Source organism: Elephas maximus, chromosome 17 (assembly GCF_024166365.1).
Source record: "Elephas maximus indicus isolate mEleMax1 chromosome 17, mEleMax1 primary haplotype, whole genome shotgun sequence".
Taxonomy (NCBI): domain Eukaryota; kingdom Metazoa; phylum Chordata; class Mammalia; order Proboscidea; family Elephantidae; genus Elephas; species Elephas maximus.
Window position 1 is genome coordinate 5,666,709 of NC_064835.1, and position 121,896 is coordinate 5,788,604.

Genomic DNA, 121,896 nt, shown 5'->3' on the forward strand with positions numbered 1-121,896 from the left:
CCTTCACCTAATGTAGTTCTTATCTACTATCTAATCAGTAAATAACCCTCTCCCACCCTCCCTCCCTCCCCCCTCTTGTAACCACAAAAGAATGTGTTCTTCTCAGTTTAAACTATTTCTTAAGATCTTATGATAGTAGTGGTCTTATGCAATATTTGTCCTTTTTGCATCTGACTAATTTCACTCAGGGTAATGGCTTCCAGGTTCCTCCATGTTATAAAATGTTTCAGATTCATCATTGTTCTTTATCGATGCATTGTATTCCATTGTGTGAATATACCATAATTTATTTATCCATTTGTCCTTTGATGGACATCTTGGTTGCTTCCATGTTTTTGCTATTGTAAACAGAGCTGCAATAAACATGGGTGTGCATATATCTGTTTGTATAAAGGCTCTTATTTCTCTAGGATATATTCCAAGGAGTGGGATTTCTGGGTCATATGGTAGTTCTATTTCTAGTTTTTTAAGGAAATGCCAGATCGATTTCCAAAGTGGTTGTACCACTTTACATTCCCACCAGCAGTGTATAAGAGTTCCAATCTCTCCACAGCCTCTCCAACATTTATTATTTTGTGTTTTTTGGATTAATGCCAGCCTTGTTGGAGTGAGATGGAATCTCATCGTAGTTTTAATTTGCATTTCTCTAATGGCTAATGATCGAGAGCATTTCCTCATGTATCTGTTAGCCACCTGAATATCTTCTTTAGTGAAGTGCGTGTTTATATCCTTTGCCCACTTCTTGATTGGGTTGTTTGTCTTTTTGTGGTTGAGTTTTAACAGAATCGTATAGATTTTAGAGATCAGGCACTGGTCTGAGATGTCATAGCTGAAAATTCTTTCCCAGTCTGTAGGTGGTCTTTTTACTGTTTTGGTGAAGTCTTTAGATGAGCATAGGTGTTTGATTTTTAGGAGCTCCCAGTTATCTGGTTTCTCTTCGTCATTTTTGGTAATGTTTTGTATTCTGTTTATGCCTTGTATTAGGGCTCCTAAGGTTGTCCCTATTTTTTCTTCCATGGTCTTTATCGTTTTAGTCTTTATGTTTAGGTCTTTGATCCACTTGGAGTTAGTTTTTGTGCATGGTGTGAGGTATGGGTCCTGTTTCATTTTTTTGCAAATGGATATCCAGTTATGCTAGCACCATTTGTTAAAAAGACTATCTTTTCCCCAATGAACTGACACTGGGCCTTTGTCAAATATCAGCTGCTCATACATGGATGGATTTATATCTGGCTTCTCAATTCTGTTCCATTGGTCTATGTGCCTGTTGTTGTACCAGTACCAGGCTGTTTTGACTACTGTGGCTGTATAATATGTTCTAAAATCAGGTAGAGTGAGGCCTCTCACTTTGTTCTTCTTTTTCTGTAATGCTTGTAAAGCAAAGTATTTTTTGATAACAACAACAACAACAAAACTCTTGATTTTATCTACTTGAATGAGAGAATCTGTATATTGGTTTTTCATTCACACAATGTATTGAGAACTTTTCTGTCACTGTAACACAAGCTGTACTTTGAAAACATGTAAAACTCTACTGACTACATGCACTTGAGTGAGAGAAACTCTACATTGTATTCTAATTTACAGAATGTACTGTTAACATTCCTACGATTGTAAAGCTAAGTGTTTTTTGATAAGCAAAACTCGTTTGATTTCACCTACTTGAAAGAGAGAAACTGTATATAGGTCTCTTACATGATATATTGTGAATTTTCCTGTTGATATACTCAAGGCGTACTTTGAAAACATGTAAAACTTTGTTCACTTCATGTGCTTGAATAGGAGAAACTGAACATTGTTTTCTCATTTGTAGAATGTGTTGGAAACTTTCCTGTGCTTGTAACACAAAGTGTTTTTTGATAACAGGTAAAACTCCTTTGACTTCATCTACTTGAATGAAAGAAACTGAATATTGGTTTCTCATTCACACAATGTATTGGGAAAATTCCCATCGTTGAAACACAAAGCTTTCTTTGGGACATGTAAAACTCTGTTGACTTCATGTATTTGAACGGGAGAAAGTCTACAATATTTTCTCATTCCCTGAATGTACTGATAAGTTTCACATCCTTGTAACACTAAGGGTACTTTGAAAACATGTAAAACTCTTTTGCCTTCATTTACTAGACTGTGAGAAAGCATACATTGTTTTCTCATCCACAGAATGTATAGGGAACATTCCCATGCTTGAGACATAAAGAGTTTTTTGATAACGAGTAAAACTCTTTGGCTTCATCTACTTTAATTTGAGTAACTGCATATTGGTTTCTCATTCACACAATGTATTGTGAACTTTCTCATCAGTGTAACACAATGCTTTCTTTTCTGTTAACTTCATATATTGAATGGGAGAAAACTGTGCATTGTTTTCTCATTCACAGAATTACAGGGAACACCCCCATGCTTGTAACACAAAGTTTATTTTGATAACAGCTAAAACTCTTTTGACTTCATCTACTTGAATGTGAGAAACTGTGTATTGCCTTCTTATTCACACAATGTATTTGGAACTTTTGTGTCCTTGTAATTGAAAGTGTACCTTGAAAACATGTAAAACTCTGTAGACTTCATGTACTTGAACGGGAGAAACTCTACACACTTTTCTCATTCACATAATGTTTAGGGAACTTTCCCTTGCTTGTCACACAAAGTGTACTTGGAAAACATGTAGAACTCTTGATTTTATGTAGTTGAATAGGAGAAACTATACATCCTTTCGAATGTATAGGGAACATTCCCTTACTTATAACACAAAGTTGTTTTTTATTATATATAACAGGTAAAATTCTTTTTGCTTCATCTACTTCAATGTGAGAAACTCTATATTGGTTTTGCATTCACACAATATATTGGGAAATTTCCTGTCATAACACAAACTGTACTTTGAAAACATTCAAAACTCTTGATTTCGTGTACATGAATGGGAGAAACTCTACATTCTGTTCTTATTTACAGATCTTTCTGTTGTAACATAAAATATACTTTTAAATTATGTAAAACCTTTTGACAACATTTATTTCAATGGAAGAAGCTCTACAATGTTTTCTCATTCACAGAACATGTCAGGAACACTCCTTATCTTGTAACAAAAAGTGTTTCTTTGTTATAGTAAATAAAACTCTTTTGACTTCATCTTCTTGAATGTGATATGCTGTGTATTGGTTTCTCATTAACACAATGTATTAGGAACTTTCTCATCCTACTAATACATAGTGCACTTTGAAAACATTAAAAACTCTTTTGACTTTATGTACTTGAACGGGAGAAACTGTACAACTGTTTTTTCATTCACAAAATGTATGGGGAACATTCCTATGCTTGCAACATAAAGTGTTTTTTGATAACAGGTAAAACTCTTTGACGTCATCTACTTGAATGAGAGAAACTATATACAGGTTTCTTATTCACACAATGTATTGGGAAGTTTCTCATCACTATAACACTAATTGTACTTTGAAAACATGTAAAACTCTTTTGATTTCATATATGTGAATGGGAGAAACTCTACCTTGTTTTCTCATTTACAGAAAGTATTGGAAAATTTTCCATCCTTGTAACACAAAGTGTACTTTGAAAACATGTAATACTCTTTTGACTTTATATACTTGAATGGGAGAATCTGTACATTGTTTTCTCATTCACAGAAAGTAAAGGGAACATTCCCATGTTTGTAACACAAAGTGCTTTATGAAAACTCAGAGCCTGCTGAGTAACTGATCCTTGTTCTGATTCCATGCACAGAGTTCCAGAATGTGAGTGACCTGGCTGCACTGGAGGGTCAGAATGATGTCTTCATTATGCCTTGATGTACTGTACACACACTATAACTTACACATTGTGAGAAAGCTATGCTTTTGTCCCAGGCGAGGGGGTCTCTGGCAAAAATTCTCTCCAAATCACATGCTGGATGCTATAGTTTTGTATGTAGCTATAGACAGGAGTAGATTACCCAATAGGCAAGGTAAGCACAGTGCTTCCATTGCATAACAGATCATCTGTAGTGAACAATTTCACATTTTTTTCACCACATCAAAGACTATGCTTCTAGGTATGGCTGGCATCTCTCTCTCCCAACCCCCCAGCACCTTTCTACAGAATCAAATCCTCTTTTTCAAATTTATAATCCCTGACGGCGCGGATGATACAGTAAGCAGGTAAACACAGGCTTACTTGTGTTTACTAATCTGTAGGGAACGATTTCACATGTGTTTCACCACATCAAAGCCATATGAAATTGTTCACTACAGATAGACCGGTAAGCAAGGTAAGCACCGTGCTTACCTTCCCTATTGGGTAATTTGCCCCTGGATGAATATGCATTTATGTGTGAAAATGGAAACATATTTACCATGAGGCTAAGTTTCAGGGCCCCTCATTTTCACAAGCCCCTTCCAAGGACCAGGAAAGACTTGATGCTTGTCACAGCTTTTTTTTTTTTTTTTTAATTAACTTTTATTGAGCTTCAAGTGAACGTTTACAAATCAAGTCAGGCGGTCACATATAAGTTTATACACATCTTACTCCGTACTCCCGCTTGCTCTCCCCCTAATGAGTCAGCCCTTCCAGTCTCTCCTTTCGTGACAATTTTGCCAGCTTCCAACTCTCTCTATCCTCCCATCCCTTCTCCAGACAGGAGATGCCAACACAGTCTCAAGTGTCCATCTGATATAATTAGCTCACTATTCATCAGCATCTCTCTCCTACCCACTGTCCAGTCCCTTTCATGTGTGATGAGTTGTCTTTGGGAATGGTTCCTGTCCTGGGCCAACAGAAGGTTTGGGGACCATGACTGCTGGGATTCCTCTAGTCTCAGTCAGAACATTAAGTATGGTCTTTTTATGAGAATTTGGGGTCTGCATCCCACTGATCTCCTGCTCCCTTGGGGGTCCACTGATCTCCTGCTCCCTCAGGGGTTCTCTGTTGTGCTCCCTGTCAGGGCAGTCATCGATTGTGGCCGGGCACCAACTAGTTCTTCTGGTCTCAGGATGATGTAGGTCTCTGGTTCATGTGGCCCTTTCTGTCTCTTGGGCTCTTAGTTATCGTGTGACCTTGGTGTTCTTCATTCTCCTTTGCTCCAGGTGGGTTGAGACCAATTGATGCATCTTAGTTGGCCACTTGTTAGCATTTAAGACCCCAGATGCCACATTTCAAAGTGGGATGCAGAATGTTTTCATAATAGAATTATTTTGCCAATTGACTTAGAAGTCCCCTTAAACCATGGTCCCCAAACCCCCGCCATTGCTCCGCTGACCTTTGAAGCATTCAGTTTATCCCGGAAACTTCTTCGCTTTTGGTCCAGTCCAGTTGAGCTGCCCTTCCATGTATTGAGTATTGTCCTTCCCTTCACCTAAAGCAGTTCTTAGCTACTAATTAATCAGTAAAAAAAACCCTCTCCCACTCTCCCTCCCTCCCCCCCTCGTAACCACAAAAGTATATGTTCTTCTCAGTTTATACTATTTCTCAAGATCTTATAATAGTGGTCTTATACAATGTTTGTCCTTTGCCTCTGACTCATTTCGCTCAGCATAATGCCTTCCAGATTCCTCCATGTTATGAAATGTTTCAGAGATTCGTCACTGTTCTTTATCGATGCGTAGTATTCCATTGTGTGAATATACCACAATTTATTTACCCATTCATCCGTTGACGGACATCTTGCTTGCTTCCAGCTTTTTGCTATTGTAAACAGAGCTGCAATAAACATGGGTGTGCATATATCTGTTTGTGTGAAGGCTCTTGTTTCTCTAGAGTATATTCCGAGGAGTGGGATTTCTGGGTTGTATGGTAGTTCTATTTCTAACTGTTTAAGATAACGCCAGATAGATTTTCAAAGTGGTTGTACCATTTTACATTCCCACCAGCAGTGTATAAGAGTTCCAATCTCTCCGCAGCCTCTCCAACATTTATTATTTTGTGTTTTTTGGATTAATGCCAGCCTTGTTGGAGTGAGATGGAATCTCATCATAGTTTTAATTTGCATTTCTCTAATGGCTAATGATCGAGAGCATTTTCTCATGTATCTGTTGGCTGCCTGAATATCTTCTTTAGTGAAGTGTGTGTTCATATTCTTTGCCCACTTCTTGATTGGGTTGTTTGTCTTTTTGTGGTTGAGTTTTGACAGAATCATATAGATTTTAGAGATCAGGCGCTGGTCGGAGATCTCATAGCTGAAAATTCTTTCCCAGTCTGTAGGTGGTCTTTTTACTCTTTTGGTGAAGTCTTTAGATGAGCATAGGTGTTTGATTTTTAGGAGCTCCCAGTTATCTGGTTTCTCTTCGTCATTTTTGGTAATGTTTTGTATTCTGTTTATGCCTTGTATTAGGGCTCCTAAGGTTGTCCCTATTTTTTCTTCCATGGTCTTCATCGTTTTAGTCTTTATGTTTAGGTCTTTGATCCACTTGGAGTTAGTTTTTGTGCATGGTGTGAGGTATGGGTCCTGTTTCATTTTTTTGCAAATGGATATCCAGTTATGCTAGCACCATTTGTTAAAAAGACTATCTTTTCCCCAATGAACTGACATTGGGCCTTTGTCAAATATCAGCTGCTCATATGTGGATGGATTTATATCTGGGTTCTCAATTCTGTTCCACTGGTCTATGTGTCTGTTGTTGTACCAGTACCAGGCTGTTTTGACTACTGTGGCTGTATAATAGGTTCTGAAATCAGGTAGAGTGAGGCCTCCAACTTTCTTCTTTTTTTTCAGTAATGCTTTGTCACAGCTTTTTGAAATGTGTTAGTTCTAACTACTTGTTTCTTTTCTTTTTAATTTTATTGTGGGGGTGAAAGTTTATAGTGCTAATTGGTTTCTCATTCAAAGGTTTATACCAGTTGCAATTCCCACAACGTGTCAGCATTCTTCCCCTTTCCCTTTCCACCCTGGGTTCTTTGTGTCCACTAGTCTAGTTTTCCTGTTCCTTCCTGTCTTTGCTTCTGCGCAAGTGTTGCCCAATTGATTTCCTGTGCTTGATTGAACTAAGAAGCATGCTCCTCACTTGTGTTGTTGTTTAAAAGGTTTGTCTAATCTTTGGCTGAAAGGTGGACTTTCAGAGTAGCTTCATTTCTGAGTTAGCAAGGTGTCCAGGGGCCATAGTCTCAGGGGCTCCTCCAGTCTCTGTCAGATCAGTAAAATTGGTCCTTTTTTGTGAATTTGAATTTAGTTCTACATTTTTCTCCCACTCTGTCCAGTACCCTCCATTGTGATGCCTGTCAGCATGGCTGGTGGTGTTAGTTGGGCATCATCTAGTTCTTCTGGGCTCAGGCTGGAAGAGGCTGTGGTTCGTGCGGTCTATTAGTTTTTTGGAGTAGTAGTTCCTTGTGTCTTTGTTTTTCTTCATTCTCCCTTGCTCAGGATGGAAAGGGACCAATAGATATATCTTAGATGGCTGCTCAAGAGCTTTTAAGACCCCAGAGACTACTCACCAAAGTAGGATGTAGAACATTTTCCTTATAAACTATGTTATGCCAATTGACGTAGATGTTCCCTGAGGCTGTGGTCCCCAGCCCTCAACACTAGTAACTCAGTCTCTCAAGGTATTTAGATTGTCCAGGAAGCTTCTATGGAAACCCTGGTGGTGTAGTGGTTAAGTGCTATGGCTGGTAACCAAAAGGTTGACAGTTCCAATCCACCAGGCACTCCTTGGAAACCCTGTGGCGCAGTTCTACTCTGTCCTGTACGGTCGCTATGAGTAAGAATTGACTCAATGGCAATGGGTTTTTTGGTTTTAGGAAACTTCTACGACTTTGCCTTGGTCAAGTTGTGCTGACTTCCCCTATATTGTGTATTGTCTTTCCTTTTACTAAAGTTAACACTTGTCTACTATTTAGTTAGTGATTTCCTCTCCTGACCCTCCTCTCCCTCATAACTACTTTTTTTTTTCTGTGTGTAAGCCTCTTGGGTTCTTATAATAGTGGCCTCGTACAGTATTTGTCCTTTTGTGATTGACATATTTCACTCAGCATAATGCCCTCCAGATTCACTCATGTCGTGAGATGTTTCTCAGCTTCATCATTGTTCGTTATCATTGCATACTGTTCCATTGTGTTTATGTACCATAATTTGTTTATCCATTCATCTGTTGATGGCATTTAGGTTGTTTCCATCTTTTCGCTATTATGAATAATGCTGCAGTGAACCTGGGTGTGCATATGTCCATTCATGTAACGGCTCTTATTTCTCTAGGATGTATTCCTGGGAGTGGGATTCCTGGATCGATGGTGTTTTTACTTCTAGCTTTTTAAGAAGGTGCTGTATCATTTCCATTAGTGATTGTACCATTTTGCATTCCCACCAGCAGTGCCTGAGAGTTCCAATCTCCCTAAAACCTCCCTAACATGTGTTATTTACTGTTTTCTTTTTTTTGATTAGTGCCACTAGTGTCGAGGTGAGATGCTATCTCACTGTAGCTTTGATCTGCATATCTCTAATGGCTAATAGTCACCAGCATTTCCTCATGTATCTATTAGCCCTTTGAATGTCTTCTTTGTTGAAGTGTCTGTTCATATCCTTTGCCCATTTTTTAATTGGATTATTTGTTTTTTCGTTACTGAGCTGTTGAAGTAGTCTACAGATTTTAGAGATTAGACCCTTGTCAGATATGTCCTAGCCAAAATTTTTTTCCCAGTCTGTAGGTTCTCTTTTCACTCTTGGTGAAGTCTTTTGATGGGTATAAGTGTTTGATTTTTAGGAGCTCCCAGTTATCCAGTTTACATTCTGGTGTTTGTGCGTTGTTAGTTAAGGCTTGTATTGTATTTATGCCATGTATTAGGGGCCCTAGTGTTGTCACTATTTTTTCTTGCATAATCTTTATAGTTTTAGGTTTTATATTTAGGTTTTTGATCCATTTTGCATTAGTTTTTGTGTATGATGTGAGGTATCGGTCCTGTTCCCTTTTTTTAGAGAGGGATGTCCAGTTTTGCCAGCATCATTTGTTAAAAAGGCTTTCTTTACCCATTTAATGAACTTTGGTCCTTTGTCAAAGGTCAGCTGTTTTGACTACTGTTGCTGTAGTTTCCGAGATCAGGTTGTGTGGGGCCTCCTACTTTGCTCTTTTTCTTCAATAATTCTTTGCTTATCCAAGGCCTCTTTCCTTTCCATGTAAAGCTGGTGATCAATTTTTCCAATTCAGTAAAGAATGCTGTTAGAATTTGTACTGGGATTGCATCATACCTTTAGTTTGATTTGGGTAGAATTAACATTTTTACAATGTTAAGTCTTCCATGAGCATTTTTTTTCCCCACTCATGTAGGTCTCTTTTGGTTTCTTGCAATATAGTGTTTTGTAGTTTCCTTTGTATAGATCTTTTATGACCCTGGTTAGATTTATTCCTAAGTATTTTATCTTTTTAGGGACTATTATAAATGGTATTGTTTTCCTGATTTCCTTTTCAAAGTTTTCTTTGTTGGTGTATAGGAATCCAACTGATTTTTTTGTGTTGATCTTGTATCCTCCGACTCTGCTGAATCAATTAGCTTCAGTAGTTTTCTTGTGGAATTTTTGGGGTTCTCTATGTATGGTATCATATCATCTGCAAATATGAGTATATTTTTTTAACTTTTTTATTGTGCTTAAGTGAAAGTTTACAAATCAAGTCAGTCTCTCATACAAAAATTTATATACACCTTGCTATATACTCCTAATACTGTCCCACCAATGAGACAGCACACTCGTTCCCTCCACTCTCTCTTTTCATGTCCATTCCACCAGCTTTTGAACCCCTCTACCCTCTCATCTCCCCTCCAGATAGGAGATGCCAACATAGTCTCATGTGTCTACTTGATCCAAGAAGCTCACTCTTCACCAGCACCATTTTCTATCCCATTGTCCAATCCAATCCCTGTCTGAAGAGTTGTCTTTGGGAATAGTTCCTGTCTTGGGCTAACAGAAGGTCTGGGGACCATGACCACCAGGGTCTTTCTAGTCTCAGTCATACCATTAAGTCTGGTCTTTTCATGAGAATTTGGGGTCTGCATCCCACTGCTCTGTTGGGTTCTCTGTTGTGTTCCCTGTCAGGGCAGTCATCACTTGCAGCTGGGTACCGTCTAGCTCTTCTGGTCTCAGGCTGATGTAGTTTATGTGGCCCTTTCTGTCTCTTGGGCTCATATTTACCTTGTGTCTTTGGTGTTCTTCATTCTCCTTTGATCCAGGTGGGTTGAGAGCAATGATGCATCTTAGATAGCCACTTGCTAGCGTTTAAGACCCCAGACGCCACTCTCCAAAGTGGGATGCAGAAGGTTTTCTTAATAGATTTTATTATGCCAATTGACTTAGATGTCCCCTGAGACCATGGTTCCCAGACCCCTGCCCCTGCTATGCTGGCCTTTGAAGCATTCAGTTTATCCAGGAAACTTCTTTGCTTTTCGTTTAGCCCAGATGTGCTGACCTCTCCTGTATTGTGTGTTGTCTTTCCCTTCACCTAAAGTAGTTAGTATCTACTATCTAATTAGCAGATACCTCTCTCCCTCCCTCCCTCACTCCCCCCTCTTGTAACAATCAAATGCTATATTCTTCTCTGTTTAAACTGTTTCTTGAGTTCTTATAATAGCGGTCTTATACAATATTTGTCCTTTTGCAACTGACTAATTTCACTCAGCATAATGCCTTCCAGGTCCCTCCAGGTTATGAAATGTTTCACAGATTCATCACTGTTCTTTCTCCATGCGTAGTATTCCATTGTGTGAATATATCATAATTTATTTGTCCATTCATCCATCAATGGGCACCTTGGTTGCTTCCATATTTTTGCTATTGAAAACAGTGCTGCAATGAACATGGGTGTGCATATATCTGTTTATGTAAAGGCTCTTATTTCTCTAGGATGTATTCCAAGGAGTGGGATTGCTGGATTGTATGGTAGTTCTATTTCTAGCTTTTTAAGGACATGCCAAATCAATTTCCAAAGTGCTTGTACCATTTTACATTCCCGCCAGCAGTGTATAAGTGTTCTAATCTCTCCACAACCTCTCCAACATTTATTATTTTGTGTTTTCTGGATTAATGCCAGCCTTGTTGGAGTGGGATGGTATCTCGTTATAGTTTTGATTTGCATTTCTCTAGTGGCTAATGATCGTGAGCACTTCCTCATGTGTCTGTTAGCTACCTGAATGTCTTTAGTGAAGTGTCTATTCATATCTTTTGCCCATTTTTTAATTGGGTTAGTTGTCTTGTTGCAGTTGTGTTTTTGCAGTATCATGTAGATTTTAGAGATCAGGTGCTGGTTGGAAATGTCATAGCTAAAACTTTTTCCCAGTCTGTAGGTAATCTTTTTACTTTTTTGGTGAAATCTTTGGATGAGCATAGGTATTTGATTTTTAGGAGCTCCCAGTTATCTAGTTTCTCTTCTGCATTGTTAGTAATGTTTTATGTACTGTTTATGCCATGTATTAGGGCTCTTAACATTTTCCCTATTTTTTCTTCCATAATCTTTACTGTTTTAGATTTTATACTTAGGTCTTTGATCCATTTTGAGTTAGTTTTTGTACATGGTGTGAGGTATGGGTCTTATTTCATTTTTTGCAGGTGGATATCCAATTATGCCAGGACCATTTGTTAAAAAGACTGTCTTTTCCCCCATTTAACTGTTTTGGTGCCTTTGTCAAATATCAACCACTCATATGTGGATGGATTTATGTCTGGATTCTCAATTCTGTTCCATTGGTCCATGTATCTGTTGTTGTACCAGTACCAGGCTGTTTTGACTACTGTGGTGGAATAATAGGTTCTAAAATCAGGTAGAGTGAGGTCTCCCACTTTGTTCTTTTTCAGTAATGCTTTACTTATCTGGGGCCTGTTTCCCTTCCATATGAAGTTGGTGATTTCTTTCTCCATTAGAGATGGAGAATTGGAATTTGGATCAGAATTGCATTGTATCTACAGATTGCTTGTGGTAGAATAGACATTTTTACAATGTTAAGTCTGCTTATCCATGAGCAAGGTATGTTTTTCCACTTATGTAAGTCTCTTTTGGTTTCTTGCAGAAGTTTTTTCTAGTTTTCTTTGTATAAGTCTTTTACATCTCTGGTAAGATTTATTCCTAAGTATTTTATCTTCTTGGGGGCTACTGTAAATGGTATTGGTTTGGTGATTTCCTCTTTAATGTTCTTTTTGCTGATTTTTGTCTGTTTATCTTGTATCCCGATACTCTGCTGAACTCTTCTTTTAGTTTCCATAGTTTTCTTGAGGATTCCTTAGGGTTTTCTGTGTATAAGATCGTGTCATCTGCGAATAGAGATACTTTCACTTCTTCCTGGCCAATCTGGATGCCGTTTATTTCTTTTTCTAGCCTAACTGCTCTGGCTAGGACTTCCAGCACAATGTTGAATAAGAGTGGTGATAAAGGGCATCCTTGTCTGGTTCCCCATCTCAAGGGCAATGCTTTCAGACTCTCTCCATTTAGGATGATGTTGCCTATTGGCTTTGTATAAACACCCTTTATTATATTGAGGAATTTTCCTTCCATTCCTATTTTGCTGAGAGTTTTTCTCATGAATTGGTGTTGAACTTTGTCAAATACCTTTTCTGCGTCAATTGATAAAATCATGTGATTCATGTTTTATTTATATGATGGATTACACTAATTGTTTTTCTAATGTTGAACCATCCCTGCATATCTGGTATGAATCCCGCTTGGTCATGGTGAATTATTTTTTTGAGATGCTGTTGAATTCTATTGGCTAGAATTTTGTTGAGAATTTTTGCATCTAAGTTCATGAGGGATATAGGTCTGTAATTTTCTTTTTTTGTGATATCTTTTTTTTTTTTTTTTGGTGTCAGGGATATGCTGGCTTCATAGAATGAGTTTGGGAGTATTCCGTCTTTTTCTATGCTCTGAAATACCTTTAGTAGTGGTATTAACTCTTCTCTGAAAGTTTGGTAGAACTCTGCAGTGAAGCTGTGTGAGCCAGGGCTTTTTTTTGTTGGAAGTTTTTTGATTACCTTTTCAATCTTTTCTTTTGTTATGGGTCTATTTAGTAGCTCTACCTCTGTTTGTGTTAGTTTGGGTAGGTAGTGTGTTTCTAGGAATTCATCCGTTTCTTCTAGGTTTTCAAATTTGTTAGAGTACAATTTTTCATAATAATCTGATTTGATTTTTTTAAAATTTCAGTTGGATCTGTTATAATATCACCCATCTCATTTCTTATTTGGGCTATTTGCTTCCTTTCCTGTTTTTCTTTTGTCAGTTTGGCCAATGGTTTATCAATTTTGTTAGGTTTTTCAAAGAACCAGCTTTTGGTCTTATTAATTCTTTCAATTGTTTTTCTGTTTTCTATTTCATTTAATTCTGCTCTAATTTGTATTATTTGCTTTCTTCTGGTGCCTGTGGGTTTCTTTTGTTGCTCTCTTTCTATTTGTTCAAGTTATAGGGATAATTCTTTGATTTTGGCCCTTTCTTCTTTTTGGATGTGTGCATTTATTGATACAAATTGCTCTCTGAGCACTGCTTTTGCTGTGTCCCAAAGGTTCTGATAGGAAGTATTTTCATTCTCATTGGACTCTGTGAATTTCTTTATTCCACCCTTAATGTCTTCTATAATCCAGTCTTTCCTGAGCAGGGTATTGTTCAGTTTCCAAGTGTTTGATTTCTTTTCCCTGCTTTTCCTGTTATTGATTTCCACTTTTATGGCCTTATGGTCAGAGAAGATGCTTTGTAATATTTTGATGTTTTGGATTCTGCTGAGGCTTGTTTTATCACCTAATATGTGGTCTATTCTAGAGAATGTTCCATGTGCACTAGAAAAGAAAGTATACTTGGCTCCTGTTGGGTGGAGTGTTTTGTATATGTCTATGAGGTCAAGTTGGTTTCTTGTGGCATTTAGATCTTCCATGTCCTTATTGAGCTTCTTTCTGGATGTCCTGTCCTTCACTGAAAGTGGTGTGTTGAAGTCTCCTAATATTATCATGGAGCTATCTCACTTTTCAATGCTGTTAGAGTTTGTTTAATGCATCTTGCAGCCCTGTCATTGGGTACATAAATATTTAATATGGTTATATCGTCCTGGTATACTGTCCCTTTAATCATTACATAGTGTCCTTCCTTATCCTTTGTGGTGGATTTAACTTTAAAGTCTATATTGGCAGAAATTAATATTGCCACTCCTGCTCTTTTTTGATTGTTGTTTGTTTGATATATTTTTTCCATCCTTTGAGTTTTAGTTTGTGTCTCTAAGTCTGAGGTGTTTCTCTTGTAGGCAGCATATAGATGGATCATGTTTTTTTATCCATTCTGCCACTCTCTGTCTCTTTATTGGTGCATTTAGTCCACCTACATTCAGCGTAATTATGGATAGGTATGAGTTTAGTGCTGTCATTTTGATGTCTGTTTTTGTGTGTTGTTGACAGTTTGTTTTTCCCACTTAATTTTTTGTGCTGAGTAGTTTATATATTGTCTTTTCCTCATACTGGTTGTTGTTGATTTTGTTTCTGCTGAGTCTCTATTTTTTTTTCTTGTATTTTATTTTGATGCGTAGGATAGTTTGTCTCCTTTGTGGTTACCTTATTATTTACCCTTATTTTCCTAAATTTAAACCTAACTTTTTTTTTTTTATTTCTTCATATCGCCTTGTCTTCCTCTCCATGTGAAAGATCTATGACTACATTTCTTAGTCCGTCTTTATTATTTTAATGTTGTCTTCTTTTACATAATGACATCGCTGTTTCCCTGTTTTGAGCTTTTCTTTTATCTTTCTTTTTTTTTGTGATTTCCCTGTCTGGGTTGACTACTGATTGCTCTGTCCAGTGTTCTAGTCTCAGTTTTATACCAGGTATTATTGATTTTCTAACCAAAGAACTCCCTTTATTATTTCTTGTAGTTTTGGTTTTGTTTTTACGAATTCCCTAAACTTCTGTTTATCTGGAAATGTCCTAATTTCACCTTCATATTTGAGAGGCAGTTTTGCTGGATATATGATTCTTGGCTGGCAATTTTTTCCTTCAATACTTTATATGCCATTCCATTGCCTTCTTGCTTGCATGGTTTCTGCCAAGTAGTCCAAGTTTATTCTTTTTTTTTTTTTTTTTTATAATAACTTTTATTAAGCTTCAAGTGAACGTTTACAAATCCAATCAGTCTGTCACATATAAGTTTACATACATCTCACTCCCTACTCCCACTTACTCTCCCCGTCTTGAGTCAGCCCTTTCAGTCTCTCCTTTCTTGACAATTTTGCCGGCTTCCCTCTCTCTCTATCCTCCCATACCCCCTCCAGACAAGAGTTGCCAACACAATCTCAAGTGTACACCTGATATAATTAGCTCACTCTTCATCAGCGTCTCTCTCCCACCCGCTGACCAGTCCCTTTCATGTCTGATGAGTTGTCTTCAGGGATGGTTCCTGTCCTGTGTCAACAGAAGGTCTGGAGAGCATGACCGCCGGGATTCCTCCAGTCTCAGTCAGACCATTAAGTTTGGTCTTCTTATGAGAATTTGGGGTCTGCATCCCACTGCTCTCCTGCTCCCTCAGGGGTCCTCTGCTGAGCTCCCTGTCAGGGCAGTCATCGATTGTGGCCGGGCACCAACTAGTTCTTCTGGTCTCAGGATGATGTAGGTCTCTGGTTCATGTGGCCCTTTCTGTCTCTTGGGCTCTTAGTTGTCATGTGGGCTTGGTGTTCTTCATTTTCCTTTGCTCCAGGTGGGTTGAGACCAATTGCTGCATCTTAGATGGCTGCTTGTTAGCATTTAAGACCCCAGACGCCACATTTCAAAGTGGGATGCAGAATGATTTCATAATAGAATTATTTTGCCAATTGACTTAGAAGTCCCCGCAAACCATGTTCCCCAGACCCCCGCGCTTGCTCCGCTGAGCTTTGAAGCATTCATTTTATCCCGGAAACTTCTTTGCTTTTGGTCCAGTCCAATTGAGCTGACCTTCCATGTATTGAGTGTTGTCTTTCCCTTCACCTAAAGCAGTTCTTATCTACTGATTAATCAATAAAAAAACCCTCTCCCACCCTCCCTCCCTCCCCCCCTCGTAACCACAAAAGTATGTGTTCATCTCAGGTTTACTATTTCTCAAGATCTTATAATAGTGGTCTTATACAATATTTGTCCTTTTGCCTCTGACTCATTTCGCTCAGCATAATGCCTTCCAGGTTCCTCCATGTTATGAAATGTTTCAGAGATTCGTCACTGTTCTTTATCGATGCGTAGTATTCCATTGTGTGAATATACCACAATTTATTTACCCATTCATCCGTTGATGGACACCTTGGTTGCTTCCAACTTTTTGCTATTGTAAACAGAGCTGCAATAAACATGGGTGTGCATATATCTGTTTGTATGAAGGCTCTTGTATCTCTAGGGTATATTCCGAGGAGTGGGATTTCTGGGTTGTATGGTAGTTCTTTTTCTAACTGTTTAAGATAACGCCAGATAGATTTCCAAAGTGGTTGTACCATTTTACATTCCCACCAGCAGTGTATGAGAGTTCCAATCTCTCCGCAGCCTCTCCAACATTTATTATTTTGTGTTTTTTGGATTAATGCCAGCCTTGCTGGTGTGAGATGGAATCTCATCGTAGTTTTAATTTGCATTTCTCTAATGGCTAATGATCGGGAGCATTTTCTCATGTATCTGTTGGCTGCCTGAATATCTTCTTTAGAGAAATGTGTGTTCATATCCTTTGCCCACTTCTTGATTGGGTTGTTTGTCTTTTTGTGGTTGAGTTTTGACAGAATCATGTAGATTTTAGAGATCAGGCGCTGGTCGGAGATGTCATAGCTGAAAATTCTTTCCCAATCTGTAGGTGGTCTTTTTACTCTTTTGGTGAAGTCTTTAGATGAGCATAGGTGTTTGATTTTTAGGAGCTCCCAGTTATCGGGTTTCTCTTCATCATTTTTGGTAATGTTTTGTATTCTGTTTATACCTTGTATTAGGGCTCCTAGGGTTGTCCCAATTTTTTCTTCCATGATCTTTATCGTTTTAGTCTTTATGTTTAGGTCTTTGATCCACTTGGAGTTAGTTTTTGTGCATGGTGTGAGGTATGGGTCCTTTTTCATTTTTTTGCAAATGGATATCCAGTTATGCCAGCACCATTTGTTAAAAAGGCTGTCTTTTCCCCAGTTAATTGACACTGGTCCTTTGTCAAATATCAGCTGCTCATACGTGGATGGATCTATGTCTGGGTTCTCAATTCTGTTCCATTGGTCTATGTGTCTGTTGTTGTACCAATACCAGGCTGTTTTGACTACTGTGGCTGTATAATAGGTTCTGAAGTCAGGTAAGGTGAGGCCTCCCACTTTCTTCTTCTTTTTCAGTAGTGCTTTGCTTATCCGGGGCTTCTTTCCCTTCCATATGAAATTGGTGATTTGTTTCTCTATCCCCTTAAAATATGACATTGGAATTTGGATCGGAAGTGCGTTAAATGTATAGATGGCTTTTGGTAGAATAGACATTTTTACTATGTTAAGTCTTCCTATCCATGAGCAAGGTATGTTTTTCCACTTAAGTATGTCCTTTTGAATTTCTTGTAGTAGAGCTTTGTAGTTTTCTTTGTATAGGTCTTTTACATCCTTGGTAAGATTTATTCCTAAGTATCTTATCTTCTTGGGGGCTACTGTGAATGGTATTGATTTGGTTATTTCCTCTTCGGTGTTCTTTTTGTTGATGTAGAGGAATCCAAGTGATTTTTGTATGTTTATTTTATAACCTGAGACTCTGCCAAACTCTTCTATTAGTTTCAGTAGTTTTCTGGAGGATTCCTTAGGGTTTTCTGTGTATATAATCATGTCATCTGCAAATAGTGATAACTTTACTTCTTCCTTGCCAATCCGGATACCTTTTATTTCTTTGTCTAGCCTGATTGCCCTGGCTAAGACTTCCAACACGATGTTGAATAAGAGCGGTGATAAAGGGCATCCTTGTCTGGTTCCCGTTCTCAAGGGAAATGCTTTCAGGTTCTCTCCATTTAGAGTGATATTGGCTGTTGGCTTTGCATAGATGCCCTTTATTATGTTGAGGAATTTTCCTTCAATTCCTATTTTGGTAAGAGTTTTTAGCATAAATGGGTGTTGGACTTTGTCAAATGCCTTTTCTGCATCAATTGATAAGATCATGTGGTTTTTGTCTTTTGTTTTATTTATGTGATGGATTACATTAATGGTTTTTCTGATATTAAACCAGCCTTGCATACCTGGTATAAATCCCACTTGATCAGGGTGAATTATTTTTTTGATGTGTTGTTGGATTCTATTGGCTAGAATTTTGTTGAGGATTTTTGCATCAATGTTCATGAGGGATATAGGTCTATAATTTTCTTTTTTTGTAATGTCTTTACCTGGTTTTGGTATCAGGGAGATGGTGGCTTCATAGAATGAGTTGGGTAGTATTCCGTCATTTTCTATGCTTTGGAATACCTTTAGTAGTAGTGGTGTTAACTCTTCTCTGAAAATTTGGTAGAACTCTGCAGTGAAGCCGTCCGGGCCAGGACTTTTTTTTGTTGGGAGTTTTTTGATTACCGTTTCAATCTCTTTTTTTGTTATGGGTCTATTTAGTTGTTCTGCTTCTGAATGTGTTAGTTTAGGTAGGTAGTGTTTTTCAAGGAATTCATCCATTTCTTCTAGGTTTTCAAATTTGTTAGAGTACAATTTTTCATAATAATCTGAAATGATTCTTTTAATTTCATTTGGTTCTGTTGTGATGTGGTCCTTCTCATTTCTTATTCGGGTTATTTGTTTCCTTTCCTGTATTTCTTTAGTCAGTCTAGCCAATGGTTTATCAATTTTGTTAATTTTTTCAAAGAACCAGCTTTTGGCTTTGTTAATTCTTTCAATTGTTTTTCTGTTCTCTAATTCATTTAGTTCAGCTCTAATTTTTATTATTTGTTTTCTTCTGGTGCCTGATGGATTCTTTTGTTGCTCACTTTCTATTTGTTCAAGTTGTAGGGACAGTTCTCTGATTTTGGCTCTTTCTTCTTTTTGTATGTGTGCATTTATTGATATAAATTGACCTCTGAGCACTGCTTTTGCTGTGTCCCAGAGGTTTTGATAGGAAGTATTTTCATTCTCGTTGCTTTCTATGAATTTCCTTATTCCCTCCTTGATGTCTTCTATAACCCAGTCTTTTTTCAGGAGGGTATTGTTCATTTTCCAAGTATTTGATTTCTTTTCCCTCGTTCTTCTGTTATTGATCTCTAGTTTTATTGCCTTGTGGTCTGAGAAGATGCTTTGTAATATTTCGATGTTTTGGACTCTGCAAAGGTTTGTTTTATGACCTAATATGTGGTCTATTCTAGAGAATGTTCCATGTGCGCTAGAAAAAAAAGTATATTTTGCAGCAGTTGGGTGGAGAGTTCTGTATAAGTCAATGAGGTCAAGTTGGTTGATTGTTGTAATTAGATCTTCCGTGTCTCTGTTGAGCTTCTTACTGGATGTCCTGTCCTTCTCCGAAAGGGGTGTGTTGAAGTCTCCTACTATAATTGTGGAGGTATCTATCTCGCTTTTCAGTTCTGTTAAAATTTGATTTATATATCTTGCAGCCCTGTCATTGGGTGCGTAAATATTTAATATGGTTATGTCTTCCTGATCAATTGTCCCTTTTATCATTATATAGTGTCCTTCTTTATCCTTTGTGGTGGATTTAAGTCTAAAGTCTATTTTGTCAGAAATTAATATTGCTACTCCTCTTCTTTTTTGCTTATTGTTTGCTTGATATACTTTTTTCCATCCTTTGAGTTTTAGTTTGTTTGTGTCTCTAAGTCTAAGGTGTGTCTCTTGTAGGCAGCATATAGATGGATCGTGTTTCTTTATCCAGTCTGTGACTCTCTGTCTCTTTATTGGTGCATTTAGTCCATTTACATTCAGGGTAATTATAGATAAATAAGTTTTTAGTGCTGTCATTTTGATGCCTTTTTATGTGTGTTGTTGACAATTTCATTTTTCCACATACTTTTTTGTGCTGAGGCGTTTTTCTTAGTAAATTGTGAGATCCTCACTTTCATAGTGTTTGACTTTATGTTAGTTGAGTCGTTACGTTTTTCTTGGTTTTTGTCTTGAGTTATAGAGTTGTTATACCTTTTTGTGGTTACCTCATTATATACCCCTATTTTTCTAAGTAAAAACCTAACTTGTATTGTTCTATATCGCCTTGTATCACTCTCCATATGGCAGTTCAATGCCTCCTGTATTTAGTCCCTCTTTTTGATTATTGTGATCTTTTACCTATTGACTTCCATGATTCCCTGTTATGTGTATTTTTTTTTTAATTAATCTTAATTTGTTTGTTTTTGTGATTTCCCTATTTGAGTTGATATCAGGACGTTCTGTTTTGTGACCTTGTGTTGTGCTGATATCTGATATTATTGGTTCTCTGACCAAACAATATCCTTTAGTATTTCTTGTAGCTTTGGTTTGGTTTTTGCAAATTCTCTAAACTTGTGTTTGTCTGTAAATATCTTAATTTCGCCTTCATATTTCAGAGAGAGTTTTGCTGGATATATGATCCTTGGTTGGCAGTTTTTCTCCTTCAGTGTTCTGTATATGTCGTCCCATTCCCTTCTTGCCTGCATGGTTTCTGCTGAGTAGTCAGAACATATTCTTATTGATTCTCCCTTGAAGGAAACCTTTCTTTTCTCCCTGGCTGCTTTTAAAATTTTCTGTTTATCTTTGGTTTTGGTGAGTTTGATGATAATATGTCTTGGTGTTTTTCTTTTTGGATCAATCTTAAATGGGGTTCGATGAGCATCTTGGATAGATATCCTTTCGTCTTTCATGATGTCAGGGAAGTTTTCTGTCAGAAGTTCTTCAACTATTTTCTCTGTGTTTTCTGTCCCCCCTCCCTGTTCTGGGACTCCAATCACCCGCAGGTTATCCTTCTTGATAGAGTCCCACATAATTCTTAGGGTTTCTTCATTTTTTTTAATTCTTTTATCTGATTTTTTTTCAGCTATGTTGGTGTTGATTCCCTGGTCCTCCAGATGTCCCAGTCTGCATTCTAATTGCTCGAGTCTGCTCCTCTGACTTCCTAGTGTGTTGTCTAATTCTGTTATTTTATTGTTAATCTTTTGGATTTCTACATGTTGTCTCTCTATGGATTCTTGCAACTTATTAATTTTTCCAGTATGTTCTTGAATAATCTTTTTGAGTTCTTCAACAGTTTTATCAGTGTGTTCCTTGGCTTTTTCTGCAGATATCCTAATTTCATTTGTGATATCATTAAGCATTCTGTAAATTAGTTTTTTATATTCTGTATCTGATAATTCCAAAATTGTATCTTCATTTGGGAAAGATTTTGATTCTTTTGTTTGGGGAGTTGGAGAAGCTGTCACGGTCTGCTTCTTTAAGTGGTTTGATATGGATTGTTGTCTCCGAGCCATCACTGGGAAACTAGTTTTTCCAGAAAATCCGCTAAAAAAAAACTGCAGTCAGATCCCTATCAGAGTTCTCCCTCTGGCTCAGGCTATTCAGATGTTAATGAAGCCGCCTGGGGAGGGTGGGGGAGGGAACAGAGAGATAGGAGAGTAGCACCTCAGAATATAGCCAGAGTTGCTTGTCTTGCTTGGAATGACTATTATATCTGAGATTCCCGCGGGCGCGTCGCCTATGTGTGCTGTCTGTGTGGAGATTGCCCCCGGGGGGTCTGGCCCGCTGGAGTCACGGTCAGATCCTCCGCTTCCAGCCCCACGCCCAGCGTCAAGGCTCCCCTACTGGGACGGTGCACTCTCGACTCCAAAATCAGTCGCTGCCTCCCGGGGACTTCTCGTCCCTCCAGCCGCGTGGCCGTGCCGCCCCCGTGAACCAGGTGGGCCCCCTCCCGGGGTTAGTTCAGATGGGTGGAGTAGCTCCCCGTGCTTGTGCCGCGACCGAGTGTCCCGGCTGGAACGCTGTTCTCCCCGCTCCAATACCAGTCGCTGCCTCCCGGGGACTTCTCCTACCGGCTGCGTCCCACGCCGCCCGCGCGACCCGGATGGTCACCTTCCCGGGGTTAGTTCAGGGGGTGGAGCAACTCTCCGTGTTTATGGCGTACCTGCGTGCAGTCCAAATCCCTGTGGGACGGTTCCCCGGCTCGGATGCTGCTCTTTCTGCTCCAAGATCAGTCACTGCCTCCCGGGGACTTCTCCTAACGGCTGCGTCCCACGCCGCCCGTGGAACCGGCTAGTCCCCCTCCCGGGGTTAGTTCAGGGGGGTGGAGCAGGTCTCTGTGCTTGTGCCGTACCTGACTGGTACGCTGGCTCCAGGCTCTGGAAACAATCGCTGCTTCCCCGTATTAGTTCGTTCTCCGTCTCTAAATCTGTGTTTGTTGTTCAGGGTTCGTAGATTGTTATGTATGTGATCGATTCACTTGTTTTTCCGTGTCTTTGTTGTAAGAGGGATCCGAGGTAGCGTCTGCCTAGTCCGCCATCTTGGCTCCCCTCCCCCCCAAGTTTATTCTTATTGACTCTTCTTTCGGGGTGACTTTTCTTTTATCCCTAGCTGCTCTTAAAATTCTCTCTTTATCTTTTGCTTTGGCAAGTTTGATTATAATATGTCTTGATGACTTTCTTTTAAAATTTACCTTATGTGGAGTTCTATGAGCATCTTGGATAAATATCTTCTCATCTTTCACGATATCAGGGAAGTTTTCTGCCAACAAGTCTTCAACAATTCTCTCTGTATTTTCTGTTATCCCTCCCTGTTCTAGAACTCCATTCACTTGTAGGTTATTTCTTTTGATAGAGCCCCACGTGATTCTTAAGATTTCTTCATTTTTAAAAATTCTTTTATCTGATTTTTCTTCAAATATATTGGTGCCAAGTGCTTTACCTTCAAGTTCAGAAATTCTGTCTTCCACTTGCTCAGTTCTGCTCCTCTGACTTTCTATTGAGTTGTCTACTTCTGTAATTTTATTGTTAATCTTCCAAATTTCCGATTGCTGTCTTTCTATGGATTCTTGCAGCTTATTAAATTTTTCATATTGTTCTTGAATAATATTTTTAATTTCTTCAGCTACTTTATCTGTGTGTTCCATGGCTTGCTCTGCGTATTGCCTGATCTCCTCCTTAATTTCGTTCCTGATGTCTTGAAGAGTTCTGCATATTAATCTTTTGAATTCTGCATCAGGTAATTCCAGGAAGGTACCTTCATCCTGAAGATTCACTGATTCTTTGTTCGGAGACCTTGTTGAGGTGCTCATGGTCTGTTTCTTTATGTGACTTGATGTTGACTGTTGTCTCTGAGCCATCTATAAGTTATTGTATTAGTTTATTTTATGTGTGCTTACTGTATCCTAGCTTCTTGCTTTGTTTTGTTCTGATATGCCCAAGTGGTTTGCTTGAGTGAGCTAGCTTGATTATTTTCACCTTTGGAGCTCTGACATCCTGTCACCAGATGGCTAGAGCTGTTATCAGGTATATCAGTCTAGGAGTCCATTCACTTTTCTTGTATGAATTCAGCTCAGGTGACCAGGTAGCTGATCATCAAGTGTGTGGTACAGGCTCTGTCCTACAGTCTTAGGGGGCAGGGGTGATTAGTGTAGGTACTGATATCTGGTTGCAGGAGGGGGTCACACTCTGAACAAGGCAGGGGGCTGAGGGTCATTCCCCAAGTGTCTCTGAGGAAAGCGTGTCCCTGTTCCCTACAGCGTGCAGGTAGGTGGGTTCTGCAGATGGACCGTGGGCACCCAATGTTTTTGATTGTAAGGACTGGGAGGTACCAGTTATCCTTGGATCCCTGTCACATGTGGCTGGGTGACCTGAGTGGAGCCACCAGTCCTTAAGCCCCTGATGTGGGTAGGTGAGGACTCTGTTTCACATGCAAAGCGGTGTCAAACAACAAACACCCACCTCTCCACCATACAGCTGAAACAGGTGTAGTCTGCCAACACAGGCCTATTCTCCTGAAATAGGCCCACACAGGTCCATGCAGTGGGGAAAGGGATTCAAAGTCCACAGGCCATTTATGCCTGGACAGGAGTTGCTTCTGTACTGAGCTCCTTAGGGTAGTGGTGCTGGCAAATTATCTTTTCCCCCAATTGCGAATTTATTCCTTCTTAAGGCTGGGAGGATGGCTCCAGGCACTCAACAAGGCCTATATCAGGCCCAGAGAAATCAATAGCCACTGAAGCCAGCTGGGGGTGAGAGGGGAGCGGTAAAATATACGCAAGTACTTAGCTTTTGCTGAGAGTGCCGTTCTTCTCTGTTTCCGGAGGTGTGAGTAGGCTGTGTGGCTGGCTGCTCCTCTGTGCGGAAACTGTGGCCGAAAGCTACTACCAGCCCTCTGTAGCCGCTCCTGGGAATGGTACCTGAGGGGTCCCGGTGATTTAGGTCCAGTAATTCTTCTCTGCTTCTGAACCATCTCTCCTCCTGCCTCTCAGTCCATTTTCTAACTTTGCCTTTGATGTTCAGGTCTCCTAGGTTGTCATAAATATAAGCATTTCACTTTTGGGGGGGGTCTTTGCTGTGAGAAGGTTGACAGGAAGCGTCTGGCTATTCCGCCATCTTGGCCCCATCTCCAGGGGTAGTTTTTGTCCTATTTATCTAGTGCTGCTATAACAGTAATACCACAAGTGGATGGCTTTACGAAATAGAATTTTATTCTTTCAGTCTAGGAGGCTAGAAGTCTGACTCAAGGGTGCCAGCCCCAGGGGGAGGTTTTCTCTCTGTCAGCTCTAGGGGAAGGTCCTTGTCATCAATCTTCCCCTGGTCTAGGGGCTTCTCAGAGCAGAAACCCTGGGTCCAAAGGATGTTCTCTACTTCTGGTGCTTCTTTCTTGGTGGTATGAGGTCCCTGTCCACTCTACTTAATTCTCTTTTTTATATCTCAAAAGGGATTGACTTATACAACCTAATCCTATAGATTGAGTTCTGCCTCATTCACATAACTGCCTCTAATTCTGCCTCATTAACATCACAGAGATTAGGATTTACAACACATAGTATAATCATATCAGATCACAATATGGAGGACAAACACACAATACTGGGAATCATGGCCTAGCAAAGTTGACACACATTTTTAGGGAACACTATTAAATCCATAACAGTTTTACTTCTTTCTTTTCAATTTGGATGCCTTTTATTTATTTTTTCTTGCCTTAATGCTCTAGCTAGGACTACCAGCACTATGTGAAACAGGACTGGTGATAAAGAGCATCCTTGTCTTGTTCCTGTTGTCAGAGGGAATCGTTTCTGCCTCTCTCTGTTGAGAATGATGTTGGCTATTGGTTTTGTATAGATGCTCTTTATTACGTTGAGGAATTTCCCTTCTATTCCTCATTTATTGAGAGTTTTTTTTTTTTTTTATCAGGAATGGGTGTTGGTCTTTATCAAATGCCGTTTCTGTGTCAGTTGAGATGATCATGTCATTCTTTTCTTTTGTTCTGTTTATGTGGTGGATTCCCTTGATTGATTTTCTAATGTGGAGCCATCCTTGTATACCTGGTATGCATTTCACTTGGTCGTGGTGTATTATTTTCTTGATATGGTTCTGAATTTTATTGGCTAGAAGGTTGTTGAGAATTTTTGAATCTATATTCATGACAGGTATTGGTCTGTAATTTTCTTTTTTTGGGGGGGGTGTCTTTGCCTGGCTTTGGTATTGGGGTTATGTTTGCTTCATAGAATGAGTTTGGAAATATTTCCTCCTTTTCTGTGCTCTGAAATAGTTTGAACAGCACTAGTGTGAGGTCTTCTCTGAATCTTTGGTGGAATTCTCCAGATAAGCCACCTGGGCCAGGGCTTTTCGTTGTTGTTGTTGGGTTTTTTTTTTTTTTTTTTAAAACCTCTTCAATCTCTTCTCTTGCTATGGGTCTGTTCAGGTTTTCTCTCTCAGTTTGTGTTTAGGTAGGTGGTGTGTTTCTAGAAATTTGTCCATTTCCTCTAGGGTCTCAAATTTTCTTTTTTTCACTTTAAATAAGTTTTTGCTTTTGTACCTAATTGTGTATCCACAATTTTATTATCTTTCTTAATGAAGGAGCTTTCTCCCACATTGTATAAGCTTCATGCTCAGAAAGCTAGATATGTCCTTGCATATAAGGCTGGACCTGGAGGGAGACAGGCTTCTTGAAAATCTAATCCAATCTTCAAATTTATTCAGAAGTCCTCACTTGCAATTATGGGCCTCTGGCTTGGGGAAGGTCATTGATCTCTCTGCTATGGATCCTAACTTAGTTGACTTCCTCACTACTTGATTTACCCAAGTGTGTTCTGCACCTGGCCTTTCTCTCAATTTGAACCTAACATGTACATACAGTTGGCACCTACTTCTTTCACCTGGTGTGATGGTTAATTTTATGTGCCAATTTGGCTACGCTCTAGTTCCAGTGACTTCACTAAACATTATACTAGTCACTGTTCCACAATGTAATGTAGTATAATCACTTTCCATAATGTAATCCAGTGTAATGTAATCAGTCAATCAGCTGATAAGGGATTTTTCTTAGTGTTCGTTTGCTTCCAGATTATAAATAGATATTTTTGCAGAATTCATTCTCTCTCTCCACTCTGTACTTCTTCTATTACCTGGCCTATAGATCTTGGGATGCAAGCACACAGAATATATACTGCATGTATATATTTATAGACAGAGGAGAGTCCTTGGGTAGCACAAACAGTTAAGTGCTCAACCGCTAGGCAAAGGTTGGCAGTTTGAATCCACCCAGAGGCATCTTGGAAGACAAGCCTGGCAATCTGCTTACAAAAGTTCACAGCCTTGAAAACCCTATGGAGCAGCTCTACTCTGCACACATGAGGTCACCATAAGTAAGAATTGACTCAACAGCAACGAACAACAACAACACACACACACACACACACACACACACACATATATACATGTGTCTCTATCACAGGTTCTAACTCTCTAGTGAACCCGGACTAAGAAACCTGCCTTTTTCCTTCTCCTCCTTTGGGATTCCAATCAGGAATTTCTGTTTCCTGGAAGTCGTCCCAAAAATGCTTTCAGTCCAGGCTGGGTACCTACATATAGTGGACACTCAACAATTTTTGGTTGAATGAATGAAAGGATGAAAGAAATGCACCTTGTTTCACATTAACACACACAGCTATTGTCACTGATCCATCAAATTAGTCCTCTGTATTCCTGGAAACTACAGGGTGGCTATGAGTAGGAATCGACTCGACAGCAACGGGTTTGGTTTTTTTACTCCTGGAAAAGTACATCTTTCTTGGCTGGCTCTGGTAGAATCCCGAATTCCATCTGAAACTACTCCCCTGACTCCTGGGTTATTCCTTTCACAGGATCCTGCATCTCCCACTCTTGATACCTTCAGGCAAAAATGGTTCCTTTATTTAACCTCTCTTACTTGACCTAATGCCTTCCAATTTCTGACACTTACGTGTCACCCACTGTGACAAGAGCCTTCAATGACTACCATTTAAACCAAAACCAATTCAAACCCATTACTGTCGAGTTGATTCTGACTCATAGAGACCCTACAGGGCAGAGTAGAACTTCCCCATAGGGTTTCCAAGGAATGGCTGGTGGATTCAAACTGCCGACATTTTGGTTAGCAGCCAAGAGTTCTCATGATATTTATTTAAGGTAAGTATTATCACCATTTTACACGTGAGGAAGCTGAGACCCAAAAAGGTTATGTAACTTGTCCATAGATACTCAGGCAATAGGTTGAGGAGCTAGATCTTCTGGTACTTTTTGCTACATTCCATTGTCTCCAGGGTCACAGCCCCAACCTCTGTTCCTAACAACTCTCTGTCCCCACAACCATCTTCCTGCCATTTCATTTCTTGCAAAATTCCATATCTTTGCATGCAGGTATCATGGCCACATAATGAGAGGATAGGGCTCTGGGAGTTCCTAACTCAGCCCAGGTGGCTGGAAGGTGGGAAGGGGTGAGGTGCAACTTAGAGAGGTCCAGGGTACACACTGTGGAGCCAAAGTGTAAGGGGGAGGGAGAGAGCTTACACTCGAGGAAAAGACGGGGGGCAGTGACAGTCCTCAATAAGATAGTCCCTACAGAGGAAGAGGCAGGGGGTGGTGACATTCCTCGATAAGATGGTCCCTGCATAGTTAAACATTAAAAAAAAAAAAAAAAACCACTGCCATCGAGTTGATTCCAACTCATAGTGACCCTATAGGACAGAGCAGAACTGCCCCCATAGAGTTTCCAAGGAGTGCCTGGTGGATTCGAACTGCTGACCATTTGATTAGCAGCCGTAGCACTTAACCACTACGCCACCAGGGTTTCCAGTTATACATTAAGCAAAGGAAATGGTCCCTATAGGGTCTCTAACTTGATAAGGTCCCTGACTTGATAAGGTCCCTGACTTGGCTGTTAAACATTAACAGGGAATGATGATAGAAAAAGGGTATAAAACCCTAAGAAAATGACTGTCGTGGCTCTCAGATTCTCTCTGTATCTGAGTAACCCGCTTGACGCTCCCTAGTCAAGTGTACTTTTGCTACTAACCCTCTGCTTGCTAATAAACCTCTGCTCGCTTGGCACTATTTTTCTCAGTGTTTGAATTCTTTCCTACACCAAAGACAAGAACCGAGGCCATTCTCTGGTAACAAAACCACCCCGGGTTCAAATCCTGGCTCACTCACTCTTAAGCTTTGTGGTCTTGGCCAAGTTACTCAACCCCTTAGTGCCTCAGTTTTCCCATCTGTAAAGTGGGGACAATAACAGTGTTCATGTCACTGATTATTGAGGTGATTAAATGAATCGATATGTGAACAGTGGCCAGCACTTCATAAGCCTGAATGAATGACAGCAGTAGTTATTATTACTATCATTCTCTAGGGGTGGAGTTTTCTCAGTTCCATGTTCTCACTGCTGAGCTGGATTTAGCTGCTCTGAGTCAGGAGTAGTCTTGGCTTTCTGTTGGAGGCTCACGGGAGGGAAAGAAGAGGGGAAGATGGATAGGTGCCCAGACTATGCCCAGATCTCAGGGGAAAGATGCCTGCCTTCACCTTTGGGCAAGGAGGCTCTAGGAAACTAAAGAGCCTTGGGGTTTCAGGATGGCAGGGTCCTGGAAAGGCCTCCATGGCCACCCCCTGCCTGCAGACAGCCTGTTTGGAGATGCTCTGCTTGTTTGAGGCGCTGAGGAGCCGGTGACAGCCAAGAAGGTTTATGGTGTTGCACACTAGCTCTGCCTTCTATTTCGGGACCCACAAAGGTCAAAGTCAGTCCTTGCCTGCAGGAAGGGAGAGATGCTAGCAGGAGCAGCTGGGTTTCCCAGCCTCGTGGGTCCCACTAACCGGAGGCACAAACTTCGAATCCATCAAGCATGGGGGCTGACATAAACTCCAGCACAGAGCCCCGAGGGGCTGCTCTGTACAGAATACCCAATAAGCCGAATATGGAGAGAAGTAAAGCTCCCCCCAGCTCATTGCAGGAGATTGCCAGCCTCCCTCTTCCCCGTTCCTGAAACCCGTGAAGTAGCAATTTAAAACTGCCGGGAGGTGGGAGGCCCCACAAACTGAACTTCTCTCCTGGCTCAAGCTGATGGAACTGCACTCCTCAACCAGCCCGATGCTGGCACTGAAAACTCCCCCATAAAACACCCTGTAAAATAAGCTCTCGGAGCCAGTGAGCCAGGCTTGTGACTGAAGTCTCTGTCCTCAGACCCCTTCCCCTTGTGCTCAGCCCAGAGCATTCTGTGCTTGCTTTAACCCATTTCCCGGGGCCCTGTAGATATACAGGGGACCTCAGCCCATCTGTACAACTTCCAGGGGGATGGATTTTGGGGCATTGATGGAGGTCCTAACTAAGCACTCTAGAGAGGAAAACCAGCTGGAGTGGAGGGGCAAGAACAACAGATTTGCGATCAGACATCTTGGGTTTCAATCCCTGGCCTTCTTTAACACCTGAAGCCAGTGATTCTCAAAATGTGGTCCCCTGACCTGAAGTAGTGGCACCATCACTTGGAAGTCTGTTCATATGCAAATACTCAGGCCCCAACCCAGACAGACTCAATCGGAAACTCCAAACCAGGCCCAGCAGTTGTGTTTTAACAAGCCCCCTGGGTGATTTTGATGCACATCAAGTTCCAAATCACTGCCTTCAGTAATTTGCCTCGTTTGAGACTCACTCCTCATCTGTAAAATGGAAGAAAATACTGTTTTGCAGAGTTGTTGCAATAAATGAGATTTTTAAGAAAAAAAAAAAAGGTCATCCTGGAGTCAATTCTGAATCTTGGAGGCCCCACGTGTGTCAGAGTACAACTGTGCCCTACAGGATTTTTGATGGCTGGTTTTTGGGAAGCAGATCACCAGGCCTTTCTTCCAGGTGCCTTGGAGTAGACTTAAACACCTTCTAGTTAGCAGCCGAGTGTGTTAACTGCTTGCACCGGCCAACGACTCCTAAATGAGATTCCATTCCATGAAAGTACCTGGCACAACACCAGGTCACCCTGAAGGTGCTCTGCAAGTGCTTGTTGACTTGAATTGGAACCGAGGGTTCAGGGTTCTCTGTGAGGAGGCACGCTCCTTATCTGGCCCTAGCTTTGAGGGACTCGAATGCCAGACCTCATCTCACCATCAGAGAGGCTGAACAAGTGGTGTTACCAAAGGTCTAACTAAGCTATAGCCTGGAAAGAAAGCCAAAGCAGAAGGGGAAATGAAAGAGAGGGAGACCAAGAGAAGATGGAAAAAGGTAAGGCAGTCAAGAAGAGGAGTTTGGTGCTAAGCGTAAAATGTCACAAACGATTCCTTGGTTGACTGTGGTGCCAGTGGTCACCTACTCATAGACACTTGAAGTCATGGAATTGTAATCAGGTAGGAAGGAATCTTGTCCACATCCTTGCTTTTGGCCAAAATCCTTCTGACATCTCTACCTGGCCAACTGACTGGAAGAGATCCATATCTGTGCTCATTCCCAAGAAAGGTGATCAGACAAAATGCAGAAACGATCGACAATATCATTAATATCACATGCTAGTAAAATTTTGCCAAAAATAACTCAAAAATGGCTGGGGAACATTGATAGGGAACTGCCAGAAGTTCAAGCCAGATTCTGAAGAGGACATGGACCAAAGGATATCATTTCTGATGTCAGATGAATCTTGGCTGAAAGCAGAGAATATCAGAAAGTATTTATTAGGCATCTACTACGTGCAGAGTGCCAGCTATATATATGCATATGTGTGTATAAATCCTGGTGACATACTGGTTAATAACTACAGCTGGTAACCAAAAGGTTGGCAGCTGGAAGCCACCAGGCATTCCTTGGAAACCCTAAGGGACAGCTCTGTTACCGCAATTTCAGAAGTTAGAGCTGCAAACAGCCAATTCTTGAGACAGGGATGAGGTTGGTAGCAAGAGCTTTATTATATATCGATATACAGGAGACAGAGGGGAATAATCTCCTCCTAAACCTGTCTCCTTGAACAGGAGGCCAGCTGGGGTTTTATAGGGAAGGGGACACGGGTTTTAGGAACTTGTGGAATGTCCATCCTCCTTTTGTGTGGTTTCGGAGGTCACATCTCAAACATGTTGATCTTTTCCTGTCAGTATCCCATCAGCCCAGGGGGTGACTGGGCCTTCCTGATTCTTGGTCACGAGATGGGTGTACTGTCCTGTTTCACAGGCTTAGGTCAATATCACTTGTTTTTCCATGGTCCTAGGAAACATTGGTTAACTTTTAGAGGAACTAAATTACAAAAACAGCAAAATCATACAGGTTAGGGGAGGAAAAATAGCACAGGTTCTGTTTAAGATATGGCGGAGCAGCATGTTCCAGTTCTACTCTGTCCTATAGGGTTGCTATGAGTCAGAATTGACTCAAAGGCAATGGGTATTGGCTTTTTTTTTCCTGATGTGCAGAGTGCCATCTATATGTATGTATGTATATATATATATATATATATATATATACACCCATTGCTGTTGAGTCAATTCTGATGCATACATATAGGACAGAGCAGAACTGCCCACAGGGTTTCTGAGGCTGTAATCATTATGGAAGCAGACTGCCACATCTTTCTTCTGAGGAGAGGCTGGTGGGTTTGAACCTCTGACTTCTCTGTTAGTAGTTGAGCACTTAGCAGCCGAGCACTTAAACTTACCAATAGGACTCCAACTACGTGTGTGTGTGTGTGTATGTACATATATGTATGTATGTTGTGTATATATACATACATATAGTATATATACACATACACACATTCTCTGCCCTCAAGGTACAAAAGTGTGGTAGCTTGGGAAGAAAAGTGTGTTTTGACACCTAAGACAGCCCATTTCTCTAACCAGGAGCTGCACTGGCTGCTGAGTGTCTGTTGGGCATGGATGTGGCCTTATGAGATTATCTTTTCATACAGTTTGTGAGAAAGAGAAAACGAGAGAGAGAGGAAGAGAGAAGTGGGTGCCTTGTGCATACTGGTGGGCTGCAGACCCCAGCATTTCCTGGAAGACGGTATGACACCTCTACTTATTTAATGTTCCAGCACCTTGCTATTCCCAGGCTTTAGAAAACAGCCCATGCCACAAAATCTGTTGCTGTTGAGTCGATTCCGACTCATAGCAACCCTATAGAACAGAGTAAAACTGCCTCATAGGGTTTCCAAGGAGCAGCTGGTGGATTCGAACTGACAAAGTTTTGATTAGTAGCCAAGCTCTTAACCACTGTGCCAACAGGACCAGAATCCTAGAATGCCAAGGCAGGCCTTAAGTCTTCACCTATCCTTCCTTCTGTCTCTGGGCAGAGGTAAATGTCTGCCTTCTTTGCCTAATGTTCTCCCAAATCTTCTGAGTGTGTGTGGTTCCAGCTATTAAAAACAATCATAAAGGCAGCTACTATTTATTGTCTACCTCATGTCAGGCACTGTGCTGGGCAGAAAGTCTAGCATACACGTCATCTACTTAATTCTCACCATAGCGCTGAAGAGGGGGGCTATTCATCTTCATTATTATAAATGAGAAAAACTAAGGTTGGGAGAAGTCAAGCAACTTTCCCCAGGGCACATGGTAAGGAGCTGGTCTAGGGTTTGTGTCCAGTTTTCTCTAGCTCCAAAGTTCCTTTCACAATATTACCCTGCTATTAAAGTTTCTCCTAGACCTATCTCTCATTCACTCAGTTAACATAACTTTTTGAGCACCTATTATGTGGCATAGTGGTTAAGAGCTATGGCTGCTAACCGAAAGTTTCTCCTAGACCTATCTCTCATTCACTCAGTTAACATAACTTTTTGAGCACCTATTATGTGGCATAGTGGTTAAGAGCTATGGCTGCTAACCGAAAGGTCAGCAGTTCAAATCTACCAGGTGCTCCTTGGAAACCCTATGGGGCAGTTCTACTCTGTTCTATAGGGTCACTATGAGTCAAAACCTACTCGACAGCAGTGGGTTTGGTTTTGGGTTGGTCTACTATATGCCAGGCACTGTGCTGGACACTATAACTAAAGTGAATTCCTTCTGCTTCCATATAAGCCAGCTATTTTTTTTATCCTTGTTATTAGGGAAAAAGATGAAAGTTGAACAATGTATTATCTCTTCCTTTATCTGGAGGGGTGTTGAGTCAAACATGGGGGCATAAAAAATCTGAAAAAAGGTTATTTCAGTATGTTAAAATTCTTTCTTGTCTGTTACTCCCATGTATGTCTCCACCCTGTTGGGAGAAAAATCAGAGTTTTCTATGAACAGACAAGAACCATGGGAAGGTCTTCAAGGACTAGATGGGAGGGGATCGTTGCAGCTTCTGGAGGAGTGTAAGGTGTAATTTTATCTAAGTTTATTGAAATATCCCTCAACTAATGGACATTCCCATTCCCTTCCCCCACCCTGCACCCCCTGAAAATCCTATTCGGAGAAAACCTAGGAGTTCCTAGAAGGATAGTCTACATTGGCCTGGTGCTGGGGCATGAGACAGCTTTGCCCTGCTATCTGCTGCTAACCTAAGCTTTACATTCCCTCTCCTCTGGCACCACCCCCTAAGTCCACTACTGGCTTTCAAGAGACTCTTGGGGCTGCCCAGTCACATGAGATAAAAATAAAGACGTCAAGTGGGAACAAAATGGCAGACTTGTCCCCCTTAATGCAACGAAGAACTACGGTAATGGGCCTTGTTAAAAAAGCCTTCGAACATCATTGTTGTGGAGGGAGGCTGACTTGGCCAGGAGGCTTTACATAGGGTTTCGGAGTTGGCCTGAGAAGGGGGCATTGTGGGCCCCAGCTGGATGGCTATTTCCCACACCTGCTGTCTGCTGAGGCTGGCTTCCCTCCATGTTTGGTGAGCCCCGGAGGGGAAAAGTTAATGAACTCTCTGGTGATTGACAGTCCACTGATACCTGAACTGCCTGGCCTCCAAATTACGGAAGCCAGGCTGTGCAGGACCCCAGTGCTGCATAAGGTTTTCAATGGCTAATTTTTTTGAAATAGACTGCCAGCGCTTTCTTCCAAGGCGCCTCTGGGTAGACTCAAACTTCCAACCTTTTGCTTAGCAGCAGAACACATTGACTGTTTGCACCACTCAGCATTAGCCTCCTTGGAAATGTCTGCAGATGTAAGCAGTGGACCTTGGACACTCTGGAAGCTTAGAAAGGAAAAGGGACTATTGCAATGACTCTGGTTCTGTGCCTAGAGCAATGAACATCATTCTTTTATTAAGTAACCACTTATGAGATTCCTAATACATGGCACATGCTAAGAAGATAGTCCGTATCCTTGTGCTCGAATAGAGCAGCTCTCTGTAAACCTTGTTCCAGGAAGAAGGACTCGGGTACTTTTGTCTCATCTCACTCTTTGTATCTGGTTCAGTGTGTTTATGTCTCTCCCTCTCCAGATCTCACTAGGAATCTGGAGAGATTCAGATAAAATCTGTAGTTTAGAAAGGGCCACATCAACCAGAGACTCCATCAGCCTGAGAATGGAAGAACTAGATGGTGCCCTGCTACCACCAGTGACTGCCCTGACAGGGAATACAACAGAGAAATGCTGATGGAGAAGGAGAAAAGTGGGATGCAGAACTCAAATTCTAGTAAAAAGACCAGACTTAATGGCCTGACTGAGACTGGAGGGACCCCAGTGGTCATGGCCCCCGGACTCTCTGTTAGCCCAAAACTAAAACCATTCCCAAAGCCAACTCTTCAGACAAAGGTTAGACTGGACTGTAAGACATAAAATGATGCTCATAAGGAATGTGCTTCTTAGCTCAAGTAGACACATGAGACTAAGCGGGCAGCTCCTGTCCAGAGGCAAGGTGAGAAGGCAGAGGGGGACAGGAACTGGTTGAATGGATATGGGAAATACAGGGTGGAGAGAAGTGTGCTGTCACATTGTAGGGACAGCAACTAGGGTCGTATAACAATATGTATGTAAGTTTTCGTATGAGAAACTGACTTGAACTATAAACTGTCATTTAAAGCACAATTAAGAAAAAAATCTGTAGTTTAGTGAGTAGTATTGTACCAATGTTAATTTCCTGGTTTTAATAACGTGAGCTGTATTTATGGGCGATGTTAACAATAGGGGAAGTTGGCTAAGAGCTATGTTGAAACTCTCTGTACTCTGTTTTAACTTTTTCCTGTAAATCTAAAACTGGATCAACATCAGAAGTTTAAAAAAAAAAAGGGAATCTCACCAGGAGATTTGTTTACTCTTTCTGGCCCTTGTCTGACTGTTCCTTTTCCATTCTCTCTTTTGGTCTCTGTCATTCTGTATGTCTATCATCCTTGTCATATCTCTTAGGCCCTCCTCTCTGCTCACTTCCCTTTCTTAGTCACTGTTCTTGTCCTTCATTTCTCTTTCCCACAAAAATCTGTTCTCCTAGATTTCACCCCCTCACAAGGGTATAGCTGATCAGTCTCCACATTCGGTTCATTAAACTGCCTGAATATTTCTCATGGCTCTTCCTGTTTCTCCAGCCCCACTTTCAAGGCCTCCAGTTCATACCATCATCACCTCTCATGGCATCACTTCAAGAGCCTCCTTCTTGGACTTCCCACCTCTGGTATCGGCTCCAGCTAATCTATTCTCCACACTGCCACGGCTCTGACTAGGTCTTTCCCCTAACTAAAATCACTGCTGGCTCTTTATCACCTACCGAAAAAAGCCCAACCAATGCTTTGGGCTGGGGTGGGAAGGCTGGAGGAATGGGGAGTCACTACTAATGGGTGTGCGGTTTCTCTTTGGGGCAATAGAAATATCCTAAAATTGATTGTGGTGATGGTTACTCAAGTCTGTGAATATGCTAAAAGCCCTTGAACTGTACATTTTAAAGGAGTAAATTACATGATATATGAATTACAGTTCAATAAATCCATGCAAAAGAAAAAAAAAAAATACCCAACCAAGCTTCATCATAATCTGGTCCCTATTTCCCCAGCTTTGACTCTTCCCACCAGTGGCGTAACTAGTTAACTGAGTTTCAAAGCAAAGTCTAATGTGGGGCATGTAACAGAAATAAGAGTGCTCCTTCTCCTAAGTCAGAGCAGGCGAGTTTGCAGACAGGGACAGATTACCCAATAAGCAAGGTATGCACAGGCTTACTTGCGCTTACTTACTAATCTGTAGTGCGCAATTTCACCTGCTTTTCACCACTGCAGATTAGTAAGTAAACACAATTAAGCCTGTGCATACCTTGCTTACTGGTTAATCCGCCCCAGTTTGTACATGTAAAGTTGAGGTCCTTGGGCTGGGTGTGGAGGGGAAAGGAGAGGAAGGAAGGAAGGCAGAGAGAGGAGAGAGGTCTTTTTTTCAGTATTGGGCTGGGGGAGCCTACTGAAGAAGAGAAGCCTCAAGTTTTCTTGGTCGCATAGTTTCTATGGTCCCGGCTGCTTCAATAGAACTGGGCACCATTTAGCTCTGTTGTGCTCGGGGTTCTAACGAGTTGGGGGCTGACTTGACCGCAGCTAACCACAACGTGAGTATGGAGTCCTTGGAGGTGCAAATGGTTAACGTACTAGGTTGGTAACTGAAAGATTGGAAGTTTGAGTCCACCCGGAGGCACCACAGAAGAAAGGCTTGATGATCTACTTCTGGGAAATCAGCCATTGAAAACCGTATGGAGCACAGTTCTACTCTGACACAATGTGGCCACCATGAGTCAGAGTCGACAGCAATTGATTTTTGGCTGCTGCCACACAGAGACTACAAGAGGCAAAGGAGCCACGTCTCCCAGGTGGGTGGGAAAGTAGACTGGGGTCTAAGCAGAGATGGTGGCCCCTTCCCATTCCACCTGCGCCTTGTCATTTTCAGCTGTCAGCTTTCAGCAGTGCCACCTCTAGCCCTATCATTGGAATGAGCTTAATAAAAAAAAAAAAAAAAAACCATTGCTGTCGAGTTGATTCTGACTCATAGCGGCCCTATAGGACAGAGCAGTACTGTTCCATAGGGTTTCCAAGGAGCGCCTGGTGGATTCGAACTGCTAACCTTTTGGTTAGCACCCGTAGCTCTTAACCATTATGCCACTAGGGTTTCCAACGAGCTTAATGCAGGCCCCGTAAAAGCCCACAGGCCCTGTGTAAGCAGTGGTTCCAAAGTCCCAGGTTTTGCTTTCCAATAATTTATTTCATTTTATTTGTTGTTGTAGAGAATATACACAGCAGGAATACATCAATTCAACAATGTCTACATGTACAATTCAGTGACATTGATTACATTCTTCAACTTGTGCGAGCATTCTCATCCTCCTTTTCTGAGTTGTTCCTCCCCGACTCACAAATTCATTGCCCCCTAAGTCTCCTATCTAATCTTTCAAGTTGCTGTTGCCAATTTGATCTTATACAGACAGTTTTTAAAAGAGCACAATGCTCAAGGCAGACATTTTTTACTAGTTAAGCGAAAATATTGTTTGGGTTTAAGAAGACTTCAGGGGATATTTTGGTTTAAGGTTTAAAGATTACCTCAGAGCAATAGTTTTGGGGGGTCATCCAGCTTCCGTGGCTCCAAAAATTCCACCCACTCTCTCTCTCCCCAGTACTTTATGCTTCATCAATACCAAATACATCATAGTGTTGTAGCCCCCGAGGCAGGGGATCTGCAGAACCCATCAGTCACTGGTTGAGGGTTGGCAGTAGGGTTATGAGTTCCCAGGCACAGCCAGCAAAGTAGGTTCCAACAGCCTGAAGGCAGTCAGGCAACAGGCCCAGGTGCTGGCTACCGCAAGCGACCATACACCAGGAGTCTGTGCACATGAAAATGACAAAGGACTCTGAGAGGACATGGGCAGGGCATGGACATTGCAATTTTAGATTGCGGGGGGCGGGGGGGGTGGCATGGGGAAGTCCTCACAGAGAAGATGACATATGTATGAAAGCCTGCAAGGAAATGGGAGCAAGCAATGAAGATATCACCAACGTCCATCCCAGGGTCTGACACATAATGCAAACTCCATATTGTTTGTGGAATAGATGAGTGCACTGATGACCAATGAGCAAAGTCCTGAGCTCCTTTTCAAGGATTCGGGCTCCTGGTGCCTACCCTGACATCCAGGTCTGATGCTGCAGTGGGTGGCTGTATCAACCAGGAGGTCCATTACCAGCCTCTTCTGGTTTCTCTCCTGCTGACCGCCCAGAACTGGAAAAGAAACTAGCACCCCAAGTCCTAAACATCCTTGTGAAGAAACACTCCAAGTGCTGGAGAGATGCAAACTTGCTGGGTGTGTGTGGGCTGCCTTGAGAGCAACAAATAAGCCTGTGCAGATGGTGCTGAGATAAACGGCGCCATCTTTTTACTGTAGCAGTACAGTCATAATTTTCCGGAGACATTTATTAGGCGGCGTCTCCCTTCTGCGGGACTGTGCTGTGGCTGGCACGCGGAGCTGCTGCAAGCAAGGTGGCGTACGGAACCCAGTGCTAAGGGTATGATGGGCACCCACATCTCTTCCCTCCCATTCTTGCTTCTGACAGTTTATAGGTTAGTGCGATGCCTGAATAGCTGTGTCACTCTAGTCATATGTATTCTTTTGTAAGTATTCCCTGCTGTGACATATCCTAAGAGAACTCCATCAAATAATTATCTTCACTTTTATTTATTCTCCTTCTTTTCACTTGATCTGCATCACTATAAAATATTCCGATGGTCTGCTCTGAGTAGAAAGCCTTCTCCGTGATTGTAAAGTGTGTTTATGTACAGTATTAAATCTGCATTCGGTGGCTCTTCGTCTCAGCACTTGCCTGATTTGACAGGGCTCTGGGCCTGTGGTGGGTTCTCACACCTTCTGTTGGGAGAGGGAGTGTGGGGATCACTGAGACCATTGGCTCTGCTCACAGACCCCAATAGCATAGAGAGACCAGCTCAGGAGACTAAGACCAGCTCAACCCCAATACACTCTGGCCTTGAGAAAACAACTCTTCCCCCAGGGCCTCTGGACTCTCAGACCTGGATCCCAAGCAATCCATTCCCCTTTGGGACTTAGGTCAAGCTTGGTCAAACTCTCCCCACTTCTTTGAATCTAAAGAAAGTGAGGGTCACTAGAAGACCAGGGCTCCTAAGAGTCTGGGTCCCACGGCTAGGACTCAGTGATCTGCTTGCTTCAGTGTTCTCTAGCTGTTTCACATGCATATTTCTTCTCCTACTAGACTGGAAGTTCCCTCTGGGCAGGCAGAATATCTTTTACATCTCATGATTTCCCCAGAATCTTCAGCACAGAGCAGTGTAAGATCAACCCGTAATGAAGAGTAAATACGTGTTGCCTTCTGTCCCTTTCCAAGAAGGGTTCTCTGATTAGGGCCTTCCCTCCACACTCACATTAACCTGAATATTTAACACATGGCTTTACAGGTTTTGTAAGAATCTCTCAAATTAGACAGCAAGCTTCTGGAACATCTTCCAGTCTCAGAACTGGGAGCCTCTGCAGGGATCACTCTGGGCCTCTCACATCCAATGCACGAACATGAAACATGGATTTTCTCTGGCTCTTGTTTTATCCTCACAGCACCCAGATTATACAAGTCGAAGGAAGAGGAAGCAACATATTCTAGCAGGAGCATGTACTTAGAGTCAAGGCAGCTGAGTTCTAGTCCAGTCCTGACACTGTCCTTCCCAGAGTCACAGAACATTTTGGCCTTCATTTTTCTCAGCTATAAATATGGAAATACTTAAAAGGTTACAAAAGCTAAAGATCTAGAGTTGATTTGATTCATCCCTCTGCCCCCAGATGTGTCTCCATCTAACATGGAAGGAGCTCTAGAGGTAGAAATCCAATGACATTACCTGCATGCTTGACTCAGGGTTTAACTATCCTGGAGTTAAACATGCCTTCCTTCCATCTGTCCATCTTGACTGCAGCTTAAGTAGAATCTCTGTTTTCTCCATTGTGTAGTAGGGAGAGCTCCAGTGTTTTTCCTTCCACAGAGCCTGGAGATAAGCAGGGAGGTTAGAATGAGGGCAGAGTGTGGAACACTTCAAAGAAATAGTTCTCCAACCAGCTCTGCATCAGGTTCCCCAGGGGAACTTTAATGCACAGAAGTCAGGGGCACATCTTGGATCTACTGGATCTGAGTCTCTGGGGGTTGGGTCCATTCCTCCATCTGTGTTTCATGAAAGCTCTACAGTTGATTCTGAAGCTCCAGCAGGGGTAGAGAGGGGTGGGGACCTGTGCCCTTTCTCCTCCCCCAACTCCCATAGGCAGGGGCTGGGAAAACCTTTGAGGGGTCTCAGCTTCTCCTATCGCTGGGCTCTGGTGGCAGGATTTACAGACAAGGCAGTCAGCAGCATCATCTGAGGACCACAGCAGTGGTTGGGCACCAGAGCCTTGGGACATGCCCAGGGGAGCAGGGATGGTCCTGCACCAAGACCATCTCCATTAGTCTCTGTTCTCTCGAGGAGCAAAACCAGTAAAGTGTATTTCTCATGCAATTGTGGGTGCTGGCAAGACCCAAATGCATGAATCAGGTGACAGGCTGAAGGCTTCTGGCAGGCAGAGGGCTTGTGCTGGTTCATGTGGTCCCAGGGGCTGCTGAACCCAAAATCTGTAGGTCAGGAGGTAGCCTGAAGGCTCTTCACATCCCAAGAACTGGAAGTCAAGCATGGAGAAGAGTACAGGATCAAAAGAAAAAGAGCTTTGCCAAACATCCATTTGTATGCTGGAGGAAGGACCCACCCCCAAGGAAACTCCCTTTTCAAGTGATTGGCTGCTCACATCTGATCACAAAATGGAAGATGATTACATAGTGTTTGCCAAACCACTGAGAATCATAGCCTAGCCAAGTTGACAAATAGCATTAACTATCACAAGAGGTTTAAGCATGAGGGTAGACCCTTTCCTCCTTGGAAGACCGTGGTGATCCTATACCCTGCCAGCACTGGCTGAAGGAACTGTCACCTACACTGCTTGCCTGGCAAAGGGCTGACGCCAAATGGATGCATATTTGTCTCATTCAAGTTCCGGAGTGTGTACAAACTGGCTGCCAAGATCAGACAGGTTCCCTGCCTTCAAGAAGCTTAACATCTACAGCAGTGCCCCAGCCTCAACTCCACTGTGTGTACAGAACTTCCCAATGCCAAACATAGGTTGCCTCTCCTGTTCACCCTATTACTGGGACCCCTAAGTCTACTCAAGGTCCCGTGTCCGTGCCCACCCTCCAGATGAGGCTGAATATACCCTGGTCCAAGCAGGAAACAGGCTTTGTCCTGAGCTCTTGGAGGAGGAGTTCTGGGGCCACACACAGTCCCCCATTGCAGGGTCTCACACCTTGGGCTAGGACCCTCTTCCATACCTGACTGTGCCTCCCACCTGATCTCGTAACCCTCCTAACTCCCTTCTGGCATTTTGGGCGTAGCCCTTCTGTACATTTTTGGCTTTGCTGGCTTTGTTGGCCAGAGCTTCTTCCATAGTCTTCTTGACTTATGTGAAGATTCCTTATTTCCAATATCACCAGCCATCTGCCAGTTTGTTGTACTGTGGTGGCTTGCATGTGGCTATGATGCTGGAAGCTCTGCCACCCTTATTTCAAATACCAGAAGGGTCATCCATGGTGGACAGATTTCAGGGGAGCTTCCAGGCTAAGACGGACTAGGAAGACAGGCCTGGTGATCTACTTCAGAAAATAAGCCCATGAAAAACTCCATGGATTACAACAGAATATTGTCCAATATAGAGCTGGAAGATGAGCCTCCTAGGTTGGAAAGCACTCAAAATACACAGCTGGCCTCAACAATAGACTAGAGAATACCAAGAATCATGAAGATGGTACAGGAATGGGCAACATTTTTATTCTGTTATTATCGGGTCATCATGAGTCTGAGTCGACTTGACAGCAACTAACAACTCCCGCCTCTCACCCTGCTCCGCTCAAGCCCCCCAGCCTCGGCCTGGTCTAGCAGGCACTTGCCCCTCCTTAAATGTAGGAGGGTCTTGGACAGGGAGCAACAGATGAGGTTTCCCGTCTCTTTCAGGGTGCTCTTTTGGCAGCCTAGGGTATCACTGTGAATGCAAGCACCCTGGACCTGTACCTCCTCAGGAGAGCCTTGAAGAGCTCTCTCCCCCCACAAGTCACTCAGCTGGCTCCAAGGAGACTCTGCCACAGCTGACCGCTCCCCTCCATTTTGGCCAGGGCTGGAGGTTGACCCAGGCCTGTTGCCAGCTCCGAAGAGAAGGCGGGGGAAATGCCTTCCTCCTTGGCTCCTCTCCCCTTGTTGCAGTGTGCTCCTCTCACCCAGGGAACCTTCCAGACACCACTGAAAGTTCAGCGGCAGCTGTTCGGCATTTACATTTTACACAGTGCAAGGTTATTTGACTGCCACGGTTTGATCTTCTCTAGTTAATAACCTTGAGTTATGGAATAATAGCAGCCATGGCTCAGTTCTTTTCCATACCCAGGATTCCTGCTACTGGGAATAGTGGGTGAGCAGGGACCCCTCTCTCCAAGGCCTTCTGTATTGCTGTCCCATAGCAATGGAGACCCTGAAGCCTGACTATAATGAGGTCTTTTTCAGCATCTCCCCCACTTCCTCTCTTTGTACAAGGCCCAATGCCTCTGGTCCCCCTCCCTTGGGGACCACATCCTTTCTGACTCTTGTCCTCCCTAGTCCAGTGCCACAGGTAGAACAGGCTGCAACCCTGATCCTTCTCCTCTTCCAGACTACTTCCTGGCAAGGGTTAACCGTGTGTATAAAATTGATTGCGATTTTAGTAATTCGGTATAATCACAGTCTACCAGCAGGTTGCTTTTCCAGCAGGAGGGTTGGGAATTATTTTCTGGAGTTTGCAATATAGAACTTAAATTAAGCCTCAGAAGTCAGGGGGGCTCCGCAGCATCCCTAATGTGGTGCTAAATTCTCAGCAGCACAGTCTCTGGATTGAAGCCTTTGCTGGCAATTAGGTTCATTAACTATCACAACACCTTATTTATTACTCATTGTGCCATATGGTTTCCCAGCTAAAGAATGGTGCCCATTCTCCTACAGACCATTTGGCATCATAAAAACGTTAACAAATAATATTACGGCTCTTGGGGGCGCGAGGCCTCACTGGGTTCCGGGTCTGAGCGGAGGGAGAGAATATGAAAACATTTTTCTTCTATGGTGAAATAAAAAATTCCTCAAGACAGAAGTACTCAAAGAATATAGCACTTGCATAACATAAATGAGAGTTTTATTTACCCTCGTAATGGTTATGTCAATATTTGCATCAGCTGGGGCTTTCACTCATCTTCTTACCCGCTCTCTTCTGGGGTTGTTTTCACTTTCATGTTTTCCCTTTTACTTCTCTACTTCCATGGCAGGAGGCCAACTACAGCCGGCACCACACCACAGCCTAGGGCTGAGCAGCTGATGGAGTGCAGGCTGCACTCGGAATTCTCCCAGGATTCACCTGCGTCAGGGAGGCCAGAGCATGGCGAACCTCAGAAGGATGGGAAGCACACACCTCAAAGGGACAATTTGAAAAAACCATCTCAACACAACAAAGCATCTCTCTGGCCCTTATTCCAGGCTGTGGAAGTGCAAGGCATACACTTTGGGGCTACAGGAAAAATTAAATCTAGGTGGAACCCTGTGTTAATTCTTCAATGCACAATAAGCAGGTCTCCACGTGGGAGAGGCTCCCTCGTATCCTGGCTGTAGCTTTCCCCTGATATGGAGGGTCTTCTGGGCAGTATTCCAAGGCCAGTTCCGGAAACTACTTGGTGATTTTCTTCTCCCAAATGATGCCTCAGCCCTGGACGGAGACTTTTCTTGGGAAGCAACATAACGTAATAGGTAAAATTATAAGCATTAGATCAAGACTCCCTAGTTTCAAATCCTAGCGTTACCACTTACGAGCTGTGTAAGCTTTTTATGGCTTAGTGTCCTCATCTGTAAAATTCGGATAGTAACAGTACCTACCTCCATAAGATTATTCTAAGGACTAAATGAGTTGGTGTCTCTAAGGGCCTAGGCCACTAGCTGTCACATAGCAAGTGCTATGCAAGGGCTGGCAGTTTTCAGGAAAGGTTCTATTAGGCTATCCCTTTTCTTTTTATCCCTTTGATGCACTTGGGCGTATGGATGTTCCTGACCCCACAGCCACATTGCATCATCTCCAAGTCCTGATTCTGACTCAGTACCTGAGATGGAGGTGTGTGGACGTAGGACAGCACCATTCACACACCATTGCCTCCACGGTTCCAAGGGTAACCAAGGCTCACAACTGCAATGACGTCCCCTGCAAACTCTACTTCCTCCCCAACTGTGGTGGGCTGCAGCTGATGGGGACTTGGCTGGAACCACAGACTCAGATTGTCAGGTGGGATGAGACCTTAGGGATGACAAAAGAAGTGGGGACTCAACCACAGTCTCACAGCTGGGCAACAGCAGAACCAAGTCCCTGGTCTAACTCCCCACCCCACACCTTCACTCAACAGACCAGGGAGTAATCAGTAGAGGAGAACTCAATATTAAACAAATTCCATTGAGCGTAAATTACACGCAAAGCACAGAAAGGACCAGGCCCCACTATTGGTATTAGTGGATGAGGCTTTGAGATGAATGAATTGCAGCCTGGGAGTGCCAGGAGAGGTGCCCCCTGGACCCAGTCTGCTAGCAGCAGTGTCCAGAAAAAGAAACAGACTAATCTGGGCAAGGGCAGCATCAAAGGAAAGCCTGTTCCTGCTCCCAAGAGCCTGTGTTACAAAAATGGGAGGTACGGACAACCGATCGCCCACCCTGTCAGCCAGCTGGTTCCTTAGGAATCTCTCTCTGTCCAAAGGCATTTGGCTTTCCTTCCTGCTCGTTTTCTCATACTGGTTGCAGCTGTCTAGTTTGTTTCTCTTTGGTTCTCTGGAGAATGGTCCCGTTGTGGGAATTCTCCCTGGAGGGTTATTCTGTGATGATATGCAAAGACTGGTGTGTGTGTGTGTGTGTGTGTAAGTATGTTTACATGTGTGTATATGTATGCAAGGAGCCCTTGTGGTGCAGTAGTTAAAGTGCTCAGTTGCTAACTGAAAGGTGAGCAGTTCCAACTCACCAGCCACTCCGCCGGAGAAAGATGTGGCAGTCTGCTTCTGTAGAGATTTACAGCCTTGGAAACCCTATGGGACAGTTTCTACTCTGTCCAATAGGGTCACTATGAGTCTTATGAGTATGTATGCATGTACGTGTGCTTATATGTGTGTGTGTATGTATTCCCAAAGACATAAGCAAATATTATGCCTGGGTCTGTGCACAATCCAGTAATATATTCTTTCAGGACATATTATTAGATTTCTAGAACTCATGTTCTAGGTGCACCACTTACTGTGTGTCCTTGGGCAAGTTTCCCAAAACTCCTTTGCCTCATTTTCCCATTTGTGAATTGAGACAATGAAAGAGTCCACCTCAAAGCATTGCTGTGATAATCAAATTAAACAATACATATTAAATACTATGGTCAATTGTATGTTGCTGTGATGCTGGAAGCTATGTCACCAGTATTTCAAATACCAGCAGGATCACCCATGATGGACAGGTTTCAGTGGAGCTTCCAGACTAAGACAGACTAGGAAGGTCTACCTTTTAAAAAATTGGCCAGTGAAAACCTAACGAATAGCAGCAGAACATTGTCTGATATAGTGCTGGAAGATGAGCTCCTCAAGTTGGAAGGCACTCAAAGTACAACTGGGGAAGACCTACCTCCTGAAAGTAGACCCAACCTTAATGACGTGGACAGAGTAAGGTTTTCCGCACCTCCATTTGCTGATGTGTCACTACTCAAAATGAGAAGAGACAGCTGCAAACATCCATTAATAACCCAAATGTGGAATGTACAAAGTATGAATCTAGGAAAATTGGAAGTTGTCAAAAATGAAATGGAATGCTTGAAGATTGATATCCTAGGCATTAGAGAGCTGAAATGGACTGGTATTGGCCATTTTGAATCAGATAATTATACAGTCTACTATGCTGGGAATGACAAATTGAAGAGGAACCGTGTCACATTCATTATCAAAAAGAACATTTCAAGATCTATGCTGAAGTACAACGCTGTCAGTGATAGGATAACATTCGTATGCCTACAAGTAAGACAAGTTAATATGACTATTATTCAAATTTACACACCAACCACTAAGACCAAAGATGAAGAAATTGAAGATTTTTACCAACTTCTGCAGTCTGAAATTGATCAAACATGCAATCAGGGTGCATTGATAATTACTGGTAGTTGAAATGCAAAAGTTGGAAACAAAGAAGAAGGATCAGTAGTTGGAAAATATGGCCTTGGTGATAGAAATGATGCCCAAGACTGCGTGATAGAATTTTGCAAAGCCAATGACTTACTCATTGCAAATACTTTTTTCAATAACATAAATGGCTACTATACATGTGGACCTCTCCAGATGGAATACACAGGAATCAAATTGACTATATTTGTGAAAAGAGACAATGGAAAAGCTCAATATCATCAGTCAGAACAAGGCTAGGGGCTGACTGCAGAACAAACCATCAATTGCTCATATGCAAGTTCGAGTCGAAGCTGAAGAAAATGAAAACAGGTCCACAAGAGCCAATATATGATCTTGAATATATCCCACCCGAATTTAGAGACTATCTCAACAACAGATTTGACACATTGAACACTAATGACCTAAGACCAGATGAGTTGTGGGATGACATCAAGAATATCATACATGAAGAAAGCAAAAAGGTCATTAAAAAGATAGAAAAGAAAGAAAAAAACAAAATGGATATCAGAAGAGACTCTGAAACTTGCTCTTTGACGTAGAACAGCTAAAGTGAAAGGAAGAAACGATGAAGTAAAAGAGCTGAAAAGAAGATTCAAATGGTGACTGGAAAAGACAAAATAAAGAATTATAACGAAATGTGCAAAGACCTGGAGTTAGAAAACCAAAAGGGAAGAACACGCTCAGCTTGTCTCAAGCTGAAAAAAGAACAGAAGAAAAAATTCAAGGCTCCAGTTGCAATAGTGAAGGATTCTATGGGCAAAATATCGAATGACACAGGAAGCATCAAAAGAAGATGGGAGGAATACACAGAGTCACTGTACCAAAAAAAACGAGTCAACATCCATCTATTTCAGGAAGTAGCATATCGATGATATTGAAGGAAGAAGTCCAAGCTGCACTGAATGCATTGACTAAAAACAAGGTTCCAGGAATTGACCAAACACCAACTGAGATGTTCCAACACACGGATGCAGCACTGGAGGTGTTCTCTCATCTATGCCAAGAAATTTGGAAGATAGCTACCTGGCCAACTGACTGGAAGAGATCCATATTTATGCCTATTCCCAAGAAAGATGATCCAACTGAATGTGGAAATTATAGAACAATATCATTAATATACAGGCAAGCAAAATTTTGCTGAAGATCATTCAAAAACGGCTGCAGCAGTATATCGACAGGGAACTGCCAGAAATTCAGGCTGGTCTCAGAAAAGGATGCGGAACCAGAGATATCATTGCTGATGTCAGATGGATCCTGGCTGATAGCAGAGAATACCAGAAGGATGTTTACCTGTGTTTGATTGACTATGCAAAGGCACTCGACTGTGTGGATCATAACAAACTACGGATAACATTTCGAAGTATGGGAATTCCAGAACACTTAATTGTGCTCATGAGGAACCTGTACATAGATCAAGAGGCAATCGTTCCAATATGACAAGGGGCTACTGGGTGGTTTAAAATCAGGAAAGGTGTGTGTCATGGTTGTATCCTTTCACCATACTTATTCAGTCTGTATGCTGAGCAAATACTCTGAGAAGCTGGACTATATGAAGAAGAATGGGGCATCAGGATTGGAGGAAGACTCATTAACAACCTGTGATATGCAGATGACACAACCTTGCTTGCTAAAAGTGAAGAGGACTTGAAGCACTTACTAATGAAGATCGAAGACCACAGCCTTCAGTATGGATTACACCTCAACATAAAGGAAACAAAAATCCTCACAACTGGACCAATAAGCAACATCATCATAAATGGAGAAAAGATTGAAATTGTCAAGGATTTCATTTTACTTGAATCCACAACCAACACCCATGGAAGCAGCAGTCAAGAAATCAAATGACATATTGTACTGGGCAAATCTGTTGCAAAAGACCTCTTTAAAATGTTGAAAAGCAAAGATGTCACCTTGAGGAGTAAGGTGTGCCTGACCCAAGCTACGATATTTTCAATTGCTTCATATGTATGAATAAGGAAGACCGAAGTAAAATTGATGCATCTGAACTATGGTGTTGTCGAAGAATACTGAATATACCATGGACTGCCAGAAGAATGAACAAATGCGTCTTGGAAGAAATAAAGCCAGAATGCTCCTTAGAAACGAGGATGGTGAGACTTGGTCTCACACACTTTGGACATATTATCAGAAGGGACCAGTCTCTGGAAAAGGATATCATACTTGGTAAACTAGAGGGTCAGTGAAAAAGAGGAAGACCCTCAACGAGATGGATTGACACGGTGGCTTTGACAATAGGTTTAAACACCGCAATGATTGTGAGGCTGGCTCAGGACCAGGTAGTTTTTTTCTTCTGTTGTACACAGGGTCACTATGAGACGAAAGTTGGCACCTAACAACAACAACATACAAAAAGCTTAAAACCTTGTCCTAAGGGGAAAGGTTAGTCTAAAGGACTAATGGACCACATCCACCACAGCCTCCACCAGACTGAGTCCAGTACAACTAGATAGTGCCCAGCTACCACCACTGACTGCTCCGACAGAGATCAAAATACAGGGTCCTGGACAGAGCTGGAGAAAAACGTAGAACAAAATTCTAACTCAAAAAGAAAGACCAGACTTGCTGGTCTAACAGAGACTGGAGACGCCCTGAGAGTATGGTCCCCAGACACCTTTTCAGTTCAGTAATGAAGTCACTCCTGAGGTTCACCCTTCAGCCAAAGATTGGACAGGTCCATAAAACAAAATGAGACTAAAGGGGCACACCAGCCCTGGGGAAGGGACTACGAGGCAGGAGGGAACAGAAAAGTTGGTAATAGGGAACCCAAGGTTGAGAAGGGAGAGTGTTGACATATCATGGGGTTGTTAACCGAAGTCATAGAACAAAGTGTATACTGACTGTTTAATGAGAAACTAGTTTGTTCTGTAAACCTTCACCTAAAGTACAATAAAAAATTAAAACAAAACAAAAAACCTTGTCCTATAGTAAAAAAAAAAAGTGAGCACTGAAAAAATGCTGTTACCATGAACGTTGATATTGCGTATGCGCATCCACCGTGGGCCAGGGCCTGGGGCATGTATGATCACTTCCTATGTGCTATCTCATTTAGTCTTCACAACGACCTTGTAAAGCAAATACCCTCTTGTCCCTTTAATAGATGGGGAGACTAATGCTCAGAGACAAAGTGAGTTAGTTAATGGCAGCTCAGGCATTTGAGCCCAGATCCTTAGCTGCTCAGTCCAGTGTGCATCCCAATGCAGGGCATTCCTTTTCTCTGATTCCTGGAAGGATGGGCACAGGGAATGCAGGGCTCCCCTTCCCCGGGACCTCCCTAAGGGCTGAGGTCCCACTGCAGACTGTCTCAGTCTGGGGGGCCACGCTGTGCACTCTGGCGGCCCCTCCCTGCTCCCTCTGCAAGTCTGGGAAGGGGAGGGTCAGGTGGGTCAGACCTGGGGTAGGTCTCACCAGGATTTTGCCCTCCAGCCCAGCCTAGGGGAGGAAGGGCAGTTGGGGGCGGGTAGAGCAATCAGGAGTGAATTTAACAAAAGCTGAGACCACAAGGAAGAGAAGCAAATCCAAGCAGAGGATCAGGGGATTGTTTTCAGGAACATTAGACAGAGACCGGAGAGAAGGGGGTAATTTTAATCCCATGCAGCTGCTGGAAATTAATTTAATTGTGTTGGCGCTGGCTCTTCTCCCTTCTAACCCATTTCATCAAGGGCCTGATGGAGTACTGAGGCTGAAGAGGACGGCCCAGCCGTGCGGGCAGCCCCAGGCTGCATATGGTTCCCGTGGCTGTTACCAGAGCTGAGGGGGCAAGCTGACGTTGTTCCAATCTATCCATTTGTACCCTTGAGAGAGGACTGAGGTGAGATAGCAGAGTGTGAACTCTGGGGAGTGGGTGATGGAGGCTGTAAACCATTCTCTCTGACTCTTAATATCACAAAATATACCTCTGTCACGTGGGAGGACCCTTTGCCTCTTAGTCTGCACCGAGAGAATGCCTCCACCCAAGCTCACCCACCTCCACACGCCACCCACTCGGCCACAGGGACACACACTTGTGATCAGATACCAGCATCACGATACACTGTCAGGCAGGCACAAAAGTCCACCCTGGTGTTCAGACAGGGCCCTGGTGTTGCAGTGGTTAAGAGCTCAGCTGCCAACCAAAAGGTCAGCAGTTCGAATCCACTAGGCACTTCTTGGAAACCCTATGGGGCAGTTCTACTCTGTCCTACAGTGTTGCTATGAGTTGGAATCAACTCAACAGTAACAAGTTTGGTTTTTTGGTTTTGGTGTTCAGGCAGTCACTTACTGCAGGGACATACTTGCGGACAGACATGACATACTCTACCACCTTCAGACACTGAGAGCCCAGGCACCCACTCTCACACTCCCACCTTAGAGGCTAGCAGATGCCTGGAGATCCTGATTGAATCTGGCCTGGACAATGGTATTTGTCAAAGCTCCCAAGTGGTGCTAACATGCAAGCCAGGGTTCAAACCCTAGCTGCCCACTTTGACCCATTGTCCTGATCAGTTCCACCTTGTGACCACTAGAGGTCAGCAGGGCTTGGAGGAAGTGGCAGTGGGTGGACCAGGAGGACCCCTGCCCAGCTCAGGACCTTGGAGGCTTCTTCCTATTCTGGCCTCCCGCAGATGGAGGTCAGGAACTGACCGGGCCATGGGCTGAGAGGGAACACAAGGGGCCGGGGGCAGGCTGCTGGCAGGACCAAGGCCTGTGAGCTGGAGAAAATTAACTTCACTTAAAAGATTTTTAAAAATCATCCCTGATTAAAACTTCACATTCCAGGCCTTCCAGAGCGAGCGCCTCTCTGCCCTAGCTTTTCTGACCTGGTCACCACCTGTCGCACTGTGCACAGGTAGGCGGACGCTTATAAGCACAGACCGCCATGCCTGGCACACCAGGGCTTCCATAAATACAAAAGAGAAGTGTTTTGCCTTTTCCACAGGAGGAACCAGCATTGGGATTCTAAGGGTTATTTATTTTGACTCGCTGCTGTTTTTGCTGGAGAAGAGTAAAGCAGAAAGTTCTTTACTTTGGCTAAGACTGAGGCAAATTGCAGATGAGCAAATAGAGACGGATCCGTGGTTCAGTCTTCTTTCGTCATCTCCAGGAAGACTAGCAGCAAAGGCAGAGAGAAAGGAGGCTTCCCCACATTTCAGCTTAAGAGAAGGGAAAGCAAGGCTGATCCACTACTGAAAATGCCTGTGACCCTTGCCCCTACTCCCCCTTCCTCCTTCTCCCTTCCCAGTCGGGCTCCTCCACAGCTCCTTGGCTTATGGCACATGTGTGCTCAGAGATGCCCTTAACACTTTATTGTAATTCCTCTCTACAGAGTCTGCCTTTCCTTCTGAACTACCAGGTTGCTTGACGACTGAACATGTTCCTTACCCATGTCTGCCAAGTGCTTGGCACATAATACATGCATAATAAACATTTGTCAAACCAAAGTGCTCGTTGCCAACCTCTTTTTGAATCAAGCAGTTTGCCCTCAACCACTCACTGAAAGGCTGGTGGTTTAAACCTACCCAGCAGTGCCTTGGAAGAAAAGCCTGGCAATCTGCTTCCATAAAGATTATGGCCCAGAAAACCCTATACAGCTCAGTTCTACTCTGTAACACATGGGGTTGCCATGAGGCAGGATCAACTCAACCTCAACAGGTTGGTATGGTATTTAAAATCAAACTGCAGAGAAATTTTTCTAGCCATTTCTCAGTTTAGCTCCTGTTATGGATGGAATTGTGACCCCTCTCCTAAAAAATATGTGTTGTAAATCCTAACCCCTATACCTTTGGAGCCCTGGTGGCACCGTAAGACGTCAGCCGCTAACGAAAAGGTCGGCAGTTCGAATCCCCCAGCTGCTCCTTGGAAACCCTGTGGGGCAGTTCTACTCTGTCCTATGGGGTCGCTGTGAGTCGGAATCGACTTGATGGCAATGGGTTTTATTTTTGGATAATGATAGATGGGTAGATTAGGGAAAGAGAGCTGCCACATGGAGATCTCCAAGGAACACTGAGAAAAATAATAGAAAAGCTGAGACAAGGATTTTTCCCCCAAAGTAGACAGAAAGAGAGCCTTCCCCTAGAGCCAGCGCCCTGGATATAGACCTCTAGCCCCCTAAACTATGAGGAAATAAATTTCTGTTCATTAAAGCCACCCACTTGTGGCATTTCTGTTACAGCAGCACTAAGAAACTGAGATAACACCAAAGGTTGCTCATTCTTACCCCTCAAATGTTTGGACAAAATTTATTAAAAACTTAAGTTTCTGGGTCCAGCACTGAGAAACAATGATTTGGTAGGCTAAGGGTGGAGTTCGAATATTTGCATTTTTGGCAAGTGCCTCAGGTGATTCCAAAATTGTCAGGGGAAGCGAGCTTTATCCCTAAAACTTCTGGCTGGACTCTTCACCCAGCCTTGCCTTCAGGCCTGGTCCAGGGAGACAGTTCTGGTGGTTTTTGATGCTCTCACTCACACTGGCCTCGGTGCTTTTGTCCTCCTAGTAGCGTGAGCTGTGAATTGCTCTCATTTCCTCCAGCAGAGAGGATGTCAGGGTCCTCTCCTCCTGCTCCACCTGGCTGGGTTCATTCATGTCAGTTTGACATCTCTGTTTTCTCCTCTCCTCTCCTCACTCCTGTTTTACGTGTCCACCACTTTGTCGTACTGTGGGGGCTTGTGTGTTGTTGTGATGCTGGAAGCTATGCCACTGGTATGCAAATGCCAGCAGGGTCACCCATGGTGGACAGGTTTCAGCTGAGATTTCAGACTAAGACAGACTAGGAAGAAGAACCTGGCAGTCTACTTCTGAAAAGAATTAGCCAGTAAAAACCTTATGAATAGCAGCAGAACATTGTCTGCTATAGTGCCAGAAGATGAGCCTCCCATGGAAGGCACTCAAAATATGACTGGGGAACAGCTGCCTCCTCAAAGTAGAGCCAACCTTAATGACATGGATGGAGTCAAGCTTTCAGGACCTTCATTTGCTGATGTGGCACAACTCAAAATGAGAACAGCTGCAAACATCCATTAATAATTGGAGCCTGGAATGTATGATGTATGAATCTAGGAAAATTGGAAATCATCAAAAATGAAATGGAATGCATAAAGATCAATATCCTAGGCATTAGTGAGCTGAAATGGACTGGTATTGGTCATTCTGAATTGGACAATCATATGGTCTACTTTGCCTGGAAGGACAAATTTAAAGAGGAATGGCATTGCATTCACTGTCACAAAGAACATTTCAAGATATATCCTGAAGTACAATGCTGTCAGTGATAGGATAATATCCATTTGCCTATAAGGAAGACCAGTTATTACGACTATTATTCAAATTTACACACCAACCACTAAGGACAAAGATGGAGAAATTGAAGATTTTTACCAATCTCTGTAGTGTGAAATCGGTTGAACATGCAATCAAGATGCATTGATAATTACTGGTGTTTGGAATGCGAAAGCTGGAAACAAAGAAGAAGGATCAGTAATTGGAAAATGCGGCCTTGGTGACAGAAATAATGCCAGAGATCGCACGATAGAATTTTGCAAGACCAATGACTTATTCATTGCAACATAAATGGCGATTTTTTTTCACCAACATAAATGGCAATTATACACATGGATCTTGACAGATGGAATACACAGGAATCAAATTGACTACATCTGTGGAAAGAGACGATGGAAAAGCTCAATATCATTAGTCAGAAAAAGGCCAGGGGCCAACTGTGGATCAGACCATCAATTACTCATACGTAAGTTCAAGTTGAAACTGAATAAATTAGAACAAGTCAATGAGAACCAAAGTATGACCTTGAGTATATTCCACCTGAATTTAGAGACCACCTCAAGAAGAGATTTGACAAGTTTACACTAATGACCAAAGACCAGACGAGTTATGGGATAACATCAAGGACATCATATATGAAGAAAGCAAGAGGTCATTAAAAAGACAGAAGAGAAAGAAAAGACCTAAGTGGATTTCAGAAGAGACTCTGAAACTTGATCTTGAATGTCAAGCAGCTAATGCAAAAGGAAAAAATGATGAAGTAAAAAAGTTGAACAGAAGATATCAAAGGCTGGCTCGAGAAGACAAAGTAAAGTATTATGATGACATGTGCAAAGACCCAGAGATAGAAAACCAAAAGGGAAGAGCATGCTCAGTATTTCTAAAGCTAAAAGAACTGAAAAAAAAAAATTCAAGCCTCGAGTTGCAATACTGAAGGATTCTATGGGGAAAATATTAAATGACGCAGGAAGCCGCAAAAGAAGATGTAAGGGGTACACAGAGTCACTATAACAAAAAGACTTGGTCGCCGTTCAACCATTTCAGGAGGTGTCATATGATCAGGAACCGATGATATGGAAGGAAGAGGTCCAAGCTGCACTGAAGGCATTGGCAAAAAGCAAGGCTCCGGGAATTGACAGAATACCAACTGAGATGTTTGAACAAATGGATGCAACACTGGAAGTGCTCACTCATCTATGCCAAGAAATTTGGAAGACAGCTACCTGGCCAACTGACTGGAAGTGATCCATATTTAGACCTATTCCCAAGAAAGGTGATCCAACCGAATGTATGAGATTCATATCTCATGCAAGCAGATTTTGCTAAAGATCATTCAAAAGCAGCTGTAGCAGTATATCAACAGGGAAATTCCAGAAATTCAAGACAGATTTAGAAGAGAACATGGAACGAGGAATATCATTGCTGATGTCAGATGGATCCTGGCTGAAAGTAGAGAATACCAGAAGGATGGTTACCTGTGTTTTATTGACTATGCTAAGGTATTCAACTGTGTGGATCATAACAAATTACAGATAACATTGTGGAGGATGGGAATTCCAGAAGACTTAATTGTGCTCATAAGGGATCTGTACATGGATCAAGGTGCAGTCATTTGAACAGAACAAGGGGATACTGTGTGGTTTAAAGTCAGGAAAGGTATGTGTCAGGGTTGTATCCTTTCACCATACCTATTCGATCTGTGTGCTGAGCAAATAATCTGAGCAGCTGGACTATATGAAGAAGAACCAGGCATCAGGATTGGAGGAAGACTCATTGACAACCTGCGTTATGCAGATGACACGACCTTGCTTGCTTAAAGTGAAGAGGATTTGAAGCAGTTACTAATGAAGATCAAAGACCACAGCCTTCAGTATGGATTACACCTCAACAGAAGGAAAACAAAAATCCTCACAACTGGGCCAATGAGCAGCATCATGATAAACGGAGAAAGAATTGAGGTTGTCGGGGATTTCATTTTACTTGGATCCACAATCAACACCTGTGGAAGCAGCAGTCAAGAAATCAAAAAACTCACTGTATTGGACAAATCAGCTGCAAAAGTCCTCTTTAAAGTGTTGAAAAGCAAAGCTGTCACTTTGAGGACTAAGGTGTGCCTGACCCAAGCCAGGTGTTTTCAATTGCCTCATATGTGTGTGAAAGCTGGACAATGAATAAGGAAGACTGAAGAAGAGTTGATGCCTTTGAATTGTGGCGTTGGTGAAGAATATGGAATATACCATGGACTGCCAGAAGAACAAACAAATCTCTCCAAGAAGAAGTACAAGCAGAATCTCCTTAGAAGCAAGGATGGCGAGACTACATCTCACGTACTCCAGACATGTTGTCAGGAGGGATCAGTCCCTGGAGAAGGACATCACGCTTGGTAAAATAGAGGGCCAGCAAAAAAGAGGAAGGCCCTCAACGAGGCGGATGGACACAGTGGCTGCAACGATGTGCTCAAGCATAGCAATGAGTATGAGGATGGCACAGGACCAGGCAGTGTTGTAGAGACAGACGGTCGCTATGAGTTGGAAGCGACTTGACGGCACCTAACAACAACAAACCTTGGTTTCCCTTACCAATTCCAACAGCTGGGGTTAACCTTCCACAGGGTAATCCTGGGGTACACTCAACCTGGGACAATTGTGGAGCATTCTGAAACTTGACTTGGGGACTGAAGTTGGCCCTCTGGCTCTCAGCTTACCCGTAGTGGAACGAATGAAACGAAGGACAGCCAGAGGAGAGAAGGGTCTGAGGACCTAGAGTTTAACCTCCATGAGTTACCCAGCAGCCTGGCCCCCACCTGCCCACTGCCTGGACCTCCAGCTTAACCTCTTCATAACCTCTGCAGAGAGACATGGATTATAACAAGTTCTACAGCCCATTCTCCCTTCCCACAAAGACACTCTCAAAAGGCTGCCCTGTAGGGAGCCACCTCCATGAGCCTAACTAGAGTAAGACAAAACAAAACGAAACAAAAACCCCTATAATACAAACGGCTACAATTACTGAGCACTTACTCCATTCCAGAAACCCTGGTAGCGTAGTGGTTAAGAGCTCAGCTGCTAACCAAAGGGTGGGCAGTTCAAATCCACCAGGCGCTCCTTGGAAACTCTATGGGGTAGTTCTACCCTGTCGCTATGAGTCAGAATTGACTTGACAGCAGTGGGTGTTTGTTTGTTTTGTTTACTCTGTTCCAGATGTTGGGCCAGATATCTTTATATACATTATATGAAGACTTACACATATGCACATGTATATTGTTGTTGCTAGGTGCTGTCAAGTCGATTCTGCTCACAGTGATCCCATGGGACGGAGTAGAACTGCCCAGTAGGGTTTTCCTGCCTGTAATCTTTACAGAAGCAGCTTGCCAGGACTTTTCTCCCACGGAGTCACTGGTAGGTTCAAACAGCCAAGCTTTGCATTAGCAACCGAGCACTTAGCTATTTGTGCCAGCAGTGCTCCTTACATGTATATTGCTATCCCCATTTTACAGATGAGACAGACTTTAAACAATTTGTCGGGATGCACAGCTGGCAAGCGGCAGAGATACAATTTGAATTCAGATCTGTCTGGCTAATGGTCCAAAGCTTAACTACAAAACTAAATAAAAGATAAAGCCTCTAATTACCCTGCCCAGGGCTGTTGTGTGTGTGGACATTCTGGGCAAAGTGCCTAGGGCTGGCAAAGGTCTACGAAACTGCCTGACACCTGAAACATAGCAGCTTTAAAATACAAACAGGAAATTACAAAACTGAAATTAAAAAAAAAAAAAATTATTTAAATGACAACAAAATGGTGTTACGACAAAGAGTTAACCACAACTTACATCTTATACGGAAACCCTGGTGACGCAGTGGTTAAGTGCCACGGCTGCTAACCAAAGGGTCAGTAGTTCGAATCTGCCAGGCGCTCCTTGGAAACTCTGCGGGGCAGCTCTACTCTGTCCTATAGGGTTGCTATGAGTGGGAATGGACTTGATGGCACTGGGCTTGGTTTTGGTTTACATCTTCTACCCACCCACTGCCGTCAATTCAATTCCGACTCATAGCGACATCTCACACATTATTTATTACACATCTTACACAGTTTTATATAAATAACGTTTACTGCGCATTCTGACAAACCGAGGTGGCTTCTAAAGGAAGTGTGTCCAGGGCCTGCCACCACTATGCCTACCACCCGAACTCTCTTCCCGACCTATCAACAGGGAGGATGGTGCCAAGTGCGGGCTGGGCCCAGGTTGCTACCACAGGAGCAAGAAGGGGTGCGAAGAGTGGGTGTCAGGACGTCTTGCTCTCAGCCATTTCCTGACGGCCACTTATTATTTCAGTTTTCCTGCCTGCAAAACAGGGATGATACATTTGTCCTTCCTCACTCTCCGGGAAGGCAGGAGGCTCAGATAGAACCATACTTTGAAGAGCATAAAGTCCCATAGTCTGGGTTGTAAATGATGATAATCTCTCAAAATACAAGATACTGCCTCAAATCAAAACAAGGAAACACATAAAGACTTTTTATATGTGAAAAAATATTCCCAGTGTCTTATCTTTTTCTGTTGTAGCCGAGATCTCACAGGGTTTCAGATTTCATTAGGGTAACATCTTGGTCATCTAGTGCTGCTATAACAGAATAGCACAAGTGGATGGCTTTAACAAAGAGAAGTTTATTCTCTCACAGTCTAGTGGGCTAGAAGTCCAAATTCAGGGCACCGGCTCCAGGGGAAGAGTTTCTCTCTCTGTCGGCTCTGGAGGAAGGTCCTTGCCATCAGTTTTCCCTTGGTCTGGGAGCACCTCAGCACAGGAACCTCAGGTCCAAAGGATGCACTCTGCTCCCAGCACTGCTCTCTTGGTGTTATGAGTTCCCTCTGTCTCTCTGCTGGTTCTCTCTTTTATATCTCAAAAGAGATTGGCTTAAGACACTATCTAATCTTGTAGATCTCATCAATGTAACTGCCACTAATCTATCTCATCACATCATAGTGAGAGGATTTACAGCACTTAGGGAAGTCACATCAGATGACAAAATGGTGGACAATCATACAATACTGAGAATCATGACCTAGCCAAGTTGACAGATATTTTTGGGTAATTTCATGTCAATTCATGACAGGTAGTTAATGAATACTTGCACATTCCTTATCGCATGCAATGATCCTAACAATCTTATAGAACAAGCAGGATTCTCCTTGTTTTTTTTTGTAACAGACGAGATGCCCCTGAGACTCAGGGAGGTACAGCTCATAGTCACCCAAATAGCACTAAAGCCTGTAAGCCCTACCTGAACACCAGCCCTTCTAATAGCTGTATGAACTTGGGTTATTTAAGCAATTGTCTGAGCCAAAGCTTCCTCATTTGGAAATGGATATAATAATACCCATCTTTGAAATGGGTCATACCTATCCTCTGGAGTCCCTGTGTGGTGCAAAAGGGTAATGTGGTCAGCTGCTAACCACAAGGTTGAAGATTCAAGTCCACACAGAGCCTCCTCAGAAGAAGGGCCTGATGATTTACTTCTGAAAAAATGAGCTATTTCAAACCCTATGGAGCACAGTTCTCCTCTGACATATATGGGGTCGCCATGAATCAGAGTCAGCTGGACTCGACACAACTGGTTATAGTGGTTTAGGATTGTTGCGAGATTTATAAATGAGATAAAGTGTGAAAAAGCACTCAGCACAATTACTACGTAGGTAAAAACAAAACAAACAAACCTGTTGCCGTCGAGTCAATTCCAATTCATAGTGACCCTACCTGACAGAGTAGAACTGCCCCGTAGGGTTTCCAAGGAGTGGCTGGTAGATTTGAACTGCCGATCTTTTGGTCAGCAGCCAAGCTCTTAACCACTGTGCCACCAGGGCTCCACTATGCAGGTAGTGCTCAGCAAATGTAGATATTATTATGGTTTATTATCGATAGTTATTATTATTATGGCATGCAGGTGTATTCTTTTTCTCTCTAAAGCCTCTCCCGAACCAACATATGCATAAACTGTCTTTCCGGGAATAAAGATCTCAGATCTGAACTCCTGGGGGAGACTGGGCAAAAATGTCAGCCTGACTTTGGCTTGGTTCTCAAGAACATGCAAAGGAGACAGGAAAGTGAGGTACCAGGGAGAAGGGAAAACAAATAGATGGGGACACAAGGTGGTGGTGAGGAGAGCCGGGGAAGGCTGTGCTCTGCAGGCTGGGCAGAGTAAAGCTCCAAGCCAGTTCAAGATCCCTGACTTGCTTGGCTTGGGGAAGCCTGGACACCAAAGGGCAAAGTCTAAAAATAGGCCATGAGTGGATGGAGAGGTCACAGGGTACTTGGGAACCTGGCTTGTCAGGATCTCTGGCCTATCACTAGCACTAACCTCCTAGATCTGGCTTCCCTCTCTGGGCACCAGTGCTGCGATGGGTTTGTATCAGCTTTGCCCCAAATCCTGAGGCGACCCTCAGAAGGAAGAGGTAGCTCACCAGAGCCTCAGCTAGACTTGGTATCCTCAAGCCTTTTAAAATTCCATGACACACATGCGCTTGCCAGAACCCGTACAGGAAAGGGGCTCTTATTCTTACACTCTGATCTGCACCTGTCCATTCACATCCCAGTATAGTGCCTCCACACAGAATTTATACCTTCTTTTCCTGATACCTCCCAACCATGTTCACCATCTTCCTTCCTTGGCCTTTCTGGTGGCAAAATGGTAAAGGAAATATAGAATCTGGTGTGCTACACAAAGTCATGGCATCATTGCACTCAACTAACTTTGGGGCTTCTCTCTTCCTCCTGTCTATCTATCCAAATGTTCTCCAGGCCTTCTGAAGGCCAGTGTGCTGGGCACGGCTGACCTTGAGTAGACTTTGAGGGAGAATGATTTGGGCCCTGACAGACAGGGAAGGGTACCTTGGCAGAAGGCACAAGCTTGTCCAAAGCCGCGGAGGCCTGAGACAGCATGGTGTGTTCAGGCAGGAGGAGTGGTTGGTTCCTTGGGGTAGGAGAATGGTGCCAAGTTGTAAAGGCCTTAAAGGCCATGCTGAGTAGTTCAGGGCCTTTGAATGTAGGCCAGGAGGAGGGAAGTGACATTATCTCTATCCTTTAGAAAAATAATTTCAGGGGCCATTAGGAGGGAGGTGGCTAGAAGCAGGTTGGCAAAGTGGGCCAAATTCTCCCCCAACTCAATTTGTCCTCTAGTCACTTTTATATTTCTAGCCAAAGAAGCATCGTCTGACATAATAGAGAAGGACAGAAAACGTGAAAAGCTCAAAGAGCAGGGCCAGTGCCAGGTGAGGCAAGCTAAGTGGCTAGGGTGCAAAATTGAAGGATGTATCGCTCTGAGAATCATGCAAGTGTCCTGAGATGCCTCACTTGCCTCACCCTTGTCCTGGCCCTATCACTGGTGCCATCTGTAAGTCATCAGCTCTGACTTCTTGATGGGTGATGGGCATGGGAATCCAGCAAGCCTGCATTCATTTACAGAACGTTTAAAGGCAAAGGCAAGGTGTTGAAGTTCTAACTCTGTACTTTATAATTGGAGTCAAGTTGTATAGCCTTATGAGCTTCAGGTTCTTCATTTACCAGATGGGAAAATGAGATACTGCAGTGTATAAGCACTGGGTCTAAAACCAAACCAAACAAACAAACTTGTTGCCATCAAGTCAGTTCTAGCTCACGTTAAGCCCATGCATAGATCTGCTCCATAAGGTTTTCTTGGCTGTAATATTTACAGAAGCAGATCACCATGATTTTCCTCCACAGTCTGGTGCTGTACATATTCCAGGCATTAGCACTCATTTTGCCTTCTCTTGGGCTGGCATACCCTTAGAGAGCTGCCACATAGCAGACACAAGGATGTTTCTTTTGGTAGCAGTACTGGTAAAAAATAACTGCAGTGTACACAGCACTACTACCCCTGAGCCTGTGGAAGGATAGGTTCCCTGCACTCCTCCTACTAATTATTTGGGGCCGAATTCTGCATTGTCAAGAACACACTGCCTGTTTGTTAAAATCTTCCTGCGAAGAGAGAGAGAGAGAGAAAAAAAAGCACATTTCTTGTTTTGATCTTTCATTCTTTGAATAAATATTTATTATGAGCCAACCATATGCCAGGTGGAATCCCTGGGTGGTGCAAATGGCTAGTGTGCTCAGTTACTGACCGAATGGGTGGTGGTTTGAGTCCAACTAGAGGCACCTTGGAAGAAAGGCCTGGTGATCTACTTCCAAAAATCAGCCATTGAAAACCCTACAGAGCACAGTTCTACTCTGACACACATGCGGTTGCCATGAGTCAGAAGTGACTTGAGGACAACTGTTTTTTTTTTTTTTAAATATGCCAAGCATCACCCTGGCACTTGGGGTACAACTTGAACGAAAGAGTCCAGGTCTCTTTCCTATGAAGCTGACATTAGAGTACAGTGCAGCCAGAAAGTAAATAAGTAGTCGTGTAAACAAAGGAAACAATTTCAGGTAATAACAAGTGCTATGAAGACAATAAAGCAGGGCAGAGGGACAGAGGGGACAGGGGTAGGGCAGCTCCAGATAGGGCAGTTATAGGGAAGGCCTCTAAGGAAATGCTGTTTGAGCTGAGATCTTAATGATAAGGAACCATAGAGACCAGAGTATTGTGTGCTGGAAGGAGAGATTCCCATGCTGGCGGACATCAAGTGCAAAGATCCTGAAGTGGGAACTGGCAACCCTCAGTTACATTATCTGCTTTGAATCACGTATACAGTGTTTGGGGCATGGTTTCTGAACAAGTGAGGAACAAATGTTATTTCTAGACATGATTCAAAGTAATATATCTCTACCTCCATTTATAACTTGGAGCCCTGGTGGTGCAGTGGTTAAGAGCTCAAGCTGCTAACCAAGAGGTTGACAGTTGGAATCCACCAGCCGCTCCTTGGAAACACTGTGGAGCAGTTCTACTCTGTCCTACAGGGTCACTATGAGTCGGAATCAACTCGGCAGCAATGTGTTTGGCTTTTTGGTTTATTTATAACTCTATACCTCTCTATGTATCTAATTCTCAGTACCAAGGACCCCTTATTTCAGTCACAACTAAACCCTCCCATAACTGCAGCTGCCATGTTCCCAACCCCCCGCTCCTCTCTCTGTGACCTGCTACTGCCTCACCACTGATATTTCCTTTCCTTTCTAGAACCACAGACAGCCATCACGGACAGAGCACCTTGCCACTTCCTGAAGCCCAGCTTGTTCTCCCAGTTCTCTTCCATTTTGTCTGGTCCTGTGCTTAAGCAGAAGCCTCCTGGTTCTTCCATGATGAAAGTCAAGGCCATGATAAAGAGAGACCCTCTTCCTTTAAACACACCCATCACATCTTCTCTAGGTCATAATGTGCCTGCACCTAATTTCGGTGTATCAGATAGAGTTCACAGAGTATCATAGCATTTCATAGCTAGAGTGGGCTTAGCAATAAACCAGTTTAATATCTTCGTTACCCACAAGGAATCTGAGGCCCCAGGAAGGGGAAGTAACTTGCTCAAGGTCAGACAAGGTATTTGGGGTCTTCTCAAAGTATTGAACAAGTACTTCGAAATGGTCAATGATATTTTCCATGTAGAGTCTCTCCAGCTTTACAGGGGAGAAAACTGCAGAACAGAGACTATGCGACTTATTCAGGGTTATACAGGAGGTGTTTTACACAGCTGGCTTTGAATCCAGGTCTTCTGATTGACTGAAAACCTAGTGTTCTTATCACTTTACCATGCTCTCTCCAGTATTCCTAATAGAAAACCAGTAAATGAACATTCCAGAACATTCCGGAGACGTGTTGGGGGAGACAAAAAATGACCATCCCTCCCTCATTACTTATTTTCTTGTTATTGAAGGCACTCACCAGGCAGTAATTTTAATAGAAGGTAAATTCTCTTTCTGGGAAGATAGGATACTAAGCCTTACCCTGAAAAGAACTTCTACACAGTCAAATATCGGTGCAGTTTATTTGACTGTCTCCTACAACTGAGAGTTCTGATAGAGTGGGGCTTCAATAAACCAGAGAAATCCACACCAGCAGCAGACTCTGCAGTCAATTTACAGCCTTTCCTGCTTTTACCAGATTTCTCTTCCTGGTGATGTTTTTTGGCATTTTATTTTTAGACCTGGGTGAGGTAGTGGGAGAGTTCTTTTTTTTTGGCTGAAATCTAATGTGTATATCACTGGAATCATGTATAATCTTCATTTATTTGGGTACAAAAAGACAGCTAGAAAAGAAAGAACCCAAGCAGTGTACAGTCCTCATCTCAAATCCTAATGGCTGCATTTCTTCTTAAGGAATTGTTCTCTACTTCCCTAAACATGGGGTGTGGCAGTATGGTGTCCAGGAAGCAGCCAGCTTGGGAATTTCACAAATCTATGTTTATATCCCAGTTCTGTCCCTACTAACTGTGGGATACAGAGATCTGGTATGTCCTCGTTACATAGGTGAGAAAACTGAGGCTTAAAGTTAAGAAATCTGCTGTTTGAGACCCACATTAGTCTGATTCGAAGGCCTCAACTCTGGCGCGCCACACAGCTTCTCCATGGAATTGGCACCATTGTTGTTTCGTGCCATCAAGTTGATTCTAGCTTGTAGTGGCTGTCTTAGTCATCTAGTGCTGCCATAACAGAAATACCACAAGTAGATGGCTTTAACAAAGAGAAATTTATTTTCTTACAGTCCAGTAGGTTACAATTCCAAATTCAGGATGTCGGCTCCAGGGGAACACTTTCTCTGTGGGCTCTGGAGGAAGGTCCTTTTCCTCAATCTTCCCCTGGTCGAGGAGCTTCTCAGGCACAGGGACCCCGTGTCCAAAGGACGCGCTCTGCTCCTGGTGCTGCTTTCTTGGTGGCATGAAGTCCCCAACTCTCTGCTGTCTTCCCTTTCCTTTTATCCCTTGAGAGATAAAAGGTGGTGCAGGCCACACCCCAGTGAAACTCCCTTTACCTCGCATCAGGAAGGTGACTTGAGTAAGGGTGGTGTTACAATCCCACCCTAATCCTCTCAACATAAAATTACAATCACAAAATGGGGGATAACCACACAATACTAGGAATCAAGTTGACACATATTTTGGGGGGGGACACAATTCAATCCATGACAGTGACCCTTATAGGACAGAGTAGAACTGCCCCATAGGGTTTCCTAGGCTGAAATCTTTATGGAAGGAGATTGCCATGTCTTTCTCCCTTGGAGAGGCTGGTGGGTTCAAACCACTTACCTCTCGATTAGCAGCCACCAGCACTTACTCCCAAAGGAACACACTCATGAACTCTGGGTATAGCAATCATGACTACAGAGTAACAGGATCAATTTTTAAATAATGTATCAGCGTGGATATATATGTATACGAACATGCACATATGGACAGAAAGTGATAGATAATATGTCTCCAAATGTATGTTACACACCTCTAACTAATCGCGATGGGAAAGGTGATATACTTCTTACGACTATGTTGCTCTTACTGCTGGTTATAAGCCACAAGAGAAATTCAGTCTCACTGCTTTCCAATTCTACTCGTGACCCTAAATTCTATTACCCAGCTTCATCACCCTCGAGTTAGTTTTGAAAATCACATCTTCCCTCTATGGGCAAGACTTGCCACGACCAAAGACTTTCAAAAGATTAAAGTTATGAACCTTGATGGTAATTCTGTAAGATTTCCAAGAATAGGCTGAATTATTTCAATGACATCCTCATGATGGTCCCAAAATGGGCTCTGGCCTCAAGTCCTGCCTCTAACTGGCCATATGGCTTTGGAAAAGTTGTACCATCTATTCTCCTTCCTCTCTTATAAAATGGTGAGGTTGAACTAGATGAAGTTTCAAATTCCCTTCAGTTTTATGAGTCTATAAGGCCTTTTGAGAAGTTCCCTGGGTGTTGCAAACAGTTAATGCGCTTGGCTGCTAACTGAAAGGTCAGAGGTTCGAGTCCAACTAGAGGTGCCTCCCAGAAGAAACACCTGGCAATCTACTGCTGAAATATTGGCCACTGAAAACCCTATAGAGCACAGTTCTACTCTGACACATGTGGGGTCACCGTGAGTCCCAGTTAACTCCAGGTAGGGAAGGGAAGGCATTTTGCAGAGGGCAACCCTTACACATATATGGTTGTCTAAATTCTTTTATGCTTTTAAAAAGGTAACTATGTTGCCTTCTAATGTGTATGAGTGGGTACAAGTTACTGGTGGGTCCTCCTTTATAAATAAATGTAACAGCTCTACCAAGCTATACATTTTTCATATTAATCCACTGCCTCATTTCCTACCCCTCAACCCACAAGACACAGGAGGCTTTAACTACTTCCTTCCAGAACCTGGACTCACTTCCCTTGATTCCTGAAATGTTACACTACCACCGTGAATACTGTCCCCCACTTTCTGTCACTACAAAGAATGTTCCTTGATAAAGCTCCTCCCCAATTTTCCCTCTCTTGCTTCCCCAATGGATGTATCTGGAAAATTACTTTTTCTTCATCGTTTGTAGGGAATTGTGAAGAAACTAGGGCCCTGAGGAAAGCTCGCCTTAGAAATGGCTCTAGGGGTTTGCGCACCCTTGCTCCCCAGCATACCCAGCATAGAAGCTGGCAGGGTTCCACTGTTCAGTCCCGGAGAAATAGTGCTCCTCCCCACCTACTTCTGATGGACTGGTGGTTTGAGTCAAAAAACTCACTGATTTGCAAATCTTCTTCAATCCACCTCCTTCTGTTGCATTAATGAAGGACCAAACACCCCGGCCACCAGGAACTGAAATGAATCCCACGAGGATGCACATGACAGGGGTTCGAAGCATGGGCTCTAGAGTCTGGGAGCTGGCCGTCCCTCTTATTAGCTATGTGGACTCACCACCACCGCCACGACCGCAAGTTGCTGTCAAGTCCATCCTGACTCATGACAACCCCATGCGTGTCAGAGTAAAGCTCTCCTCCATTCAGTTTTCAATGACTGTGATCTTCTGGAAGTAGATTGCCAGGCCTTTCTTTCATGGTGCCTCTAGCTGGACTTAGACCTCCAGCCTTTCAGTTGGCCCAGCATGTTAACCATTTGCACCACTGAGGGACTCTGCGTGGCCTTAGCAAGGTTGTTTTGTTTGTCTCAGTCTCAGTTTCTTCAGCTGTAAAATGGAAATAACTATAGTTTTTTTTTATCTACTATCTCATGGGGTTATTTGGAGGATTAAAGGGGATACTGGCTGCTGAGGGCCAGTGCCTCACACAGACTAAGAACTCAACATATGTTAAGCCATAATTACTACCTTGTAAGTTGCATTCAATAGATGCCATGGCGAAAATAAATTGAATGCATAGATTCACTTTGTTTAAGCCTATCCAGTCAACATTCATTTGACATAAATGACAGAATCTATATCCTGTTGGCAGGATCAGTGTGGGAAGGGACTTAATACATCATAGAAAATGGAGAGGGCCAGTATGGGCTTCATTGGTTACTTTGTTGTGTTCTATTACCGGCAATTCTGTGCTGCCCCTGTCCACCCCAGGGCTTTACCACTCCCCCATCCACTTGTATTTTGGAAAACAAAGAAGCAATAACACAAAGCCTCCCTCTGCCTTCTTTGGGGGCAGACTTTTTTTTCTTTGATTGCCTACTTTAGCCAGTACAGGAACAGAGGTACACTTGACTTTTAACAAAGAAGCAACCAGGGCTTCAAAGCGGTTCATTGCTGGTTCCAACCCCTGCGGATAATCTGCATGTCTAACAAGTTCCCAGGTGATGCTAATGCTGCTGGTTAGGGACCAATTCTGAGAAGCACTAGTACAGCAGTGGTTCTCAAAATTTATTATACCTAAGCATCATTTGGGGATCTTGTTAAAATGTAGATTCTGATTCAGTATATCCTGGGGTAGAAATGCAAATTCTCAGCAGGTGTTCAAACTGGAATGAACCAGTCCAAGCACTGGAAGCAACACAAACACCCCCAAACTGGGATCGGCCCAGTTTCTTTCTCAGAGATTTTGCAGGGACCAAACTGTTTCGAAAAGTGAAACAAGCTGCCCACGCTCAGGGAGAGGCCATTGCTGCCCGTTAGTGGTTAATCAACAAGGAAAATGAAAAAAATATGGACTGAACAAAAGAGAGGTTGAAATGAGAGCTGTGGCTCTGTAGAGAGAGCTTGCTTAACAGTGTCTCCCTTCTCTGGAGCCCTCTGTGACTCTCGGTCCTCAGCGTTGTTGTTGTTGGTAGCTGCCATCCAGTTGGCCCCCAACTCATGGTGACCCCATGCACAATGGAACAAAATGCTGCCCAGCCCTGCACCACCCCCATGATTGACTGTGGATCAGACTGCTGTGATCCACAGGGTTTTCACTCACTGATTTTTGCAAGTAGATCACCAAGCCTTTCTTCCTAGTCCGACTTAGGCTGAAAGCTCTGCTAAAACCTCTTCAATATCACAGCAACACACAAGGCTCCACTGACATACACGTGATGGCTGCATTGAGGTGCAGTGGCCAGCAATCGAACCTGATCTCCCCACATGGAAGGTGAGAATTCTACCTCTGAACCATAATCGCTCCCCAGTATAATTATGCTAAATATACATGGTCCAGGTAAACTAGCTAACAACTAGGAAATGGCCATTGTCCCTGCAAGTTTCAGCTGAAAAACTTAAGTGTCTGGTTAATAAATATACAGCAAAGCGAAAAACTGTGGCTGACAAATGGCTTCTGAATATTGAGACATGCATGGAAGGTCTCTTTTCTAGCTTTTCCACAACTCTACTTCCTATCCCCAGCCAAATGACACACCGGACACCATTCACCTAGCACAAGGCATTGCTCAGCCCAGGCTGGTGGGCTGGAGCCTCTTTACAAGGCCAAAGTGAACACTCACACGCTTGTCTTTCTTGTTGAGAAGAGGTGCAGACAGGGCCAAGGTCGGGGGACGTGAGCCCCCGTCTGTACCTGCCTCACCCTTCCCTCGGCTTCTCTGAAGACTGCCTGGTCTTGTAAGCGTAATCCTAAAGGTTAATAATAATCACAACAGGCAGCCCATCATTGCCTCCCTGTCTGGCTGAGAGGTTTACAACTTAAACTCAAGGCAGAGGAAGAAATTGGCTCAATCACTTGGAGTAATGGTACATGGAGAGCCAGTTGGGCATGACTGCTATTTAACTCGAAGAAACCAGGCTGCCGTGTTAACGTACGTATACACTAATAAACACGTCACGCTACAAGGTCCAAATTAACACCATCCCCTGCATACCCAGCCTTGCTCTCCATTTGCCCGCCTGCCTCCCTCCCAACTGACTGAATGGGTCAGGAACGGGAGAATGGGGCCTTGAACAACTGCGCGCAGCTCCAATTAGAAGCCACAGATTATGCTTTGCTATTTCAAAGAGATTTAAAAATTATCTAGCACAAGACCTTACTCCAAATATTTATAATAACGCATTTTGTAGGGGCAGGGTAGAAGGAAAGATTATTTGACATCATCATTAATAATATTTAACATTTTCAGGTCCATTTTTAATGGGTCAAGCATCCCTCATGCCTGATTCCATCCTCAAAGCAACTCTAGGTACGATAGGTAGATACCATTATTGTCTCCAATCTACAGATAAGAAGACTGCAACTCAGAGAGTTTAAGTATCTTTCCCAAGATCATGCAGGAACTAAGTGGTGGAGGTGCAATTTGAACACAGACCTGTCTGTCTAAATCAGAGCCCAAACTTTTAGTCTTTAGGCTACACTGGCAATTTACCGTACAAAGGAGGACGCTAAGGATGAGAAGATCATTGGCTTGACTTGTGTTCTCAACAGTCCAGTCTTGTTCCTTAAGCCTTTGAATGGACCCATATCATGCCCTTCCCCAGCAGGGATGCTGCTTTCCCACCAGAAATAAGAACTCAATATTCACCATGCTCCAGGTACTACAAATAGAGAAGTAAGGCCCACAATTGTCCTTGCTCCCATGTAACTCATAATCTAGTGGCAGAGGCAGCTAAAGAAAAATAAGGCTCATAGGAAAAATGGGTAAATTAGGAACATCAAGCTGTCTCTTAGTATCTCCCTTGGCCCTGTCCACATAGGGTGCCTGATTCTCCAAATGGACCTGCCCTATATGTGACCTAATTGTCAGAAGGACTTGAGGACAGCTCCCTGTCAAGGCCAGAATCCCAGCTCAGGTGCCATGGCCCTCGTGCTTCTGATAAGTGAAACAAGGTATATTAGTTAAGGTAATGCTACCTAATATAACAAACTCCAAAATATATAATGGCTCAAGACTACAATTGTCAGATAGATTTAACACACACACACACACACACACACACACACACACAAAAGACACCCAGTTAAATCTGAATTTCAGATAAATAACAATTTTTTTTTTTTTTTTTTAGTATAAGTATATCGCATGCAATATTTGGGACATACTTACACTAAAAAAAATTTGTTACTTATCTGAAATTCAGACGTAACTGGTCATCCTGTATTTTATCTGGCAACCCTATGCAAGACAACAAAAGTCCATTTCTTATTTACCAAAGTCCACAATGGGTGTTGTTGGTAGGCAGGCAGCTGTCCTCCAAGTTGTGATTCAGGGACCCAGGCTCCTTCTATCTTGGCTCTGCCATTGTCATCCCTCAGTTTCCAAGGGAAGGACATGGATAATTCCACGTGGGAGTTTGCATGGGCCAGTTCTGGAGGTAGCACAACAGAATTCTGCTCACAGACCATTGGCCAGAACTCAGTCACATGGACCACACCTAATCACAAGGTAAGCTGGAAAATGTAGTCCAGGTGTGTGCTCAGGAAGTTTGGAAACTAGCCCGTCTCTGCCATCCCTGGTAACAGGAGAACTAATCTGTCAATATTCGTGCCCAGTGCATGTCTCCTCTGCCAGAGCTGGATTTAGCCAACAGCCCTATACTCCCTGGTGTCCCAAGCGGGAGATTAAATGCTCTCCTCCCATCCCTGGAATGGTTAATTAGTAGCTATTTGGGACTGGTTAGATGACAAGGCCACTGTGGCCTTGTGTAATGAGAAACAATTAATGAGCATCATTATTCGCATCATTCATTTCATTTCAATTCAATGCATTTTAATAAATATTTGTTACAGCTCCTAAGATGTTGAAGAAAGCTTGGTTCTAGATCCCTGGGGAGACATAAAAAAGAAAAAAAAACTGAAGTAGAACACAATTACACCCTCAAAGAGTTAAATAAAATTAAATTCAACAGAGACCTTAAATCCCTATCTAAATCCCATTGATCTTTTGGAGTTGGTGGAAAACTCATAGCTACCTAAATGTTTGGGTACAAAACAGTCCCATCTCACCCAGATTCCTAAAACATTTGGTGTCTATGTCATTCATCCATTCAGTTAGTTCATCCCTAAACTTTTGCTGCGGGCTGAACTCATTGCCGTTGAGTAGGTTCTGACTCATGGCGGCCCCACAGGGTCTCCAAGGCTGTAAATCTCTATGGAAGCAGACTGGCCCATCTTTCTCCCATGGAGCCACTGGTGGTTTTGAACCACTGACTTTTCAGCTAGCGGTTGATCCCTTTAACCAATGAGGTCTGCTCTACTTATGGCAGTTAAGTGGCACAAATGGTTAAAACACTCAACTACTAGCCAAAAGGTTGTTGGTTCAACCCCACCCAGAGGCACCTTGGAAGACAGGCCTGGTGACCTGCTTCTGAAACGTGACAGCCTTGAAAACCCCATGGAGCAGTTCTGCTCTGCAAGCATGGGGTCGCCACAAGTCAAAATTGACTTGATGGCAGTTAACAACAATAACTCTGTTCTTGGAATCCCAGGGTGATACAAATGATTCATGCACTCAGCTGCTAACTAAAAGGTTGGAGGTTCAAGTCCACTCAGAGGTGTTTCGGAAGAAAGGCCCAGTTATCTCCTTCCGAAAAATGAGCCACTGAAAACCCTACGGAGTCCAGTTCTAGTCTGACACGTGTGGGGTCACCATAAGTTGAAGTAGTTATAAGTCAGGGTCAATTCGATGGCATCAACTCAATGGCAACCAGTTTTTTGTTTGTACACTGTGGTACACAGCATGCCAGGCTCTGGGGGAAGAGAGGGTGGATGCTAAGCTGAAGAAGATGAGGCCTTACTTTCCAGAAACTCACAATGGAGGGTGTGGTTAGTCAGATATAACATAGAAGGTGGTAAACAGTACCATAAATGTTCCAACAGTGCTAAGAGGCCCATGGAGTGGGGAGAAATTAATTCTGACTGAAGGATGGGGTAGAGAAGATTACATGAAAGACCCAACAATGACTTCCAAAAGAGACAAATGAAGCTGCCCTGGTGAGGGAGACAGAGTCTAAGTGTCTGCTTCCATCCCATAACAGTGTTCCTTTACAGGGCATCTCCCAGTCGCCCACCCATACAGTCCCAATGGGAAAAGGCTGTGAGCAGGTACTCACAACGTCAGGGTGTCTAACCCCAAGCAGCCTTCCTCAAAGGAGAACTCCAAGGCAGCTATTCATTTTATCTTAAAAGCTCATGCAAATTTTGAATTCCACTCCACAGGATATCAACATTTGTTTTGCTATGATAATTTTAATACAATTAGCTTCAATTGCCTGTCACTGAGTGAGGTCATTTCATCCTAGGACGTGTGTCCCCCTGACACACCACTTCTATTTGAAGAGTACCTACTGCAGAAATTCAGCTTCTCAGAGTGTTTAACTGGAAGTTCAGTTTTTTCCACTTATTTTTTCCCTCATCTTTTCTGGATTTTGAGATAAATGAAATATTCTGCTTTAAGGACTCTACCAAGTGCACTGAGTCCACCCTGACTCACAGCTACCCCTACGTACGTCAGAGGAGAACTGGGCTCCACAGAATTTTCGGCAGATTTCAGAAGTAGATCATCAGACCTTTCTTCTGAGGTGCTTCTGGGTGGATTTGAACCTCCAACCTCTTGGTTAGCAGCCAAGCATGTTAACCATTTGCATATCTCCTTAAGAACTCCAAGGCTGGTCATTTCATGCTTTTTGAACAGACAACACAACTATGAGTGAAGCATGTATTAGATGAACCAAGTGGTTTTCATATGCTTCTCTGAGGTTGGGGGAGAAATACATACAATAATGCAACTTGGATAAGTGGTCGTGGAGTTGTATTCCTGGACTGTAGAGCCTCTGGTAGCATCTCTGAGGAGTGTGACCTTCCTCCCACATGCCCTCCCAGGCTTGGTCCGTAACTATGGGACTCCTGTTGTAAAACAGCTGCCATGGATTAGAATCCATAATGTTAACTCAAAAGTTAAACAGAAGACTATTTAAAGTGAAACAGGATAAGAAAATATTACATAAGTCCCCGCTTCCTAGCCCTGCCTCCCCCTCCACCCCACAAAGAAACACCAAAGTGTTAAAAAAAAAAAAAGCCCCTGTTACCAATGGGACTCCTACCACGCCTAACGGGAGTCAGGCTGCTTCACTTCACACACGCTCTACGGAAAACACACCCCTTGATAGCTACAAAATTTTTGTTTTGAAATTCATGCTGTCTTTCTTGGAACAAAGCAGATTTCCAGAAACATCAAAAAATGACTCAGTGTTTGCCTGCGGCCCTGTGTGTTTGCGCTTATGTGTGTCTCTCTATGCGAGAGGAAGAAAATACCTTTCTCTCTGTCCATATGCCCTCTTTCAAAGACAACAACATTAAAAAATTATGCCCGATAGCCGACAGAAATGGTTGCTGTGTCTCACCCCAAAGCTTTGTGAGGAACCCCGTAAAACCTGGCACATGGTTTGTGACACCCAGTGAAACAGTGAGATTCTTCCATAATAACCTGAGCCCTGCTGCCTGTCATTAAGGGACCTCTCTTATTAAGCATCTCTTTTTTAAATGGCTGCCATCATCTGGTCCCAGTGTACATTAAATCCCATTATAATTATAAACACACTTCCCCATAACATCCGCTGCAGACTTCATCCACACTGCCTACCCCCTCAGGGCGTCTTTGCACTAATAACAACTGAAATTTGCTGTTTGAGTTGACAACATTAGGTCCCAACACCATTTACAATATGCTGGAGAGAGAGAGAGAGAAGAAAAAGCTTTTTTTTCCCTCAATCATGAAGATCTTGGGGTCACAGTTACCCATGGCCTCAGGGGCTAAAAGAAATAACCCTCCTCCCTCCTCGCTTAGTCACTCTTTCAAAGGAAAGGCATACTTGGACCTAGAAGAGAAGCCCTTTTGTACACACTCCTAACCAGGTCTTCACAGGGAAAAGGGGGATGATGGCAATTACTAATCACAGAAGCCATCGTCTTGTCTGGTTTTCTGGGCCTCGATGAGCCAGAACCCACACATCACCTGATTATTTCCCTCTCTGCTTTTTTGAGGAGGCATCTAAGGAAGTGCAATGAAAGTACTGAATTTAAAAAACAAAACAAAACAAAACAGAGCAAAAAAACCTGCCCACACAGGCACTGGGGGCAAATTGCACTCTAATTTTTTACATCACCTGTGCTATGGATTGAATTGTGTCCCATCTCCCAAAAAAGATATGCTGGAGTCCTGATTACTCTACCTGTGAATGTGACCTTGTTTGATTAAATGGGGTATTTCTTTTGCTATCAGTTGGATCAAATGAGGTCATACTGGAGTAGGGTGGGTCCTAGTCCTAATTCCTCCTGAGTGTTGTTTTATAAAAAGGGAGTGACACACAGGAGGAAGAGAGCTGCCACGTTATGATGAAGGCAGATGTATGTACAATGCAGCAAAAGAACACCAAGGACTGCAGCAGCCACCAGGAGCTAGGCGAGAGGCTCACAGGAGTCCACACGGACTGCAGCAGCCACCGGGAGCTAGGAGAGAGGCTCACAGGAGTCCACACGGACTGCAGCAGCCACCGGGAGCTAGGAGAGAGGCTCACAGGAGTCCACACGGACTGCAGCAGCCACCTGGAGCTAGGAGAGAGGCTCACAGGAGTCTACATGACCAAGACCCTGATTTGGACTTTTAGCCTCCAGAACTCTGAGAAAATAAATTTCTGTTCTTTAAAGCCACCCACTTTGTGGTATTTTGTCACGGCAGCCGTAGGAGACTAAGAGGGGTCCCTGGGTGGCACAAATGGTTAAGCTCACAACTACTAGCTGAAAAGTTGGTTGTTCGAACCTACCCAGAGGGACTTTGGAAGATAGGCCTGGCAATCTGATTCCAAAAGGTCACACCCCTGAAAACCCTATGGAGCAGTTCTATGTTGTACACATGGGGTCGCCATAAGTTGGAACTGACTCGATGACAACTAACAAACAACAGGAAACTAAGACAATCTACATCCATGTAGTAGGTGTCTGGAATGATGACCCTGAAGCATTGTAAAATCCTTTTCCTCTAGAAAAGAATACAATGGGCTTTCTGTCTTCTCCCCGGAGTCCCTAGGGGGGTAAAGATCTTCGAGTAGATGTGACAGCCTTACCTCTCCCTGGTATATACCCCAGTGGCAACTTGGAGTTCTCACTTGGGGGAACTCACAGACTGTGTCCCACTCATCACAAGGTTTTGGGGAAATGTAAAGTAGCTTTTTCCTAAACAGGTATGGATCCTCGATTTATTTATCATGATACCCATTAAAACCCTTTGCCATTGAGTCAATTCTGACTCATAGTGACCCTACAGGATAGAGGAGATCTGCCCCACAGGGTTTCCAAGGAGCAGGCTGGTGGATTCAAAATGCTGACCTTTTGGTAAGCAGCAGTAGTTCGCCATAGCTCTTAACCACTGTGCCACCAGGGCTCCTTTATCATGATACCCACCGCAGATAAAAAAACTTATTTTTATATTAAAAAAATATTTTCAGACTGAGAAGCTGGGACCAATAAAAGTTGCAACATTCCATTAACACTCAATCAGACTACTCAAAGCACCTCTCTAGCCTTCTTTCTGGGCATCTGTTCAGTTGAAGTTTTATTGTAATTCAAAACTCTCTCCCCTAACTTCTGCCTGAGATTCTGGGGAAGGAGGGAAAATGCCCAGGTCTTAGGGGATCTAATTCTGTTTACCTGGTGGCCTGATTCAATGGAGAACTGCCTGATCCACAGCTTGGTTGGCCGCTGCACAGATCTTGGCCTCAGTGGAGAAGGAAGAGAAACAAAATTAAAAACTCTTGTTTTACCTTGAATTTTTCTATCTCAGTAGAAGCTGTCATATAGAAGAAAGAGCATGAGCTTTGCAGTCAGAATAATCTGATTTAAAGTCTCAGCTCTGATATTTAATACCTCTAGAGTCTTGGGTAAGGCACTTAACCTCTCTGAGCCTCAGTTTCTCATCTACAGAAATGGGGATAACATTTGTTGATGTCAGATGCCATCTAGTCTATTTCTGACTCATAGCAACCCCATGTATGAACTGTGTACAACCGTTCCATGGGGTTTTCCAGGCTATAATCTTTATGGGAGTAGATTGCCAGGCCTTTTCTCCAATGGAGCTGCTGTGTGGGTTCAAACTGCTAACAAGTCGGTTTGCGGGTTAGTGCTTTCATCATTGTGTCACCAGGGGTCCTTGGGGGTAATAGTCACATTATGAGGGTTCTTATGAAGATTAAACAACACAGGTGAGGTGTTTGGATTCATAGTCAGTGTTCAGAATGAGCTCTTATTCCCACTGGCCCTTTCCTCTATAACCTATTAAAATTATAGAATTTCCTTAGACCTGATACATGTGCTTTCCACAAACTGAGCTCTGAAAGCTGCCCCCAGTGGCGGTGTGTGGGTAAAGGAAATAAGGGAATGAGATTCAGCAATGGAATTCCATTCAGGGATCAACTCGTCTATTCCCCTGTTTCCAGCATGACCTCCCCAGGAGACTGAGGTCTCTCCTGTTTTTATGACCCCCCAGAACTGATGTCCCAGCTTCCCCTACCACATCCTCAAAAAAAAAAAAAAAAAGTAGCACAAATACGTGGACATTCATTAAAAAAAGAGACACTTTTTCTGTTGAAATTTTCCATCCTATTTGTTTTTAGGTGCTGCCATATGAAATTTCTGAACAGGGACTTCTCATCAGCCTTTCCAGGACCCAAGGACAGAGCTCCAGCTATAAACGGTGCCAGTTTTGGTGGGGGAGCTGCTGCTGCTTTATCTATCCCCAATAAGCCTTATCAAACTGCCGTGCAGCCGGCCTTCAGCTGGCACCCAGCCCACAGCCTCGCCTGCCTTCTTCCTTTTTGTTACCTTCTCCACCTCTTAAATTCTGGCATTAATCTCTCTTTAACACTTACTAACAAGGGCTGGGCTTTTTAATGGGCAGAGTTTATGAAGCAAGGGAGATTTTCACATGGGGGTGGGGGTGGGGGTGGGGAGTCCAGGGCCACTGAGGGATTGCTCTTTCTCTCCCATTGTTTCTAGAAACTCTGATTTGAGAATTAATAGCTTAGGGCCAGGGGCTGTGTGCTTCTTCTGCTCTTGTACCCGGGAAGGCTGGTTGGTGGACATGGACAGCCAGGCGGCCCTCTTCAGTGCCACCGTCTAGGTGCCAAGAAATGTAATGATTCTTTCTTCTATTTCCCTAGTGAGGCATTAAACCAAAAACCAACCCCTTGCCGTCATGTGGATTCTAACTCAGCAACCCTATAGGACAGAGTAGAACTGCCCAAAGGGTTTCCCAAGTATGGCTGGTGGATTTGAACTGCCCACCTTTTAGTTAGCAGCCGAGCTACTGACCGCTAGGCTACCAGGGCTCCAGTGAGGCATTAGGGGTTTTTTTTTCTCCTTTCTTCACTTCCCTCCCCTCTTACTCTCCTTACAGACCGTTTCTTCTTTAACTTTCTTTCCTCTTAAACAGAGTGGGCAAGCTAGATAATAGATAGAAAAATAGATAATCTCCAAATAGGGACTGTTCTTTATCTGAATAAATGCCCGCGGGCTGGGCTATTACGCGCATGGGTCTGATGTTGCTGTAATGTATGAGGACAACCGGCTTCATTCCTGCACTTCCAAGTTGGCTCCCCTGCCCGTGTTCTCTCCAGTGACTGGCTGCATTCGAGTCCTAATCCTGCAGGTCTGAGCACTTTTTCTTTGAGTAGGAGACAGGAGAGATGCTTGCTGGGATGTAATGGTCCGTCCTTGGGACTACCCCATTAATAGTTCTCAAGAACACGCATCAGTTCAGATGTATAAACTCCGCCGCCTGGCCTTCCCGGGCCGGATGCGGATTTTTGTCTCTAGTCGGCAGCTTCTGCCACCTTCCACTTACCCTATAGTTTTGGGGGCCTGACTCTCGGTCTGGGGCAGTTGCCAGAGGCACGCGTCGGGATGTGATTAGACGTGAGTCCTGCTGTAAACCGGTCGTAGGGTCCAGGTACTACATGATTGAAGCCTCGCGTTGCTAAGACAGCATGACCTCCAAGCCAGCCACAACCCCCACTCTAACGCTTCTGGATCTAAGTCCGCTGCGATGGCCCGCGCCTGTAGGAGCGTTTCACGCGTCACGCCCCTTACCTTCACCCAGTTCCTGGAAAGGGTGAGAGGGGCGCTCTCTGTCGCCTGAGGAAGGGCAAATTTCCTCTGGTTGCCCGACCCCGGGGATAGTGATCTTAACTGTACTCTCTAAAGTGGGGCGACGGGTTGAGAGGAGGCGGAAATTTTGAGGTGCTCAGAGCTTCTTCAAGCCCCCACCGCCCCTCGAGGACTTTGCGCTGGTAAGGCCCAGTTGTCCGGGAACTGTTTCTCCGCCAGGTTCTTGGGGGCGGAGCTGAGGGGATGCTCAAGACTGGGAGGGAGAAAAGTTTCTCTCAGGTCTCAATCCCAGTGCAGGGATGGCGACAGCTAAAATGGGACATCTTCTCTCGACGATAGATCCCCGCGAATCCTCTCGCACCTGGTTCATCAAGGACCGCGAACCCTGAACCCGGGGGCTTCGCTCAATCCAGTGCACACCGCCCCTGAGGCGCGCTGCAGGCGGGAGACACGGGCTTGGGCTGGGAAGGCCAGCTCTTAAAACCGATGTCGGGGTACAGGGATGCGGCCCCAAATCCGGGAAAAAAGTGAAAGGCGAGATGTCACGCGCACAATTGGGGCAAACTGGAACCGAGGACAAAACTCCGCGCTTGGAGCACCACGGAAAAATAAAATCCGTGTCCAGGAGAAATTAAAAACCTGGGGGTTGCACAGGGACGGATTAACCGGTAAGCAAGGTACGCAGCATCTGTAGTGCACAATTTTCACCTGGGTTTCCGTGTGCAATTGTGAACTACGAATTAGTAAATAAACACAATTAAGCCCGTGCGTACTTTGCTTACTGGGAATTCGTCCCTGGGTGGGGGTTGCTCCCCACTCCGCACCCTCACTGCACCCATAAAGGCTCCGAGTCCTTGCACGCCTCTCCACGCGCCCCTGCTTTGCTCTCCGCTCGGCCAGCGAGCAGTGGCTGCCTGCGCCCCAGCAGCAGCTAGATGTCAGCCGAAACCCGGCGCGCGGAGCGCCGGAAAGGGAGCGGCGGGAGGGGTGGGGCGGGGAGCGCGCGCCGGCTCGGCCAGCACAGGGGGGTGGGCGGGCTGAGCAGGGGCCGGCGCGGGAGGGGGGAGGGAAGGGGGGCAGCTGTGGGCAGGGAGCCGGGCTCGGCCGCCAGCACTAAAGATGGAGAGGCGCCGGGGCCTCGCAGGGGAGGGGGCTCGGCGTTGACGTGGGACGCTGCGGAGGCGCCGCTGCCGGTGGTGATTTGCTAACCTCGCATCAGAGAGGAGTTGAAGGCAATGAGAGCGGGTACTGTGAACTGCCGGGCGATGCCGCCGCTGCCGCCGTGATACCGAGAGCAACAGTTCCCCAGCAGCACCCCTCCCAGACACAGCACACACCCCCACAGGCACGCACACCCACCCCACAGCGCCCGACTCGGCAGCGGTGAGTGGGGGGCCGGGGAGGGGCGCCCCGCCCCGCAAGCGCCGCGCGCCACGACGCCCGGGGATTGGAGAGGTCTGGGGGGCGCGCTCGCTTCGGCCACTCGGCCACTGGGCTCGTGCCTTATTTTATTCGGCGTTCCCCCTTCTCGGTGCGGCAGCCTTGGCCGCCGCCGGCTGGGGGTCGGCTAGAAGGGGGGAGCCCTGGGTGTCTGCTTGGGTGCAGCTGCCTCCCCAACTCCTCTCCTCCAGGGCACGGTCGGGGCGAAAGGTGGGGGGCCGCGCGGTCTGCCGGGACTGAGGGCGCGACGGAGGGTTGGGGATCGGGAGGCCTTGTACTGCCAGGGGCAGGCGGTGGAGCCGGGAGCCGGTGCGTGCTCATATGTATGCGGACGGGTGCGCGGGCGCGAGATCGAATTGTGGTTTATTTGTGTGTTTAATCGCCGGTCGGCGGGGAAGCTAGGATCCGAGGACCCGAGGAATGGGTCTGGGTGCGGAGGGGACTAGGACTGGGACGCGCTTGGGTTTTGTTTCTCTTTGAGAAACGTGGAAGGCTCTTTTTCTTGACTGGACGCGGTGCCGCTTTTTAGGGGGCAGCCGTGCCGGAGCTCGGTAGGGTCTCCAGGACTCCGGGCCCTCCTCGGCTCTCGGCGGGACCGGCCGTGGCGCCGGAGCTCGCCGTGCGCTCCCGGCCGCGCTCAGTGGGCTCCTCGGCTCTACACTTGATGGGCTCGGGATGTCTTCCTCACCCTCGCGCACCGCGGTTATCTCGCACAGCTCCTCGAACACTCCCTCACGCGCAGGCGGGCACACAGCGACCCTCAAGCGCTCGAAAGGCGCACGAATTCTCCGGTCGGCGGAGCCACTGAACGCACAGACGCGCTCCGCTCCGACACGCTCGCCGGCTCCCCGGGACGCTCAGACATGCCGCGGCGGTGCACGCCGGCTGCTGGCATCGCTAGTTCGAGCCTGGGGCCTGGCTCGTCGCTCCCCAGGGGTAACGGCCAGGGGTCGAAGAGGAAGGGCCCGCAGGCCCTATCTCGGCTTTCCTCCCACAACTCGCTGCGGGGCTTTTGTGCTTTCCCGTCGCGTCCGGGCGGGTCCGCCTCCTCACTGTTCTCGCTGCGCGTCCAGCCGGCCCGGACTTTTGCCATTCGTCCCCGTCTCTTTCGCTTTTCCTTCTCTCTCGCCTCACTTGCTTTCTTTCTGCTGTATGCCACCCCAGGAAAAGTTGATTCCCCAAGTTTGCTGAAGTCATTTCCGAGTCGTTTTGGGGCGCTGAGAGCTGGGTGCGTGTTAGAGCGCGATCGATCCCCGGGCTTGAGCGGGTGAGCATCGGCCTTTCCCCGCGCCGCTGATCTAGGCGCTGCAAACAGCGCCGGCCAGATCGCGGGCATCGGGCCGCTAGTGAGGGTGACGTCTGACCCAAGGGCCACCCTCATTTCCCTGAGGATGCAAAGAGCTTGCTTTCGGGAGGGAATTTGGGTAGCCAAGCTTCCATTCTTTCGGTTGCTCCCTCGTAGTTCTTCGAAATCCCAGAGTCTGAGGAAAGCCCACGGATGGTCGTCCAACCCTTGAAAGCCTCGGTCCCCACCCCGTGTTGGCAGCAAAAGTGTCTTGACCAGACGCCCTGTTAACCCTTTCTGAGTGAGCTTTGTGGCCTTGGAGCCAATGGGGCTCTTTTTGGGGGTGGAGGCAAGCAGCATTCTCAGAGTGAGGTAGAGACATTGCTCTGCTTTACTCCCAGTTCCTTCGCTGCAATATTGGCCACGGTAAGGCAGGGCAGAGGCTGGGAGAGACCCCGGTCTGTGAGGCCTTCTTAACACTCCTCACACGGGTTCAGGAGTCCCAGAGCCCTGTTAATGATCCTGGACACCGCGGGGAGAGGCCTTTGTTTCCCAGCCCTGTTTTCCCTTACTGAGTGCAACTTCCGGGTGGTTGCTGGTGCCCGTATCCCTTTTGGTGCCTCCCAGCCTTGTCCACAGTATCAGGACTTGCCCACTCCTGGGAGCTCATGGGGCACATTTGCAGTTCACGGACCCAGCAGGTGTACTCCTGGCTGTAAAAAAATACACATTTCTCATGATTTCCCTCCTGCCTTCATGACCGTTTATTTCCCTTCCCTTTTTAGATCCTCAGGTCTGAGGGACACTGGTGGGCAGGGGACACTGCAGCACCTTATGTAAGAGTGTGTGCATGCATCCACTTGCACTGACTTGTGCACACACGTATTTTGGGTCACATACACCATAACCCATAACTTTGAGGCATCTGTGGGTGGAAGAAGGAGCCCTGGTGGCACAGTGGCTAAAGCACTTGGCTGCTAACTGAAAAAGTTGGTGGTTCAGATCACAGGAGAGAAGACCTGGTGATCTGCTTCCATAAAGATTACAGCCTAGGAAACCCTATGAGACCCTATGAGGTAGATCTACTCTCTTCTGTAGGGTCGCTATGAGTTGAAATCAACTTAACAGCACACAACAACATGGGTGGAAGGGACCCAAACTAGTGACGAACTAGTGTGGGTTACGTGCATGTGTGTTCCTATTAGTGCCTGAGGAAGAGGCCAGGATGACGGTCGGACAGCTTGCAGCCCTGAACAGAGTGAAGGACTGGCTGAGAGGTCTGGCACGGGAAGGGGCTGGCTGATGTTGAGAGAATGGACCTGAAAGAGGAGAGCCTGACTGCCCATAGATTTCTGTGGGCAAGGGCTGTGGCTGGTAGCTTTAGCTGTGCTTGACTTTGCTTCTGGGGCTACCACGGTAAGGCAGGGTTTTGGAAAACTTTGTTTTCAAGGTGAGATTGGCTGTGCAGGGGTCTGAGAGTGAAGCTGAGTGCTTAGGATAACTAAAGGAAAGGGCTAAGTTATTGTTAAGTGCAGGGCACCTCCCTATGATGAGTGTTCGCAGCGTACAGGAGCCCCCCGACTCTCAGACTTCAAGGAAGCTCAGGTTTCACAGGACTCCGCTGTGATTTTCATTTCACTTGAAATAACAGTTGTCATAGAGCAGTGAATAAGATGTATGATGCGGTAGAACCTTTACTATAATTACTGGTGGAATAATACTGTTCTCATCATCTTTGGGCTCGTAAAGGCAGATTTGGAGATTTCTAGGATGCCTTCTCTCCATTAAAATCTGGGGGGTTTTGTTGTGTTGTTTGAATTCTTACTTTTAGGGACAGTAACTAATCTGCCTTTTGCTGTCTCATCTTTTGCCTCTTTCTGTCTTCCTTGCTCCCTTTAGTTGGCCCCAGAAACCCACCCTGTCCCGCCACGCAGAGCCCAGAAGGAAAGAGAGCCTCATGCCTGAGCCGCAGGGTGCGCCATGGATCTGACAAAGATGGGCATGATCCAGCTGCAGAACCCCAGCCACCCCACAGGGCTCCTGTGCAAGGCCAACCAGATGCGACTGGCGGGGACTCTGTGCGATGTGGTCATCATGGTGGACAGTCAGGAGTTTCATGCCCACCGGACGGTGCTGGCCTGCACCAGCAAGATGTTTGAGATCCTCTTCCACCGCAACAGCCAGCACTATACTCTGGACTTCCTCTCGCCAAAGACCTTCCAACAGATTCTGGAGTATGCATACACTGCCACCCTACAGGCCAAGGCGGAGGACCTGGATGATCTGCTGTATGCAGCCGAGATATTAGAGATAGAGTACCTGGAGGAGCAGTGCCTGAAAATCCTGGAGACCATCCAGGCCTCAGATGACAATGACAATGAGGCCACCATGGCGGATGGTGGGGCCGAGGAAGAAGAGGACCGCAAAGCTCGGTACCTCAAGAACATCTTCATCTCGAAGCATTCCAGCGAGGAGAGTGGGTATGCCAGTGTGGCTGGACAGAGCCTCCCTGGGCCCATGGTGGACCAGAGCCCTTCAGTCTCCACCTCTTTTGGTCTTTCAGCATTGAGCCCCACCAAGGCTGCAGTGGACAGTTTGATGACCATAGGGCAGTCTCTCCTGCAGGGAACTCTCCAGCCTCCTGCAGGGCCTGATGACCCAACTCTGGCTGGGGGCGGGCGGCACCCTGGGGTGGCCGAGGTGAAGACGGAGATGATGCAGGTGGATGAGGTGCCTAGCCAGGAGAGCCCTGGGGTAGCCGAGTCCAGTATCTCAGGTGGGATGGGAGACAAGGCTGAGGAAAGGGGCAAAGAGGGGCCTGGGACCCCTACTCGGAGCAGTGTCATTACCAGTGCCAGGGAGCTGCACTACGGGCGAGAGGAAAGTGCTGAGCAGCTGCCACCCTCGGCTGAGGCTGGCCAGGCCCCCCCTGGCCGACCAGAGCACCCTGTGCCCCCAGCTGAAAAACATCTGGGCATCTACTCTGTGTTGCCCAACCACAAGGCTGATGCGGTGTTGAGCATGCCGTCCTCAATGACCTCTGGCCTCCACATGCAGCCTACCCTGGCTGTCTCTATGGACTTCAGCACCTATGGGGGGCTGCTGCCCCAGGGCTTCATCCAGAGAGAGCTGTTCAACAAGCTGGGCGAGCTGGCTGTGGGCATGAAGTCCGAGAGCCGGGCCATGGGCGAGCAGTGCAGCGTGTGTGGGATTGAGCTTCCTGACAATGAGGCTGTGGAACAGCACAGGTAGGGCCCCACAAGTCCTGTACCTGCCACCCACCTTTCCACCCTAACACCATGTCTTCATACCCTGGATATTCCCAAACTCTGGGGCCTGGCTCCCTGTCCTCCTTGCTGGTTGCGGGATGAGGGGCCCTAGGGTCTTTCCCAAGCATTGGGGTGCTCACGGTAGAAACTCAGCTTTTTACCAAGGCTCTTTTCTTTCCTTTCCTTTTACTTTTTGGGCTCCCCCTCCGCCCCGCCCCGCCCCAATCAGTTTGTTCTTTTTTACCTAGTGTGACTGAGAGGGTGGAGGGAGGAAAGTGGGATTCAGGTTCAGGATATCTTGTGGCCTGGATCTAGACATGGTACCAGCATGGTTCCAGGTTTCAGGTACTTCTCCTCCTGCCATGGTTTCTGCAAAGGCAGGCGGTCTCGGCAGCTCAGGACCATGAAAATAGGACGGGCGGGGCTGGCACTGCTTAGGCCACAAGAGCAGCTGCAGGTTCCGAGCCTCATTCCTGGTGAATGTTCATCTTGTTGCTTCTTCTCCGTCTTTATTCTCCATGCCTGCAAGCACGTTTAGGAGAAAAAAATGCAGGGGGGAGAGATGGGTATATGAGACTTGGTCTTGCAGCCTGCAGAGCCTTGTTTTTACCCGGTCCCTGCCCAAGCTGAATGCAATGCCACCTCAGGCTGACATCAGCTTCTCTCTGGCTTCTGTTTCCTCCTCTGTGAAATAACCATTTACTGAACTCTTATGACGTGCCTGGTTCCTGTGAAACGCTTTACATGGAGTTGCATTTTGTTACAACAACCCTGAGGTAGGTAATGTTCTTCTTTTACATGGGAAGGTTCTAAGACTCAGGTGTAAAGGACCGTTCCCAGGGTCACCCAGTGAGTGAGAGGCAGAGCTGGACTCAAATTCAGGCCTGAACCGCCTGCACTCTGCTGCCTCTTGGGGTCACTCAGTCCTGAAGAGGATCTTGCCTACAGAGCAGAGTGTTTTGAGCGTTGCTCACCAGAAGCAGTAAATACGGAGGGAGTCAGTAATAGGTTTGGTTTTATCATTCGTTTTCCATAACCATATGTTCGTCATTTTACTTTCTAGTCCCTGGGTTAGATTAATGGTATAAAGAAACCCAGTTTTCTGTTGTCGCCAATGATAACATGTTCCTGCACATCCTCTCGCCTGCTATTTGCTGATCTTGGGTAGATTCTCCAGTTTTGTATCCCATTCTGTTACTCAGGCAAGTGTTTGTCGGGGGGAGGAAATGGAGGAGATGTGCACTGAGAGGGTGTTGGGTGGGGCCTTTGGAGGTTGATCTAATCAACCCTGAGCCAGAACCAGCTCCTGTGCCACCTAATAGGTTGTTCTTGTTAGGTGCCGTCGAGCTGGTTCCGACTCATAGTGGCCCTGTGTACAACAGAAGGAAACACTGCCCAGTCTTATACTATCCTCACAAAAAAAAAAAAAAAAAAAACAAGCATTGCTATATTTGAGCTCATTGTTGCAGCCACTGTGTTAATCCATCTCATTGAGGGTCTTCCTCTTTTACACTGACCCTCTACTTTACCAAGCATGATGCCCTTTTCTAGGGACTGGTTCCTCCTGACAACATGTCCAAAGTATGTGAGACGAAGCCTGGCCATCCTCTCTTCCTAGGAGCATTCTGGCTGTACTTCTTCCAAGACAGATTTGTTCGTTCTTCTGGCAGTCCGTGGCATATTCAGTATTCTTCGCCAGCACCATAATTTAAAGGCGTCGTCTCTTCTTCAGTCTTCCTGATTCATTGTCCAGGTTTTGCACGCATATGAGGTGACTGAAAATACCATGGCGTGAGTCAGGCGCACCTTAGTCCTAATAGGTGGCCCTGTGAAAAGTGTCACTAAGCTAAATGTAGCTGTTTTTTTTTGTTGTTTGTTTCCCCTCCGGTGGGTGCGAAAAATAACCGCCACCAAGGTGTGTCTTCTTGATGCTTGCACCACTCAGAAATAGAAAGAGGTTGTGTTTGTTTTTGCTCAAACTTTGCTAAAGAGGAAACCCCCTCCCCAAACTTGACCAGATAGACGTATTTTCGTCTCCGGATGTGACTTATTTCATTTTATGTGCTGTGAGAAATAGGGTATGGTGGAAAGTAATTGTTTTTTTCCTGGATCTTGTTGGGCTCTGATTGCTTCTCTTTACTCAGGAGGGCCACAATGGAAATCACTGTGTCAGGAGTTCCACATTCATACTCTTGAGGACCCTCGTTTCTCTGGGGAGAGATGGAGGGTTGGCCGTGTTACATGACAAAGAGCATGGGCGATGGTATTAGCCATATCTAGTGGTGAGAGCTTGTGATAGTTATTCAGCCTTTCTGAGCTTTGTTTTATTCGCTTTTTAAAATGGAGATGGTCAACAGGGTGTGGTGTGGAATTAACAGAATAGCACCTAGAAGTCACTAGAGCTGTGATGGACACACAGTAACCAGGAAGATGAAGAATTGACCTCTGTCCCTCCACCTTGTATAGGGCTCGTCTTTGCAGTGTCCCCATTGGCTCTGAGGTCTAGTGGGTAGTGTCCTGAGAACTGCCTCCTACCAGGTTTGTGTTGGCTGTGAGGTGGCGCAGAGAATGTCTTCCTGAGCTTGTGATGATGGGTGACGGTCCTGGGACCCTCAGTGTCACATTATGTGCTGCTGACTGGGAGAATGTACTTCTGACTCAGGGTGGCAAGTAATCTGCTGCAGCCCAAGAAGCCAAAGCCGGGGCTGTGCCTTTAGCGGAAAGCTGTCAGGGTCCAAAGAAACCCGAGAAAACCCAAAAACCATTTGCCATAGAGTCAGGGCCGACTCATGGCAGCCCTGTGTGTGTGTCAGAGTAGAACTATGTTTCACAGGATTTTCAAAGATTGAGTTTTGGAAAGATTTTCAGGAATTTCTTCTGAGGCCTGAACTCAAACCTGACTCAAACATCCAACCTTTCGGTTAGCAGCTGAGCACGTTAACCATTTGCATCAACCATACAGGGGAGAAAATGTTTGTGTTTGTGTCCAACCCTTACTCTGAAGGCAGCGCCTTCGCTCCTGACTAGACTTTGTGGGAAGTTTTTCTCCCTCTTTCACACACTCAAAGCTCCAGGATTGACGTACTACTTTCCTATTTAATACTCTTCTCACTCATTCCCTAAACCCACCCCAATCCCATCGGCCATCCAGAAAGTGCTTGGGTGGAAAGAAAACACAGCACTACTACCATACAAACAAAAAGGCAAGAAAAAATTCAGAGTGGGAGATTTTGATGTTAGGAGACTGTGGAATTGGCTGTAAATATAACATGATAAAGGAATGGGCTACAGGAATTTTTTTTAAGCCAGTAGGCTTGTTGTTGTTAGTAGCTGTCTTGTTGGCACCGGCTCATGGCAACCTTATGTGTAACAGAAACAGGTTGCCCAGTCCTGTGCCACCTTCATGATCTTTGGTATATTGGAGTCCATCGTTGTAACTATCGTCTCAGTCCACTTCATGGAGGGTTCCCCTCATTTTCGTTCGCTCTCTACCAAACATGATGTCCTTTTCTAGCAATTGGTCTTTCCTGATGATGTGTCTAAAGTAAGCAAGTTGAAGTCTCTCTATCCTTTCTTACAAGGATTATTCTGGTTGTACTTCTTCAAAGACTGATAGTTCATTCTTTTGGCCCTTCAGGGAATATTCAGTATTCTTCAGCATCACAGTTTGAACACGTCGATTCTTCTGTCTTCCTCTTTTTTTTTTTTTTAATTTACTTATTCTGTTGTTGTTGAGAGTATATATAGCAAAACACGCACCAGTTCAACAGTTTCCACATGTACCATTTAGTGAGGCTGATTACATTCTTTGAGTTGTGCAGCTGTCTTCCTTTTTCATTATCCAACTTTCACATGCATATGAGGTGATTGAAAAGAATATGGCTTGGGTCATGCACACCTTAGTCATCGTAGTGACATCTTTGCTTCTTAAAATTTTAAAGGGGTCAATAGCCTAGAATGTTGGTAAGGGATAAATGCCCAGCAGTTATTCTTTCCTTTTTTTGTGTGGGTGGATGGGCATGGAGAGGAAGGAAGGAAGGGGACAGAACTAGGAAGTGATGTAAGCAGGAGAGTTTATTATGGAATCAGTAGGTTTCCACATGATGTGATCCCAAGCTGGTGTGGAGTGAGCGGGAAACATTGGTGCCACAGATAGTTAGAAGGGAACAGTAAAATTGTGATCATGTTCCCTGTGGTAGATGGTGAAATGTAACAGCAGTGTCAGAAGTGGCCTCAGATTGATGGAAAGACTAAGGACACCACTTGGGTAGATCACGTGGGGCTTAATTACCTAAATGATCCAGAAGGAAGTCAGAACAGTAGGAGACCTGCCAGATCAGTAGCGTTCTCTAGGCCGGTGAAGGAGCAAGCCCTGGACCCCAGGAACTTCCCCAGTGAGCCCACATTACTCTGGGTGAAGTCTCTTCTTTCCTTCTCTTTCTCTCTGAAAGGCTGGAGCAGTTCCGCAGGCAGGCTTGTCTGCATACGGTCTAGGGACCAGCTTAGCTGGGCCAGATGCACCTTACGTCCCCAGAGTTAAATACGTTGGCTCAAGTGTGAACACAGTCCTTGTTTATAGTCCTCATTCTTCCCAGGCTCATGCAGCCTCGTCTTAATTTGTTTCTGAACTTAGTGCTGCAGAATCGGAGTAGGGTTTTGGTCTCCCTGGAACCTCTGGATCTTTTACAAGTAAGTTCTTGGACCAGCTACAGTGTGTATCCTGCACAGACACAGTAGGACCTCATGCCTGGTTCTTGAAGGGATGGGAGGGACGATCTCAGCCAGCTTCCAGGACCTGTGTGTGCAGCCCTCCCAGAGGCTTCTTGGGGTTGGCTCTAGGGTGCATATGCCTTGTAGCTAAGATGCCAAAGTCTGGCCTGGCCCTTTGCCACCATCTCTCCCAGGTGGCCAGTTGCTCTGTCTTCAGTGGTTGACCATGTAGAGGGCCAACAGCTGTTGACTTTGGTTTAGTCCGATTTTGGGAGGTTGGAGGTTGCCCTGAACTCTTTATTCCCTTCCGTCCTTCTGCCAGCTTAAGGCACCTCTGATCTCGAACCAAGTTCTGTTTGGAAAAGGATGTGCTGTGAAGCAATGACAACAACGATCATATTAACAATGCCTTTATCAGTGTAGCACTTTCTCCTTTGCACAGTCACCCTTAATTACTTTATCTTCCTTACCCTCACAGCCTCCCCTAAGGTTGTGGACCAGGTCCATAATCTCCTGTTTGTGACTGTGAAGTCTGAAAAGCTCTCAAAACTAAAAGGCTTTACGTAAGTTCACAGCAGACTCATTTACTGGCAAAACCTGATCTCAACTGACGTGAGGCTATATTTATCCCACTTACTTTGAATATTCATATGTTTTGCTGCAAAAATACTAATGTGTTTGATTACAGAGTGCTGCCCTAGACTTTGCTGGGGCTGTTATGTAATAAACACTATAGTTTCCAAAGAACCTCTCTAAAATCGGCAACATTGTGATTTCTGAAGCACCTGATGACTTTGGATAAGGGATTGTGGACCACTATCTGCTCCATTTTACTGACGAAGAAAATGAGCTTTGGAGCAAATAAGTGACTTGCCCAAGGTCACACAGCTATAAATGGGTAGAGAGCCAGGAGCTCATCTTACCTTCTAATTCCCGTTCTTGGGTGCTCTGCACCAGGCCATATAAGAACATGGCCATTGCTGTTCTGGGCTAGAGCCACCTGACCTAGTCTTTGGTTTCCAACAACATCCCTAAGACACCGCTGTTGGAGGCTGTGGTCATCTCCCTTGACGTCAATCCCAAAGGTCAGGTGTATCCCAGCTTCTCTTAGGTGCTATTTATGGGCTGCTCTGTCATTCACAGATCTGTCTAAATCCTTTTTGAATCTGTTTCTATTTCCAGGAAGTATCCTTTTTGGGGTAATATGTGACTGAAGTTCATGACCTCTCGGGCTCCTGGAAATCTTCTAGTCTTTTGGAGAGGTCATTGGTTGTAAAGATAGGAAGATGGCAGAAGACTTTGTGATGTTGTACCCAGCTGTTGTGGAAGCTGGGCCTTTAGGCCCAGCACTACGATTTCCAGCTCTGTCACCGTTGTCAGTCCCTTTATCACTCTGAGCTTTAATTTCTTCATTTGTAGTTTAAACTAGGCACTTGGGTGAGCTGTCTCTAGATAATGGTGAACTCTTAAAAAAAAAAAAAATCTTTCTTTACCCCTTGTGTACCCACTTATATCTTCATGAATTCCTTTTGGCTAATTGAATTTTTTCCCTATTTTGAAATCTGGATGGGCAGGAAATTCACCAGTTAAATAGGGAGTTTCTTTGCTGTCTATTCTGTCTTGGTTTTCTAATACTTAACTTGCGTAGGGTCGGTGAGCTATCTGGGATCCAGACAGAACTCTTGGAACTTTTGAAGATGACTTCTTTTGTTTTCAGTGGAGGAAGGTTGCCTGCTCTTTTTAATTTGCTGTTGATCTTGGGCAGAGCCGCTAATTGCTGGGAGGGGAAAGCTATAGTTAAGCAAAATTTTTTCCTCCTGCTTGTTCTGGGAAAACTATTTATGAATTTTTAAAATAGCGGTGGCTCTAAAACGTTAAAATCAAACTCCATTCACAGCCTTTTGACTTCTTGCTAATTCAGGAGGTAAACATGTCCAATCACTTTAATTTTTTTACTTGTTTGTTTTATTAATGACTTCAAAACAAGTCCAGCTGAAGCACCTAAACATAGAACTTGAGTTTTATTCACTGAGTACGAGTGTGCCTCACTTTGCCCGTTGGAGGTACCCAACTTTTTCACAATAACTAGAAGTTTTCTTAGTCAAATTCCAGTTGAGCCGTGCTAGAAGAAAGCCTTGACTCTGTGGCAATTATTTTGGTTGTTGTCGTTGTTAGGTTTAGGTTTGTTGTTAGGTGCTGTCGAGTGGGCTCCGACTCATAGCGGCCCTATGCACAACAGAACGAAACACTGCCCGGTCCTGCGCCGTCCTTACAGTCGTTGTTATGCTTGAGCTCATTGTTGCAGCCGCTGTGTCAGTCCACCTCGTTGAGGGTCTTCCTCTTTCCCACTGACCCTGTACTCTGCCAAGCATGATGTCCTCCTCCAGATACTGATCCCTCCTGACAACATGTCCAAAGTATGTAAGACGCAGTCTCGCCATCCTTACTTCCAAGGAGCATTCTGGTTTTACTTCTTCTAAGACAGATTTGTTCGTTCTTTTGGCAGTCCGTGGTATATTCAATATTTTATGCCAACGCCACAATTCAAAGGCATCAGTTCTTCTTCAGTCTTCCTTATTCATTGTCCAGCTTTCACATGCATATGATGCGATTGAAAATACCATGGCTTGGGTCAGGTGCACCTTAGTCCTCAAGGTGACATCTTTGCTCAACACTTTTGGTAGAAAGAAAAAATTTCCCATGGCACTCAGCACCCCACCACCCAACTCCTTCTGGATCTGTGCATTTTGAGCAAATTAGAATATTCTGGGTTAGAATCCCAGCTCCACCATTTACCTCCTGTGTGTCTGTGATTGCATTACTTAGCCTCTGTGTGCCTAGTTTCCTCATTTGTAAAATGACAATCATAACAGTAGCTAGTCCCTGAGTTGTTATAAGGGTCTAGCAGTAAATATTTATAAAGTACAAGGAATGGTTGTACAAAATAAGTATTCCTTTCATAATTGCTGTCTTTTTTTTTTTTGGTTGTTGCGAGGTAGGTCATGCTAGCAGTGCACCGTAACATGTGGACTGGTAAGTGGCAGCCAGGATTTGTGCTGGTCCAAACCCTGCTTTCCCCCAGGGGCTGTTATTCAGCAAAGAGCAAAGCTTCAGGCGCTGTGTGTTTGCAGCGAATACACAGCGTGCACTCTATCTTTCCTGAGAAGCTGATCTTTTGTATCATGGTGGCCAGGGTACTCTTTGTCCCATTGACCTGAGGCCTCGTGAGTCATCCAGTTCTTGTTTAAATTTAGCTGGGCAACATGCCACTGTCATCGGTTCCAAATGCCAAGGCGGTTCACCAATTCAGTGTCCTATTGCCCATACAAGTGGCCAGGCATGCAAATCACTGCGGTTGAGGCAGAGATGAGGCACACACACAGCACCTTGCCGAAGGAAGTCTTGTGGCTGGGCTCACGGGCGCTGGGTGTTCCTGAGTTCCTTCCCTTTCTCGGCCCCTCCAGTGCAGGGTGTTTCTGAGAGTGGATTCAGCAAACTCTGTTTTCAGAATTTAATACTTGTCAGGTTCTGTGCTAAGTGCATTCATAGTATCTTCTTAAACTTTTGAGCCACCCTGTGAGGTGAGTGTTAGTTTTGCATTCACCGATAGGGGTTAGCTAACCTGAGAGGTTAGTCGACTTGTGCATGGTTAAACAGTAAAAGGTGGTGCTAAGGTTTGTGCCCAAGCCCTCTGGCTCCATGTCACTGTTCTTTCCGTGTCATCGTAACAACCATGCTTGGGTCTTCAACCCCGATGGAATCAGAAGGGACTGGGGGATGCAGGAAGGACTGGCTCTGTGCGCCCTGCAGCCTGGTGACCAGGAGGCTCACTCATCACACCGTCTGGCATGAGAGGAAGGAGGTTGTGAGAGGGCAGCTTACTGCACAAGGTTCAGATCTTTAGGGCTGAGGCCACTGTGTCCAAGGAGTACTACTCCTGGCCCCAAGAGAGACCAGCTTCTGGGGATATAGTCCTTTTATGCTGATTCAAAAAACAGAAAAAGGGAGAGAAAAAGAAACACGTTTACAAGAATAAAAATCCCATGCTGTGGATTTCATGCCAGCATAATCAGAAATTCCCCCTTTCTTCTGTTTCCCCTTAAAAGCCCCGGTGTCCTTATTATGCTGGCTCAGTCGAAAAAATGATGGTTGGGTTTTGCCTACATGAGGCTTATCTCTGCAGCTGCAGGGAGGGGATCTGGTACGTTATCATCAGCATGGAAACTGCAAAAACCTGCCTAATTCTAAATTCATATCTCGCTTTCGGCCCTGTCCCCAAGACGAGATTTTCCTCAGCATGAGCAGGTAATGTTTAGCATTGCAGTAGGAGGAACCAAAGTTAGATGTGAGAAGGAACTTCCTGAAACCATGTGACGTGACCGATGGAAGTTATTAGAAGTTAGTCACAGAAATTCTGACGAAGAGGAGAAACTTAGGGCCCATTTGGAGGTGGTGTTTAGAGTTCTCTCTCTCAGGGCCATTTAGATTTCCCAGAAATAATAAGTAAAGACATATGTTGTTGTTAGCTGCTATTGAATCAGCCCCTGACTCGGGTGAACAATGGTATGAATAATGGTATGAAACACCCGGTCCCATGCCACCCCCATGATAGGTTGTAGATCAGACAGTGATCCATAGGGTTTTTATTGGGTGATTTTCAGAAGTAGATAGCCATGCCTTTCTTCTTACTCTGTCTTAGTCTGGAAACTCAAACTTGTTCAACATCATAGCAACACACAAGAGTCCATTGACAGACTGATAGTGGCTGCGCATAAAGTGCCTTGGCCTGGAATTGAACCAGGGTCTCCTGCATGAGAGGTGAGAATTCTACCACTGAGCCACTGATGCCTTGTAAAGACATCTACATGCACACAAAACCATGACCACCAGGTACACTGAGAACAAGGCAAATGCACCATCAAGACAGTGTATTTCTGGGAGGCAAGGTGCGCAGAGCGAGAGCACAAAGATGGAGGTCAGCTAGACCTGGGTTTGAATCCTGACGCTGTACCTCATTAAACACGGTGAATTTGGGCAAATGATTTCACCTCTCTGAACCGCCAGGATCCTCTTCTATGAAATGAGGTTAGCGCCTATCTCTCCATGTGGTTTTAAATGTATTAAATTTAAAGATTTAAATTTAAGGTAACTGGTAAAGCACACAGCACAGATGCAACTGTGAGGCCTCCCCCCCCATTTCCTCTTTCTTAGGAAGGAAGATCTAGACCTAGAGGCCTGGAGCGGGAGGGGAGCACTGCCACCCTTGCCCGGTTGACAGTCTCCAAGTGGATTAGCCGGACATTTCGATCTTAATGCCATCAGGCCTGTTGGCACAACTCTCCCTGCCATAGGGAGAAGCAGATGTGGCTGAACATAATGGCCCTCAGGGTGAGCCATCAGACCTGGAGTTCTCAGGGAAACATTATGAGTGTTAATTTGGGGGAGTCTTTTATGGTAGCGGGGGAAATGCAGTGGGATTGTTTGAAATTTATTTATTTAAGCTGTTCAGCAGGTTAGGTGCTGCTGGGGTCTGCTGTGGTTCAGCCCCGCTCCCCCGACCCCTCTCTTTAAGGAAAGCCCCTCCCCAACCCCGAAGCCCAGACTTGATTACTTCCAGAGTTGGAGAGGCAACTTAGCAGGCTCTTGTTTCTTGCCGATGGACCTTATTAGTAGCACCTGGCATCATAACCCACTAATGGGAACCAGCGCTCTCCTCCTGCGTGGCAGTGACAAGTAGCCCTGTCAGCCGGAGCTCGCCATGCGAGGAAGTTCCTATTAGCTTTATGGTCAGGAGAACTTGTCCTGTTCAGGAAATGAATGTTGCCGCTAAAGGTCCTCGGCCCTGACCCTGGCGGCATAACCTGTGCGGGTCGGGGAGACCCCGCACAGGATGCTTGGGATTTCAGCCCCGCTCTGGTTCTCGTCATACGGAAAGAGGGAACCTTTGTGGTATGTTGCAGCCTTGAACCTTTGATTTATTCAGTGAGGACGACTTAACCGTTTCCATGCCTGGATGGCTGCGTCTTGATTGAGCGGTGTGTGTGTGTGTGTGTGTGTGTGTGTGTGTGTCTAGAGGTGTGCATGGAGGAGGAGGAGGGAGAGACTCCAATAGGCTCACAGCAGCTGTCTCTGGGAGGTGGGATTTCTTGAGGTGGTTATTTTCTTTTTCTGTTCCCAAAGCGTCTATATTTTCTGCTGGCAGTTTGTGTTGGTGGTGGCAGAGTTGTGGGAAGCATTGACTCTGGGTTGGCCCTGGATTTGAATTCATTCTCTAACCCTTAGAAGCTCTCTGACTATGGCGAGATGCCCAGCCACTCTGCTTCCTTGTATGTGAGCTGAAATCACTAATATCTGCTTCATGGTGTTGTCACAGTGTTGCTAAGTTGAACGATGCAAATGCATACAATTGCCAGCACTTGGCCCGTCCTCAGGTTACAATATTTTAAAGGACGTGCGTGCGTGTGTCTTCAGTTTTTGTCTCATGCTAAAAATGTTTTCAAAAATTAAAAAGGATGGATAGTACCTTTTTCCTTTTAACATATTGAGACCCTTTTTTTCTCCTCATCATAGCCCAAAATCCTTAAAGAAAAACTTCTTACGTTGTCTCCTTTTTTTTTCCCCCCCTCTGTAAGAAATGTTTCTTAGTGTGATTTCTGCAGAGAACAGCAGTGTTTGACCTCATTCTTGAGGGAAACTTTTGCCTGACTCTTTTTGAGAAAGGATGTTTGTGACTGTCTGGCAAATGGATGCGTTACTTTTGCCGCTGTTACCGCTGGAGCTGTTTGAAAGGCCCCTGGTAACAAAGGGATGAACTGCACTTTCAGGGGAGGTATACCAAAGGCGTGCCCAGAAAAGATGGGGTGCTCGGAGAAGAGGCTAGAGATGACTCCTCCTTTAGGAACTTTAATCTGTCCCTGGTATGTGTGGCATTGTTGACAGCAGTTCAAGGAAAAATAAAAATATGTTCGTATCCTGTTGTGGGGTTGAGTGCAGAGAGAAAGGGCAAGAGTGGTCAGTAAGTTGAAGCAGCTGGGCCTGGAGTTCTGGAGAATGGGACCCTGGCTTCTTTATGGGTACCCACACTCACGGGAGACCAGTTGTCGCTTCCTCTCAGCCTCCTTTGGCCCTTCTTAGAGCAGGTGAAAGCTGCTTTGAAGGTGTTTGTGGACTAGGGATCTGGAACATTCGAGGCAGAAGTTAAATCGTGACAGTTGTCCCCTAAATGCTAAATTAAGGATCTGCTAACGTTTGTCAGTCTACCTCCCTGCGTACCCCCACCCCCGCCCCACTGGCAGCAGGCATGAAGACAGCACGCAAAACAATGTGAAGCGCTGCTAAATTGAGTGGCTCCAAAAATGTTTTGCTTTCCTTGAAGTTCAGTGCGGAAAATCCGGGCTAGACTCGTGAGCGATGGAGACCCATTTAGGGCCCCTGTGCCTGGCCCCTTTCCTCAATTTCCAGCACAATGGTTTTCATTGCCACCTCTCTCCCTTCTTTCCCCCTTCCTAATTATCCACTGTTTTACTTTTTTGTGTCCTGACAGGTCCAAGAGTGTGTTTGGTTTTGAGCTGAGTAGCTGCTAAATATTCCCCAGCAGCCAGATTCAGTGGGGTGGGGGGTGGGGGGGTGGTGGGGTGTGGAGAATATGCCAAACCTTGGCATCTCCTGTTGCAAAAGTGAAAAATATTTCTGTTTGCAGTTAATTTTAGTGGCAGGCAGATCATGTTAACTGGGTGTAATTGCTTCCAGATATGGCAGAGGGTTTTGTATGTTGGGATGAAGGGTCTGGTAAGTGCTTACTTCCTGTGTAAATTAGCCAATTCCATTCAGTCTTTCATTCTGGACAGCCCTGGATTCTGTCATTCGGCCTCCAGACTCTCCCTCCCCAGCCTGCAGCCTGGGGTGAGAGGCATCTCCCTCTGCCCTCTGCCTGCAATTCTTTTGTCACTTGCAGCTACTCACCCCTTCTGGGTTCTGTGTGAGTTTTCCCTTGAAATAATAAGATGGGTTTGAAAAGATGCCACCTGGACCCCAGGCTGCTGTCATTTTTTTCCTGCAAAGGCAGATGCACAGAGCCCACGAGCAGGTTTCATCTCTTCGCCAAGCCCTTGTGGCTTTCCAGAGTTTGAGTTGAGGAAAAGTGTTAAGATTCTTGTTCTCCTAAATTCCACTTTTGTCCTGTGGCCAGCCCCACATTCTTAGTGCTATTTGCATAAGAGGTTGCTGTTTATCTTCCTATATCAGGGCCACTGATAACCCCTGTGGTCTGTTTAACAATCTATGAGGAGTAGATTACTTGATAAATGCCAGTTTTTCCAATATGCAAAGATAAACTGTGGGGTCAGGGTGAGCAGTGGTATGTTAGGAAAGTGGGGGGCGGGGAGATAGGACCCTCTTTCAGATCAATGTGGAGATGTGTGAGGCACCTCATGGGACAAAAAAGGCACCTTGTAAACTACAGCGGCTGCATTTATCAACGGTCCATCAGCTTCCTGCCCTCACCTCCTTTTCTCCTCTTTATATGGACATGCCGAGTTTCTGAGAACAGTTCACACAAGAGGGGAAAAGATGCCACTAATCTCAGCTTCTGTAGTTCCATTTGTCTTAACCTGCTCCCACCCCCACAGGTTGTAGACAGGTAAGTAAGTTGTGCTTACTAAAAGCCTGCACGTCTGAACTCTTCAGTAGTTGGACTTTTTCTTCCTACCCTGACGTTGTGTCTTCAACAGTAGTACTGGGTCCTGGAAGAGGCTTGGGGAAAAGACAACTTCTGACCCCATCACCCAGTCAATAAGCTGCCTGAGAACCAAACAAAAGAGTTTGGACAGGCTGCTAAAGTTAGGCACCCAGTCGATAGCTTTGTTTTGATGTCCTTGTAATGTTTGCAGATCACGGAGGGCGCTATTTAGAGCAGGAGGTATCTACTGGGACGGATTTACTGGGGGGTTGAAACAGCTAGCACAAAGTCCAGGAGATGCTGATGATAATGAATTACACCCCAGGAATTGGGGGTCACGGTGGTTCCTCACTCAAGGAAAGGACTTTCTGGGAGGTGGGGAGGTGGTGCTTTCTAGGGACAGTGTGGGGTGGAGGGAAGAACACAGGCTTTAGAGCAAGGCATCCTGAAGGAAAATCCTGGCTCCCGCATTAACTCACTGTGTGCCTGGAGTAAGGGAGACAGTGGTGGTTCTGTGGTGGAATTCACACCTTCCATGTGGGAGATCTGGGTTTGATTCCTGGTCAGTACACCTCGTGTGCAGCCACCACCTACCTGTCAACGGAGGCTTGCGTGTTGCTCTGAAGCTGAACAGATTTCAGTGGAGCTTCCAGACTAAGACAAACTAGGAACATAGGCCTGGCAATCTACATCCCAAAATCAGCCAGATTTGATCCACAGCCAATCACGGGGCTGGTGCAGGACCAGGCAACGTTTTATTCTGTGGTTCATGGGGTTGCCATGAGTCGGGGGCAAGTTGCTTAGACTCTGTGAGCCTCTTATTTCCTTGACCTATAAAAAAAATGAGGCTAATGCCTTGTAGGCAGTTATAGGATAAAATATGTATAAAACACATAACACAGTAAAAGTATTGGGTAGACAGAAACTATCGAGCTGTAGAGCTAGGCCCTTCCCAGTGCTGTCAAGTCGATTCTGACTCGTAGCAACCCTATAGGCAGAGATATTTCAGCCCAGGGGAGGAAACTATGAAGGGAAGTCTTTTGTTTGGGGCACTGCTAACCTAGTGATCGTTCTCTCTCTGAGCTAACAGCCAGCAGGTAAAATAACGGGTGAATGATGTAAGTGCATTATGAATATAAAGGTCTCCACATGGGCAGTGCTACTGCTGTTGTGAAGAAGTCTACACGTCTAATAAATGGTCACTAAAGGTCTCCCCGTGGGCAGTGCTACTGCTGTTGGGAAGAAGCCTACACATCTAATAAATGGTCACCAAAGGTCTCCCCGTGGGCAGTGCTACTGCTGTTGGGAAGATGCCTACACATCTAATAAATGGTCACTAAAGGTCTCCCCGTGGGCAGTGCTACTGCTGTTGGGAAGAAGCCTAAGCGTCTAATAAATGGTCAGTAAAGGTCTCCCCGTGGGCAGTGCTACTGCTGTTGGGAAGAAGCCTACACGTCTGATAAATGGTCACCAAAGGTCTCCCCGTGGGCAGTGCTACTGCTGTTGAGAAGAAGCCTACACGTCTAACAGATGGTCACTAAAGGTCTCCCCGTGGGCAGTGCTACTGCTGTTGGGAAGAAGCCTAAGCGTCTAATAAATGGTCAGTAAAGGTCTCCCCGTGGGCAGTGCTAGTGCTGTTGGGAAGAAGCCTAAGCGTCTAATAAATGGTCACCAAAGGTCTCCCCATGGGAAGTGCTACTGCTGTTGAGAAGAAGCCTACACGTCTAATAGATGGTCACTAAAGGTCTCCCCGTGGGCAGTGCTACTGCTGTTGGGAAGAAGCCTAAGCGTCTAATAAATGGTCACTAAAGGTCTCCCCGTGGGCAGTGCTACTGCTGTTGGGAAGAAGCCTACACGTCTAATAAATGGTCACCAAAGGTCTCCCCATGGGAAGTGTTACTGCTGTTGGGAAGAAGCCTACACGTCTAATAGATGGTCACTAAAGGTCTCCCCGTGGGCAGTGCTACTGCTGTTGGGAAGAAGCCTACACATCTAATAGATGGTCAGTAAAGGTGTCCCCGTGGGCAGTGCTACTGCTGTTGGGAAGAGGCCTACACATCTAATAAATGGTCACTAAAGGTCTCCCCGTGGGCAGTGCTACTGCTGTTGGGAAGAAGCCTACACATCTAATAGATGGTCACTAAAGGTCTCCCCGTGGGCAGTGCTACTGCTGTTGGGAAGAAGCCTACACATCTAATAGATGGTCAGTAAAGGTCTCCCCGTGGGCAGTGCTACTGCTGTTGGGAAGAAGCCTCCACGTCTAATAGATGGTCACTAAAGGTCTCCACGTGGGCAGTGCTACTGCTGTTGGGAAGAAGCCTACACATCTAATAGATGGTCACTAAAGGTCTCCCCGTGGGCAGTGCTACTGCTGTTGGGAAGAAGCCTACACGTCTAATAGATGGTCACTAAAGGTCTCCACGTCGGCAGTCCTACTGCTGTTGGGAAGAAGCCTACACGTCTAATGGATGGTCACTAAAGGTTTCCCCGTGGGCAGTGCTACTGCTGTTGGGAAGAAGCCTACGCGTCTAATAGATGGTCACTAAAGGTCTCCACATCGGCAGTCCTACTGCTGTTGGGAAGAAGCCTACACGTCTAATAGATGGTCACTAAAGGTCTCCCCGTGGGCAGTGCTACTGCTGTTGGGAAGAAGCCTACGCGTCTAATAGATGGTCACTAAAGGTCTCCCCGTGGGCAGTGCTACTGCTGTTGGGAAGAAGCCTACACATCTAATAAATGGTCACTAAAGGTCTCCCCGTGGGCAGTGCTACTGCTGTTGGGAAGAAGCCTACACGTCTAATAGATGGTCACTAAAGGTCTCCACATCGGCAGTCCTACTGCTGTTGGGAAGAAGCCTACACGTCTAATAGATGGTCACTAAAGGTTTCCCCGTGGGCAGTGCTACTGCTGTTGGGAAGAAGCCTACGCGTCTAATAGATGGTCACTAAAGGTCTCCACGTCGGCAGTCCTACTGCTGTTGGGAAGAAGCCTACACGTCTAATAGATGGTCACTAAAGGTCTCCCCATGGGCAGTGCTACTGCTGTTGGGAAGAAGCCTACGCGTCTAATAGATGGTCACTAAAGGTCTCCCCGTGAGCAGTGGTACTGCTGTTGGGAAGAAGCCTACACATCTAATAAATGGTCACTAAAGGTCTCCCCGTGGGCAGTGCTACTGCTGTTGGGAAGAAGCCTACACATCTAATAGATGGTCACTAAAGATCTCCCCGTGGGCAGTGCTACTGCTGTTGGGAAGAAGCCTACACATCTAATAAATGGTCACCAAAGGTCTCCCCATGGGCAGTGCTACTGCTGTTGTGGAGAAGCCTACACATCTAATAAATGGTCACTAAAGGTCTCCCCGTGAGCAGTGGTACTGCTGTTGGGAAGAAGCCTAAGCGTCTAATAAATGGTCAGTAAAGGTCTCCCTGTGGGCAGTGCTACTGCTGTTGGGAAGAAGCCTACACATCTAATAGATGGTCAGTAAAGGTCTCCCCGTGGGCAGTGCTACTGCTGTTGGGAAGAAGCCTACACGTCTAATAGATGGTCACTAAAGGTCTCCACATGGGCAGTGCTACTGCTGTTGGGAAGAAGCCTACGCGTCTAATAGATGGTCACTAAAGGTCTCCACGTCGGCAGTGCTACTGCTGTTGGGAAGAAGCCTACACGTCTAATAGATGGTCACTAAAGGTCTCCACATGGGCAGTGCTACTGCTGTTGTGGAGAAGCCTACACATCTAATAAATGGTCACTAAAGGTCTCCCCGTGGGCAGTGCTACTGCTGTTGGGAAGAAGCCTACACGTCTAATAGATGGTCACTAAAGGTCTCCGTATGGGCAGTGCTACTGCTGTTGTGAAGAAGCCTAAGCGTCTAATAAATGGTCAGTAAAGGTCTCCCCGTGGGCAGTGCTACTGCTGTTGGGAAGAAGCCTACACGTCTAATAGATGGTCACTAAAGGTCTCCCCATGGGCAGTGCTACTGCTGTTGGGAAGAAGCCTACGTGTCTAATAAATGGTCAGTAAAGGTCTCCCCGTGGGCAGTGCTACTGCTGTTGGGAAGAAGCCTACACGTCTAATAGATGGTCACTAAAGGTCTCCGTATGGGCAGTGCTACTGGTGTTGGGAAGAAGTCTACACGTCTAATAAATGGTCACTAAAGGTCTCCACATGGGCAGTGCTACTGCTGTTGGGAAGAGGCCTACACGTCTAATAAATGGTCACTAAAGGTCTCCGTATGGGCAGTGCTACTGCTGTTGTGAAGAAGCCTAAGCGTCTAATAAATGGTCAGTAAAGGTGTCCCCGTGGGCAGTGCTACTGCTGTTGGGAAGAAGCCTACACGTCTAATAGATGGTCACTAAAGGTCTCCCCATGGGCAGTGCTACTGCTGTTGGGAAGAAGCCTACGCGTCTAATAGATGGTCACTAAGGGTCTCCATATGGGCAGTGCTGCTGCTGTTGGGAAGAAGCCTACACGTCTAATAGATGGTCACTAAAGGTCTCCCCATGGGCAGTGCTACTGCTGTTGGGAAGAAGCCTACGCGTCTAATAGATGGTCACTAAAGATCTCCACGTCGGCAGTCCTACTGCTGTTGGGAAGAAGCCTACACGTCTAATAAATGGTCACTAAAGGTCTCCCCGTGGGCAGTGCTAGTGCTGTTGGGAAGAAGCCTACGCGTCTAATAGATGGTCACTAAAGGTCTCCACGTCGGCAGTCCTACTGCTGTTGGGAAGAAGCCTACACGTCTAATAGATGGTCACTAAAGGTCTCCCCGTGGGCAGTGCTACTGCTGTTGGGAAGAAGCCTACACGTCTAATAGATGGTCACTAAAGGTCTCCATGTCGGCAGTCCTACTGCTGTTGGGAAGAAGCCTACGTGTCTAATAGATGGTCACTAAAGGTCTCCCCGTGGGCAGTGCTACTGCTGTTGGGAAGAAGCCTACACGTCTAATAAATGGTCACCAAAGGTCTCCGTATGGGCAGTGCTACTGCTGTTGTGAAGAAGCCTATGCGTCTAGTGAATGGTCACTAAAGGTCTGCATATGGGCAGTGCTACTGCTGTTGGGAAGAAGCCTACGCGTCTAATAGATGGTCACTAAAGGTCTCCCCGTGGGCAGTGCTACTGCTGTTGGGAAGAAGCCTACACATCTAATAGATGGTCACTAAAGGTCTCTGTATGGGCAGTGCTACTGCTGTTGGGAAGAGGTCTACACATCTAATAAATAGTCACTAAAGGTCTCCCCGTGGGCAGTGCTACTGCTGTTGGGAAGAGGCCTAAACATCTAATAAATGGTCACGAAAGGTCTCTGTATGGGCAGTGCTACTGCTGTTGGGAAGAGGCCTACACATCTAATAAATGGTCACTAAAGGTCTCTGTATGGGCAGTGCTACTGCTGTTGGGAAGAAGCCTACGTGTCTAATAAATGGTCACTTCGTCCTGAGATGCTGCCACAGCTCCTAACATTTTGGGATTTTTTTTTTCAGAATCCTTTCCAAAGTCCGTGCCACATCCTTTTGCCTTGTCCTTTGGGAGGGTCTCTTTAACTTCTGGAAATGGCCAGAATAATTCAGTGACAAATCTGGTGAATATGGGGAGTGATAAGCACCATCGAGTGACTGTCTGACCCTGAAGGCAAAGGGAATGTAGAGAGGGCTTGTCAGCTCTGGAGTGAACATGGGCCTCGCTTCTTCAGGGGTGATTGTAGGTGTGATATAGCTCGTTGGTGGGAGGTGGACGAGATCAAGGGGCCTGTGATTTCGAACTGCTATTGCTGGAATCCCAGTGAGGAAGTAGCTGCTGCCACTGACCGAGTGGCTGGGGCAGACTCTTCTTATGGCTGTAATATTTCTGCATTTGTGGTTTGGCCGCCTGAGAGTTTGGGCTCCCCAGAGGCACTTCTGTTGCTAAAAAACTTCGACCACCACCAGTAGATGTTGCCTGGGGTTGAAAAGAATGGTTTGAGTTTTGACCTGTACACCCCAAGGGAGTAGGCATGGGAGACACAGTGGCCTGAGTTTGGATCCTGACTGTACCTCTTGGAAAGGCTCTGGAGGGTTAAAGGAGCTCGTGTGTTAAAATCCTAGCCTAGTTCTTGGCACACACTCAGCATGTATTCATCTCTTTTCCTAACAGCATTACTTACCCTGAACACTTGGGTAGTGGAGGGAGGACTGTTGGCCTTGCCTCTCCATCCGCTGAGGCCGAGTCACCTTAGGATTGTCTGTGGGACCCGGCTCTTTGTGACCTGTCTGTGCAGCGGCCCTGTGCTCGCTCGGTCTTTCTCTTTCTCCCTCTCTGCATTATTTATAGTAAACCATATCAGAACAGAGTGTTAAAGAGGAAGGATGAGTCATCCCCATTGAAACCATCGATGACATAAATAAAAGCAAAATGCTTACTATGTGTTTTGCACAGTATTTAAGGCCAGGTTGTTCTAATTTGAATGTTCCCGAACTGGATCTGTGAAAAGCATACATATGTGGGAAAAAATCCAGGTTTTTAACTAGAGGGAAGTTATTTATTGAAAATCCATTTCAGTATCTTCTTTTCCCCTTTTATTTACTTCAGATCTGTATTCAAATCACGCTTGTCATCCTACCTAACAAGAGAGGCTGGCTTAATCACCGGCTAAGGTTTGTTTATTCATTTAAGGAGGACTGAGAAACAGCCTAGTGGGGGAATTCAGTGCCCTAACGCTCTCCCTCTCCCTTCTTGGTACTTGTAGCCTTCCACCTGCCTTGCAGCTGTGAGTTGTCAGGGTGACCAAGAATTATAGAATGGGCTGGAAGGAACCCTAAAAGCATTTATTTCAACATGCTTGCTTTAGGGAGAATAAATGGAAGCCCAGAGAGGTTCTGTGATTTGCACAAGGTCACACAGCAAACTAGCACCCAAACCAGAACTAGAACCCATATCTCTCATTCCCAGCCTGTTGAATGGCTCCTTCACAACCTGCCTGTGTCTGCTCAGGTCTGCTCACCGCTTCTGCCAGGGAAGAGGTGAGAGTAGAACCTGAGTCGAGAGCGGTTTCAAATCTTGGCAGACGGGGAGGGTGGATGGTGGATTTTGGCCTGGTGACTTGCTCTTGGAACACTTATTAATCCCTCTGCAGTGCAGCCTGGGTGGACCGACACTCAGAAAGTGCTATAGATTTATGGGCAATGCACTTTGTTTGGGGTTTTTGAATATAAAAACTAATAAGACATAGGACTGGCTCTGAAGAATCTTATAATTTGAACCAAAACAAAAACCAAAAACCGTTGCTGCCGAGCCGGTTCTGACTCATGACGGCCCTGCATCTTGCAGAGTTGTCTTGGCTATGATCTTAACGGAAGCAGACCACCAGGACTGTCTTCTGTGGTACCGCTGAGTGGACTGGAACTGCCGACTATTAGGTTAGTAGTCGAGTGCAAATCATTTACACCACCCAGGAGCCCTGGTGGCACAGTGGTTAAGTGCTCGGCTGCTAACCAAAAAGGTTGGCAGTTCGAACCCACCAGCCGCTGTGCGGGAGAAAGATGTGGCAGTCTGCTTCTGTAAAGATTTACAGCCTTAGGTATGTCATGGGGACAGTTTTACTCTGTCCTATAGGGTCACTATTAGTTGGAATCGATGGCAGTGGGTTTATAATTGGAAGAGAGGAGTTGAAATACTTAAAATGTGTGTATTGATAACGATGAGAGAAAGTAGAAAATGGAAAGACTATGACAAGTATACAGAAAAAGCACAAAGGGAATTCAGAAATGAAATGAGTCCTACTTGGAGGGATTCATTTTCAGTTAAAAAAAAATTGTCAAGCACCTATTGTACCAAGCACTGGGCTAGGCCCTGGGAATATAGTGGTGAGCAAGATATTTAAGACTTCAGCCCTCATGACATTTTCATAATGTGGGGACAAGAGTTTCAGTGAGCAATCCTACAGATAACTATGCAGCTGCAATTGGGATAAGCGCCAGGATCCTGGATAAAGTAGCATTTGAGCTGGGTGTTAAAGGGTAAGTAGGATTTGAAGATGGGGACAGCAAAAAGGGCCAGGGAAGAGAATGAGGGGAAACTTGTTCTGGAGTGAGGATGATGAATACCGCGATAGTAGGTTGGAGTCAGATTGAGGTGCCATACGTGCCAGGCTGGGGAGTGGAGAAGGCAGCACAGAGGGATGGAGAGAAGGCAGGCTTGCAGCCAAGCAGATCCAAGTTCAAAGTCTCGTGCTGCCACTTGCAAACTGTGATATTGTCCACATCCCTAAACCACTGTGAACCATAGTTTCCTCATTCCTAAGTGAGGTTACTATGTGGGCTATTCTGAGGATTTGAGACAATATACTTAACACACCCTGCACGGTGCCTGGAACAGTGTTCCACCAGCAGTTGCCATCAAATCAGCTTTGACTCATGGAGATCCCATGTGTATCAGAGTAGAACTGTGTTCGATAGGGTCTTCAATGGCTGATCTTTTGGAAGTAGATTGCCAGGCTTTTCTTCCGAGGCACCTCTCATTAGACTTGAACCTTGTGGTTATCAGTCAAGCGTGTTAACTGTTGGCACTACCCAGGGACTCCTGGAATAATGTAGTTACTCAATATATGTGACTGTTGTTAGTTTGTGGATTTTACTCTGGAGAAGCTGGGAGCCTTTGAAGGCTTTTGAAGGAGAATAACATGATCAGAGCTCTCCACATTGATATGATGTCCACCGAGCCGGTATCCTATAGCTGCTCCCGTTCCTTTTCTGCATCTGGGAGTCAGTTTGGAAAGCACTAGGAGGGAGGTCGTCAGCCCTGAAGGAGACCTCTCTTCATGTCTTGAACCTGGCACTCTACAAGATTTGATGAAGTGCCGTGAAGTAGACTCTTGCCACCTCTTCATGGCCTGGGAGAGGGAGAGTGGGCTCAGAAGGAGGGGGGTTTCAGCTGTCAGCATCAAAGGAAGTGCCACTTACACAGCTGGTCATTGGGACTGTTACCCATCTCTCCTCCTCTCTTTTAATAGAAACCTGAATGTCTGAATTCAGGGTAACGGTCCAGTCTCCCCTCTCGCCTCCCTGATAGCGAGCAGAGAGACAGCTATCTTGGGCTGCCCAGTCCTGGCTGTGGTTGTAGCACTACGCAATGTCTGTAAACCGACAGTGGCACAGGGAGATAAGGGCCCCGGCATTGTGTAATGAGGGGCCTGATCTGTTTGCCCAAGTGGCTCCTGGCCCCTGGTTAACTGCTAACCTCAACGGAGGAGTGGGCCCTTGCTTGGAAATGCTGTTCCAGGGCCCCTCGCTGGCTCCACTGATGCCTTTTTGTGGTTGGACAAAGGAAGCTCATGTAGGCCGCCCACAGCGCAGACATGGGCTTGGGCTATGGGTGTTTGGTTGTTTTGTTTTTCTACTTTTCTTTTTCTCTTTTCAAAGAGAAAGCTGAAAGGGGGACAGTCTTGCTTGGCATCTACCGCCCTTAAACCAAAACAAAATAAAACCAACAATTCCTGAATGTAAGTTAAGATTCAGCAGGCGATATACATGTCTTCCGTCCCTGCTTGAAATGCACTGGTCACCAGAGACCAGCTTTAATACATGGATCTTGGGGACACTGGGCCTTGGCCAGAAGACCCTGTCCTGTAGCCTTAATGCCATGCGGGCTTTCCTGACATCCTGGTGGTCTGGATCCAGGGAGCAGTGGTAGAAAATATTTTCTACTGGTTTACCTTCTTCCTTCCATGTTCCCCAGCTACCAACCACCCTTTCAGGATGTATATGTGAGCCACGGTTCTGTGACCCCCTCTTTTCTTGGGTGACAGAATCCAGTACCCTGGCTGCTGGTAATACTCTCTTCTACTCTGGTGGGAAAAGTGGCTGGAAGGGATTCCATCGTGAGACTCGGGTGTACTCTGTGCCATCCAGCCTCTCCTTGGGCCCCTTAGGAGAGGGTTGTTACTGATCCCCAGGACCTAATTCCATTTTCAGGGAGTCCTTATGTCCCCAAGTAATGCTGCTCAGTGGAGTTGCGGAGACTCTGGGCCATAGCCCTTGACATATCTGTAAGGTTATTAAGTGCCTTCCCTAGTTAAGCAGAGAATCTCCGCTCTCTCAGTGGTTCCCCTGTACCACAGTTTTCATCCCTCTCCCCATTCTTGGCTGCTAACCAAAAGCTTGGTGGTTCGAACCCATCAGTTGCTCCATGGGAGAAAAGACCTGGTGATCTGCTACTGTAAAGATTATAGCCTAGGAAACTCTATGGAGCAGTTTACTCTGTCCTATAGGTTTACTATGAGTTAGAATCTACTCAAAGGCACACAACAACAACCCTATTCTGATAGCCCTCTTTTAGACACTTAAAAAAAAAAAAATCAAACCCATTTCCATCAAGGTGGTTCTGGCTCATAGTGACCCTATAGGACAGAGTAGAACTGCTCCCGTAGTGTTTCCAAGACTGTGTAATCTTTATGCAAGCAGACTGCCACATCTTTCTCCCACGGAGTGGCTGGTGGGCTTGAACTGCTGATCTTTTTGGTTAGCAGCTGAACTCTTAACCAGTATGCTACCAGGGCTTCTTTAGACACTCTCAGAAAAAAACAAACCAAACCAAATCCAGTGCCATTGAGTAGATTCAGGTTTGTAAATTTTATTTTGATGTTTGAACTGATCACATCAGGGTGATTATATTCAGTGATTTAATGAGATGTGTTTGATCAGTTGGAAAAGAACCAGATTCTCACCTCCATTGTTTAAGATGTTATGCTTCTATTAATATGTCTTCTGAGTATCTTCCTTCTATCATTTCCATCGTATGGTCTCAGATTATTTTCCTTGTTCTTAGCTGTCTGATTGCTCACAGAGACTGCAGTGATTTTTTTTGCGGGGGAGGCGGGGAGCAAGAATCAGGGGTTGGGTGAAAGAACGATGTCTCTTTTAACATTAGCTTGAGTGGATGGTCATTTCTAGGCTCAGAGGTTGCCCCATGCCCACTGCAGGGGTCTGGCTCAGAGATGGTCAGGGAAGGGAAGGTGGTGATTTAAAAGATTCGGAGGTGGTGGCTTCTATTGATTTTAGCTAGAGGCTGCCCTTCCCTCAAAGTGTCTAACTAACTGTAACTTAGAGCAACAGAGAAATGTATATCATCCCTTTTCTTACATTAATTAGGGCTGAGAAATTCATTATTTAGAGGGGTAAGAGCTCCTAAGGCAGGAGGCTTTTGAACTAATTTAGAGATCTGTGGCCAGGCTGCATGGTTCCCAGGTAGCCTTTGCTGGGGTTGATGGAAGGTAGAGAGAAGGAGCTGGTGCCAGCATCAGGCAGGTGACATGGGGGGCCGGGGGGAGTCTGTGAGTACATCAGTCAAGGGCCCCTGGGTATGACAGCGCTGACAGGGAACACAACAGAGAATCCCTGATGGAGCAGGAGAAAAGTGGGGGTGCAGAACTCAAATTCTAGTAAAAAAAAAAAACAGACTAAATGTTCTGACTAAGACTGGAAGAACCCCAAAGGACATGGTCCCTAGACTCTCTGTTAGCCCAAAACCGAAACTATTCCTGAAGCTAACTCTTCAGACAAGGGTTAGACTGAACTATAAGCCACAAAATAATACTGGTGAGGAGTGTGCTTCTTAGCTCAGGTAGACACATGAGACTATGTGGACAGCTCCTGTCTGGAGGCAAGATGAGAAGGCAGAGGGGGACAGGAGCTGGTTGAATGGACACGGGAAATACAGGGTGGAGAGGAGGAGTGTGCTGTCAACATTGTAGGAAGAGCAACCAGGGTCACGTAACAATGTGTGTATAAGTTTTTGTAAGAGAAACTGACTTGAATTGTAAACTTTCACTTTAAAGCACAATAAAAAAAGGAAAAAAAAGAAAGAGCCCCAGTGTAGCCAAGGTGGAGGCAGACACCTTTCTCTGAGGTGGGCTCCAAGTTAGCAATACAGGGAGCAGGTATCATCACCCTGGATCATCTGGGAACCTTACTTCTGGGCTTAAAATACAGTCTATGTTTAGATTACCTGCTGTTCAAGCTCACAATCTGGTTAGCCAAGGGTTAAATCCTGTGTCCCTTTTAGCTATAAGCCAGTTACAAATCTTCCCACCATGGAGCCATGTGCTTTGGTACCTTAGTAAGCAGAGTCTGGAGTCCCTGGGTGGTACAAATGGTTAATGCATTTGGCTGGTAATTCAAAGGTCAGAGAGTCGAGTTCACCCCCCCCCCCAAAAAAAAGCAAGACCTGATAATCTACTTCTGAAAAATTAGCCCATGAAAAGCCTATGGAGCAGAGTTCTACACTGACACACATGAGGTCGCCATGAGTTGGAATTAACTCTACGGCGACTGGTTAACTGGTAAAGCAGAGTCTCGGGGACCTACCAGAATGTTCGGTGATTGAGGACTCTTGTCTTCATTCCAGAAACCTGCTATGAATATTCTGTTCTGAAGCTGTGGTAGGTGTGGGTGACTGAACGGAATGTGCAGTAAGCCAGGGAGTTCTTCAGATGTTGTGTTTTTGACAAAACCTCTGGTAGCTTGGGTTTTTATTTGTTCATTTGTCATGGAACGGTGGCCATGGCCAACAGTAAGGCAGTACATTTTCCATGCCAACCCAGGATACACGCAAACATACCTCAGGCTGAAGATTTGTAGAATTCTATTAATTTATACTGTATGTTCTGTACTTAAATATTTTTTCTTTTTTCTATTTATTTTACTTAAAAATGCTAATCAAGGCCCACTAGTGGGTAGCCTCCCATGGTTTGAAGAACATCATAGAACAGCGAGGACTTGGTCATGGATTAAACATTAAAAAACATTTACTGAGCACCTAGTGTGTGCTAGGTGGTTGCTAAGTACTGTGGGAGTGGTATCCCATTGCTGTCTAGTCAATTCCAACTCATAGTGACCTGGTAGGACAGAGCGAACTGCCCCATAGGATTTCCAAGGAGCAGCTGATGGATTTGAATTGCCCACCTTTTGGTTAGCAGTGGAGCTCTTAACCACTGCACCACCAGAGCTCCTGGGTGGGAGTAGTATAGAGATATAAATAAGTCCCCTAAAGAACTCACAACGAAGCAGAAAGGACAGTTGTATATGGAATTGACTTGACAACACAAAACAACAGCAATGTATATATGTGTGTGTGTGTGTATGTATGTATGTGGATGTTAGTTGCTGTTGAGTTGATTCTGACTCATGGCAACCCCATGTGTGCAGAGTAGAACTGTTCCATAGGGTTTTCAAGGCCGTGACCTTTCAGAAACAGATTGCTAGGCCTTTCTTCTGAGGTGCCAACCTTTTGGCTAGTAGTCGGGCGCTTAACCATGTGGGCTACCCAGGTACTCTTGTATATATGTATATGTGTGTGTGTGTCTCTCAGACCGTATGCTCAACTATTATATCAGTGAAGTTCTGGGTGAGCACAGGAGAGGAATCGCATGATTCTTATCGAAGATTCAGGAGAGCTTCACGGAGGAGGTAGCGTTTGCCTATTCCTTGGAGGAGGCCTAGATTTTGGTCAAGTGGACAACTTGTCATTTCTAACTAGGAGGTGAGCAGAGGTGTGGCAGTGTATGTGTCGGGGTGAGGGGCCTACATGTAAGGTAGTGGAAGGGGCTGGGGGTAGAATAGGCTGGGAGATCAGGCAGGAGAGTTAGTCTGGGGCCACTTCATGTCACTCTTTTGATTGCCATGCTAACATTCTAGGCGTTTGAAAGGCTTAGTTTGTTGAAAGTTGGATAACTGAGATTTTAGTAGAAAACAAACCTGGGGGAAAGTGAGACCATATAATTGCTCAAAAGGCTAAACCCCTCTGTTGTTATCCAGCCTTCTCTGAGTATTTGGTGGTGGCAGTGGGGAATGGGAGGCTGGGTGGGGTTGACAAAGAGCTTTCCCTACAGTCTTGGTTGGGTGCTTGCATCTTTTTCTGAAGTTGTTACCTAACCTACCTCCTGCCCACAGTCCAAACCTTTCTTTGGGGAGAGAACCGCCCTGCAGAGACCACTCATGAGCAACAATGAGGGGACATTAGATCTGGCGCACATCTGTCCTTTTCTACATCCACGCTCAACCCTTTGCAAACATTACAAGCAGCCATGCAAACTCAGCTCCAGATGTCAGGGAAGTCAGACCACTTCCAGGAGAGCGAGATTTGGAATAAAAGTGCTTTTGTTTTTGGAATTCACCCCTCCTTTTCCCTTCTCCTTGGTTGCCCTGTCCCATCAAGCCTTCAGGACCTGTTCAAGTCAGGATTCGTCTGGGAAGCTTTTTCTTGCTGTCTTGGTTCCTCGTCTTTTATCTCTTGTGTCATTTGCAGTCTACACCATTTGATTATAAGCTCTGCTGATGTGTTATTAAACTGTTTGAGGTTATGTTTTGTCTCCCCAGTTAAAATATAAGTTTGTGAGGATAAAGATTGTGGTTCACCCTTTATCCCTACACTATCTGACACCATGCGCAACACCATGCTCAACACATAGCGAGGACTTAATAAATAATAGTAACCTGAGCATTTACTGGTATTAGTGAGCACTTAGGAGCCGCGGTAGTGTCTGAGCCCACCAGCCGTCCCGTGCGAGAAAGAGGCGGCAGTCTGCAGGGTCACTGTGAGCTGGCGTCTGCTGATCGGCAGTGTGGGCCTGGCTGTGGGAGATCCCACAACGACTCAATGAGGTAAAAAAAAAAAAAAAGTGACTACTTGGGAGTGTGTGAATTGGCTCGTTCCCTACTTTGAACTTCTAGGTTCATTTGCCTCTAAGGAACTCCCTGTTGTTCTCGTTAGCTGCTGTGGAGTCAGCCCCCAAGTCCAGGCAACCCCATGCTGGATGGCAAATTAGGACCATTGTGATCCATAGGGTTTTCACTGGCTGATTTTCGCGCTTCGCCCTAGACTGTCTTAGCTTGGAAGCTCTGCCGAGACCTGTTCAGGATCACAGTAACGCACGAGCCTACCCATTTCAGTCTAGCTGTCAACCGTTGTGACTACGTTGACGTTGTTCTTTCAAAGGTCATTTGTGACCTCCCGAGTTCCCTGAAGCATTGCACCTTCCGTGGACTCTAGCATTGGCCCTGTTGATCCCCTTTTCCCTGGTATTTGCTGAAACTCCCTCTAGAGGCAGTGTGATCTGATGAGTGGAACACCATGGGATCTGTGTTTGAATCCTGACCTTGCCTGTTACTAAGGAGCAGAGCACTTTGGCCCTCGGTGTCTTGTTTCCTTATCTGCAAACAGCGGGCAGCTTCTCCTCTTCACAGGCACGGCGAGAGGGTTAGGCAGTACACACTTAGCCCTGTATGATGTTTGGCCCATGGTGGGCTGTGAGTGTGTCCCAGTTGATGCTGAATGTGACCCTCTTAACCCGGAATACACATGTTCCCTAAGAAGGTGTCCTTGGCTATTTCTCTTCTCCCTCTCCAGTCTCTTTTTTGGCAATCCTGTGGATTCCATGATCAACTCTCTGCAGATGACTTCCAGATTCTATCTCTAGTTTTTGGGTTTTTTTTCTTTACTTTTTTGTGTTCCACACATTCCTTTCTGGTTGCCTGCTGGGCACAGTGGTCCTCCCAGCAGCTGGATCTCAGTGAACCCCGAGCTGAATTCAACACTCCACCTTGAATCTTCTCCTTCTCTGTCTTCAAGTTCCGCCAGAGGCTCTGCCCTCTTATCAGGCACCCACCTGCCACACTTTGGTGTCATCAGTGGCTCCAACCTTTCCTTTGCGTTTCGTATCTTGCCTCTCTAACTTGCCTGTCTAACCCCATTTCCTCACTCTCATTCAACCAGGTGATTATCGTAGTCTCCTAACTAGCCTTCCTCCTGTGACTCCTGCTGTAGCTCATCACACACATCTTCTTGGACAGAACTCTGGTCATGTTGCTGTCCTGCTCCAAAGTCTAGGGAATAACATAGAGGATTCTTAGCCTGGCGTTCAGGGCCTTTGTGGATCCTAGATTCCAGCTACATTTCCACTACTCTTTCTTTCCTCTGCTTAATGCTCTAGGATCCACACTCCTCAAGGGCAAGGACCATCTTTTTCACGTCTGTACTGCAGCCTTTTAGTCCATTATCCAGCATGTGGTAGCTCAATAAATGTTGCTGTTGACCTGAACTCTTCATTCTTTCCTTCACTTACCATAGCCTTTTCCACTCATCACAACAGGGCCAAGTCTTTCAAGCGCAAACACAAATGTTATCTTCTTCATGAAGCCTCTCCTGATGAATCCCTTCCCTTTGCTCCCAGTTGAAAACAATATGTCCCTCCTTTGAATTCCCACATCAGAAGTGGTATAGGTAAAGCTTAATCTTTTATTATTGAAATCTCTGTTCATTTCTTCCCTGATAAAACCAGTTGCCACCAAGTAGATTCCAACTCATGGCAACCGCATGTGTGTCAGAATAGACCTGTGCTCCACGGGGCTTTCAGTGGCAGATTTTTTGAAAGCAGATCACCAGGCCTTTCTTCTGAGGCACCTTTGGGTGGGCTCAAACCTTCAACTTTTTGACTAGCAGCTGAGTGCGTTAAATGTTTTTACTACCCAGGGACTCCTGTTGTTAGCTGCCAGAGAGTTGGTCCCCAACTCGGGGCAACCCCGTGTACAACAGAAACGCTGCATGGTCCCGCGCCACCCCCGTGACTGGTTGTAGATCAGACCTTTGTGATCCATAGGGTTTTCATGGGCTGATTTCCGTCTTAGCCTGGAAGCTCTGTTGAAACCCGTTCGTCATAGCAACGTGCAGGTCTCCACTGATAGATGAGTAATGGCTGTGTATGATATGCACTGGCCAGGATTCAAACCTGGGTCTTCTGCATAGAAGGCAAGAATTCTGCCACTGAACCACCAGAGGCTTCATATTCTCCCCTAACAGACCCTAAGTTTTTGTGGGTAGGGTGTGGGCCCCATTCAGTTAAATAGCCATCTTGTCTCTCCTTCCTGGGCAGAATCAAACGCAGTGTCCTGGACTTTGTAGGTGTTCCATAAATCTTAACAGATTGGAGGTTGCCTGATGGATAATGGTGTTACTATGAAGCAGGGGTGGGCTGAACTTTCCACATGTTTGCAATGTGGTACTAAAGGGTTAACCATCACGGTAAAGCTAGCGGTAAGGGGTACCCAGAAAGCAGACCCAAGCTCAGGTATTGTCAAAGCAGAACCATCTTTACTTTGGATTTTTTTCTGCTGTCTCTCCCTTTTTTTTTTTTTTGATTGGTGGAATACTTGTCCTAATTGGCATCTTTATTGTGGCAGGAGGGAATGGCTGGGGGACCGTGAAGGCTGTGTGAAGGGAGGTGGCCTTATTGTGCAGGCATGGGTGTTAACGCACCACCTCCTATTTACCTGCCAGGTGACAATGAGTAGTCTACCTGGGGCCCAGGATCATGAGCCTCTGCAACCGGACCCTGTTTTCCCTTTCCTCACTCTCCTGCATCCCCTCAACACCCACCCTGCTCGGGTGCATCCCAGTAAGAAACAGTCCTTGAGGAAAAGCCTTCAGGGAGAGCATTGCTGAGATGGGGAGGCAGGGATCACGGGGTTTAAATTTGCGCGTTTGTAGTGGGAGGTTTTCCCGTGGATGAAGAGACCCTGGAGGAGTGGTCCTGGAATGAGAGGCAGCTGTCTGAGCTTTGGCTGACAAAGACTTTTCATCTGTGCCTGCTGGTTTCGTTAGTGCAGTTATACCACTGTGTCATCTCTGGAGTCCCTGGGTGGTGGAAATAGTTCGGCGCTAGACGACTGGCCGAAAGGTTGGTGGTTCAAGCCTACCAAGAGGCACTTCGAAAGTCAGGCCTGGCAATCTGCTCCTGAAAGGTTACAGCCTTGAAAACCCTATCAAGCAGTTGTACTTTGTACACACGAGGCTGCCATGAGCTGGACTCGACCTGATGGCATCTAACAGCGACAACAATGCCGCCTCTTCAGTAAGACTGAGAGCTCTTTGAGGGTAGCCACTGTGCCTTTTTCTTTTCTTTATCCCAGTTTCCAACCTGGCAGGTAGCACAGAGTGGTGATCTATGATGCATTCGATGGACTGAATTATAGAAAAGGGAGCCTCTAAACCCAAACATCTTGGGAGGGAATCATTCCTTTCTAAACTGCTTAGAAATCTTCCCCTCTGTAACTTGGGCTTGGGCAGGGGGAGGGAGGGGTCGCTGAGTAAGCTCATGGGGCTTGGTTGTGGGGGGCAGAAAGGGAGGATGACCTAGCTGTGGTCTTAAGGGATCCTTTGAGGTATCATCTTTTTGCGTCTGCACGTGCCCAAATGCTGCGTTCTCCGCAGAATTTGGGAACCTGGTATAGGTATGAGCTAGATGTGGAGATGAGAGGGGGCAGGGAGGTTTGACTGCTCCTTCTCTTTTCCCTCTTTGAGATTTTGCAGGTCAGTCCCAAGGTGTTTGCAGTGTAGAGGTTCAGAGGTTTTATAGGCACCCAGAAAGCAGGCGTGGGTCTGTAACTCTGTTTGGGGCCTACCTGGAGAGCCAGCCAGGCCCCGGGCAGGAAGTGGCTGATTCTGGGTCACTTGGCTGCTCGTGTTGGCAGCTGCTGAGATTGTGCCTAAAATCAAGATCTTAGATCTGGAAGGGACATTAAGAGGTCATCTGATTCAGCTCAGGGCTTTTATTTAAATTCTCATGACCCGCCCCCCTCACCCCCTGAGTCCTAACTGAATACTCAGCAGACATGAGCTCTCAATTCAGCCTATAGATTTCAACTTTAATAAATGTTTGTGCTCGGTAGGAGGACCTGGGAGTTTGGCTTATCTTTTCTCCATATGGAGAGATGTGCATTGATACTTCAGAAACGTATAGCTGCTTTGGCTCTTCCTTATGACTTTCTTCTTTTTCCAGTTTTTTTACTTCCTTCTATTTCTTTTTTTTTTTTAAGTATATGGCTGCACGTAGTGTGATACAGTTCTTATAGTTTTTCTTCCTTTCTCAAACTTGGTGGGACAGTGTCCTGGATAGGTGGGGTTGAGACAGAGGGCGGACTCTGGTCCCCAGCCCACTCCCCATCTTCTTGTATTTGTCTACTTGGCTGAACGAAGAGAAAAAAACAAATGGCTTCCCCTCCCCCATTCCTGAGCTGGTCCAGCAGTGACTATCTGGAGGGGTTTCCCTGCAGCCGTTTCAAAAAGTGCTTAAATGCATATGTCATCGGGACTGCTGGGCCTATGCCGCCTCTTCACTGGTAGCCCCCGACAGCCCAGGCCCTCACGCTTCTGTCTCCCTGCCCCTGGGTGCCCGGTGGGCACCGGGTGGTGGGGCTGAGCAGGGCCTTGAAGGCAGTGTTGGCGAGCAGCTCTGTTACAGTAGACTGCAGAGAGGTCGAGGGCCGGAGCAGGCAGGTCAAACAGGCCTCTTTTATTTACAGTACTCTCTTTCACGGCCCCTGGTGAAACAGGAGCCCCAGAAGCTGCGGTGAAAGGGTACTGTGTTTGTGCATTCAGGCCTTCCAGCGCTTGCTACAAAAGGTGGGGGCACCGCTGAGCACTGAAGGGGCTTTTTGTCATTGGCAGTTTGGCTTGGGGGAGAAGAGGGGGTGAGAGTGCAGGGGCTGCCTCTAGGATTGTGAGTATGCTTGTGTTTAGACAGCTCCAAGCTGCTCCTTAAAACTAATTTTATGGTCCAAGGCGGGGGGCGGGTGGCGGGTGGGGAGGGATGCGTCACTGTCTTGGTCCTTTTGTTACGCTGGAGCAAATGATTTTTTCTGGCCCTTCGTGTTTCCCCTCGCTGTCTGATTGTCCTCACATGAGCCATGGTTGAGGACAAAGAGTGGACGGGGACTCCATTCCACTCCCCTCACACTCCTTTCTCTAAAAAGCAGTTTCGTGGACATTGGTCAACCTCTGTGAGTCTGTTGTTCTTCCTGGTAGCTCCCATTTCCTGATTCTTCCACTCCCAGCGTTCTCTCTCTGGGTCTTGGTTTGTGCATCTCTAAAATGGGTATGTATTTGTGAGATAGCACCTTCCTTATAGGGTTGCTATAAGAATTAGGTTGCATAGAGTTGGCTTGCACAGGGTTCTTTCCCTTCAGACTGACAAGGCCACAATCCGTTTATGAGTTTGAGTAGCCAAATTGAGGACCCTACTTTCCAGTCCCCCAATCTTCCTTCTCTTGGCTCTTGGGGTTCCTCAGGCTTGTCACCATCTGGTTTGTACTACATGAGAAAGGGAAGAGAAATTTTTCAGAAGAATATTCAAAGGATTAAGGTTGCAGTTGCAGAATAAATTAAAACACACGTTTGGGGTGATATAAAACTTTTGGAAATGGACAGCGGTGATGGTTACACCACATGATGAATGCAATTGTCACTGAATTCTACACTTAAAAATGGATAAAAAAATGGTACATGCTTCGTTATATATATTCTACCGCAGTAAAATTTAAAAAATGACTAAGAAAACAAACTTATATACGCATACATGCAAACCACACCCTAAAATTTTTCTTTGCAAAAGATAAGAAACCCCAGTGCCTGCCCTCCCTCCATCCGCCGATTTTGAAGAGTTTCTGGTACCTCAGTCCAGATGGGCTGTCGCAACCCTGTGTGCTTTTTGCCTGTGCTCTTTAGCGATGACTTTGCGGTTAGATTTTCAGAACCGGAAACCAGGACCACAGTTTAACAGTGCCACAGGATGGTTGAATTCCAGCCCATGCCAGAGAGATGGGCCTTGGGCTGCTGAAGCCCTGGGTGGTCTGTGCTCTGGGGTGGTAACCAGCTCATGGGTGGGAGGTCCTGTCCCCCAGCCTCAGAGTCCCCCAGCCTCAGAGGGGCTGGTCCTCCTTTCAGCCTTTTGTTCTCCAGCTCCCTTCTCTTCCGCTATCATGCGCACCAAGGGGGATGCCCCTCTCGTCCTTGCCTATCTTCTAAAGAGATGATGAATGAACAGTGAGACAAATGCAGGAAAAAGAACACCAAGAAGTAGATGAGTGAATGGCCCAGATGAGAATGGCAGGGCGTTGGCTTTCGATGTAGAATGAGAAATAGCCTCAGAAACTCTCTCGATCGTATATTCCCCCCTCTGTCCATGTATGTGCCCTGCCTTAGCAGCTGGAAGCAGCTGGAAGTTGCAGAAGGGTTGGAAAGCCATCATCCAGGAAGTTATCACTCTTAGCCAGCACTGAGCTCTCTCTTGCTTCATTTTTCTGAGGCAATCTGTATGCAAAATGGAGAGCCTTGTTTCTGCCCCTTAACCCATTTCCATGCCCTAGCTAGTTTACAGAAAAGTCATCACACTAACTTTTTGGGCCATTGTGTCATATACAAGGATCAGTTCAGGGTGGGACTAAACTGAAATGTCAAGAGACACTCTTTTTCTTTCTGTATTTGCATGTGTTTGGAATAGTGATGGTGTCTTTGGTTCAGACTTTGAGTCCTTCCCTGGTAAGCTCTTAAATATGTTGTTGTTAGCTGCCGTTGATCTAGTCCCTGACTCATTGCACCCCCATGCACAGCTGAATGAGATGCCCTCCAGTCCTGCACCATCTGCACACTTGATTTTGGATCAGACTGTTGTGACCCATAGGGTTTTCATTGGCTGATTTTTGGAAGTAGATTGCCAGGCCTTTCTTCCTTGTCCATCTTAGTCTAAAAGCCCTGCTAAAACCTGTTCAGCATCATAGCAACACAGAAGCCTTCAGTGACAGGTGGTTGGCTACTGTGCGTGAGATGCGTTGGCCAGGAATCCAGCCTACCGTGGAAGGTGAGCATTCTACCACTGAACCACACTGCCTCCTCTGAAATATAAATCCCCCCAAAATCAAACCCGTTGCCGTGGAGTCGATTCCGACTCTTAGTGACCGTGTTGCACGGAGTAAAACTGCCCCATAGGGTTTTCAAGAAGCAGCTGGTAGATTCGAACTGCTTACCTTTTGATTAGCAGCCAAGCTCTTAACTGCTGCTCTACCAGGACTCCCCTCTTAAATATAGGCCCTTTACATTTTTTTTTTCCAGTAACAGAAGAGCCAAATTAGTCCACTTAGAGTCTGAGATTTTGGTTCATTCAAGCATTGGGATTTTGGAAAAGGCCACTTGGGAAGGTTTGTTCTCCTAGTTGATGGAGAGTGTGGGCTACCCCATGGATTACAAGGCACCCCACTTCTTGGGGTCAGTGGGAGACTTGGGCTTACAGGCAGTGGGAAGGAGGTGGTGGCCTCCAGAGAAAGCCATTGCTGCTCAGGAAATTTCTCTGTGGGCGCAAGCATGGCTGCCAGGAGCCCACACACTGCTTTTGTATGAGTTAGAAATGGTGCCTCTTTCTATGGGGGGATGCAGCTCCTAACCAGGACCCATGACTGGCTTCAGATCTTACTTGCTCCTCAGCCAGATGCACCAGGCCCCTGGCCCGATGGGCTTCAATGGTTGGAGTGGACCTGAGATCAAAGCTGTTGTGGTGAGATGTTTTGAGGTGACTGAGGCTGAGCCCCAGGGAAACCGGGCCTCTCTACGTGTTCTGGCATCCCTGAAGCTGCCTGGAGACATCACATGGGGCGTATGGCATCCTTGTAGCATGACTGTCTCTTGTGACCAGTGCCAAGAAAAATGCCACAATGTTTTTCTTGGGGGGTAGGCGTGGGTGATGTACATGCGTGCACCCCACTGTCACAGTTATCGCAGACCTTAGGGTTTCCTTCGGGAAAGCACAGCATCTTACATAGGCAATTTCTCATATGTATCTATGGGGCAGGGAGAAAAAGACCTGTTAACAAGACAGGATTCAGCCTCCTGCAAGAAGCCCTGATTCTCATAGTTTTGCTCATAAAGGCTGAGTCTTCTTAAAGAAACTGCTAGGACTGGGCCTGCGGGGAGAGAGTAAACTCCAGGACCCTTTAGCTTGAGTCCACCAGGGCGCTGCATCGACAAGTACCCATGCTAAGTCACCTAGGCCCGGAGAATAATTTCCCTTTAACTAATTATTATTCTTACTCCAATAAATGTGAAATCTATTTAACTTTTCAGGGTCCCATAGCCTTTTAAATGTTTCAAATGTATTCTTTCTGATAGGTTACCTTTTCTTTCCCTGTAGGCTATAATTAGTGTTCTTTACACAAAATTGGCTTAGAATTGGATTTAGAGAAGATAAGAATCAAATTACCAGTATTTATCTTGTAAATTCCAAAAGATCTACTTAAGACACTGTATTTAAAAAAGGAGTTTCAAAGAGAAGTTTATTCTAGGAAAAAGTAAATTCCTCGTGGCCTGAGCAACCCCGGGGACATTTTCATATCAAAGCTGCAAAATTCTCTTGGAGGAACCTAAAATTGCCTTTTCTTTTGTCTCTGGTTTTTATCTCCAACTGAGCTTCTGAAATATGTTGCCAGCCTTGGATAGTAGAGAGCTGATGTGGTCTTGGTTTTCATTAAAATATAGAGAGTTTAGATTATTACTTCTGATTTGTGGTAAGACACAAACCTCTAAATACGCCTATCTTTCAAAAACATGTGCAGTTTTCTTTTCTTGGCATTTTAAGTCGTTGAACTGCTGGGGGCTGGAAGGACAGGTCTCTATGGTCCCCTGTATGCTTGAATATCCTAAAATGTCAGCATGTTCATTTTCATGTGTTGTCTAGTACATTAAGTTCCCAGCAGGTTTATATAAGGTCACGTCAAAAAATATACCTGTGTTTTTAGTACTGTTGTTCAGGGCACGCATTAAGGTGCCTGGCAGTAATGGCATATTTAGTTTTCACTAAGCTGTTCATCTGCATACCGTGTGCCCTACGAGTCCTTAAGGTTTAGTTCTGGTGGGGAACTCCCAAAACTCCACTCACTCCCCAAATGAGGGAGCCAGGGGTTTCAGCTGCAACCTTCACCCAGAATTAGTGCACAGGCACCTTTGTGACTGCCTTCCTTTCTGGAAAGGTCCCCCTTTTTGACTCTCAGACTTTCTCTAGGTGACCTTTTGCCAGAGGGAAGTCTGAGGAAAATCTTCCACTTTGAATTTTTTTTCCACTGAAAAAATTAAAAATATGCCTGTGGACTTCAAACATAAGGAGGTTTTAGGAAGAAAGGAAATTTCATCTAGGTTTGCAAAATGTTTGAAAATTTTGGAATAGGTGTTTATGTTTTTAGGCTTTGTACCTGTGTGGTCAGGTTTTTAGACATTTTATGTTTAACACCTGGGGTGGGGCTTGCCTTCCGTAACTGGTTGTAGATATAGCCAGAGATTTTGCGAGCTTCGGAACAGAAACTCTTCCTGCTTTTCTTCCTTTCCTCTCTTTATGCTAAAATTTAAAAACTCCCAAGGAAATTCAGAGTGAAAGATCTATGCCCAAATAAGTTTAGAATCTCAAGATGAAAATAAAAGTTCTGGAAATGGAACTTTCCTTCCCTCTGTGCAGGCATCAGAGCCAGCAGCCTCATTCTCTGCTTCCCAGGGCTTGATGGCCAGCATCTGAAGGTATGGGCTT

The 121,896-nt window shown here is 45.2% G+C and overlaps 1 protein-coding gene and 1 long non-coding RNA gene across 51 annotated transcripts; one reads left to right on the forward strand and one right to left on the reverse strand.

The window, feature by feature from the left end:
- Positions 1–70,119: 70,119 nt before the first annotated feature.
- LOC126061165 (uncharacterized) lies at positions 70,120–79,063 on the reverse strand. Its single transcript, XR_007513695.1, has 3 exons — positions 77,892–79,063; positions 75,701–75,767; positions 70,120–70,822 (listed from the first exon to the last, which is right to left on the reverse strand). It is a non-coding gene; the product is annotated as an uncharacterized LOC126061165 (long non-coding RNA).
- A 198-nt stretch (positions 79,064–79,261) lies between these two features.
- On the forward strand, positions 79,262–117,124 carry LOC126060825 (zinc finger and BTB domain-containing protein 16). 50 transcript variants are annotated; one of them, XM_049857175.1, is made up of 5 exons: positions 79,262–79,537; positions 82,779–100,351; positions 100,486–100,820; positions 101,558–101,624; positions 102,027–117,124. In XM_049857175.1, exon 2 carries the CDS (start codon positions 82,860–82,862, stop codon positions 84,129–84,131), a length of 1,272 nt encoding a protein of 423 aa, XP_049713132.1. In that variant the 5' UTR covers positions 79,262–79,537; positions 82,779–82,859; the 3' UTR covers positions 84,132–100,351; positions 100,486–100,820; positions 101,558–101,624; positions 102,027–117,124. The 50 variants fall into 50 exon arrangements, with proteins under 50 accessions (XP_049713132.1, XP_049713093.1, XP_049713092.1 ...); XM_049857136.1 differs by having other exon boundaries at positions 100,486–102,227; positions 102,362–117,124; XM_049857135.1 differs by having other exon boundaries at positions 100,486–102,026; positions 102,161–117,124.
- Positions 117,125–121,896: the final 4,772 nt, after the last annotated feature.

Coding starts and splice junctions, on each gene's coding strand:
- LOC126060825 (XM_049857125.1), top strand. CDS start 82,860: ATGGATCTGACAAAGATGGGCATGATCCAGCTGCAGAACCCCAGCCAC.